General features: G+C 40.2%; 1 protein-coding gene across 1 annotated transcript; it reads left to right on the top strand.

Annotated features, from left to right (window-relative positions):
• The first annotated feature begins 5,133 nt into the window (after positions 1-5,133).
• Positions 5,134-115,587, top strand: vav3 (vav guanine nucleotide exchange factor 3). Its single transcript, XM_079260228.1, has 28 exons — positions 5,134-5,487; positions 27,484-27,600; positions 58,982-59,040; positions 59,112-59,177; positions 62,241-62,349; positions 63,611-63,712; positions 65,117-65,185; positions 66,504-66,607; positions 66,702-66,801; positions 67,112-67,207; positions 69,643-69,711; positions 73,929-74,015; positions 74,098-74,183; positions 75,505-75,637; positions 80,778-80,887; positions 87,378-87,479; positions 89,599-89,690; positions 93,066-93,088; positions 93,652-93,670; positions 95,713-95,843; positions 97,639-97,704; positions 98,987-99,021; positions 99,203-99,319; positions 100,276-100,363; positions 100,791-100,920; positions 107,872-107,952; positions 110,507-110,658; positions 112,841-115,587. Exons 1-28 carry the CDS (start codon positions 5,281-5,283, stop codon positions 112,883-112,885), a joined length of 2,595 nt encoding a protein of 864 aa, XP_079116354.1. The 5' UTR covers positions 5,134-5,280; the 3' UTR covers positions 112,886-115,587.
• Positions 115,588-122,418: the final 6,831 nt, after the last annotated feature.

Here is a 122,418-nt window from a genome sequence, read left to right as displayed (position 1 = left end):
TCTGAAAGGTGCACTGCTCATGTCTCCCAGTCTTCCATCACTTCTGCGCATACTGGAAAGGGCCCACTTGTATAGCACTGTTAACATGATTACCAGCACTTTCCTCCTTGGGGTTTGTATTAGTTTTCACGTATTGGGTTACTCATGCACTTTCAGTCTTGGTGATTCTGTGCATACATTTCTCCAATAAAGGCAGAGCATCGACATATCTTTCTTTGGCAGAATGTTGTTGCGCTACGTGTAAAACAAAAAAAACTCTCCCTCAGTTTGAAGATTTTATGTATCAGAAACAGAACTGTGGTCTTCAGCAGGTCGTAAAAAGTAAATACAATCTCACATGAATATAGCAGCAAACTATCCAACTTAAACTAAACCACAATAATGAAAGTGTGTGAGAAGCTACATGCACTCCATGATCATATGTAGTCGCTTTCTATAAGCAAGGCAGGTTTATTTCTACGGCCTATTTTACATACAGGACACCGCCAAGTGTTTTCCGTTAAGAAATAACGTACAGGAAAGTGCAGATGAAACAATAAAAATGAAGTGAAAAGAATAAGGAAGAAATAAAAATAGAACAAGCTAAAATAGAAACAGACAACCAAAAATGCATACAGTCATAGACGCATGATACAAACCAGTGGTTAAAGGGAAATGCATCATTTCCATCATCATCATCATTGTCATCATCAGAACCATCATTATTTCCATCAATGTACGTATGAGAGAAATGTGTTCATAAAAAATAAAAAAATATATATATATATATCACACTATCACTCTCCATCATGTTAAATAGGCATATGTGTGTGGACGGAGCCGTCCGTCCATCTTCTGCATCCTTTACGTGCACATTTCTATCTGTTTTCAGGAATTCATAGCCAGTTGTAGCGCATGGAGTAGTTCCATCAGGGGCCGCAGGGGCAGTGCTGCGCAATAAAGCTCACATGCAACCAGCAAAAGGAACAAAGAAGAAGACAATAAGAGGCATTTAATGGCCATTTGCTGTGTCTCAATTTAGGGCCTTTGCATTTCAGAGTGCCAGATTGTCAGCTACATATGTCACAATGGCGAGCAATAGGTTGTCCGATTCGGAAGGCACCTCTGGATCCACACGACAAAGCCGCAGTCCATTGGGCATGCGCCAAAGGCCACTGGAGGTGTATTTTTCATTCACTTTGCTAAATGGTGGTCAACAAGCAGCAGGCGAATGCTGAGGAGCTACGCTTTGTTTAGCTGCAATGTGACGAAGCTAAGTTCATTATAAACTTTAAAGAGCTCCTATTATGGTATTTGGAGTTTTCTGAGCTTTCTACAGTGTTACAGTGTTGAATCCTCATCAGACATGTTTCCCTCCGACGTTCATGCTCTTGTTTGCATGAGTTCCTCTAGCGGTCAAGTCAATACTGCAACGTACACACGTGACGCATTATTTCGCGTTAATGCAAGGGGCTGACGTACTTAATGAATGTAACGAATGTGTGGCAGCCATGCTAACAGCAAGTACATCCCGGCCCTTAGGAAAACATTCAATACCTGCAGGATACTGGGTCTCGAGGACCGGAGTTGTCGTCTTCTGTCGTCTTCTGTCGTCTTCTGTCGTCTTCTGTCGTCTTCTGTCGTCTTCTTTGCTGTCTTTCTAGGAAAGTTGTTACCACCTTTTGACGTAATTATTAAGTCCTGTTTACTGAACATTTTTAAGCAACTTTTGTTGAACATCACAACATATTGTTGACAAAAACAGATATTCTTGAATGCAGTGGCGCCTGAGGGAACCGAGATCATAGTTTTGTCTTCTGCTGCACTAAAATCCTCCAGATACATTTAATGATGTAAAGATATTGAAGAGGAAAGATGATAATACCTTCCAAGGCACATACTGTGTTTGGTTTTCTTTAACTGTGCTGCTTGGCGTTACAATCAAACATCTCCACTTTGTTCTGATCGGTCAAGGACTGTGCCTCGTTCAGGAATGCTCTGTGAAGAGAGACGAGGCTTTTTACTGCTACCCTTCCAAACAAACCACACTGATTCAGTATTTCTATAACCGGACTGCCATTAAGTTCAGCTTTCAACATGCTAACTCAGACCAGGAGAATACAACATGTAGCTTCTGTTTATTTCTTCTTTTTTTCCAGCCTCTATGGGCACTGCTATAATAAAAGTGCTCGTGCTTCCTGATCAGTAAAGTTACTGCATTTGATTAGGAGCACCTGTTTGCTAAGAATCTTCTTGCTTCTGATGGAAACAAAAAGGTTGGACTTAATTTTTACTCACTGAATTTTGGTTTTGCTTTTGCTTAGTAAATGATAGTATGATTCCTACCATATGACCTTATTGAGCTTATTTTAAATGTCCTATCCTGATGCATAAACATTACAACTGAATGAGGATGTAATTTCTTTTGAACATGTCTGTATGTGCTTTTATTCCTTTCACCCTTCATTTTTCTAGTGACTTATTGCCCGTTTCTCTCCACTGACGGCCCAACAGAGCTTGACGACTAATTTGCATTGCAGGGGAAATTTTCTGCTTCACTCTCTGCCTGGAAGCTGTAGTCTTACAAACGTCATTCCAGCTGATTAGATGGCGCTTAATTGCCTTATTTAAGTGACAGAGTCATGGAAAAAAGAAAGAATTTTTTTTTTCCCCCACTATTACACATTCATGACCAGATCATCAGTGGGTCTGCGTGCAAAAGTACAAACTGCACAATGCTGAAATTAATGAACAGACAAAAAGCAGCGTGTAGGGAAATATAATACGTGCTTTCCTGAAGTCTTTTCTCTTAGTGGTATGATAGGCAGGTTTATATTCTTGTGAGTTTATAAGTTGAATTGTGTCACTATGATTTAAAATGAAATATAAAGATATTGTTACTGCTTAAAATCATAAGAGTACTTAAGTGAGGAAGCAATAAAAGCAGAAGTTGCTTTCTCAGTACAATAGAAACAATGCAATTAGCTGACTGAAACGGGAAACGGTTTTATCTAACTACATAATGAGGAAGATTTAGAAAATGTCAAACCCCAACAAAACTGAAATGGTTAAAAAAAATGATTATAAAACAGGGATTTATTTTAGCCATAAAAAATGTGATAAGATGATGTTCAAAATGTTGCAAAACTTTTTCAAAATGAGTGGCTACTGCACATCCAACAGATCACATGATGAGGTGTGTTCATACAGAGGCTTCTTCAGCTTCCCGCATTTTGTCAATGAGGAGATGTGTTCAGTCAGAGGTTTCTTCAGCTGCAAACAGTGAATGACGAAGTCTGTTCAATCAGAGGTTTCTTCAGCTGCTAGCCATTTATGATGAGGTGTGTTCATACAGAGGCTTCTTCAGCATCCTGCATTTTGTCAACGAGGAGATGTTTTCAGTCAGAGGTTTCTTCAACTGTCAGAAGTTAATGACGAGGTGTGTTCAGTCAGAGGTTTCTTCAACTGCTAGTCATTTATAATGAGGTGTGTTCAGTCAGAGGTTTCTTCAACTGCTAGTCATTTATGATGAGATGTGTTCAGTCAGAGGTTTCTTCAGCTGCCAGCTGTCAATAAGGAGGTGTGTTCATACAGAGGCTTCTTCAGTTTCTCAGATATTAGTAATATCTGAAGCCCCAGATATTTAGAAAGATATTTAGAACTATTGTGAACTAAACTGATCGTTGTTACCTCGATTCAAAGCTTAAATAATTCTTGAATTAATTGGAGATTCAAGAGAGCTTTATTGATTACAAAGGGTGATTCACTTGTATATCCCTACAATCAGTGTTCAGTACAAAAAAGAAACAATGGTCTACATTAATATCACCTGTCCAAACAGACACAAAGATCATAAGACCAGAATACAGTAAACACATCAGAAAGGTAGTACAATCAATATGAAAAACGTGAGAAAAAATGGATAAAAGTCCAGGTAAACAGTAATTTGATTAAAATACCATCAGAATCAGTTGCCTGACGGCTACTGCAATGATGCATTTTACTCAACGGAGCACAGTAATGGCGCCTAGAAGGCATTAACTATAATATGACTGGGTTGCCTGATGATAGTGATGGCCCTTGTTTCTTCCTCCCAGAGAGAACTCAAATCTCTGTTTGACTCCAATCATCTGTGAGCCTAAAGAGGTTATTCAGGCTGCCTTTTGTGTATGAGGAACTACACCATCACATAGCTAAACTTTAAAGTACGTGAACTTGGAGAATATCTCACATCTTCCTTTGGCAACATGAGTCTTTTTTTTTTTTTAACCACACTTTGTTTTGTGTAAAGAATCATGTGAGTAAATGCCAGCAAAGCTATAAAGTTATGAGTCAGCTAAGTTAAACTAAGTTTAATTTGGGCATGATAAGAGATTTATTAAACTGTGACTGCAGTCAATTTAAATGTCATATTTTGAGGAAGGTGGAATACAGTAGTGCTTTGATGCAAGGAAGTGGCTCCATATATCAGACAGAGGACCCATTTGGTTAGTTTAATGATTAATTGACCACCCCTGTCATTAAACCATCGGTGCAGCTGAGATATTAGCAAACAGCAAATACTGGGGTAAGAGCTGCCCAGATATGGGGGGAAAAAAAAGAAAAAGAAAAGTAATGTCAAGGGCGGATTATCCAATGGGGATTATGGGCCCATGTCCAATTGGAGCCAATGTGGGGCCCACATATACCAGCAGTTTGGGCATAAAATCCAGATAGCTACACCACAGTGTATTGTAATTGGTACCAGTGGCTGAAAGATGTTAGAAATGCCATTTTACAGTGTATCGTTCACAATTTTTACAATCTGCGGTGGGGAAGGGGGCCCCTGGAATACTCTGTGCCCTGGGGCCTGTGCAATTTTAATCCGGCCCTGAGTAATGTAGATTTTTGCAGCGCGCTCTTGTGACCAAGTTTTCTTTCTTGCTTCGTAATCTGATGTAGTACAACGAGCTTGTGCGCGAGGCGGAAGAAGTGAGGAACTGGGTGAGAGGGGGAGGGAAGAGAGACTAATTCAGTGAGTTGGAGAGAGAGAGAGAGAGAGAGAGAGAGAGAGAGAGAGGGGACGTGTCTGTGTGAGGAGAGGACGAGTGCAGGACGCGCTCCATCCACAGCCTCGCTAAACGCCGGACTGTCATCCGTGGAGAGGTTGCTCGCATCTCCGGCAGCTCCGTTCATTTCAGCGCGTTTACAGGTTGAACAAACGTAACATGGGTATGATTTAACACGAGGCGTCTTACCGAAGCGTTGGCAGTTTCATTTAACAAGAGTCTCTCCAAGCTCGTCCTGCTTTAAGACAGAATAATGATGGAGTATTGGAGGCAGTGCGCGCTGTGGTTAATAAACTGCAAGGTGCTTGCAGCTAACCACCGGGTTACATGGGAGTCTGCGCAGGTATTTGACTTGGCTCAAACCCTCCGGGATGGAGTCCTCCTGTGCCATCTGCTTAACAACCTGAGGCCCCAGTGCATCAACCTGAAGGGGATCAACCTCCGACCGCAAATGTCACAAGTAAGACACAGCCCCTCATGTCCATTCCTCTCCTCGTCGGCAGCGCCGTTAGAGAGCGCAACCACACTTCATTACAATTATCCCGCTTTTAACATTTCATCGCTTCTCTGTAAATATGGCATCCGTGAAATAACAAAACATCACTTTTTCTAATGTAAGCATCCGTATAAAAAATTCGGCTATATGTGATTCTTGAAATAAATACTTGTATTAAAGATAATTGAACTTTTTCACACCCTTGCCACGTCGCTCTGCCGCCCGCACTGTGTTGGTAAGAGGCGATAAACTGCACGCATTAGTGGCCAACAAAGTTGAAATAGTTTTAATTCCAGCTTCTTCTCGCGTCAGCTTTGCGTGCCGAAAGAATGTCCACTCTTTATGATGTTGAAAAAGTAAACATTTTTGCTTTGTCGATTGGTTATTTTTTAGCATTTACTGGAGAAACGCTTAACTTAAGAAAAAATGAACGGAATCTGGTTGGCAGCTTTTGGGGCCACTTTTGTTTCTTTATTTCTTTTTTTTTTTTTTTTTTTTTTTTTTTAAATGTATTATCCATTTACGGTCTATTGTATTCTCTTAGCAGAAAAGCCACATCTTGATTATTGACAGATGGTTTTACTTTACTTAGAAGTTGTTACTTACAGGGCATTTTATGAGTTTTAAGCTGCTCTTCCTTATCTGAAGTACTCCAAATATCTGCCATTTTTGAAGGGTTCATAATGTAGTAATATTTCCTATGACGCCTTTTTATTGCATATTTAAGCATAAACACTTGTTTTTGCTTAGCAAGACAAATGTTTTTGTTTCTAATAGTTAGATGGGTGTATGTGGCTCCTGTTTGTCAGATGCCATCTGCTTCTGTAACAGGACAGTCTGAGCCAGGACCAGATTAATATCCACCTTCATAACACTGAATCTGGGTGTCTGGCTCGGTGACAACACACACTCACCTACTGAGTCTGCAGACCTGCTGCAACAGGATTAGACTTTATCTGTAAAACACTCACATAGTCGCTGGTTTGTTGCTTGATAATGGCTGCAGTGATGTTTACATTTAATTCAAAACAGGTAAACGGAGGTATGCGGATGGCACAGTGATGCACAGATGCAGGGAGGTGGGGGGGCTTGGTTTGTTTCCTGGAAAAAAGCACTCCAAACCTGAATGGCACGGTGGCACAGTCAACATGATATGCTGTTACTGTTCGTTCGCAATCAAATTGCCTCCGCTGTTTGACTACAGCATGCTGGGTAAGTGGGTAATTTAAAAAAATGTGCAGGTTTTAAATATCAGGGGTAAAGGGAGTCAAACCATGTAAGGATCTGTTTACTCAGAGATTTCAGTCAAAACTAGATTGGAGCACGTAATAGTCCATTTGCTGCTAATGCAAAACTTTATGCCTCAACCGATATCAGCTCTAATATGCACATAAAGTGGTTCAGTGTGTTCTTTCAGCTGTGACATAATGACACACAACAGAAGTGCCACTCGTAGTGGGGTTGTGAACCACACTTTAGGCTCGGTGCCCGGCCTAGCCGGGCCCAGACGGGGTTATTTATAGGCGGACTGTGCTTCATGCATGGCCGTGTGTTGTGCTCAGACTTACCCGACGATAAAGCCCCATTTAGAGGCAAATTAGCCACATAGAAGCTTTAAAATACAACAGACTGTGCAGTCGCTGCTAAAGCGCAGGTAAAAGGTCTTACTTTAGACGTCTTCAGCCACTCTGTCCTTTGAGTCACAATATGAGGAGGGATGTGATTTCTCCTGTGAGCACATCATTGTTTAAAAAAAAAAAAAAAAAAAAAAGGGCGTCAGAACCCACAGCAAGTTTCCTCCCTCCGTCCCCTTCGAAGTTTAATTTACATAACTGAGGGTGGAGTTGCTTCCCTTTCGCCCTGAATAATGCATGAAGGACCATGGCAGCTACTTTATCATTGGCCAATAATAACACCCGGGATGGCGCTGTGGCCTCACCCACGGGACCGATGAGATGGAAAGACAAAGGCAGAGAAAAGACGAGTACTACAAAGAGTCTGTCTGGCCTCCAAAGAGGCATCTCAGAGGACATAAAGGGACATGGGGGGGGGGGTAGGCCGGTGAGTTGTACGGTGGTGAGCTGCTTAATTACAGCACAATGCATGAGAGAGCATGAGAGTTCATGTGTGATGCTGATGAACTGAACAGAACTGTGCTGTAGCTTTTCTTTTGGTGGAAAAACGATGTTAGGATGAGTCGGCCACGCATGGCCCGGCCACAGCTGAGGCCCCACTTTGCCTTCTTACCAAAGCAAACGCCACAGTCGGCCGTCGTTTTCATCTCACCCAGTCAAAATCAGGACTTTAGCTTTAAGAGGAACTGTGTGTGTTGCTTGTTGTGGTGCAACCAGCCGACTGTGCTGTCCAACATGCGTGCAGCATGCGGCCTCTCCTCTGCTTTGTTTATTGAATTGCTATGGTAACCGTCGGCAATCATCTGCTTGTATAGAAGAATAAAGCTTAGAGGAAAAGGATGCACAAGTAGCTGCTTACAAATGTAAACAAAAGTGAGCTTTTTTCTTGGGTTTTACTAGTAATTGAATTTGAACTGTTGAGAAATTTGCCCCGGCTTCTCTTTAACTTGTTAAGCCGACTGTTGCTTAGTTTTCTGTGACGGAGGATTATATAGCTGCGGGGTTCAGAGCGAGGTGGTTGCAGCGAACCCACCAGCTGCCAAAAGCCTCCTCTATCTCTCTCGCTCTCTCAAACGCAGACCAGTCATGAGCTTAAACAAGCGCAGGAAATCAGGAAATGGAATAGAGGAAGGAAGTGAAACCAAACATGCCCTCGATTGAGCTCAGACCAAAGCGCCGAGACGTCAGGCACAACGAAGAGAAAAAGCTGCCGCTCGACCTCAGGCGGTGAGAAATTGAAGAAAATACTGAATTGCTTTGGTCTTTGCAACATTTCAAGTTCTGCATTTGCTGAACTTGAAATTTGCTGAAAGGGAAAAGAAAGGAGAACACAAAGTGAGGAAGAGTCGAGTTTAATACCGATGAGTGCCAATAAATGATGCAGAATACACTCAAAGATGCTACTCTGAGCCAACGCAGAAGGGCTTTGAAGAAGTTATCAATGTTTTGCAGAGCTCTCTGGTCTTGGCCCCCATGCACCCAACCCTAAAACTAAATCACCAACTATAAATGTTCAACTTTCATTGCCATCTCTTCCATTAACCCTTTACTTCGACAGCTTAGGAGCCAGTTTGCATCACAGCTGACCTGACATTGACTTCTCAAGGCCAGAGCAGCTGTCTTACACATGTAGACAGTATACAGTTAGAGAATACTATTATTCATTAAACATTGACGCGTATGTATATTTTATGAAACTGCCGAAACAAGCTTTTCTCGTCTTAGTTTCACATCACAGAACCTCACTCTCAGAGTGAGTTCTTCATGCGGCAACCTTCAAAAGGCTCCGAGGCTCGTTCACAGTCAAAAAGTTAGCAGCAGTGTGGGAAGATGACAAAGATAAAGAGGAGACGTCTTCATTTGCTTTTAGGAGTTTGGTGTGAAAAAGGCAGAATAACTTGTAAAAAGTTTATTGTTGGACAAACATCTTAAAAAACTTGTCCAGTTTATAGCAAGTGCAATCGAAGAATGGAAGCCGATTGAGGGATTGTTAAGTATAAAACACTTTATAATAAACCAAAGGAGCAGAGATAAGTTAACCACATAAAGCAATGAGGTTAAATTGTATAAGTTATGTATTTAGTCTGCTCCTACGAGCCTCATAATCCAGTTTCTAGTCTGCCAATCAGCTGCTGGAGCTGATGATAAGTGCTTAAGCAGAATTTCTTCCAGACCAGAGGTTCAGGATGGGTTTGCGTTTAAGTAAACCGGAGCTGAAATTTGAAGCATGTTGGGGAAAGTTTCCCTGATGCCATAAAGCTTTCCAACTCATGTTTTGGTTGCTTTAAACACTCAGTTATGATTTAAAATCAGGCCATGAGGAATTCCCAGGTTGTTTACAAACCTAACAATCCTTTAAACTGGGTATTGTTGCAACATTCAGCTGGTCCCACTGTACGTTAGTCAAAATAACCAAAAATATTCCCCTCCTCACCTGAGGTGGCGCTACATCAAGCTTTACTGAAAAAAACAACAACAAAAAAACAAGAAACTCAAGAAACAAGACAGTTCTAGTCTGGCTAAAAACCGCGGTTGTTCTATGTTCTTCTTTCTTGAAGCGGGAGATTGATACCTGTCAATCAAAAGGACACGCCTCTAAATACGCCAAATTTCAAGATTAAATTACTTTTAAACAGGCGCGTTAGAAAAAAAATTCACTTCCTCCACAGTTGTCAGGAAGGTAAACCTGACCTATTAAACCTAAAACGGATTTTTGAACCAGGCTGTAAACATGTTCATTTCTGCTGTGAAGTTGGTCTATGGGGATTTGCTCTGTTTTGGAGCACCTAGTGACGAAGGGGGAACTGCAGTTTTATGTATTTCCGCATAGGCTTCACTTTTTTCCGCCGAAGGCTCCGTCTATCTTTCATATACAGTTTATGGTCCACGCCCTACATTTTGGGTCTCTTGAAGAGAAGAGTTAAATTCTTTGAGCATAGTTTGTACTTTTACTCCCCAAATGAAACAGACTTCTATTAAGACGAGTGGGTGGGAATGCACCTTTAATGTACATTAGCCATGGTTTAAATATGAACTTCTGAAGGGTAGGTCCAGAACCGGTCCACACACACGCAGGTACTTCTCTTCATCCACATGTAAATGCACTTCTGGGAACTGAAAGCAAAACTTCTATGGGAAAGATGTATGATAAAACCGGCTGTTCCAGTTTTGTGTCTCAACTTGTGATTGTGCATCATCATATATGTAGTTTGTGTCGCAACTCCTGTCTTATACTCCTTCATTCACATGGCAACGGCAGATGTGGCTGTGTTTGTGCTAATCAGGCTAGCAGGGCATTTTACATGTAAATGTACAGTTAGTTGCTTTCTTTTGTGTTGCTAAAGAAAGGCAACACAATGCACTACTGAGGACACTGATTCCTAAAACACTCATTTTATCCCAAATCATTCATGTTTTTGTCGGCTTTCTGACGTTCCAACATGGCTACACAGGTGGGGCTGTATCACCTCCCGCTAACGTTTTAATTTTGTCAATGTTTTAACATTAACGTAACTTTCTGAAGACATCTGTGTGGACATGACCTGAGCAGAGAACGCTAACACCTGAACTATGAAGTCTTGAATAAATGTGAATAATATTAATATAAAACCACCTGAATTGGATGGACTGATGTTACCTGTAAAACATGTAACTGGTCCAGAATATTCTAAGAAATGAAATGGTATTGGTGAAGCAAATGCAAAGAAGAATTCATGAATGCCTTTAGACACCAGATAAGTTAAAATGGCAAATAATATAGATGTCCGATATTATCAGCAAACCGATATCGGCTGATATCGACATTAAAATGCAATATCAGAAATGATCAGTATTGGTTTTTACTTTACACAACACGCACATACTATATATCAAGCTCTTCTGCAAAGTCTCCTATGATTTAAAATGACAAAATATAAGAGATATCATGTATAGTTTTTAGGGCTGTGACGATATGCTTTTGTCCCGATTCGATTAAATTCCGATTTTTTGGGTCCCGATTCGGTTTAAATTGCGATTCTCAAAATTCTTCGATATTGCTGATTTTTGTAGATTAAAAACCCAGAAAAATTTATAAAACTTTTTTTTTTTTGCTAGTAAGTTTTCTTGATTTCAGTTAAGAGAAAACATTACAGTAGCCAGACCATTATTCTGCTGCTATAATGCCCAAGAAGACAAGTAAAAAGATCAATAAAAACAATAAAAATTACAAAAATTTTATAGTAGATGAATTTTGTTTCGTTGAAAAAAAGAAATTGATTTAACAAAAAAAAAAAAAAAAAAAAAAATCGATTTTAAAATTGTGAAACAAAAAATCCTGATTTTTGGTTTTTTCGATTCGATTTTCCTACCCCTAATAATTTTACAAATATTTTTTGTTTTTTTTCTGGCACAACTCACTCCAAAAATATGGGCATCAGTTGATATTATGCATGCATGCATGCATGCATGCATACATGCATTGGTATATCGGTAAAGGAGTTAATTTTGAACATCCCAGCAAATACCTGTTGACAGATGGAAATTTCATAAAAAATAACATGTTTAAATTTTATTGAAGAAGCAAAAATACTGACTGGTATTAACATAGTGGCCGTTCTGAACATGCAACATTGTTGATTAAGTAAAACAAACTATGAAGAACACGGAAACGGTGAAGCAAGAGAAAGTGGCAAAATAAAAAGTAAGACAACAGCAGACACTGGACCTGCTTTTATCGGCTGGGAGAGCGCTCAGAGAAAAGACAGGAAACAAAACGGATGCTGAATTAAACTCGTTGGTGGGCACCAAACGACAAAAATCTTCAGTAGCGCTGAAAAGATGTTGAGGAAACAGATATGAAGATGCTCAGAGAGAACGCATGAATATTCTAGAGTAATTCTGGTAATTTTAGGGCTATAATGAGAAAGTAAATAATAATAATAATAAAATGTCGCCTTCTCAGACTCAAGCTTCAGTTTGACTTGCGTTAGAGTCGTCTTCTAGCTGTTTGTGGTTAGAAACACAAACAGCTCATTTTCCGAACCGCTTATTCCATTCAGGGTCGCGGGGAAGCTGGAGCCTATCCCAGCTGGCTTTGGGCGACAGGCAGGGTACACCCTGGACAGCTCGCCAGTCCATCGCAGGGCCACACAGAGAGACGAACAACCACACTCACGCTCACACTCACTCCTAGGGGCAATTTAGAGTGACCAATTAACCTATCATGCATGTCTTTGGATGGTGGGAGGAAGCCGGAGTACCCGGAGAGAACCCACGCATGCACGGGGAGAACATGCAAACTCCACAGAGAAAGGCCACTGACCAAACCAGCCAAGGATCAAACCAGCAACCTTCTTGCTGTGAGGCCACAGTGCTAACCACTGTGCCACCGTGCAGCCTAGAAGGAACCAATACATACAATTTTCATGATGTACAGTTATACATATTGCTATAAATAACAGTTTAAAATGAAAAACAGCAGCTCTTCTTACACCACCAAATGGCAATGTGTGTGTTAAACAGGTTCCAGTTTCGCAGACGACCAAAAATGTGACGAGCAACCTGGGACTCAGGAGGTTAATTCTCCTGGCACAGGTTGGGATGTTTGGAGGGTCGTGTTGCTTCAAGTAGTTTTAAAAATGATGACAACTTTAAAAAAACAGCAACAACAGACAAATCTAGGACTAGTCTAAATCTCTGTCTGGGAAAACTGCCCCTGAAGCGCTTTTCCTTCACAGGAACCATTCGGACTTCAACTAGCGTACATTTCCTGCTTTCTGTTGCTTTGAACTTGCTTGTATGGCAACTTAAAAAAAGGTGTGATATGAATTTTCAGTCAGACTTCAGAAACCAGAAGTCTCAGAGCTGATTCTCACCTGTCTGCATACGAGCAGGTGCATGCTATCAGTATGCAGCAGGTGTGTAGAGGACGCAGCCTGGGAGCTTTCCCGATGAGCCGCTGCAGCTCGGCTGCTGATTCATTTGGAAATGAAAAAGGATCGCAGCTGTCAGCGTGTAAATAACCCGGCCTCCCGTGTTCGATCCCTGTGTGGCGTAACGCAGGCGCTCTGGTTTGTTCTGCCGTGTCATTGTGACGACGTACGAACACGAGTGGCTTCACGTGTAACGACGTGGCTGCAGATCATTGCAGACTGCGCTGCATCTCATGCACACGCACCGTGGAAACTGACCTTTCATTCCGTCGCCAAGGTAACAAGCCTGAACCACATCCAGCCAGTAAAGGCTATTTTCTAGGGCACATTAAAACTATAGATAATGTATATGCTGGTTTTATTAGGCGATATATGGCGATGGAAGAACGTATCTGGAATCAATGTTTATGATGTTACAGGTTTGTGGTGTGGGAGCTCCAGTTAATCACTACTGAGTGCTCTGAGAGCTCTGAAAAAGTCAATGCAGTCTGTTTTTTTCTGGCAAGAAACCAGTTTTCATCCTGAGTGGGTACGGTTACATGATGTTTTTTAATTCGGAATTAATCATTCGTAAGCAACTTAATTCTCTTACGAGTTTACATAAAAATAATAAGTCCGAATAAACGTTTACATGAAACACGTCCTCACTTAATTCTTCTTTAGAGCGGCGGGTTGGGAAGGGTTCTGATTGGACAGAGGGGGACATGACGTATGACGTATACCAGAAATAAACAACTTTAGCTCCCTGCTTCTCGTCTTTTCAGTCGTATCCTATAAAAACTACATAATAAGCACCAGTTTCACCGCTATTTTTATTATAAATTTGAAACACCAGCTCAACACGAGCATACTACTTCACTTTTTGCAGCAACTGAGAAGAAGAAGAAAGACAGACCACCGAACACGGGAGGTAAAACAACACGCGTCATCGGGACAGGACAAGGTAACGAGCATGCTCAGAACGACTGGAATTAACTTAGAGCAGAATTAAGGTGTACATGACAGAGGAAATAAATAGATCGGAATTAAAATGCGAATAAACCAGCCACTTACATCGGAATTAAGTTTAATTCCGAATAAAAACTAGCATTAGGAATTAAGTGTTTACATGGTCGTTTTTCATCAGTTTAAAGCGGAATTAACTTTTATTCGGAATTAAACAGGAATTAAAACTCCCATGTAAATGCACGGAATGACATTGGATTCCTCACATGAGAGGAGACCCTCTGCATAAACATGCTAAGAGCATCTTTAACCAAGTCAGGACCTGTAGACGTACATTTGGAACATCCAACCACGGACAGAAGAAGCAGTCTTTTCCTGTTATTTAAATCTGAACCACGACACACTCAGTCCTCCGCTGGATAAATGGGTAAGAATGGAGCTGAATACTCCTGTGGGATTCGTTGTGTGATTGACTCGGGGGAGTTTTTCATGTGCTGCTTTTGCAGTTTTATTTCTTTCTTTGTGTTGAAATGGTCTAAAATATCATGCATGTTCCTAATTTGTTGGAACCAAACACGGAATCGATCCTGTTAATTTAATTTCTATTGAGTTAATTTTAGGTTTTATTTAATTTATGTGCAAGGTGAACCCTGCCTCTGGACGGAGACAAGCTCCAGCCCCCCCAGAAGTGAAATAACTTAAAAAGAAAACAAATAAATTGGTATTTTTTTGTAGTTTCAGCTTTATTAGACCTCATATGTACCAGAAATTCAGTTTTATATATTTATTTAGATATTCATGACAGATAAAAGTCTTACAATTTAACAATAAAAAAAACTACTATTTCTATAAGTTTCCAAAAAGTGTGCTTTTATTAGGTTAAATGAAACAAAATTACATTAACAAACCTGCATCACTGAAGACGTGAATGCAGATATTTGTTATTTTTCTGCCTTTATTTATAAAACAATAAAACAGGTGGTGGCTGAGGCCAATCAGAAGGCCGACAGAAAAATGGTGCAGAAACAGAAATGTGTTGTGATGCATGCAAGTTAATATTTATACACCAACGTGTAATATGTTCTCCGAAAATAATTAGCATCAGTACAATTCTGGCTACGCCTGCTGTTGCCATGGAAATTTCTGCAAGTCTTTTCCCAAAATCTTCTTTCCAGTGCCTCAAAACTGCATTTGCACAAAGATGAAACGTGCAGACGGAAGAAAAATCTGTGTTTTGTCTGAATACCAGAACGAACCACGGGAACACTCCCCCGGGTCAGAAAGCAGTTGACCCCACCATGTCGAGTAACACAGAAAAACATAATTCACACTTCTTTAACCTAATCTTCCCACTGCTAGACAATAAGATGAAGGAGGAGAAGGAGGAGGAGAAGCAGCAGGAGGACGACGAGGGGAGGGAGAACCTCTACATTTGCTCTTTTACTCTGTGTATTTTATTCATCGCTTCATTTAAGGACAGTTTATGATATTCAGTTCCCGGCTCCCTGCAAACGTAACGCTTTTTAATCCTCCTTTTTGACTCCATCCGTGGAGCCGAGGTGCTTGACCTGCGTTACCGTCACCTAGAGGGTCCCCGATTCAAGCAACAACACTAATTCAATTCCCGTATCTCGTGGGGGGATGGAGTGGGCTTTGTGTTTATGTGGGGGGGTCACTGGGGTTAAATTCTGGATTTAATGGAAAACGGCCTCTGAGACACGTATTGGTGTTGTGGGGGAGGAGGTACACAATTTTCTCTCCTCATTCTCATAACGTTGAAGGAGCAGAGAAGCCGAAGTGTGTGCCCTCGTCGGAGTCAAGCTGCAGCTCCGTGGTGCGAATGGGGAAGTCAAGCAGGCGTATCAGGAGGACAGTTTGCTGTCGTTCTCAATTTTTCCAGCGATTGTTCACTTTAAAGCACAGTTGAGCTGATCATGCAGTTTGGGTGTCATTAACCTCTGCGTATGTTAATGCTGTTGGACGACTTTGTTGTGTGTCACTGCGGAAGGAGATATTTCAGATGCATCACAACCTTCAGAAAAATGTTGGTTGTGGCCTTTTCTTGTGGAGAGCATGGATCTGGTCGAGTAGTCTAATGCGCTTAGTCCTTTCCAAATAGCAGCCGAATGCTCCAAATATGAATAAAAGGTGCTACGGCACGTCTTTTAACTGGAAGATTAGTGCTAGCGTTGCAAATGCTGACTATACAGCAGCAGAAAACTATTTGAGGGGGAACTTTTTCACTGATGCACCACTAAACATGCATAGAGCAAAAAAAAAAAAAAAAAGCTTATTGCAGAGCTACAGATTTACTTTTATTAATCCTTCTCCGTCAAATATGAAAGTTTCATATGACAACATAGAAAAAAAGGATCTGAATCATACTTTGTTCCACATTAGACCTTTTTAAACCAAACAACTTGTCAGAAGATGTTGGAGGTGAGGACCCACATGCAGACAGGAGGCGGGCAATGGTGAGTTATTGGAAATGAGTGACAACTAAAGAACAGGGAACGCTACAAACACTAGCTAGGAAAATTAACACAGGAAAAGCAACTGCAAAGAAACAGTAAAGGGGGAACTGAAACCATGAGGTGTAAATATACACACTGTACACAACAACACACTGGTGGAACAGATGAGCTAAATGAAACGAGGTGAACTAATGAACAGGAAACAAACAGAAAGCAGAAGGAAAACTACAAAATAAAACAGGAAACCAGAACTAAAGATGACAAAAGTTGCAACCCCAAAAACACCAAAACTGTGATGCAACTATTTACTGCAAATGCTGTGGAGCTAATTCTTTATATAAGAAGCCTTTGCACATGGATGGGCCTTCGGTGAAAACATATTACGTCTTTTCCTTAATGGGGCCTTGAGAACAAGAAAAAAGCTCTTCCGTTCATGGAGAATGTAGCAGGCTTTACATGTCGACTGAAACACAGTTTGGACACATGAATCTTAACATTGCAGGTAATTTTGCAAGTTTAGAGACACTGCCCAATTATTTCAAAAGCAGCACACTCCTACTCCATAAAGAAAGCTCATCAGACTTTCCAGTCAGGCCCGGATTAAAAGTGCACAGGCGTTTGAGCCCAAAATGTTCCACCTTTCCGCAACATTGGGACAATTGTGAAAGATACACTGTGAAACAACATTTCTAACATCTCTCAGCCAGTGGTACCAATAGCAATACACTAGGCACTGGCGCGTAACTATGGCTACGTTCACACTGCAGGGCTTGCTGCTCATATCGGATATTTTTGTGAAATCCAAATTTTTTTGAAAGTCTGTTCACATTTCCAATCAAATGTGACTTGTATGTGATCTCCTGTATGAACCTCATGCGCACCAGAAGCGTCCCGCATGCGTAGAAGACACGGCAACGTGCAATGAGCGTGCGTGTGACGTCTTTGTGTTTGCAGAAGTAAATATGGATGGCAGCAGAGCATTTGCTATTTTTAAAGTTTTGTCCAACCGTAAAAGTGAAAAAAAAAAGTTAAAAGTTTTGTCCAACCGTAGCCACAACATTGTGAATGGGTTCGATTTATGGAGACGAAGACAGAAGAGGAAAGTAAAAGTTCTGGACAAGGCCTTTTGTGGAGCTGCGGCAGCAACAACTGTAGAAAGAAACGTTTGGGTACGGAGTCGCAGTCAGGATTGGTGGGAGAGTGATGTGAGCGCATTTACCGATAAAGAGTTCATAAACAACAAACGCAGAATAATGACGTTTGTCGCGTGTCAATGACGCGTCGGTCGGATTAATGTGACCTGACCGGAGAGACTGAAGTCGCATGGCAAAAGATCAGATACATATCGGGTTTAGGACCACATATCCAAGCAGCCTGGGTCGCATTTGAAAATATCAGATCTGTGTTGTTCAGACTGTTAAGAAAAGATCGGTTACATCGGGGCAAAAACATCGGATTTAAGTCACTTCAGCCTGTAGTGTGAACGTAGCACATGTGGCTTTTATGTACATTTTGTTTCATGTCCATGTTTTTTTTTCCCTATGTGGGCCCCACATGGGCCCCAAGTGGGCGTGGGCCCCTGGGCCCGTGTCCATAATGCCTATTAATAATAATACAGCATGACTTGGTTTTATTAAAGGTGAGAAATTTTCCTACACTTGTCTCTTTTCTCACATCAAGCAGCTTGTAACCAGCGAGCTCCTGCTGGAGCAGGAATGAGATAAGATACAAAAGTACAAGAAAAACATCACAACTGATTGGAAAAAGTGACTCAAAGGCCACGTCAGTGTTTTTCACGTCATGTGCCGCTGCGCTCTCAGAGTGTGTGAGTTCTTTTCTAACAGTTTAGCACGTCACATGGAGTGAAACTGACATGATTTTATGACAGCTGATTTCTGGAAAGGAAAAGCTGCTGACCGCCGGCTCGTGTTGACAATATTCTATTAAGATAAGTGGGATGATGAGCGTCTCCATTCACTGGGGAGATGGCAGCGCTTTTCATCAGCGTCAGCACAACTCCACTTTCCCTCCACCTCCCATTTCCTGGTTACACAGATGACAAAAGCTCCTACATGACATGGATGTGACCCGTTTGCTGGAACTGTGATATGTCACAATCCCTGCTGGGTCCGTGCCCGCGATGCACAGCATCACAGAAACCTAGAAGTCGTGCATCGCGCCCCGATCGGTACGCATATGAAACAGAAGATGGCCGATCTGAGGATCCGCTGATGCTGAACAAGGTTTAAGCAGTGAAATGTCTGTCTTGCTGTGTTTCATACAGCACAAGAACAGGATTTCATTACACCCCGCAATACACACCGGGGCCATAAACGGTTCCAGCTTGTTGCTATGGAGCTTTGACTTGTATCAGAGAATACATAAGCAGAAACTGGATCCTGATTGTGGATACAGAACACGACCACGCATCAAAAATACAGCAGCTTGTTGCACAAGACTGTTTTTTTTTTTGCCTCATATTCCGCATGGTTGGTTTTAGAAATGGATGAGCAGGAGGAATTTTAAGCGCTTCATACAGTCTTTGTATATAAACGATGTATTTTCTAGCAGGGTGAGTCAGTGTGTGTGTGTGTGTGTGTGTGGTGTGTGTGTGTGTGTGCAGATTACTGCTGAGCTTAATCTGCCCTCAGTTCCTTATTATACACAATGAAGTTCTTTTCTGGTTCTTTTGATATTGAATACATGAACATTTCTGGTTGCATCTGCCTTGGATGTGGTGCTGTTGCATTGCAGGCTTATAATTAAAGCCCAGCGTAAAGCATTTTTGAGGTTTATGCAAATATTCTTTTGCAGAACAATGTAATCGAGCATGTATGTTGAGGATGACTTCAGTGTTTATGCGGTGGGACTGTTTCATGAGGAAGTTTTGTATATTCAGCATTCAGAGATTTGGCTCCATGTTGACATGAAGAGAGATGCTGCAGATTTGTCATCTGCTCATCCACAATGAAAATCTAACGTTCCATCTTCTGTCGTCCAGTTCTGGAGAGTCTGTGTGAATTTAAGGCACTTAAGTCCCATTTCTTCCTCATTCTGATGCTCAGTTTGAACAAGTTGTCGTGACCATGTCTGCGTGATGAAATGCATCGGGATGTTGCCATGTGATTGGCGGATTAGCTATTTTTGCTAACAGCAGATGTTTCCTCGTCATCAGTTGTTTAGATGACTCTTATTTTAGATAGGTGATCATTTCAGATCAGTAAAGGATATTTTAATGATCATGAGCTCATTTTCTATTGAATTGTTTTGTCAGATATTTTCAGATATAAGAGAAAAAAGTAAAAACTGAGCTGTAATTATGAGAAATAATATCAGGTTCAAACTAACACCTTCTGTTTACCTCGCTATGAATTCTTTATCTTTTTGAGGTTTGCAGTATAAACACTTTACTGGTTTCATGGTTTTTTAACACAGATCAGTTTTCTCAACTCACATGTAATTCAATTAGGTATAAAAGTTGTAGTAAAACTGGGTTTTCAATGATTTCCACTGTAAAGTAAGATGATGTTCCCTGGAAAATAGTATTTTTCTCTTAAATGAAGTTTTAATTCATTGTGGGCTTTCATGAGTGGATCCTGGGTTGAAATTACACTTCCAGACACAAAAATGCAAACACTTCTTTGAATTCCCAGTAAAATCCAGCCTGTCCTTCCATGATTTGGCAACTCTTCTTGGTTGGATTAATAGAGTTCAATAAAAGTTTATTGGTTTTCCAGGCCTTACTTTTTAGCGCAGTCCTCATTTTTTTTGATTGATCTACAAATCATCTTCACAGCGGCAGATCTGCCATGGAAGTTGCCTGCTAGCCATTCACAGCAGCATGGTGTTTGGTCTGTTGCCCACAGCAGGTCAGGTCAGTACACGAGGAGCTGGAGTAGATTAGCTGACGAACAAGCCAGTTGCTGCTCAGGAGGTGCAGCAGGTTACGTCTGGACGTTGGGAAGGACATTCCCAAGGCTTCCTCTATTTTAAGGCTTCCTCAGCTGCTTATTATGTGTGTTTGGAGCTTTATTTTTAACTTTCTTTGTGATGATTGGGGGTTATTTTGTAGAAATCTTTGGCATTTATACTTCCTCATTTGTCCCAGTTGAAGCCCTAAGGCATAAAACCACTACTGGAATGAGATGAAAACCAGTAGATTACATCCAGTGTTTGATTCGGTCTACAGTCCTGAGCATAGATGGAGTTGTGGGTGAAAGTGGAGAGGGCAAAACTGTCTTTTAACTTGTAGGAAAACCTCCAGCAGAACCTGAAACAGAACCTCAGCAGTCTAAAGCTCCTTTTCCACCAACAGGTCCGACTCGGTACACTTTTTTTCCCTTTCCACCAGCAAAAACTGGAAAAAAGTGCCAGAATATCCAGAAATCCATTCTTTTTTTTAGGACATTTCCATCAGGCTACCGATCTTACCACTTGCCCACACTGCAATTCATTGATTGGTTGAAAGAATCACTTCCTGTGCGATTTGGCAGTAAGAACAAAGGGAGACCAGCGCCATGTTGAGGTGCACTCTGGACTTTTTTTAAAGCCACGTGCAAAGATGAAAGAACGTAAACCACTGCATGTTAGGGCTGCTCAATTATGACAAAAATTATAATCACGATTATTTTGACTGAAATCGAGATCTCGATTATTTAACGTAATTATCCAGTATTTTTATACAACGCTGCACATCGTGATGTTCTTGACCCCGTGTCGCGCATTATCACCGTCAAATGCACGGTTCCGAGTCGCTTAATCTGCTTTTACCGCTTATATAGGAACTATTTGACGTTGGCCTCAACGTATGTTTTATGCCAAACAACCGCTGTCAAGCCTCAGCGCGTTTCTCTCATTCACCTGAACCAGCTGATTAACGCGTTGCTATGGTAACGCCCCCGTAACGGAGGAATATTAGTGTTTAACTCGCCGAACTATGTACAGGAAAATAATGCAGCCAGTTGTCACTGACAATGGTATAAACTATGTTTAGGTGAACTTCCACAACCTACTGCAGTTATTCTACATTGACCTGCAGCCGGAGCCGACTGAGACTGGCCGCCTGGGAGTGCTTTAGGACGGGAGAGGCTCCCGCTGCTCCTTCCTTACAGTAACTGCAGAACAATATGTGCCTTCAAGTCAGTCGCCACAACACCAGAAAAGTCTCTAATAACTCCAGTAAAAGTTGCTAGATTTGTCGCTAGTCGCTTTTAACAAAAAATTTGCCAGTTTTAGTGAGAACAGTGTCTGAATGAAACCAAAGCGGACATGTCACGAGTGGAAAAGGTGATTTGGGTTCCCTAAACCAAACTGCATCAAACTGTTCCAACCTTAGTTGGACCTTTCAAATAAGTCTTTCGCCTATAGCAGCATAACCAAAGGAATGTCTGATGCTGGATTTAAACTCATGCAGCGTGTAGAATTTAGCTACAAGACCATTCAGAAACACTATTCCACTCTGACCAATCACAACGGAGTACGTAGCCGCATTGCACGTCAGGTCCGAAGAGGTGTCGGTCCGAGCCTACGTAGAGTCTATAGCGTAACCAACCTGATGTAGACGCCACTCTATAATCAATTCACCTTAAGGGTCACCGAGCCAGTCCGAACTTGAAGCGCTGTCACAAGCAGCAGCTTGTCTTAAAAGGCCAGAGAAAGTGTCTTCCTCCTGAAACAAACTGGAAGATGCATCCTCTGAGCGGGGCCTGATAGCTGAGGCTTCTGACTCTTGTTCTACTTTTAGAACCTCAAGGAACCATAAGTACCTGCAGAGTGAGAGTGCTTTATCCTGGACTTTACAGGAAGCCAATGGAGAGAAGCTAAAACTGGGGGAATATGATCTCTGCTGCCAGTTTTTCATCAGAATTCCACATCAGACCACCATAAATATCAAGAAATGGTCTGAAACCTTTTTATATTAATTCAGACCGAGCTTAATAAGTTGGATTTGTACCACACACACAAAGCGACCACCCTGAGCCCCAGAGAGCCGCTAACGCAGAAGAACAAGTGCCCGCGGAACAGTTAACGGTTGCCTCATGCTGCTGCTCTCTAGTTAACACAATTCCCTGTCGTCTGTCCTCAGCCTTGTGCTGAAGACACGCCGTCTTTAACAAGCGCTCTGTGAAGCTGCTTCCCTCAGATAATACACTGAGATCGTATGGGACTCTCCAGAGACTCCAGGAAGGCAAGATGTGCTTGTCTGATAAAAGAAAGTGATGTGTACAAGTGTAAACATTCAATAATATCCTTTCACGTTTTGCCTGCTGCTTTGGTCTTATCTGGATCTCCCTGGCTGGCCATCTCTGTCTCTGGTGAAGCCATCTGAAAAGTGTAATTCAGCAGAGGTGGATACACATGACACACACACACATATCCTGTCATGACACACACATACATATATGTATATAAACCAAAAGAGAAAGTTTATCTGCGCATAACTGGATCAACAGACGCTAGCTGCTTTATTTGAGCTTTGTTTTTTAGAGATGACACGGACTGAATTATTTTCTTTCAGGCGGTCGAACAGTCAGGCTATTTTTAAGAAACAGGAAGTTGCGAGTGAAATCCATTTCCTGTCAACCTGTTACTCAAGAAGAAGAAAAAAAGAAGGCAGTCATTGTTGAATAGAAAGTTGAAACGTTTGAATTTCTTTCAATTGATCTTGTTTTTTGAGGTATGATAGAGGAAAAGATACCATTTTTATTCACTTGTATTCCTCCTGGAGATTTGACTAAAACTGACTTTGGCTTTAAATAATTTAACTTTTTCTTTTTACAGTTCAGTTCAGGATTTTTCTTAAATCTTGTTTTCAAACCTTTTTTTTTCTTCATATTTTTTAGTTTAAGTGGATGATTTTTATGTGTTTTTATTATAATTGATATTCAGTGCAGACTCTTAATATGTGATCCTGCATGAGGTTCACATGGTGGGTCTCTCAACCTGGGTCCAGGTATGATTAGACAGACATCCCATGCAGACTTTTAGTGACAAGAATTTAATGTCACAATAACCTGACTGGATATTGCAGCTGCTTTTGACAGTAAAGTAAGAATTTGCTCGTTTAAGAAGACAGACATCTTCTCTGGCTTTGCACCTTTAAACTCTCTGACAAGATAAACTGTTGAAGACTGAACTAGAAATGACCCTTGCCCTCAGTAGCAGAACAGCATTTCTCAGAAAGTCCTCTTTAGTCTTACAGACTCAAACCACCAGATTTATTTTAAATAATTTCTTTCTGTGCGAGTTCACAGGTAAACAAAATGACTCAAAGTTTTGAAATAAGGTAGGAATATATTCACATTTTCTTAGTTTATCTTTTTTCCTTTTCTTTTATTTTCCACTTTACTAACTTGTAACTTTTACTCTTTTTATTGTAAATACAAGTGTTAACGTTTTTATTAAAATTGCAAGCCAAACCGTGGGAAAGAAACATCATTACAAAAACAGTTGCAGACGAGATCAAGGAGTGGTGCACCCTCTCATGGACTCCATGATCATAATGTTTGAGAGAATAATTTATTTTATTTTTTGTTTTATTTTAATTCAGTTTTATTGAATTTAATCACAATAGAATTTTTATTTATTTTTCATTTAGTTTAATTCCATTTAATTGAATTTATTCACAGAATTTCATTTTATTTTTTTAAATATTTTTATTTAGTTTAATTTCATTTTATTGAAATTAATCACATTTAATTTCATTTTATACATTTTTTTTTATTTTATCTCACCTTATTTTATTTCATTTTTAAAAAAATCTTATTTGTGTTAATTTATCTTTATTTTGTTGTATGAATTTCTTGCTGATGCAGAAACTATGGAGATAAGCAAAACAAAAACAACAAAAAAACACACTTTCTGCAACTTAATGCTTGAGGTGTTATCTACTCCAAAGATAGGAATATTAAATAGCTATTGCAATCTAAACAGTCTGCGTTTAGATAATACCGTACATATTTCATAAAGGCAAAGAATAGATGTGAAGTGGAGCCAACTTTGGAGAGGAACAACATTTCCAGACCCACCAGTCTGAGAGACTCACTGGAGGTGATGGGAAATGGAGAGCTCTCCCAAACACCACAAACTTCTTATTCCCGCTTGCATCCACACTGCAGATGGGAACGCTGGAACACACCAAGCGCTGCTTCCGTTTATTACTTAGTTGCTGTTTGTACCACTTAAACCCTCTTTGCCTCAAGTACACAATCACACACATCACTTGACACGCTGAGGTGTCAGCGATGTGCACAATCATGTCTGCAACTTGTCAAGCGTGAGAAGTAAATGCAGTCTAACCACATTAATTACAAACATTTGCTGTTTGAATTGGTTGGCAGTGAAAAGCTCAACATGAAAGGAAACCTCATGAAGTTGTTTTTAGTAGCATGGAGCCTTGCAACACAGCTGTACAGCAGCTTCATGTGCACGGGCTGCATCTGTCTACAGACACATGCATGCACCCATATGCACAATGTGCAGAAACAGCACAAGATGTTTTTTCTCAAACAATAATTGATGCACAGAAACAAAAGAGGTTTTCTGTCATGTTTATTCAGACATCTGCCGGCTACACTGAAAAGCTTGTTGCCTGCAGAGACGTGGCCGTCCGACCGTGGCAGCAATACCTTCCTGTTTTATCTCTTTGTTGCCCCGTCTTATCCTCTGCTGTGTTTCATTAACACACCAGCTATAAGCACAGAAACACGTGAAAGCTCGGCCATGGGTGCAACCAGAATGAAGAATGCATGGATACGCCCTCGGATGAGGTCATCTGTCAGAGCCTCTCCAGCTCTCCAGTGATGTGGCCAGAAAAACACATGACTTCCTGAAACATCTCAGCGCTATCAGCTTGTGTCCCGTCCCGCAGGAAGTAGCGGATGCTGTGTGTTGGTTAACTCCATTATGGTGACACTTTCTCCTTCACTCCGCTGTCTGCAGTTGCGAGCTCTTCATGAAGAATGTTAATCACCTCAGAAACCTTTCTCCGCACCATGGCAGCAGCATTAGAAAGAGGAAGGGGGGGGGGGGTCATAATCTGGATAAATAGCTTCTGGAATGAGTGCCGTTAAGATCATTAGCGAAAGATTTGCATTGCAGATGGGGAAGAAATTGCATCCTCAGTAAGTTTTCTCTGTTATTAGCAGAGATGCTTATTGACTGAATGTTGTCAGGGTGCACCCTCGGCTGTAATTAGGCTCACAGTGTGTTATCTGCAGAGGACCTTTGTTTTCATTTGTCATTGCATTATGCTGCTCTGATCCTGCCAATAAACCGTAACACCACGTTGCAGTGGGTCCATGACTCAGACTGAGCTTTCATAATGTCCCATTGTTTTTGTTTTGCAATTTACCAACCGCTGAGTTTCAGCGCTACAACCCGGACAAACATGATGAAATCATCAGGATTGGAAGTTTTTCCAACTTTTTTTGTTTAGTATAAAGAAATCAGACAGAGAGCTGAACACTCTGGCTTTGTAAAAACAGACCAAAATAAATGTATCAAGTTGTTATATTAGGTTTTAACCCAAGTAGAGAAAACATGGAATCAAAACAAAATGTTCTTTTTATTTATTAAATGCATGGATTTAACTTTTTTTTAAATTTTTTTTATCAATGATCTTATTAAACAGTTTATAGATCGCCTTTGTAGGATGTAAATGTATAACTTTTACTTTTGTCTCCATTTCCCACCATGAACATGTCATTTTACTAGTGGAGATATTCTCATCATCCATTTACTTAACCGCTCAGGGTCACAGCGAAGCTGGACTCTATCCCAGCACTCATTAGGTGCGAAGCAGGTACAGCCTGGACAGGTTGCCAGAGAGAAACAACCATTCAGACTCACTCCAAGGGATAATTTAGAGTAACCACCTAACCTTGCATGCATCAAACCCACCCCCCCAGCCAAGGCTTGAACCAGTGACCTTCTTACTGTGAGGCCACAGCATTAACCACTCCAAGATGACATAATCATCCCCAGCATCACCAAACCTCCTTCTGATTAATGGAAAGAGAGAAGTTTCTAAAATGTCCACCTGGGTTTTACCTGTTCATGGCAGCCATGTTTCCTGGTCAGTGAAGCCCATACCATCCATTACGGCGGATGCCGACACCGTGCGCCATCCTGAGGAGTTTTGTTATCTTGTTTACGCGGACGGTTGTCTTGTTAGAGATATTTTTTTACAGCCAATCAGCAGCTGCAAAAGTTCATTAAACTATCCAGGACTCTTTTTAAAAATTCACATTTGGAGACTAATATTTGATTTTAATCCAAATTACAAGATGATTCTGTTATTTTACCTGCATTTGAGCTGAGAAAAACAAAACAAAAAAATGCAATAATTTTAATAAATGATTTTCGAAAGTTATTGGAAGTATGTTGACAAATGTAAATAAAATATGATTTTAAATAATTTTTATTGAAAAAAACATTAAAACAATTAAAGATATTAAATAAAAAAAATGTTTTTGCTCATAGAAAAAGAAAAAACAAAACATCCTTGTTACGTCATTATAATTTTCCATTGAAAATTTATTTTTTTTCTTTTTAAATTTTATTTTTTGTTTATAAAATATCTTCCAAGTATGGTGACTTTATTATTTTTTACCTTTATTCAGAAAAAAACCCCATAGCAAAACTTTAAGAAAAGTAATTTCTTCCAGAATATGGTATTTTGGCTGTGACAGCAAACTGTACAAATATCCAAATATGTTTTTCTACTTACACCACTCAGATGTGTCCTATTTCTACTGGAAGCAACATATTAATGAATAAAGATGCTGTAATGAGGCCGATAAGCACCGATCCATCTGTGTGTTTGAGCTGTGGTTCTCCAGCATCCTCATTACCAGCCAGGCTGAAACAGCCACAGTAACACGCAAGGATACGGGAGGATAAAAGATAATGGACCGTATCGTGTGTGTATCTGATGCTGCCTTCATTTACTGGTGACTAAATGAGAAATAAACCCTTTCTGTCCTCCTGTCCCAGTGCCTGTGCCTGAAGAATATCAGGACCTTCTTGGCGGCGTGCAGCGAAGTATTCGGGATGAAGAAAAGCGACCTGTTTGACGCCTTTGACCTTTTTGATGTCAGGAACTTTGGGAAGGTAAGAACTTTGGTTTTTTTGGGCTTTTTCTGTGACTTGGGTTTGAAATTGTAACTTGAAATCCTGCTTCTTTTTATAAGATTTCTGAGCGTAAGCGTAATCTTTCAACGATAAAGTTGGATTCTGTACATTCTTAGAGCATCTTCGGTGGCTTCTGGCTTGTATTTTCTGGACAATTATTCAATATTTAATCACAAATCTGAACTCTTCAGCCAAAGCTGAAAAATCAACAGGATGACTCAGTCGTTCCTCTCATTAGAGTAAAATGGCTCAGCTTGCAGACTTTACAGAGGGTTGAAAGTGCCGCCCCGGATTCATTCCTTGTGTTTTCGGGCTGTTAGTCTTTGCTTTGCAGGGCTGTGAAAGTGTCTGCGGTTCTCTGACAAGACCTCCGCTGCCCCTTTAAAAACTTCCCAGGAGGTTAAATTAGAAATCGCAGCCTTGAGCAGTGAGGAAGCGCTGCAGGCTACCGATGCCTGTGATTGGAGACGACAGTGTCACGTATTCACATCCTAAAATGTGTTTGGGTGCTTCAGAGTGGAAGAGAAACTTTGATTCGGTGACTTCATTCTGGAAAATCCATTTGTGACAGCAAGTTTGCGGCCGTTATTAGAATGTGATGATGACAGTGGACCCCGCCCAACACAAGACATCATTTATCCCTCTTGTTCTTTCTTATGTGGGGATTTTGCTTTGCACTAATAAGCCTGCGATGAGAAACATTCCCGATTCCAGGCACATTTTTTGTCTAACCAATAATCCCAGGGATGTAATATCGAGGACTGAATTATGTAAAACTGTAATATGATTGTTTAGTTGTTTTATTAACTTTTGTGGCAAAACTGGCTCAAAACGGCCGTTTTGGAGATATATAATCAAATCAAACTTTATTTATGAAGCGCTTTTCCAACATAAAATATGTAACTCAAAGCGCTTTACAGTTTAAAATCAGACATAAAGAAAACACACAGACAGACACATTATATAAAAAGACACCTCCAACCCCCCTTTTTAGATACATCTAAATGAGAGAGCTAAAATGAAATAGAAATAATCAATTAAAAGAAAATCAAAACGGATTAAATTAACCAATTAAAACTATATATCATATTGCCTGATATGAACGGCCTCACATGCCAACTGAAAGATGTTGTAACAGTCTGATGGTGTTTGTCTTATTTAGACGCCAATGTGTCATTTCTGTCTACCAAGCACCAACCTGTGGTGGTTAAAAGTGAAGCTGATGTGGAAGTGCCAAAAATTACTGTTCCCCTTCCTCCACTAGGGGCTCCAAAACTGAGCAAATCCCCATAGACTCCCATGTTAAAAAGACCAACTTTACAGCAGAAATAAACATATTTCCAGCCTGGGATAATAGGTCAGGTTTACCTTCATGACAACTGTGGGGGGGAGTGAATTTTTTTTCTAATTCCTCCGTCTAGAAGTCATTTAATCTTGAAATTCAGCATAATTGGAGCGTGTACGTTTGATTGACAGACCTACCATGTAGCTTCCCATCACCGAGTATGAATGAAAATTGAAGGAATTATGGACTCAACGTGAAGCACTTAGGGTGCTTTGAAGAAATCTAAATCATTCTTATTATTGAAAACATTTTGACATCAAAGTGTACCAGGTTGACTTGCAGCTTTTTAACACCATATTTTATCAAGAGAGTCCTCAATCGTGGCCTTCAAGGCATAGGGTTCTGCTGGTTTGAGAAGTTTCCCTGGTCCAACACATATGACTCAAATCAATGTCTCTGCGTGTCCCTGCGATGGACTGGGGAGCTGTCCAGGGTGTACCCTGCCTTTCGCCCAAAGACTGCTGGGATAGACTCCAGCTTCTCCACGACCCTGAATTGGATTAAGCGGTTAGGAAAAAGAAGAAGAAAGAAAGAAGGAGACAATGGGTGCTAAGCAGACTTGTCTAGTGTTTAAACATCTGAATCAGCTGTGTTGTAGCCAAGAAACTTCTAAAACCTGCAGGGCACTGTCTCTCGAGGACCAGGATTGAGTATCCTTGTTTTAAAGCCTTTTTTTATGCATCCAAGTGATTTTTGTTGAAGCAAAATTTAAAGGCTGACACTGCATGCTGCAAATTTACTATTTTCCATCAATAAAGGGGCAACTTGGAAGCGACATTAAGCTCTCAGAGGTGCTGAAAAAGCTACAGTCGACACACAGTTTATTTAAAATGATGAAGTAATGCCATCAGAATGGTGTGAACAACAACATGAGCTGAACAGGGTTCACCTTTGTGGGCTCTAAAGCAGCAGCATGACTCACATATGGAAGTTGCGCCTTTGCTTTTGAACTTCCCTTTTCAGGGCAAACCCGCAGGTCAGGTGGCAACACTCTTCCAGAGAAAGGCTTACGAAAAATGGACCGCTTGTGCAATTCAGGCCTGCGAAACTGTTGCACGTGTGTCCGCAGTTTAACGTTCATTGTGAAACCTTTCTTTCTTAAGGCAGAGCTTTGAGCAGGTGGAACCATGTTAGATCTGATCTTCTCAGCTCATCGCTCAGAATGAAATAAGTGAAACCATCTGAACCTCTATGGGGGATGAATCTCACTCCGTAATTCAAACTGGAAGATGACTAACTGGACCGTATCCAGTGAAAAATGCTGTTTTTATTCATGCAACTCAGAAAAGGATGTCAGCGGATTGTTAGTAATGCAGTTTGAACAGATCTTCTGAAAGGAAAGATAATCCTAGAAGGAGTAGACAAGGAAAATGATATAGGCTTCAGATCCAGTCAACAGCACATTTTCATCACTGCTGAATTTAGCAGCTGAGAGAATTAAAGCATCTATTCATTAAATCATTTATAATTAAAAGATTTTCGACCGCTGGCAAGTTTCTCTCTTTGAGGCTGGAAATATCTTCGCTGAATGACTTGGTGGGTATGCAAATACGAATCTTTATCCTTGCTCCGGGAAGCAGAGAGGACAAACGAATGGAAAAGCAAAGTTAGAGCGAAGAGCAGATTCCTTCATTCTGGTGATTTTGCATTCTCACCTTTGTTTTTTAGATTTAAATTTCAACCCCTACATGCCGATTTATTGCTTAGGATATCAATCCTTCTTTCATGTCTTTCAGCGAATGCGGTATGAATACGCGAGCAGCAGCCTTGCGGCTTAGCGTAAAACAATAGCTTGAGGTTTAAAACGCGCAGGTTATCTGCAGGGCTTTAGTAGCTTCACTGTTTCTGTTTGAAATTCTTAAACATAATTTAATTAAGCAGATGCCTGCTGGTTAATCTTTTAAACTTTTGACCTTTTTTGCAATCTTTTATACCAAAGCATCAGTTTTCCATCTGCTGCTGATAGTGTGGAACTGGTTCTAAAATGGAAATATCACCAGATTAGACTCCTTTTTACCATTAGAACTGCATTATTCTTCATGGCATAGATTCAGCAAGGTGTTACATGTACAGTCACAGCAATATTATTGTTTGTGGCATGTCTTCAAATACAGGGAATAAATTGTTTCACATGGACAATATGTCTTAACTGAACCAGAAGCACTGCAGTGGTAGGCTCAGTGGTGTAGTGGTCCCTCAAGAACTGGGTATACTCTCAGTTTTTTGCTCTTTTTAAAAAAAAAAAACAAAACAGAAAAAATGAAGTAAAAGTGACATCTTAGACTATTCCATTTAGTTTTCACCAAAAATCCATCATCATATTTCCTCATTGTCACATAATTTCTGGTCCTCGCTTTCAGGGAAGAGTTATGAAATGACTAAACCAGTTCTGGCACCCAGACTGGTGAGAGACAGGCTCATAGACATATATATCTTCATTCTGTCTATGTTCAGGCTAAGATTAATGCAGCTGATGGCTAACTGCACCTGTGTAACTTAGGGAACCTTAGCTGAGCTTCTGGACGACATAGCTACATGTGTAGGGGCGTTTGTAATTGTAAAATCAGCATCACAGGGGGTTTTGGAGTGGCTATACTGAATGCTGACTGGAAAAGAAGTGGGAATGTTCGTATACCTACGTATACCCTGGACTACACCACTGGGTAGGCCACTCTGCTGTCAGACGTCAGACTTCAGTAGTTAAGCTCACAAGTAAGAAACTTTGAGACAAGCTTCTCTTGAGAGGAAAAGGTAGCTGCTGATGAGCTACAAGTTAAATAGACGTTCCAGAAAACATACTGATGGAGAACAGCAAACGTGATGCTACGTAACTTGAAGGAATTAGTCCTAACGCAACCATGGCCTGTTGATGTTGGCAATGGTTACCTTAACACAACATTAGTTACAGTTACTGCGGTGTTTGTTAGTGGTATGTGTACAAATCTGTTGTTTCAACCTTTCAGATTTAGAGACCCTCCATAACCTTTAATCACCAAGGGTCGATTAGATTAGCTGAGATGTTTACACGAGGCGGTTTTATTCTGATTGGACATTTGATTGGATCAAATCGCTCCATGCAAATGCTAAGAAACTATGTGGCAATGCTTTGAGCTCTGTGACAAGGTGCATCATCCTGTTGGAAACAGCTATCAGAAGATGCTACTATGCTCAGTTTATTGGCTCTTCTTGCCACTAAATGGATGAACATCAGCACTTGACAGCTGCATCAGAGTGAATCCAATTAGGATTTCTGTGTCTCTGAGCGGGTCACGAGTTGATTAACCTTCAGTTCTGTGTTGCATGACCTTGACCTCATTATCCTCCACTGACTTGACTTGGCTGTGGTAAGGCACTTTGATGACCCCCCTTTGGATCCCACTTTGCCCAGAGTGATTCTAACATACTGAAATCAGACGGCGAGCTGGATGGTAATCCTCGCTCGGCTGACTCTGTAGAGGCTAATGGAGTGAGGAGAGAAGGGAATGGGCAAAGCTGCCATTCACCGTCGGTCCCACTCCTATTCGTCTTTTTTTTCCTTCCCTTTGTTTTAAAAATAGCTGCCGGACTGCTCATGAATAAAACATCAGCTGCGTCTGTTTACTTTAGAGTTCGTTTGATAGTCTTGATGGGGTCTTTTTGAGAAAAACGTGCTGGAAATCTCTTGGCTTCTTAAGCGTAAGGTTCTTAGAACCTGGGAAGGAGCGTGAAAGGAAGAGTCCTTATTAAACATGACCAGACTCTAAAACAGAGCATGTGTTAAAAGTCATGATATTACAAATGCGTCTGACTAACAGCTGTGAATTGTTGATGATTTAAATGGCAGCAACTCAACAACGCCGCAGTAAGAGAACTGAGGCGAATGCAGCAGGTCTGTCTGCACAACTATCTCCGCAATGCAACATCTGGTTTGCACATCTGTCTTGTAGACACGTGAAGGTTTGTAAGGTCTTTAGGGAAAAGGGAAACTTGGCTGTACAGGCCATACACACACACACACACACACACACACCCCACACCTGGCAGAAAGAGAGGAAGTGCACCAAAGTATCAGAGTTGTGGTTTTTAAGTATTTAGAGAAACCGAGAGCCACTATATCCAGCTGATACCCAGCTAAAAATCAAAGCTGATGCATCAAACTCATCCTCTCGCAGATCACGTATAAGAATGTGTCATGATATGCTCTCAGACTGCTGAGGAGACAGTGTTTATACTCATACACCCCGTATTTGTAGATGTCAGCAAGCTCTAAGTTCCCTCTTGTGATGAAGAGGATTAAACGAAGCCCTCGGTTGTGACTTGGACTAAAATCCACACTGTCATCAAAACTCCTGACAGGATGACTAAGTTTCCAACTTTTATTTTACTGCTAATTTCAGCAGATTCCAAATAGAAACAAAGTGCTGACATGAGCTGTCCAGAACTCACAGTCTCATGACAGACAGTTTTCTCAGCGTTAGGAGAAAATGAGTCAGCGTTGGTCGTACATGTGAGATGTCACAGATCAAGCAAAAAAAGATGTGACAGTCGGTTTAGGAGGTGCCTGTTGTTGGATTTAGTCACTATTTGGATCAAGTCATGCTGTCTTGTAGTTCCTTTTTATACTGTTATCACGAATATCATCATTTGTTCATCTGCCCAGGTACCTCAGATGCAAAGTAACTGGTGGAAAATTTGCTCAGATGCATCTTTTCTCTGACAAGAATCTTCTGTGCATTTTCATCAATAAACACAAATAAATGAAAAAATGAATGAAAGAAAAAAGGTTTAACAATACATCATTCAACATTGATACGCCAGTATTTCCAATATGCTCTAGAAAGAAAATAAAGACGTTCACATTTGATTTTGGTTAAAAAACAAAAGCAAATTTAATGAAAGAAATTGTCAATGTTATAGGTATGTTATGTAACTAAGAAAGACAGGTAAATGTATGGAGATAGCATATTTCATGTGCAAAGATAAGAAATAGAACATTAAAAGCACAGAGCAGGGTGCAGAAGAAGCACTGAAAACAAACATCCAAAGACACTTTCCTTTGTCTTCAGTATTATTTGACTTTTTGTTCATTTATTTATTTATTTATTTTAAAGCATTTTTTAAAAAGAAATATTTATAAAATAATATATTGTCATATTTATATAATCGGAAATATTTTATAAATACTGACTAGCGTCATTTTATTTGGTAAATAATTGGTGATGACATGTACTTGTATGTATATATGAAATTCTATCTAAAATTAGTTCATTCTTTAATGAGTGGCAATGTGTTGGGTGACTTTACCAACATCTACTGAAGTGGCAAATTTGCAAACGTACCATCCTCATTTATCAATATGCTATAAAACAGCCTTTAAATGGGTCTCCACTGTAGTGGACACAATGCAACAAAAGGTTAAAGAGAAAAAGTTTGAATATATCAAGTTCAAATGCATAAAACAGAAGTTGCAAATAGAGCAAATGAAAGGTCGTAAACTCGCTTTACAGACACACTGCAGAATTTTTGCCATTTTGCCTGTCATGCGCTCCCTATCGGTGGCTAATCCGGCATCCATCTTGCATCCTACCTGACCTGTTAACTCTCTCCAGCCAGGAAAAAGACAATCTTACAATGACTGTTGTTTTGTCTCTTTCTCTCTTTCAATCTTCTTGCGTTTTTTTTTTTTTTTTTTTTTTGCTGAATCAGCAACGTTGCGTATTAAGAACAGCCAGTTCCTTATTATACCCAGAAGCAAAATGTCACGTCGTGCGATGTAATCTAGAGCTACTGCTGCTCTAGAAATGCACATGATAGATGTCACTGTGTCATTGAAAAAGTCTAGGACGCTGAGTCTTAAGGTCAAAAAGTTACGGAATGGGTCTTCAAAGCGGCTGAAAGTTTCTGCAGACCTGCAGGTTTCTGGAACTTTGTTCTTAATGTGAAATGCATAAAAAGTCGACGCAGCTTCTCAATGTTTAGTTCTGGCTTTAGTAGAGAACCAGAAGATCCTGAATGTAGTTTGGCTTTGAAACCATTCAGTTCTTTGTAAAGTAGCAGCAGTATTTTGAAGTCAAATGTACCAAAAACAGGAAGCCAGTGGAAAGATGTGAGGACTGGATTTACGATCCACTTTCTCTGTCTTAGTGAAGACTTGAGCAGCAACAACTTTTGGGTCCAGGATGGTACATTTCATAACAGCTCAGTTTAGCTTTACGGACTAACTGGAAATCAACAAACTGGCATTTTTAAGGCACACTGTGGCTTATTCAGAGGACGAAAACAGAGAAAGAGAGGAAAAGAAAATGGTAACGGGACAATGCAAAATAGAAACTGACCTTCAGACTGACTTTTACTGGCGGGAGAGACCTCAGAGTAGAGGTAGGAAGCAAGATGGATGCCAACTTAGTTCTGCAGTTATTTTTTAACATGTCCAAATAAAAATGTCATATTTTAATTTTCCTTTATGTGATGTACTTTTAAAAACTCAATATGCAGAATCTGGAACAGTCTGTTTTTGTTAAAAAAACAGATTATTTTTCATTTACATGCCTGAATAAACTCAGAAATTAAACTAGATTTTGATATTTTAGGTCATTTTGGGATTTAATATGAATGAAGTAATTGCGTTAATATCAGCACTGACGTCATCTCATTTTGATCAATAACTCCGGAATCAAGTCAGAACAATGTATCATTATCCAATGGATTGATATGACATACTATGATTGAACATTATTAATATCAGAAACTATACTTTGAGATAACTTTTAATTACTTGTTTCCAAAAGCTAAAAAAATCTGATTTGAACTTTTAGCCATTTTCATGTGTCGTAGCACTGCTTTGATTGCAACATGTTGAACACAAGCAAACAGGTATTTAGATTAAGGGGACGGTAAATGCCTGGTAAACTGCCTGTCGCCCAAAGCCAGCTGGGATAGGCTCCAGCTTCCCCACGACCCTGAATTGGATTAAGTGTTTCACAAAATGAATGAATGAATGGATGGTAAATGTTATCAAATGACCTCACATGCTTGCTGAATTGTCTCGCTGAATATATATATATATATATATATATATATATATATATATATATATATATATATATATACATATATATATATATATATATATATATATATATACATATATATATATATATATATATATACATATAAAACCCTAAGGCCAGTATTAAAGTATTAAAGTTTCATAATTGCTATGCTAAAAAGATCTTTTTTCAAAACTATATAGGTTCAATGTGTTGAATTTTATTTTATTTAACCATTCTTTAACCAGGAAAGTCCCATTGAAATCTGTTTTCCACGGGAGTCCTGGCAAAGAGGCAAAATCACAACACACCCAAAGCATTTAAAACAGTAAAAAGCTGTGTAAAAGATTAGAAACAACAGGCTAAAGACTTAATTTCCAGGTCCTTCAGAATAGCATCAAACTGGGATAAAGTTATTAGATGTTCAGGTTCAATTGTCCTTTACTGAAAAGTCAGAACAAACAGTATTATCAGACTGGGAATAAAGCGGTCCAGCTCCTTCATAAGTCAGTAACCTCAGTCTCATCTACAACATGCAGGTTTTTCGACAATGCAAATTTTCTGTGCCTTAGTAGCTTCCTTCAGCCGGTGCAGGAAATGCCACCTGTGTGTGTTTAACTGTATAAAATGTAAATAAGAGATTAATGTTGCATTTGCAGCTGATTCAGTCATCTGCAACAAAATCAGCAGATGTTTCTTGTAGAGGAATCAGGTTAATGAGAGTGGTGTTTGTGTGACATTTAGGCACCTGAGGTTTTGTTTGGTCTCATTACAAAATCTATTGATCATAAAATATCACGCCATCACTGGATGTCTAGCATTTTTAGGTGGATGGAAATGTTAATGATGCATGTTTTTCTGGGGGTTTCTGGCTGAGGTGTGGAAAAATGACACACCGGGGGAAAGCAGAAATGGAAAGGAAGGGGGAGACAGACGGTAAGGGGTTATTGATTGGTGTCTTCTTCCTGAGTTGACTGTGATAAATTTAACTGTGGAAATCCACTAAAGGCTGATGCATCTCCTGAGCAGCCCCCCATCATTAGTCCCTCTCCGTCTCTTTCCTTTGTCCTTCAGCCGTGCTCTCTGCAACAGATCTGTTTGGTCAGATATCATATGTCTTATATAGACTAATGGGTGAAGGCTGAACTGCAAAGCAAAGGTCTACAATGACTTTGGAGGCACAGCTTAGCAGCATTTTGTTAAAAGAATTAAATGTGATTTTACCCAAAGCAGTGCAATCTAGAAGAGGATTACCAGATGATCCTCTCCAGCACAGCGTAGGAGGTTTCACATTTTAACTCTAGTAGGTGTCAGTTGTTTAAACCTGCAATTAAATCGTCAGTCTTGCGAGGCCGCGAACCCACCTACAACAGTCTTAATTAGCCAGGCTTTTAAAAAGATCGAAGGGCTTTTCCATCTTAAAAACCAGGCCACAAAAATCTAAGAAACAGACATTTAGGTTTATGTTTTGCTCGCTGAAATGTGGCCTTTAAAAAAAAAAAACAAAAAAAAAAAACCCCAAGTTGATTAAAAACTCTGCAAAAACAATTAGTTTGAATTTACTGGCGAGCGGCTGTGGGACAGGCTGTTCCCTGGCCGACGTTTTGGCTGAAAGTGAAAAAACCTTAAAGATGGGGGAAAGAAAATTCAGACATTTTACAAGTCTGTTGACATGGATTTTTATCTCTTTTCTGCTCCGGATCTTTAAGGCCAGTCTGGAATCACAAACATGTCGGGGAGTCCTTACAGTCTGTTTGCTGTAGGGATGTTGTGCATCTCAACTACATTTTTTGAGGGGTCTGAAAACATTTCAACGCTTCACTTCTCTCCCACTTAAAGTGCAGTTTGACTGAAAATAACTTCCCCAACTTTTGACAGAACCTGCTGTGCCGAAAGCTCTGTGGATAATTCATGCGACTACATGGCAACTGCGTCCACTGGAATCACACCCGGGTTTCTCAAAGCCTGAATGCAAACCTGCATACACACACACACACACACACACACACACACACCGACCGAGGTGTAATCACGGCTGGCTGAAGCTCACCGAGCCACAGAGGCTCCCGCCTCTTGGCCTGCCAGCTGCAGGAATGGATTGTCTCTTTGATTGCTTCAGGGTGTGAAAGAAAAACTTCTTTGATGATTGCAAACAAATGTTTGATCCCTGGGGGGGTTCAGTGGAGGTCTGAGCAACAGCAAACATCACCTCGCTGTGTTTTGATAAATACCCTCCGACAAAAGGCAGAAAGGCCGACTTGTTGTAGCAGCAGGTGGGTTTGGTTATGAAGTAGATGAAACAGGTGTTTCAGAAAGTGTTTGTTGCCCTGGCAGATGTCGTAATAGCTCGAATTATGAGGGAGTGCTTGTTAAACTTCAGGACACAGCAGAGGTTGTATCTATCAGGCATCAATAGATCTCAAAGCTTCTCTAAAATTCAATTCACCCTCTAGTTGAACTCAGACTGCTGAAAAATTAAACGTATTTTGTTCTGACACAAACTGAGACGTGTGTCTTATATTATCTGAGAGTTTGGTTTTCAGCCATCATTTTGTCGGTTGTGGGATTGAAAAATAAAAGGATATTTTACTAAAAACATTTCTTCATGTTTCTGGTTTCATGGAGGAAAACAAAACGACCTGTCCAGGGTGTTCCCCGCTTCTCGCCCAGTGGTTGCTGGGATAAGCTCCAGCTTCCTGCAACCCTGAACTGGAGAAAGCGGTTAAGATAATGGAAAGATGGATGGAGGAAAAAGCAGTCTTCTGAATTACCATAACTAACAGAAAATGCATGAAATGTAAAATGACCCCGTTCATTTCACAAGATTTCAAGCAGCTCTTTGATGCTATTTCTAGTTTTCTGAGCTTTCTACAGTGTTATAGTGTTGAATACTGATTAGACATGTGAGCAGCGGCAGTTTTTATCACCTAAATGCATGTTTAAGTTTTCCAGCACTTGCTACGTTTGGTTTCCATGGCGACGGAAACGATTGGTTTTAGGGAGGGTTTTTTTTAGGGACTCAATGATTGGTCATTGCCTCTAGGTTGTGCACGTTCACAAGAAGCAAGCCACGCCCACCTTCTCTGCTCAGTATAACAACTCCTAGCAGTTGACCAATCAGACCCAGCCCAGAGGCGGGACAGAGGGCGGAGCTTTCTCTGTTCACTTGCTTCTTTTTTTTTTTTTTTTTTTTTTGTTCACTTGTTTCTGGCAAAGGCCAGAAACAAAATGAATGAATGGGGTTTGTGAAAAAATGCTTTATTATTTCTTACCCTTCTGGACCTGCATATTAAAATTAATTAGACTGATAGAGTCATTTTAAGTGAAAACTAATTATAAAACTATGTTATTTTGAGTTAAAATACATTCTTTTTACAATGAAGTTGTCACTGTCATGGTCGTCATAGAGACATGTCAACACAATATGTTCCAACAAACTAATTTTAGGAAGAAGAGATGGCAGGTGTGCTGCAGGTATCCCTCAAACCTCTGGTGTTCATGGAAGGGAGCGCTGAGATGATACACCCTTTAGTCACTATACACCCTGAAGACTGCATATGCTGATACGTGTTGGTGTATTTTCTACATGACCCCTCCCCATTTTTATTAAAGTCTTTTATTTCAAACCACTTTGAGTACCTGGACCTGAATTATTCTGCCAATTTCTTGGTTTTGAATCGTCTCAAACTAATTTACTTGTTGGTTTTAGTCAGAGACTAAGAAGTCTTGTTTTGGTGTTGAATAAACACAATGAATCCATGGGAATTATTTGGAAAAGTTTTTTTTCCTAATATACTCATGGATTTAGGAGCGGTAAGTTGCTGCTGTCGCACCTCAGTCTCTCCGATAGAAGCCCTTTCACAATGTAAATTAGTCCGAAGTACCATGTGATCTGACCCAAACTAACAGATATGAGGGAGAGTCGCCGCCTCTGCAGAGTCAGAGCTACTTGACTCTAAAATCATGTTACATATAACACTCAAAAAGCACTTTTTCTATTAATTAACAGTTTCCTGACATCTTCATCAGGCTTTGGTCATAATATGGCAGAAAACGGTAAAATTACTGGTTTGTGAATTCAGATCTACACCTCTGTTCAGACCTACCAATACTGGAGTGCAGAGTGACCCACTTGACTCCACTCTAGCTCTCATTTCCACAGGATCTGACCCTTCCAGATTGACACTACTCAACATCTGAAGCACATTATAGAGTACATAGCCTGAGAGCTCACACTGTCACCCAGCAAACTGACCGAAAAACACTTGACCTGCAGAATTATTCTCAAATGTTTGCAGTTTAACACAGACTTGGTGCTTCTTTTAGGTAAAATCTCATCCTGATTTTTACACTTGCTCAGTGTGTCAAAACTCTGCTCAAACTTAAATGACCAGCCAAGCTGGTTAATACACCAACTAAAAAAAGAAATTACTTCCTTATTCTTCCATCGGCTCCAAAATCCAAAGCAAGTTGTTAGAAATACTTTTTAAAGAACCGTAGCTAAGCAGACTGTGTTAATTTTGTTATAGTACTGCATTCATATGAATATTGACATATGAATTTCCTTCTAGAAACAAGTTAAAGTCATTAAAAAGCCTAATTTATAAGTTGGGAAAAAAGAAGTTAAAAAGCCTAATTTATAAGTTGGGAAAAAAGAAGTTAAAAAAAAAAAGAAAGAAAACAGACAAACCAAAACATAAAAAAGTCTATAATTAACATGTTAAGGTTAGATAATTATATAAACACTGATGAATTTTCCATTTATAACAAAAAAGGGAAACAAGCACAAGAGTGTTGATTTCCCATTTTTTGAGGTATGCCAGATGCAGAATTCTATAGAATATAACCTTGTGGAGGACCTAAAGTAAAGATAAAAGTCTGATCATTCTACTCTAAGCTCGAAGTGTGACAGAAATCTCATGTATAATTGAAAAGCTCTGTGAATTAAACATTTAATCTAAAGTGGCTTCAGGCAAAGTAGCAGGATTGTGTTGGATTGTATAAAGTAGATTTATCAAAACACAAAGAATTATTTAACCATCCTTTAAATGTCCCCACTGCTGTCAGGAGCAAAACTATGTTCTTTACATTGCCATGTAACCATGGCAACAGCATAGACTATGACTCTGTGTCAGCGCCAGTAGACACTAATATCTGCTTCCAGTCAAAGGAAATGCTTCCAGTGTGAAAACCCTCTTTCTTTGAGATCATAAAGACAAATTAAAAATAAAGGCTAACGCTCCTCTCAACCGCGAAGTCAAAGTTCTGACACAAAACAACCTTTTTATGCATTTTAAAGTTTCATGTTCGGCTTTTCACTGCAAATATGGAAAATAAAGTTGGTTGCATATATATATATATATGTGTGTGTGTGTGTGTGTGTGTGTGTGTGCCCCCTGACATCTGACTCATCTCGAGTCTCAGTTGCAGGAAACGGGAAGAGGAAACAGACACCCCCCCCCCCCAACATCCCCTCTGAGTGTTTAAATTTGACTTCATGTGTAATGGTTCATTCACACTGCTGTGAATACGTGAGGACGGAACAAACTCTATTTGCCATGTTGGATTTCTCACCGAGGCCCCGCGGGGACCACAAACCTGTCAGGACCTGATGGTTTGTGTGAGCCAGTTAAGAGACCAAGACAATTGAACTTCCACGCTTGCCTCCCTGTTCCTGAGACTGGATCCTGGCCCCTGGAAGTGGAAGCAATGGATGTGGCTGTGAGAGGAGGCGGGAAGAAAAAGCTGACCGGGATGGGGGTTGTTTTTATTTTTGCTGCTTCTGGTCTGTGACATATTTGCTTCATACCAGTGTGTTTAGCACACTTACCCAAGAAACCTTTAGCCCACTTCAGTCCAATAAATGTGCTTTTCTAACCTGCTGCGTGTGACGTTCTGCAGCTGAAAGCTGCTTTTTGTTTATTGTCACTCGTTGCAAGAGTTGTACTCCTGTTAATTATTGAAAGAGTTGAAAGAGTCATCGTTCATTCAGCCTGAACGGGCGTGAACATGAAGGTTTTGGCACCCCAGGGTGCAGCTGGGTATTGAGGTTACCTGGCTTTGCATACATGCCAGGGTTTTAGAGGCCACTGCTGAGTATGAAGCAGCCAGAAGAGCACGTGACGCTAAGCCACCGTGGTCAGGATCAAAGACGGAAAAGACTGAAGTGCAGGTCTACACACCAACCCTCCTCCTCCTCCTCCTCCTCCTCGCTTGTCCTACTTTCTGACAGCTTTGACCTCCGCAGCATCAGTACGAAGTGTAGCACTGGTACCTGGAAATGTCGGGAAGGGATGCACATCTAACAGTGGATAAATGTTTCATTGCTAGTAGAAGACACTTGGTTATCGTACAAGCTGTTGGAATTTATTACCTCTGCTGTGTACTGAAACCACGCATCAATGTAACGAGGGTTTCCTGCAGCTCTTTTCTATATAAGGACATTTCACATCATCGTTAAGGTCAATGATCTTTAAAAATGTCACACAAACAAATTAAGTAGATGCTGTAAAATATTCTGAAGGGATGAAAAAACTTCCTCTCTTCTGGTTCCAAAGTACAAGCGGCCTGCTGGGATATCCTGGGGCCATGATGCTGGACTAGTTCTTGGCCAGAAATAGAAATATATGTAGTGTAATCACTGAAAAGGAAAGTAAAAAGGGACAGAGTGGCTTTCGTTTGTTTTACCTCCTCACGCAGAGTGAATTCTGCGTCTGGGGAAGCACATAAACACCATTGCAGTTGCTTCTGTTTGCGTCTGACTGGGCAGGATGCTCGTAGAGAGAAGTCGGCCCGTTGCAGGAGGGCCGGACTTCGCTTTCCCTCGCAGTTCTTACAACGTCTTCTCTGAAAAGTCTCCCGGTTTGTTGCTCCGGGCTATTTTTAAATAAGCTCTTAAGGGGTCTGAAAAGCTCTTAAATGTACCAACAGGGCTGGTGAGTTGTTGCAGGTGAGAGGAACTGAAGTGGAACCTTATGGCTGTGACTTAGAGCAACAACAGGCGCTTACGGGATTTGTTTTCATATAAAACATTTAAAACTTACCTGACAAACAAAGATCTGTGTCATTAAATATTTGTGTTCAGCCTTGGTGGGCTTCATGTGGAATGTCCAAGCTTGAAGTTAACGTTTTATCATGGATCTCACGGATCCTTCGGGTCCTCTGGGTTTTAACAAATGATTATCAAAGTAATTTCCATCGATTAATTGATTGGAAGTACTTTCTAAGTCATCTCAAAGCACCTTTAAGATGCAGTGAATTGTAGTCCAATTGTAATCCAAGTACAACAGGCCCATCATATGGTCCACTTAAGTCCAGTTTATGTGTTTATATGAGCCAAGTCGTTAAAGAAAAATAGCCTTGCAAAGGGCTCCTTCTTGTATTCTCCAAGCTGTTCCGGGGGGTTCTTGTGTTGTTGCCATGTACATTGTTCCACTCTGGAGTGACTGTAACCATTCCCAGTAGAACTGATCTATAATAAATAATATCCAGTTGCATTACGATGTCCTTTCCCAGTTTTGATGGTTTTTAGCAGCAGATCTGTGACTGGAAAGCCTCAGCTGGACTGTAGCATGTGGTGTTTTTGACCTACGGCTTTTTCCATGCACATAAAACAGCTTCCATGTCCCACTTAAAATAAGAAAATCAAATATTTCCACCAGTTTCACCATGAAATATCTCATCCTGACTGTGTGTTGCAGCGCAGACAGAGTCACTGGCTGCACAAGGTGAATTTATTATGAACATGAATCGCCCGTGGTCATTTTTCTTTTCCAGATGGGCAACCGTGCGCTTAGATGGAGTCGTGTTTAGCTTCGGCATGTTTATTTCACTCTTCAGTCCAGCTTTCGCCGCCAGGTTCCCCCGGGCACCTGCTGGCTTTAACTAAAACAAGACTAATGAAGGAGATTTTACTCTCAACAAACGTAATTCCTGCTTGACAACTTTCTTCTAACGTCTTTGAGGAGCCGTTGCAGCTCAGCTGTCATCCCTGAGCGAAGAGCAGCGAATGGGATTTCACAGGGGCGTTCGCCTTCTTCTGATCTCGCTGTGATGTTTTCTCTGTAATCTAAAGATCCTGCAGGAGACATGCAGAATACTCTGTGTGTGTGTGTGTGTGTGTGTGTGTGTGTGTGTGTGTATGTGTGTGTGGGGGGGGGGTCAACAATGCTTTTTCCAGATGCTTAAAGCTCCAACTTGAAGGGGGGTTGGGATCTGTATTGCTTCCCAGAGGTGGAGGTGGAGTGGGCGACCGTGCTGCCATTCATAGTGGGGGCGATTCTCAAATCTAATCGCCATCCTACACACTCGAAATCTCCACTCACCTCGAAATATGGCAGCTGTTCTGAGTCACATAACAGCCAGAAGAAAAGCAGTTTTACTGAAACCACATGAGCTGAAAAATAAAATCTGTGTGTGTTCAACAGATGAAATAATACATGGAAACGGTCTTTGATCTGTCTTACATGAAAAGCATCGATTTGGTCTCGAGTTCTTTGGGAGAATACAGAAAACTTGCTGATGGGAATTACAGCAATGCAGCGTTTATTCATTTATTTCCAGCTACTTAATGAGAGTGGACTAAATAAAAGCAGGGAAAAGTGTACATATATATCTGCAAGTGTGTTTCAAGGATGTGTAAGGATTCTTGAAACTGTTGTTTAAGGTGAGATGCACGTGACTTAGATTAAATTCATAAGCCTATAAGGTGCGATGAAACTTTTCTGGTTTATTATCTGGATTTTATAAATTGCATGTTTTACCTTTAATTTTAAGATAAACAAATTGGATATTATACAGTAAAACTGCACATTTTTATTAAAAAAAACATCTGAAAACTGGACTAAACCGATCTGAAAGATGACATGTTAAATAAGGAAAATAAAAGGCCAAATGTCTAAATTAAGCAGGGGATAAAAAAGTAAATAAATAAATAAAATAATAATGATAATAATAATAATAATAATAATAATAATAAGGGAGTTTTTTCTGCTGTGTTCTCTTGTCTGGTTTGTGATGGAACCACTTCTCCCCATTGTTTAATTTTTTTATTTTTTTTATTTAACTAATTAGTTGGATGTAAAATGTCAATCTGAACCTTGATGTGAAATATAGATGTTCCCACTTGCAGATGAAATGTTTGGTGATTTTTTTTAGATCCTTTGGGAGGCTGGAATGAATGTAAAAATGTGTAAAAATGATCAAATATGTACATAAAGTAAAATGAATAAAATATTTAGAAATAACTTTTCATTTATAGATATATTTTAAATATACAATATTTAATAAATGTTTTTTTTTTTAAATGATCATTTTATATTTTTTATATAATATATATAAATAATTGGGACACTTATTTATATATCACATAAAATTATGTGATAAATGAATTTCAGGTTATTCATAATATTTTCTAAAAAAAAAAAAAAATTCAAATGTTAACATCTTGATTATTTACTTTTACTTCTTTTTTTGAAAACAAAGAGAAGTGTGTAGTTGTCCTTATTTAATGCTTTTTTAGCTTGTTATTCCACTTCTCCGACACTGGAGACCAGATTATGCTGCATCTGGCTGAAACTAAAATGAACTGAACTAAAATGTAAATTAAAACCACTATTTAGGGGGCATTTGGAGGAATTAATCTAAATGGGGAAAAAAAAGTTTGAGAACCACTTATTTAAAGCAAAAGAAGATGTTCTATCATAATGTTTATAGTTTATTTTCCCACTATATTGACCCTCTTTTGCTAATTGTAGCCGAGTTACCAACTTCAGTTTCTGTTTCCGTCAAAAGTTAAACAGTAAAGTTTTAGCAGTTCAGAGTTGAATGTTTGTAACAGCTTTAATGGACATGGAAAGCTACAACCTGCATGAGATTTCTAAGACCTTGAATGTGTGCAGAAAATACTCTGGTTGCAGGTAATAGGATTAAATTAAATCTAACAATACATTTAGTTGCATTCCTACTCGGTAACACTCGTGGTTATATCTTAACTAATCCTTTGTAGTGAAAAGTATATTCCATATTTTACTTTGTGGCATTCAATTATTGAAGCAAGAGTCCCTCAGAAATACTGTAACAAGATTTCACACAGCGGCATGACTAATGTGCAGAAACTGCACAGCGAGATTGAAACAGCGCGTATTTAAGTGCTTCTGATTATGATGGGGAGTCCTCGGGGTATGCTAATTGATGCTAACCCACTTCTGCCATATGGATGTGACAAGCTTGCAATATGTGTCCAGAGTTTTAGCAGCTCAGATCCAGAAGAAGACGAAGGTTGCAGAGGGACACGTTTGATTGAATTTGGCTTTTTTTTTTCTGCTGCTGGTTTCTGAGCCAGTTTGGGATTTCATAACTGGGTTTGATGTGTCATGTTAAGTACATCACTAGGATCTCCAACATTACCATGACTTACATCAGAATTAAACTTGAGCAGAAGCAGTTCGGGGAGATGGAACTTGTCTGGTTTGGATGCACTACTCTTTTGGAGCTGGACTGACCAGGTGAGCAGGTCTTTTACTCAATAATCCATCCTGTTGCATCAGCCTGAGCTACACTGGAGCATTTAAAAACTAGTGAAGATAACAGTTAGTTGGTTTATTAAGACCCCCATTAGCTGTAGCCAAGCCAGAGCTACTCTCTCTGGGGTCCAACAGAGGAGTATGTGCAAAAAGAAAACAGTGATTTGGGATTTATAAGCAGCATACTAAGCTGTTGGCCATGGTGCACTGGGTGGGGGTATGGAGTCTAACGTACCTGCTAGGCTTTTATCTCATGAGCCAATATTTTCATAATGTTAGCCTTTAAGATTTGGATTTATGGCACAGTCATCTCTGTGGGGTTTGGCCGTTATGGCTCTGCTGTGCACTACAGCCCAACATCAATAGAGGGAGCCAATAAAATGTCTGACATGTAAACTACCACACAGGAAAGTGCAACAAGATGGATAGCCCTGCTTCAAGCTTTGTTTACTTCCAGCCAGAATGGCTGTAAATCAAGAAACAAAAACACAAGATGCAGCGTTCATGTTTTTCCTTACATATCTATTTGATACCGAAGGCTCTCTTTTCTTTCTAGTTTGGATTACAAACAACAAAGGCTGCGTTGTTTTCTGAGCAGTCACCAGTCCCGAGATTTTATGCATCAACACATAAAACAATCATTTGGTCTGAGCCCAAATGATCAGCACTTTCACCTCCATGCCCGATCGTTATAGCAAACTCTTTTGGTGCAACTTGGATGCATCATCAGTGTTGTAGCCCAGGTTCATTGGGTGTTTCGGGTCTCACCACCCTTACCTAGGTGACCCAACCAGGGTTGATCAAGCCCCAGGTGTCTAAGTAGCCTTATACCACTGATCCCCCTGCTTGATCCACCGCCACCTCAACGCTTTCTCTGATGCATCTGTGATGTTTTTGATGGCTTTTTTTTTCTGCAGCCCCTTCACTTCTAACATCTTGAGGGCCCTCATGAGGGACTGGCCAGAAAAACCTCTGCACCCGACCTTGATGGGGTAACACAAGGTCCTCCATCCCCTACTCTGACATTCGCTTGCCAGCTCCTCATACTTGGCCCTCTTCCTCTCAAAGGCCTCTTCCATCCTGTCTTCCCAGGACAGCTCCAGCAGGACCACTTGCTTTGATGTTTCAGACACCAGAACTATGTCTGGCCTTAGTGTTGTCTCTGTGATGTTCTCTGGGAGCTTGAGCTGTCTCCCTAGGTCGACCTTCCGCTGCCAGTCCCAAGCTGATGCCAACAACCTGGCTCCGGTGCTGCTATGGCTTCTCCCAAGCTCTAGCAAAGGCTTGCCTTTAAGGGTGTTGGCGTTTTCTGGTGGACAAGCACCAATGTGCTTGACAAAGTGGTGTTTGGTTTTCTCAGAACGTGCCGCTGGACGTTCTGACCAAACATCTCCACTTTGGTGTGGCTTCTCCATGAGAACAGCATTGTGCACTTTAGAGCATCTCCTAACTTTTCCACTACTAGCAAACCACACAAACAATATGTACCATGAAAACATAGACTGTCCTGATTATAATGATGTTTGTCTCATCACTGTGGGACAAAAACTCTGCAAACAGCCTAAAAGAATCTACATATATAGTGATGGCATTCTGCAGAGAGGTAATGTTTGGTTTCAGCTCTTGTTGGGTCCCCTGCTTGCATCGTATGGTCCTGCAGGGTCGGACGTGGTCGGCTGAAATGCAGCAGGATCAAAGGCGACTCTGGGAAATAAAGTTTGTGAGGAATGTCCACATGGATTTTCACTGGCTGCCTCAGGACATCGTTAACAACACACACAACCCACTCAAACTTGTTATACGCTTTGTTATGGTTTTGGCGAGCCCTTCAAACTTTGCAAATAAGCCCAGAAACATCCGAACCATGCAGCTTTTAAACTGTCTGCTGGTGGCTACACACCACAAAAACAGCCTGAGACTGAACCCCCCCCACCCCAGTTGCCTTATTTCATGCCCGACTTTTTGCAAGATAGTGTTTCATCTACGAGGGAAAGAAATTGTCATGTCAACGTGCAGGAACAATGGAGGTTGTGTTGTAGATGGCTGCAGGAGTGGGTGGAAAGATGAGGTTACGGCTGCTTCAGAGTCGATGATGATAACAGCAGCGCTCACAATGGAGAGGAATGAGGTATTGTCCTGTCTCTGAGTCGGGATTCTCCTTGAAAATATCATCTTTGACCATGTTTACGACCCTGGATATCACTCGGTCATTGTCAGATGATGAGGCCATTTTACCAGAATGCAGCTTTTTGTGTCAGAAGAAAAGAAAAAAAAAGTGATACCACAAAACAAATGTCCAATGAAAATAAAATGGAATAAATGTTATGTACACACATGTATAAGAACATTCTCAATGCTTAATGCCATAGGTGATATAGGTAATAGTAATTACAGATTTTATATTGTGGGAATTTGTGGGGCTGATAAAGGTTTTATAATGTTTCGTTGTATTTGAAAGTAGTGTAGAAAGGCCCAAGCAGGGACATGAGTTGTGAATTAGCTTTGGCTAAAAACTCTGATGCATAACATTAGCTACACTTTTGTGTGACTGTTCACAAATGCAGCGTCCCTGTCAAATAAATCAAATAAATAAAGACATAATATAATACTGCTGTCCTGATGTAAGGTGATATTATTATTAAAAATATTTATAATGGGGGATTTAGCCACATATTATATAATATTATATTATATTATATTATATTATATTATATTATATTATATCCATCTTTTTCTGTTGTATACATCTCACTACAAATCAGTTTGATTTAATTATTATTACATTCTATCAATGTTTTTAATGATTAATTATGGGATTCCAGATATACATCTATGGAATAAATATTTTGCTTGTCATATATTTGACAAAATTTTGCATTTTTCTTTATAGACTAACCTGCTGCCTGTTTTTTCATTTAAATTTTAGTTGATAGAATTGAACTAAAAGAATAAAAATGTATTAATTTACATTGTTATTTGAAAATTTAATTTTTTTTTTATTCCTACTGAAGCTAATTCATTTATTAAACTTAATGTGTAATGCCATTATTTAAAAAAATAATTACAAGTAAAATATATACTTTTTGTCTTTGTTTTATTGATTTCTTTTCATTCTTTTCATAATCAGTCACCGAAACTTTAAAAAAAAAAAAGATAATTATCATTTAATACATTTTTGTTTAATTTTAGACTGAGGAAAAAAATCAGAAATACACAACCGTTTTACTCCTGCATGTCACATTCATTTCCCTCATAGGGATAGCATTCGTGTGTGTGTGTGTTTGAGTGTCAGTTTTGAGATGATTCAGCCCGAGAACTTCAGCTGGAATCGAACTGGCCTTCGGCACTGGGAGGATTTGGCAGATCAGATGTGTTGGTGAGAGCTTGAGTTTGTGAAAACCGTGCAAACATGCAATCACGTGAGCAGCAAGCAAATGGTAAACATTCAGGGAGGGTTGGAGTCAAGGAATACAAGAATCTGCTGGTGAGGGTGTAAATGCATGTGTGTGTGTGTGTGTGTGTGTGTCCTGCGGGGCTGCAGTCTGCAGAAGATGATGTGATCTACCTGGACAGCAGGAATGACCTCACTTCTGACCTAACCCTGTTGAGAAGGAGTTATATGGAGCGGTAAGGACTCAGCTTGTAGCATTTCCTTTTGAGCTCTCCTTCTGACATTCATGGACGGAAACACAGTGAGTATAAATAAAGGTATTCAGGGCCGTGGCATCTGATTTTCACCCACATGTAACCCAGATATCAGCTGCTGCTTTGTGATTGCTTAGAGTTCATGTTTCATTGATGCAGGATGTTATTTGTTAAAACACAACTCTGATCATAGTGTTCAGCCATGACACACCTCGCTTGGAGACATTTTCCTCCAGTTCAAGATGAGAAACACAGTCTTAATTTATTCATTTATACACTTACTACTTTAATACAAGACAAGATCTTAGAAGAAGCCAAATGCTTCTAATCAATGGATTTGATTAACTGATCATCATTTAAAATAAAAGCAAGCTGTGTTGACACATTGCCATGGAGGAAAGACATCAGAAGTTATCTTTACTTAATTCTACTTTAGATTGGTGGGTTAGGAAGGGCTCTGATTGGACAGAGGGAAGACGTGACATATTTACGTTTAGCAGAGATAAACAAACTCCACTTCCTGCTTCTCATCTTTTTGACCAATTTTGCTGTGATTTTGGTTATAAGTTTAAGGCACCAGCTCAACACCAGCATACGACTTCACTTTTTGAAGCAGCTGATGAGGAGAAGGGACACAATACCGGAGACGGCAAGCGGAAGACTGTGCTGAATATGTGCGTCATTGCGACAGAACAAAGTGTCGAGATGCGAGAATTCACTTAAAGCAGAATGAACGTTTACATGATAGAAGAATTAATAATTTTGGATTTAAAATGGGAACAAACCAGCTACTTACTTTGGAATTAAGTTCATTTCGGAATTGTCACTTTCATTCGGAAATAAGGCCTTTATATACGGGACAGATGCAAATAAACAACACAAAACTGATATTAATTCTGAGATGAATTATCAACGTTTTTTTCTATTCACACCAAGTGTGGTGCAAAATTTAATTTTTAATTTAATTCAGCTTTATTTGTATAGCACCACTTCACAGCAATGTTGTCACAGAGCACTTTACATACACATCATTTCAAGCCAATTCATACATAATAGAAACCAACTGATTGCATCAAATCATGACTTCGATCCAATCCCCCATCCTGAGCACGCAGACGGCAACAATGGGAAGGAAAAAACTCTTTTAACAGGAAGAAATACTCTGGCAGAACCCGCCTCAGGGAGGGCAGCCATCTGCCTCAACTGGTTGGGGTGGAGATGACAGGACAGACAGATCAACATGTACAACTGCACTTATTCAGGAAGACCTGCAGAAAAACAGAGAAATAAGTTACAGACAGCAACATTGTAATAAATTTATACATTTATACATTAGAGAAATAGAGCGAGGTACTTCTCAGTGCATCAGGTAACATCCCCATTGCTACATAAGTAATGGATGGCTAGACTACCCATAACTATAAGAGCAAAGAGACATAACGTGGACAGTTGGGTCCCGTACATGCAGACTCCAACTCAGGAGATGCTCATATCCTAACTATAAGAGTCATGGAAAAGGAAGGAATTACAAATAAATGATGAACATTTTAAAACAAATTCACAAGCTTGATTCCACATCAAGCCACAACATCTGTGTGCTGATGCTGCAAAAGAAAAGACAAAAAGAAATGCTGGGTTCATCCTGTTCTGCAAAAGAGAAGAGACTTGCATTCCCCAATCGGACAGAGTCTAGCAGACTATCCTGATGTGAATGCACCCTAAATTAAATAGCAGCGAAATTGATGCCTGCGTAGCTTGCAACTATAATCTATCAGTCAGGTTGCTCATATGTCTGTTGGATGTGAAAATGTCAAAGAAAAAAAAGAAGAAAAAAAAGAAGAAAAAAAAGACGTCAGTCCGAAAACATAAAACTCGCAAAATCGCTGGATGGAATTTTGTGACTAATGCGAGTGTTCACATTGATTTTACACTGATCCGATAAAAAATATTGCCATTCGAACTATTGGATGAAACATTCGGAGTAGTTGTGTAAAGACCTTTTGGTGTTTACATGGTCATTTTTCATCTGTTTGAATCAGACTTAACTTTGATTCCGCATTATAGAGGAATGAAAATTCTCATGAAAATGTGTCCTTCAAGAAGAAACTGTTGCCACCCGTCAATTTGGGAAAATAAGATGATTTCTAAACTGTTTGGGCTCCAGCAACCTACGAGGAATGAACCTCCCAGGAAAACCACAGAAAGCCAAGAGTTACATCCCAGACTCTCCAATCTTGTTTACTGTTAAAGTTTAAATAGAATTAGAAAAAGACTAAACCATTATGGTTTAGAAAGGGTTGCAGGAAAAAGCCTCTTCTGTGTAAGAAAGACATGGCAGCACAGCTTAGGCTTGCAAACCCGCGTCTGAACAACCCTCAGGACTTCTGGAATATTGCTGTTTAAACATAGGAAATGAAAATGGAGGTGTTTGGTCAGAATGCGGCATGTTGGGAGAAAATGAACTACAGCATATCAGCCCAAACATCTTCTACCATCTGTTACGCACAATGGTGGAAGGATGATGATCTGGACTTATTTTGTACCCACTGGACCTGAACATATGTGCAATGATACACTCAAAGTCCAGACCTCAAGCAGAGACGGATAAACACTAATGCAGGAATACAGTCTCGGGCATTTTCTTCCTTCCAGCGAGCTGCGTATGTATGTAAAAACACACAAATTTTCCATTATGGGCCTTAATGAGCCGTGCTACAGATTGTCAACATGAACTCATTTCCGTGTCGGAGCTAATTGGACTGAATTTTATACACCGGCGGCCGCTGTCAAGTGGCTGCACTTAGAAACACAATCCAGCACACACACACATTTACACACAATTATCAACAATAAATCAAATGTGCAACACCAGTCAGAAAACGAACGAAGACAATTATTTAACAAAACACATGTTCACACATCAGAGTCACCCACATATTATAAATGCATTACAGTCTGGCTTTATTTTGAGTTTTTTCTTGAACTGTTTCAGTAAAATGGCGTTGTATTCTTTATGTGATTGTAGATGTTTGTGGCGTCCTCCTTGAGACACAACTGTACCGACTTATCAGAAGCTTCCTGCTTTTCATGAATGTTTTATCGTGGCCTGTGAACAGAGAAGCGGCACCATTAAAGCTCCCGTGTGCAGGAGTTTGGAAGAAGAACTGGCTGAATGGAATTATAATGAGCCTTTCATATGGGCAGGTGGATTAGGTTTGGGCTTATTTGTAACTGAGATATTTACAGGTACACTTCAGGCACCAAAGCTTCCAGGTCGCTTCATTATTTTGGTAGAATTCAACGTACATGATAAGGGTGTAAAAAAATTCTATTCTATTCTATTCTATTCTACAGTCATTTAGCAGACGCTTTTATCCAAAGCGACTTACATATGAGTGAGAACAACACAAGCACGAAATCAAACAGTAGAGGACGTCGTAGGAAGGTGCTGGTGGACTGTCCAGTTGGACGCAGGTCCTTCCATGAAATGCTACAGGCTTTTTTTTTTTTTTTTCTTTACTCCCTTCCCACCCCATAATATCACCTATGTTAAAATACAAAGAATTAATACCATAAGGTTTGTTGCAAAGAACTGGGCCAAGTTCCCCAACTTCCACTAAATATAGCTATACTAAGTGTTGAAGTGCTCCTTGAAGAGCTAAAATTTTGCAGTAATTTGTGTGACAATATTGCTATTCAAAAGCACTGTAGTGATTTTATCAAATCATCAATCTTGACTGCTAAGTAAAGAAAAATATATTGTTTTGCTTATCACGATATATCGTCTTGTTGGCCCGCATTGTGATATGTATCGCATCACCAGATTTGTTCCAATACACACTGCATGATTTTGTTGTGCATTATGGATGGGGACTGTTGTATCGCTACATTAGTCTGCTCCCACATGTACCCGTGGTCATGTACCCTTAGTGCTGCTGCAGTACGTCCAGAACATCCTCTAAAAAGCCGGGTTTTAATACAGAAAGCAAATCAAATCAAAGCAGCTTCCCAAATGCAGCAGTAAATATAAAACCCTACCAGGCTGGTGGTATTTCTTTCTGTCAGTAAGGATGTAGATGAAGTTAATACATTCCGAAGGTGCTTTCACACATTCTTGTGGTCAGGTTAACCCTTGTGGGTGTTTCCTTTCTGAACTTTTCTCAAATGCGAGGCGGTGAGAAAACCCTACAAGTGGTGTTTGCCAAGCAGCTGATCCTTGGTCAGTGAAGTAGTCACGCACTGCTTTTGTATGAAGCCTGAAGGGGTCAAGACAAATGCATCCATAATAAGAGCTGAGATGATTAAATATTACACAATGACTAAAACGAGTCAAAACCACTAACAGCCCCTAACAAAATACCTTTAAACAAAATACTTAAATTTGAGCTTTAGCAAGTTGTTTTAACCATATCTGCATGACTAAAGGTGTGGAGTTGCTGCTGTGGTTGGATGGTTTAAGATTCATGTCAACTCAACGCAGAAGACGGACATTCAGACAGACAGTTTTGGATGCTTGCTGTGTCAATTTTACATGGAATTAGCTATCCGTCACTTTATGCAGAAAAAGGAGCAATACCGCTGGCTACCACAGGGGGCACGGTTGAGCTGTATTGCTGATATGTTAGCATTGAAATGAACAAACCAGAGAAAAAGAAAGACAAACCGGATAAAGATGATACAAAAACAGGAAAAAAAATGTATCCGAAGCATCTGTCTTCAAATATGCACGCCTCTGCGTTGTCCATTAATTTCTGATAATTGACACCTCATCGGGCATTATTTCTTACTTAACTGGCTGCTGTTAAAAGGTGTGCGCGCTTCGTAATTAGCCGGCTTAATGAAGCCCTAGCCACGCGTTCGCCCCCTGGTGGACTAGTTGAAAACCAGAGTAATCAGATACGAATGCAGCAGAGCTCGCGTTTTAAATGCAAACATCGTTGATGATCAGGTTTATTTAATTCTGGCCACCAAAATTGTGATCATGATCAAAATCTGATTAATTGTGGAGCCCTACCAAGAAGTTGATGAGAACAGCAAAAACATTCATGCTTACATTATTCAATTTCTTATGATGCTTTTAGAGGATTGTAAACAGCTTGTAGTTGTGAATTACCACTACTGTGTTTAAAACACAGATGTGACGTCTGGTCTCAGCACTGCCCCCTAGTGGATACACTGACTTATCAGCTATGACAACAAAAAAAGATGCGTAGAAGTGTGAGGGTGGCGACGTCTGACAATGTTTGAAATAGACTTTTCCATATATAAGGGAGCATAATAATAATAATAATAATAATAATAATAATAATACATTTTATTTTAAGCCCCTCTCAGGTTAGTCAAGGATGCTGTACAATAAAAGAAAAACAGAATAAAAACAAAGACTAAATAAATATGCAAACATAAAAACATGAGATTTAGTAAGTAGAGGCAGGAAACTATCTGGAACGAGTGAGCTTCGACTCAGGTGGACCTGCCACATTAGATCTGTTTGCATTTCATCAGGGAGCAGGACAGTCCTTCAGGAAAATCTGCAAATGTGCACACTCACTGAAATGGAATCTACCAGCACATGCATTTAACGCCGTGACTACCCTGACCCCTCATGCACTCAGCAGGAAAGCACCTCAAAGTGTACGAGGATGGATTTGAGGATTTAGCCTCTAAATAGCAAGTAAAAGTGCTTCCCTCTTCTTTTCTTATCTCCGTCAGCACACCTTCACATAAATGATGGTCTGCTAGAGTACAATGGAGACATTTGTAATAGAAGGATGGTCAAGTCCTTGTGGCTGCTGCATCTAAAGCAGAATTAATTTTTAATATGTTTATTAAATCACCAGCCTGGTCTTTCTTCTGGTTTTTGCACCCAAATTATCTTCTGATCTTATCTTTGAAGTAATTTTTTTAAATTGATTTTTAATCTGCAAACAGAAATATTTGGTTTTCTAAAGCAAAGTCTCTCTCCAAAGCCCATAACATGATCAGCTGTATGTGTTCCAGTGGATTACCTCACTGGACTCTATTTATAGCTGAAAATCAGCTATTTAGAGAGAAGAAAAGGGGAAAGAAAATAAAAGAAAGCCGCAGGAAGAGGGAAGGAAAGCAGAAAACTGGGACAGCACACTGGGTCGTGTGCGAAACCAGTAAAACTGTTGACACATTAGACATTCAAAAGGCATCATCCATTTTTCAGTTCCTTTACAGGGAAACACATGATGGAGTGGAGTCAGTAAAAAGATGATCATTTGGTCATATTTGTTTTTTTTAATGGATTTTTTTAACGGATCATCAGATCCAATCACGACCTGACTTCAGGATGGATCATCAGTGGTGTAAGAAATGTGATTTTGTCATTTCAGGGAGAGTTTTTGTTCTCTCCAACGTAATCATAGGCGTCCACGTAGGTGCTCTGACACACATTCGTATGTGTGTCTCCTGGCAGGCACATCCCTCATCCTGCTTTAATTGGTCTGTTGTGAATCGCTTCATCCGGCGGTGCAGCCACAGTGAGGCAGGGCAGGTTTATCAGCCTCCATCAAAGAGGCCTGTCGTCCGTGGTCGTCCTACACAGCTCCTGTCGGGTCTTTGACCTCTGATTTATCTGGAAGCCACCATCTGAAGTCACGATTGCTGGGCTTTCTTTTCTTCTTTCTCCAGCCGGCTCTTTGCTCATGCGGTTGTCATCGGCGACTTTGCATCGCTGACTAATAAAAGCCATAAATTCTCACCGTGAATCTGCAGAAAGCCTCTCTGGCTTGCTACAGATGGTCAGTTTTCTTTGCGAATGCTCATGACTCATGAAGTCAGTGAAGCCAGAAATCATGACGCCTCACGGCTTGTCCCCCCCCCCACACCCCAAATCGCCGCCAGCTATGACTCCATGGCCTCCAAAGCTCTGGTTAACACGCAGTGGATCCTCAGCTGCTGGACGTGCAGTACCTGCAAGCCAGCCTGCGGATGTCACGCCCCTCATCCATCCTCAGAGTTATCAGTTCTGCTCGATAACAGGATTAATAAATGGAAGGGGGAAGATTCTTTCACACAGAAAAATGTCTTTTTCTTAATGTGGACTGGAATTTTGAAGTACGTAAGATGATGTTTGCAAATGTTTTGCATCATCTAACCTCTAAACCAGGATTGTTTAGTGGAAGTGGCTGACTCCAGACTGCATCAGAAGATAAAAAAGGAAGATTTACATCAATGCATCCCTTCAATGATCAATAAGCAGTTCTGATTTTGTAAGAGAAGATTTGTTGTGAAGAGATCGAGTTTCACTAAAATGTCAGATTGCGCTTTAGAAAATAATTTTGTACTGAAATTTTAGCTGTTTCTGTGTGATTTGCCTGTTAAATCAGGATGTGTTGTGTTAAAGTTGGATTTAATACAAAAAATATTAACATTTTCTGGAAAAAAAAAACAAAAACCTGGAATATTTATAATTACTTTTTCCCCCCAACCTCTTTGAAATTAAACATGCATCATTTGAATGGTTGCACCTGAAAACATGGCCTGTTGTTTCTCACGCCATCTGAACAGCAATAAACGTTTCGGTTTGATGCTTCAACACGTTTTTACCCGAATAAATCCTTCCTGAGGAAAACAGTCTGCTCTGTAATTGGACACATGGTGACTCTGCACCTAAAGCAAAACCATTAATAGGCAGCAGAATCATCAACATGCTTTTTTTCCCCCTCTTCGCATCCTTTTGTCTTTCCGGCTACAAGCTGTCACACTTTATTAATTAAAAGTGGGAATCCTAAAACAAATCTGAAACTTTCATATAAACCACCTTTATCTGACTATTTATTCATTTTCACTGGAGTTTGTGTCAAATGACTGTAAGTGCACGTATAAACATTAGCTCAGCTGCCCTGGTCTTGTGTAATCAGGCATCGCTACAACATGCTGCATCCTCCCACTGTGCCGTTGCTCGCCACCAATGTTTCCCTTTGATGATTAGCTGCAGCTAACAAGCTCAGCTTTCATTTATGTGTCAGCATGTTATTGATGCCTCCGCTGCTGATGATGTGACAGATTCAGCCATCCGCCTCTGACATGATGGTTTACAGAGTTACAGTGGTTCTGCTTATCAAACAGGAGTCCCTCTGGTTAAAAACACAACACATATCTGGACTTTTAGGCCATTTGTTCCGGCTGTCGTCAGATTGCAACTGTTCACGCCATTTACCGAAGGGTTGACGGAAAAGGCCGGTTGTGTGACCCGTATTGATCGTGGAGAACTCACTGCAGGGTGATTTTATCATCTGGGGTGTGTTGTTATGAATGAGAGCTGTGAAAAGAGGCAAGTTGCAAAACATGAATGAACAGACTTCTCTGATGCGTTTCAGCTACAATAAATGAAGGTAGATTCAGGTTTAGAAAGGCGTGCACGGAGAAGGTCAAGGGCACCGGCAGGCCTGAGCACACCAGCGTGAAATTATGTGTCATACTAATAGTAATTATGTCAGCTCATGGGGGCACACGGTCGACTTCAGAGCCGGATCAATTACTTATCAGGTGACATGATGCTGTTTTCTGTGTTCTTGTTTAATACATTTATTATGCAACACCTCAGAGTTTGCAATATTTCCCCCTTTGTGGATGTGAAAATCTATTTTTCACATATTTGAAGGTAATTTTTTCAGAAAGTGCAAAAAAACCTGCATTGGTTCCCAGACAGTAAAGTTTTAGGAAATGCTGCCCTCATGTGGCCATAGTCAGAAGTGCAGCTTCACCTCTTTTCCCCTCAGCTTTTAACTTCTGATGTCAAAAACAGAGATGAAAAATCATTTCCTTTTTTTTTTTTTGTTCTGTTCCAGGTTATGGACACGCTGTCCAAACTTTCCCACACAGCCATCGCGCAGGAAACCGGGTTGAGGTATGTTGAAATTATGTAAAGATTGTGTGATGTGATGAGTTTATGTCGACTCATCTGTTTATCTTTTACAGGCCATTTCCTACAGAGGAGAGTGTTGAAGATGAAGACATCTACAACCACCTGGAAGACCTAATTGAGTATGTTTGCTCTGTGTTTACATAATTTTTTTTCTTTCAAACAGATTTTATTGCTGTATTTTCTCCAGTTTTTCTGCTTCTTTAAGATCTAAGGGCCATTTGGTTCCTGGGTGTTGGCTGGAAGGCAGCCACCTGCTCTTTTCTCATTCAGCCACCAGTTGCGTGGGACTGTGGTTGAATCATTTATTGTTTTCACATGACACTCATGAAAATGTTGGAGATTTGTTTACAAGTACTAAAACTCGCCATGTCAACTGAAACTGATCTTCATGAAGAAAGTTTAGATTTTTTTTTCACTTTTAAGACTAAAAAGGAAAAAAGCTGTTACATAACATTGCATAATCCTCCTCGCTTCATGCAGGACTCCCACACAGCAGCGGTACAACAGAATAAGACCCTTCTGTCATGGATTTCTGGAACGTAGTTTTTTTTTTTTTTGCACGAGTTGTCAATTTCCATCCATGTTTTAGCCAATATGTTTCCAGTCTCTGTCGCAGCACTGCTGGAAGAGAAGCAGCCTTTTGGTTCATGCACATTACATCACCAAGCTACATTTAACTGCATCAGTCTCACCACAAACCATCAACAATAAGTCGCTTTTCACTTTGATGGCGGGGATTTGGAGTCAGAGGAGAGGCCTGAGAGCAGTCAGTGTTAACAGGAAGCAGCTCGGTGGTGACAGAGGTAAACAGCAGGGTGACAGCCGCAGGGTGGGAGGTTTCATGTGGGAGCCTGGATGTCGCTGAACTAACGGGGTCCATCTGCTCGCCGTGCAGAGGCAGGCCTCTTCGCACGGCAAGATGTGACCCGAATGTGACCCGAAGAAGCCGTCTTCTCTGAGGAGTCAGAGTGTTTAAGATCCAAATGTTTGGATTTTAAATGAGTGAAGAGCAAAGTTCTGCACGTCAGTGTTTCATGAGGTCTTTTTATACTGTACATAAGAAAAACTACTGACATAAATCCCCCATAATGATAATAAAAAGGGAAAAAAATTTCTTAAGAAATAATAAAGTATTCAGAAACACACAACTAGCAGATGTTTTAGTTATTTGCTTAGTGTGTGTGAACTCTGCAAACTGCAAACTCTGTGATGGAGTGGCGACCTGTCCAGGGTGTACCTGCCTCTAACCAGCTTCCAAACAACCCTGATGTGGACTAAACGTATAGAAAAGGAATAATGAATGTTGCTTTACTGGTGTTTTCTGTTAAGAAAATAGTAAATTATTCTGTATCTATATTTTGTTTAGATCTATGTTATCTATACAGTATCTTTATTCTGTTTCGAACATATTTGATGTAAATAACAATCAGTTTAACACACTTTCAGTACAAGAATGTAGCTGATGTCCTATGCAGTGTTTACAGGTGACAGTTTTCAACTCTTTACATCTTCAATATATCAAAACAACAGAATTTAAATACTAAAACCACATTTATAGCCCAGTAAAATAAAAGTTCACATTTACCACAGCAAACCGTTAAAATGACAAACATTACACTAAAATAGACTCCACACAACCAGCGCTGCACATCATCACCGGAACAGCCTACAAGTCGATATAAGCTCCATGGAAACGCAAAGATTTATGAGCTACACTTTTGTTTTTCTTCAAGCCAGAACTTACTGTTTGTTGTAAACTGTTTTACATCTGGATTTAATTTTCATTTAATTTGGCAAATTTCTCTGGCGTTTTTCCTCTCCATGCTGGAACTGTTAAAGGGTTAGAGTTGACTTTAACTGGGCTGTTTATTATGACCTGGCTCGACTTGATGTGTCTGTAAAGTCCTCAGAAGGCAGTGAAATACTGCGATGTGAATAAAGTTTCATTAAATTCAACTAAATAAACATTGCTTCCTTACTTCTACATTTTATTAACCTTTCCTTAACTAGTAAATAACATGATCCACATATAAATAATGAGCTAATGTGTAATTGGGATACTAACTGGGTGGAATTGGACTTTAAAGTGAAGTGAGATGATGTGGCAAATTGACATTGTACAAATTTAATTGAATTAAACTGACTAGAAAAGCTTTTACAGTTTCAGTTTAATTGTGTTAAAGCTACATATGAGGTGTTAGTCACAAAACAAGCATAAATTCAGAGGAACAGGGACCAAAAAAAAGCCAAAATGACAAAAAAAATACAAAGAGTAATTTCTAAGATAGAGTGGGTGTATCATGCAAGAGTATATTTCTATGATAATAACTATAATAGAGCAATAGTAATACAATAATAATGATAATAACAGTATTATCAACAGAAATCAATACTAGAACTTACTTACTAATAATATATATTAAAATAAAATACATCTTTCATAATACATTAGCTTTAATTACAGATCTTTGGTTAAGTGAGACATGTTTGTTTTGATGGAATAAAAATACAATATTTACAGTTGTGTAGCTTAGATTGTGACATAAATGCTGCCTATGTAAATTTAATAAATGTAGTATAGTAAATATACTACAGTAATGAATACAGTATCTTTACTGCATATGTATTATTAGTGTACTTCGCATACTTTTATAAGTAAATAAGAGTTAGTTTATTGCAGAGTTAGTCTGCAATAAAAAACATATTAGTTGAAAAATGTACATATTTTCAGATTTCTCATGTCTGTGGTGGTTTTATATTTATATTATTGTCAAATGTCACTTTCTTTGGAGATGAATTTTCCTTTCTTTATGTGCTTGTGGATTTTTCTTTTGGCTTTAGGTAGATTTAGAGAATATGATTACACACACAATCACTGAGTCAGTAAGTACGGTAACAGGCTGTAGGAACCAGCAGTAGGAACAGGCTTCATGGCGTCACACATAAAAGTAGTTCCTTGTGCGAATGTTTCTGAGCCACTTTCTGTCCCGGATTGCCCCTGGAGAAGAAGATTTTCTACAAAAGTAAAAATCCACATCTGCAGAGCCAGTGGTGTCTGCTCCTTTCATGTTTTTGCCGAGTAGATTAAAACCTTTAACTCTGGCTGTCAAGCTCGGTATCAAACAGCGGTGTGATGTAATGTCACTTCATGAGCATGGCCTACTCTTTTATGTGTGCTGCAGTGAGAATGGAGTGGAGGATGAGGAGGATCTGTATGACTGCGTGTACGATGATGAAGACGGTGGCGAGATCTATGAAGACTTGATGAAGACAGAAGCCATCCCTCCTCCGGTTTGTTGTCTTCTCTGTAACTTCTCCCAAACTAACAAACCTTAATTTGAACTCTCTCTTTAAAACAGTAGCATCACAAATATGTACAGAATAAAAGATGTTGTCACAATAGCTGCAAGCAAATACAGTTCAGCCATTTCTTAGTTTTCTAATTTTTTTTAAACTTTATTGAGCAATTTCAAAATTACAAATAGGCATAGATTAACACTGAAAATAATCCAAGTATTCCAAACAGCAGATGAAAACAGAATACAAGACTAAAACAAATAAAAATACTAAGTTAAAACAAAGAAAAAAACACACATGGGTTTTTTTCTGCTTTTTTCTTTAATGCTAACATTTTAAGTTAAGCTAATTAGCCATTAGCTACATTTTAGCTTGTTGACAATGATTGTTGACTTCTTTGATATATGAAACTTAAAATGTCATAAAAATGCTATTTTTTAAAATAAAATATAATTTTTTAATGAATAAAGTCTTGTAAGAAGTTAGTGCCACACACATTCAAAACTAGCATTACATCCAAGTTGAAGATCCACAACAAACTAATACAACAAAGTTAGCATTAGCATGTAATGTGTTGTTTTTTTGTTTTAATCTAAACAAAGCATGATGTTTTCACTGTTTCACCATATTTAAAATGTTTAAAACTAGAGGAAACTACTTAACCCCCTCACAGTCTGTTCTACCATTTGGTTGAGCAACTTGTTCAGTATTTATTATGAATTGAATTAAAATTTTGTGGAAATAAACCGGACTAATCCATCTCTAGCTCTTGGTTTGGGTAGAGAATAATTATTATATTACTATAATTACGATAATTGCAAACATTTGTTAAAACAAAACATTGATTCTTGTCATTATTGATCAATGGAAAATGAAATTATGAAGAAAACTTTTTATCTTGCTATTTTTCTCCAAACTATGAAGGAGTTTTTCTAGTTTGAGCTAGTCTGACATGCAATATTTCCATTCATTTCTTTTGCTCGATTAAGCTCATTGGTCATATTTTCTTGCTACCGTTTGAAAAGAAGGATAACAAATGCTCCAGTAAAATGTGCCACGTTTTTTGCCCATTTGTTCAGTTAAGAAACATCTGATGTTCTCTTTTAGTTGGCAGACAGCTTAGCGGGCATGTGTGACCCCTGACCTTGTTCAAAGACTTGGATCCACTACATCTGGTTGGCCACTTGACAGTTTGTCAACCCACATCGCTGACACTTAGTAACTGGCCTCTGTGTGTGTGTTTGTGTGTGTGTAGCCGTTCCAGAAGCAGGCTGAGACTGACATCAGGAGTTGCTGTTTAACAGAGATCAAGCAGACAGAGAAGAAATACACTGAGACCTTGGAGTCTATAGAAAAGGTATGTACAGACCGACCTGCAAGGACATTGTCACATGACTTTATGCTGTCTGATTCTACAGACTTTGGAAGGTCATGGCCATGCGTCACTAAATTAGCCATGGATTATTAATGCTTGTATGTAACTCTGCAGGATAAAATGTGATGGATGGCCTTCCCTTTATGCGATTACAGACGTTTTCCAGCTTTCCCTGTAAAACCGGTGGCCAAAATCCAAAATTAAGAACTAGAACTTAAACATTATGACTCATATTTATGAATGTGAGGTACATCTGTGGTTTACTTAGTTTACATCCTGATGTAAACTGTGTTTAGGCCGACAGTTTTCACTGTGTTACAAAAGTCCTTGCTTCTACTGTCGACACAGATTAAATATGAGGTGACTGAATTACTGCCTTTTGGTCAAGTTTGTCCATGTTATCCATACTTTTCCATAAAAGTGATAACCCTTCTGGCTGATTAAATTCTAAAGACAGATACGACTGAAACTCGAAACAAGGTTATAACAAAATCCTCAGGATACACCAACCATGGATTTTCTAAATCTCTGTAGTTTGGTGTACATTTCCTGCCCCATTCATTTAACACAAAAATTTGTTATTTTAGGTAAGATACTGAGCCTATTTGGCATGAGTATCTTAGATTGCGTAACTATCCTGAGTGAAACCAGGTACACCCATATATTTGCCTGGTAGCGTTCATTGCAAAGGTTATCAGTATTTTCAGTATCAGGTTTATTAATGAGGTAATAGTTCTTTTATTTCAGGTGCATAAAGTTCAGCTCCTGAGAAAGCAACCTTTCCTGGATGTAGTCAGAAGATTTATGGTATGCATTGAAATGTAGATGGTTTAACAATAGAAACTGAAGAGAAATGAGAATCTGTTTGGGAAATTACTTCAATGAGTCATTCCAGCACTAAACGAAGGGTCCTAAAAGACCAGATTTCTCAAGGAGGCCCTTTCTTCGTGGAGACTTTCCACCTTACTCCTGCATTTTTACAGAGCCGTGGGAGGCGCGCCATCTCCAAACCTTCCAGCTGCAGCTACTTGTCTTCTCCCTCTTGTCTACGTTCACGTCTGCAAAAAGCCCTCGTCTGATTTCCCAGTGGAGTGTCCCAGTAGATGACTTTTGATATGAGGTGGATGGTGGAATTTAGTTTGCGCTCGCCCCGCTCCTTTGAGATGTGATGTTGACTATTTGGTGGGAGTATTTCTGAGAGGAAATCATTAAATTGCAAACTCTGAAAATGAGATTATTGTCGTGACCCAGACAACCCTCATTGTTTCTGCTTACGGCAGCTCTTTGCAACTTGGCCCCATAATATAATAGCAGCTCATGCAAGATGGCTTTCCCTCTTTTACTCTTGAGGAACATGGTTCATTCTTCATTCTCTCTCTCCCACAGCACTTTATGATGCCTCTCACCATGTTTTTATCCATGACTGAGATTGAGAAGGTGTTTGTGAATATTCCGGTGAGTCATCATGTGGTCAACTTGAGTTCATAATACTGATTTGAATTAAAACCAGCAGTGAGTTTTGTAAGGATTTTTTTTTTTTTTTTAATCTGATGACTACAGAAAACAAAATGTAATATTTTAAACACAAAAGAAAAGGAATTCTTCTGTGATGTATCTCCTTTAAGTTTGTAATCATTCTGTTTGTGTTAGTTGTTCAGCAAATGATTTGACAGCTAAATGCTAATTTCTAAATGTGCTAATATGCCAGAAACAATTCTAACACTAAGTGATTGGAAGTTTGAGTTTGGTTTTTTTGTTAATATTTGCATTTTCACTTGCTAGTATTTCCTTACTATGATTACATACAAGTGGAAACATTTTATTTTTTCCAGTATAAATATGTAACTCCAATGTTATAGCTATTGAGGGTACATAGCGGCTAGCAGAACAACAGCGTTTCATGCTAAATGCTAGCAATTATATGCTAATGTCTAATGCTATATAAACAATGTGACCACTAAGTGTTAGTTTTTATTTTTAACTTTGTGTTTATTTTTACTTTTGCATTTGAACTTATTAGTGTTTCAGTACAAGGAATAAATAAAAGGTAAAAATATATTTTATGGAAAAAAAGTACAAATTTTCTAACTTTACTGTAGCTCTTCTGTGTGCAGTGGTTTAAGAAATGTTGGCTAATGTCCACATGCTAATAGAAATAAAAGCAATGCTAACGCTAGCAGACGTATACCTTCTGTTTTTATTGGTAGTTCTGAAGATTAAATGGCCGCTCTTTCCATACTAGGAATAATTTAAAAACTATATAAACCAGTGGTTTACCACAGTAGCATTAAGACTAGAATTGCATTTTTTTTTTTTTTTTTTGCAACTCAGATTTAAACACTTTGTCTTCCTACAGGAATGATTACAAATTAATATTAAAAGTAAACCAATGATATCATTTAATGTTACATATACCGTAGTTTAATTAAAATATCAAATGAAAGAAATGATTTAGCAGTTTTTCTCGCATGCAAAAAAAAGTGAAATAGTTTTAATAAAACTGTTTTCTTCTTGATTATAACTATTGTCATTGTGCACTTTTGTTAAAGTTGTTAAGTTATTTATTCATTCAAAACAAATAATTTAATGTCATAGTTTTAAACACGAAAGCTCTGGTGAGCCCTTTTTTTTTTATCATTCCCATACTCTGAACTTCATGAGAAAATGAGATACATTTTTATATTTAGCCGTGAATTCAATGTGATTTGCAATGATTTAAAAATAAACAAGAGGAAGGGGTGATCAACACTGATGGTTGTCTGTTGTTTTTCAGGAACTGGTTAAAGTTCACAAGTGTTTACTGAATGAAATCCAGGACTCATTTCACCACAGAAGTGCCCAGAACCTTTACCAGATCTTCATCTCCTTCAAAGAGAGGTATTACTTACATTTTCATTCATATCTATCTTATTTTTTTAAAACCAAATGTGTCGGGAAACAACAAAGTTTTTTGACCTTTTTGTCTTCTCAGGTTGTTGATCTATGGGAAATATTGCAGCCATGTGGAGACAGCCATTGCCACCCTTGATGACATCTGCAAAAACAGAGAGGACGTACGCATGAAGCTAGAGGTAAGACGTGTCATGCTTTATTTCAGTTGGCTATAAATAAATAGCTATTTAGTGTAGCAAATGTAGAGCTCTGAGCTTCAGAGCATGGTTAGAGAATGCCCTCAAGTGAGTGCACGAGGCATTGCAGGCGGTGGTGCAGCTGACAGCGTGGATTACTGAAAGGCTTTAATATGTTTTCACGCTGCTCCTGTTTTTAGAAGGTACAAAAAACGAAAATGAAAGCGCTTTTTCCCTGGAAGGCAATGAAAATTGTGTTCTCAGTAGGGTTTATACATAATGCACACACTATTGATTCTTTGCCTTTGTACAGGAATGTTCAAAGAGAGCCAACTACGGCAAGTTCACTTTGAGAGATCTGCTGGTGGTTCCTATGCAGCGGGTGTTGAAGTATCATCTCCTCCTGCAGGTACACTGTTACAGCTTTTTTTATTCTCCTGTTGCCACCATGCAGCTGATGTGTGATGTTGGTGTACAGCTGTAATCCTGCAGATTGATGCTGCGCATGTTATGTACACATATCTTTTAAACAGTGAAGCTGAGCATTGTTTTTAAATCATACAGTGACTTTTGAAAGTGCTTATTAGGATGTCACACTTATTAAATTGTGTTTCTTAGTTTTTCTTCTGCGTGAAATCAGATTTTTTTTCTCACCACTGTGTAATTAAACTGTCTATATTTATCCATCAGTCAATGGTTCCAACAAATATTTCAGTGTTTGGCTGTAGAGGATGTCAAATATAGTCATATCAGATGACAGAAATTTAACTAGCTGTGAAGATGGCTCTTAGTGTGTGACAGGGTCTAATCGAGAGGATTTGCATTAGACGATGGGCTCCATCAAAGCTTCACCGTCAGTACCTCATCTGTCCACCAGAGGCAGCGTTGACCACATTTCGCTCCTCTTTATGGCTGAGTTTAAATACCTGTCATCCAGTGGAAACAATCAGGGAAAAAAAGCAGATAAAAACGAGTGATGGAGGACAAAGCAGCAGTAAGAAAGACAAATAAGTGGAAGGATGGAGAGAAGTCTGTGGCAGTGGAAATATACCACATATGGACTTTATTCAAACCCTTGTATTGGGAAAAAATGTAAAATATTCCAGCAAAGAAATATCAGCAATATCTGGTAAAAGTTTTCGTCTTTTAAAAATAAATAAATACATTTTTTCAAACACTGAAACAAGCCGTCCTGATGACCCAAAAATAAATAATATAAAATTAATTACATAAATTTAAAAAAGATGAACATCTTGTTTGTATGATAGTAGAAAGGAAACAAAGAAGAAACTGAGAAATGGACGGAGGCCTTGTTTGGTTTGACTTCCAGTGAAGCAAAACATGACATTTCAAGTGTTTTCTTTATTTCAATTTGCAAACTTAATTTTCACAAGGTGTGCATTTTTAAAACAAAGCAGAGGATGTCGAGTTGTTCATTGGGTGGGATTTTATTTTAAGGATTAGAAAAAAGGATAAAAAAAAATCTTAAATCAAAGCGAACTTGCTGAAGTGTTTTCACTCAGATCATTTTTAAATTTCAGTCTTAATGAAATAAATTAGCACTTTTTCAGAACCAAGAATAAAAAGGGAAATAATTTGAATAAGAGAGTGAGAAAAGTTAACTTGATTAGTTTTTGGTTTGAGTGTGATGAGGCGTGTTAATCTGCAGCGGGAGGTGAGATCACCAGCTGTGGGAGGAAAACCTTGAATTTATTCTTAAATCAAACCTATAAACTATTGTTTTGTGTCATTTCTGTTCATGTTATAATTAGCTAAATGCTGAACTTTTTCATGTTTACATATGATACAGATGTACCTGCTGAAGGTAAATAAATAAATAATAAGAGAAAAGAAACTTGAAGGGACAAAGTGAATGTTTAGTGTCAACGTGGGCCCAGATTCCTGCGGGACAGCTTGGTAATAGCTAACTGCACCAAATAAAACATCTGCCGGGTTACTTTCTCACACGGCGACAGCCTGAATCTCTACAGCTAATGTCTTGTCACTTCCTCTCGCTCTTTTCTGTTTCTTCCCCCTCTTTTTTTTCTTTTTGCTCATCAATCTTCTGCTCTTTCTTCCTTGCCGGCTGCGCTCGTCATTTCTGTTCCCCCTGAACTCGCGGCAATGCGATTCCCTAAATGAGTCGGTCGTTTACAGTCCCCCGCTATCAGCGGGACCACTCCCTTCTCCCGTATCCTGGTGGATGTCTGGAGATGGCAGCGAGGCTTGATAAATAGGCCTCTGTCGTCCTGCTGGCGATAATAATGCCCAGGTTGAGCTTGACTGACACCAGGGATTTAAGCAATGCCAAGAAGATGTATACAGTAAATCTCCCTTCGCAGCTCCGAGTGTGTATCGGTGTGTGTGTGTGTGTGTGTGTGTGGGGGGGGGGCCTCATGCATGCGTGGCGGCCCTCCTTTTCCTTCACTGCTGAGGTCTGAGATGTCTTGTTTACACTGCAGTGGTGCACTGGAAAGCAATTTCAGATACACAGTTATGCACACACGTACACCTTGAACAGATGAGTCCAAACACACACACACACACACACACACACACACACACACACACACACACACACACACACACACACACACACACACACACACACAGATACACACACACAGATACACTGTGGTATCTGATTTATTTCAGGGGAAGGCTGTTTCTGCAGCAGACTTATTCATTTCATATCTCCAGCCGAGGCCTGGGTTCACATGTTGCATGTAGCTCCGCTGTGTGTTTACGGCACAATAACACCGCCCTTGATATTTTCATGTGTCTATCTGCTGATTTTCCCATTTTCTGTCTTTTGTATGTGTGTGACTTGTACCTGTCCAATAGGAGCTGGTGAAACACACTCACGACGCCACTGACAAGAGTAATCTACGAACTGCACTAGATGCCATGAAGGTATGTCACCAGTTTGCGTTCACACATGTAGCATTAAAATGTCGTGTAAAGCAACAAAGTGGGATTAAAAAGAAACTTCAAGTTTGCTAATATATATTAAAAGGAAGGTGGGATTGTTTTTACATTGCAGAAAAATGGCGGTATTGTTAAATATTGCAGCAACAACATGACGAACAGCAACACGTACAAGAACGAGGCGGCTAAGTGGAATACAGCTCTCATTAAAACACCCGCGCCTCTCATGTTTCACATCAAAGTGCTCTGTGTGAAAAAGGTTGATAGTCTGTTGTTTATTGCAGTCCAAGCTGTCTTTTATGATACTCAGAGTGCTCATTGATAACCATAAATCATTGATTTTGTTCAGTCAAATTGAATTCAGCTTTATTTAAAACGTGCCAATTCACAGTGATGTTACCACAAGGAGCTTTTCCATCCATCCATCCATTTTCTGAACCACTTGTTCCAGTTAAGGGTTGTGGGGAAGCTGGAGCCTACCTGAGCAGGTACACCACGGACAGGTTACCAGTCCGTCACAGGGCCCCACAGAGAGAGACCAAAAAACCATTCACACTCACTCCTATGGACTATTTAGAGCAGGGGTGCCCAAAAATTTTGCCTCCAAGGGCCATACTAAAAATGATCCAGTAAGCCACAGGCCAAACTCTGCAGCTTTAAGGATGACACACAAGAAAATGCACAACGTTTTTTTAAATTATTGTTTAATAGCAAATACAGTGTATTTTTACAGGCAAATAAAATGTTCCATTAAAAATCAATATAGCAATAGAACAATGAAGCCATAGTTAGAGGGGCAAGAAACAATAATTACAGCCACTAAACTTTAACCAAGTGCAACGTGTCAACAACCAGAAACAGTGCATGTGGAACAATGCAGGTTGTTACTTAGTGGAAAACATGATGTTGATCTTTGGACATTACCAGTCTCCATGTTGGGTTGCACCTGGCTCACTAACAAGGTCAGTCAGGGTCCCTCTGAGTCTGGTCTTATTGGGGTTCATGACACTGAAAGTGTCTTTTCATCAAGCTCTGTAGGACATTAATATAAACAATGACTTCAGGGCCAAAAGCAAAGTGCTGGCGGGCCGATTTTGGCCCGTGGGCCCCACTTTGGGCACCCCTGATTTAGAGTATGAACCTGACATACATGTCTTTGGACAGGGGGGAGGAAGACTGAGTACACGGAGAGAATCCACACATACACAGGGAAAACATGCAAACTCCACAGGGAAATAGCACTGTTCAAACCTTCCAGTACCAGTGACCTACATGCTCTGAGGCCACAATGCTAACCACCATGCAGCCCCACTTCAATCTACTGCATGCAGTTCAGTCCATTTCACCGTAGTCCAGTTAGAATCCAAATAAAATAATAATCCTGTATAGCAACTTTGTTCATATAAACCCAGTTATAAAATCGGTTGCATCAACCTTATTCCCATTGATTCGCCCATAATGATCATGTACAGGCTGGCAGGCGACAGAGAGGAACGTTTTAGGCAAGGTAAGGCAAGGCAAGTTTATTTGTATAGCACCTTTCATGTACAAGACTATTCAAAGTGCTTTACATGAAACATTAAAAGCATTACAGAAAAAAAAGCATAAAAGAAAATACAAATAACAAAATCATAATAAAATAATAAATTATAATAATATAATTACAAGCAGCATTAAGTAAAAGTTACTGTGCAGATGTCATGCATAGGCGCTTGAGAAAAGAAATGTTTTTAACCTGGATGTAAAAGTTTCTACATTTGGGGAAAGTTTAATCTCCACTGGCAGTTTGTTCCACTTGTTTGTAGCATAACAGCTAAATGCTGCTTCTCCATGTTTAGTCTGGACTCTGGTCTGGACTAGTTGACCTGAGTCTTTGGATCAAAGAGCTCTGCTTGGTTTATATTCTCTGAACATATCACAGATGTATTCTGGTCCTAAACCATTCTGGGATTAAAACAATCACCTTTAGTGGAGTGAAAACTTCCAGCAGAACCAGGACAGGACAGATGGTGGTCTGCATGGACCAGTTTGGGGTGGCGAGGACAGGAAAGAAGGGTAAACAAGCAACTGATACCTGCTGAGAAAGTAGAGAAACTAATGATAACAATGTTATGTTTATAAGTGTAGAGTAAAGAGCGCAGGAGCCCAGTGCATTGTGGGTAGTCCCCCCGGCAGCTTTAGCCTATAACAGCATCAGAAAACCAGCCGTAACTGCAAGCTTTGTGTGAAAGGAAAGTTACAAGCTGAATCTTAACGGCGCAGTTCAGTCTGAACTGTAGTCCGAACTGTTTTTCCCAGTGGGAAACACTCCTACTCTCCGTCATGCTCTCCTCCCACTCCATGTGCATGTGATAACACACACATCTCACACCATTCTCCAGAGAAAATCTTCCAGTGAATCTGCTCTTTCAGTTGCAGTAAATGGCTGCATTTCAGGGAAAACACATTAGTTTTCACTTAAATTCTCCCTGCAAATGACAGCATAACAAGATATTTATGTCCTTCTTACATTTATTTACCTTTTGCTTGAGGAGACAGAAGATGCTTCCAGAGTTGTGCTATGCATCATGGAATTGATGTGGATATGTGTGAATATTCAGGTGTGTCTATATATTTGTATTCTTTGATGTTTTTAATATATGTAAAGCACTTTGTGCTGCGTCAGGAGTGAAAGGTGCTATTTATTTAATTTAATTGGATCAACTGTGTTTTGTACACAGATGCACCATTATGATGTGTTATGATGTCATAGGCTACAATTCAAAATGGGATCCCAACCTAATAACAGATCTGACGGCCCACTGCGATTGGAAGACATGCTGTGATGTAAAGCTTTTTTTGAGTTTGTTGTTTTTATAGAAAGTATGACTGTGAGCTAAATGCTAACGCGACATTATGGTGTAAACATCATTATGTAATATATATGGTAAAGACACAGAGGTCGACCACATCAAACCATCAAAACATAAAGCCAGCAGAGGAGGACGAGGTCCAGGTACTGAGATTTACACAAACTTTATTCCTTCTTTGGTCACTCCTTCGCTTAAAGTCGCTCTTCTCCTTCGCAATTTTGATCTTTTTAGGTAGTGACGGTCAGTGGAGGTATTCTAGCTTTCTGCTGTTCTGTTTACAAGTTGTGTACACTCGTATACAGGCGGCTGAAATGAGGTTCCTCCGCAGGGTGGCCGAGCTCTCCCTTAGAGATAGGGTGAAGAGCTCGGTCATCCAGGAGGGGATCAGAGTAGAGCCGCTGCTCCTCCGCATCGAGAGGAACCAGTTGAGGTGGCTCAGGCATCTGGTCAGGATGCCTCCTGGACCTCCCTGGTGAGGTGTTCCAGGCACGTCCCTCTGGGAGGAGACCCCGGGGAAGACCCAGGGATTATATCTCTCGGCTGGCCTGGGAACACCTCGGGATCCCCCCCGCAAAGTTGGCAAATGTGGCTGGGGAGAGGGAAGTCTGGGCTTCCCTGCTGAGGCTGCTGCTCCCGCAACCCAACTCTGGATAAGCTGCAGAAGATGGATGGATGGATGTTTACTAGATGTGTCGTGCATGTGCTGGGGAAAGGTGGCGGCGTTGCTTTTGGTTCACCCCTCATTTAGCAGCGGTTGGTTCCCCACCGCTAATAATTTTGCATCACGTCAAGACATGATTTTACTTATTTTAGCAACATTACACAGATAAAAGATGGATCTAGACACATGTTTTATATGTACGTTAATGGGCAGATTCTGATCCAAAATGGCTGCAAGCGTTATCAAATGTAGTGATTGATACATTTTTTTTTTTTTTTTTACTTTTTAAAATTATTTGTATTATTATTATTTTTTAAATTATTTTTAATATTTTTTAATTTCTTTAATAAAAAAAAAAAAAAGGAAGAAAGATATGTATATTATTTTGCTTAAACATCACAAGTTCCTTTTTAATCTTTTGTAAAATGATGTAAAAATGCCTCACATCTCTTTCAGTAAATGTAAATAAATCAATGCTACTCTAAAAGCTGCGGTTCCTTTTCTGTCTGTGTGTGACAAGCTGTCTTTATTCAGGTTCCTTCTCCTAGAACAGCATCAGAGGTGGTTTTTAGGTTCAACTTCACAGCTCGCGTCAGCAGTCGGAAACACAAATCATTCAACTCTAATCCTGACTCTGTACTTGTTGAAAGCAAATAAAAAGAACTTTTATTGTTTTCTGATGTGTGCAGGACTTGGCTCAGTACGTTAATGAAGTCAAAAGGGACAACGAGACGCTGCGAGAAATAGATCAGTATCAGAGATCCATAGAGAACCTGGTGAGTCACATACTTGCTCTGAATGAAGCTCTGATGCTGTTGACACGATTCTTTGAATTTTATTTTCCTCCTTTTTTCACAGAATCAGGCTCTGAGTAACTACGGGAGACCGAAGGGTGATGGGGAGGTACGGGTGGCCTCGGTAGACAAGCGGGCTAAGCAGGACAGGTGAGATGTCTGCCCTCCGCGCAGGTCGACAGATTGACTCATGATGTTAAACTCGAATCAGGTGCTTTGTTTGGAAAGCTGCCAGAATGCACATTAGCAGAAAGTTAACCCATTCAGCGCTGCATGAAATGCAGCAGCAGCTACACGACGACCGGTGCTTCTGGGCTTTTTGCCGTTCCCTTCCTTCTGCAGAACGTCTGCAGTGGAACCGACCAGAAATGGTGCGAGGGTATGAAACCTCGCGGCAGGTTTACCACCAGTCAGATCTGGTTTTGTTAATCCGCGTTAATCTTCTCCATAACACGTCACCGTCATTCATCAACTGTCTGTTTCGTTGCCTCAGAAACCCAATTATTTGCCAATGTTACAGATGACAAAAAGAAGTTTATTATAATAATGCTATAATAAATTAAATCATTGTAAAATTATTTAAATATATTAGAATTTCATATTAAACATTATGCTGTAATACAATCTTTTTTTTTTTTTTTTAAATAGAAAAAAACCTGAAAAATGATTTTGAAACATTAATAATCAGACAGAAACGATGCTGTGCCATAAACTTGTTGGTAAACGTCTTTGTTGATGAGCTGTTTTACAGCAAACAGAAAGCAGAAAATCTGCGTCATTTCATCAGCTGTGCACAGAGACGTGCACTCCATCATAAACTATAGTCATCATTACTGCATGAGCACATGTAGCAGAGTGTGTTATAGCCGAGCAGATGGTGGCGTTTGCATTAAATTCTCATTAAATGTTTGTTAAACTAACAACAACAAAAACAACGCTTGATAAGTAACATGTAATTAAGTACTTAATGCATGTTAAAAAAAAACCCATTATTGATTATAATGCAAATTAATGTAATAAGATTCCAGAAGAAAAATGGAGGAACAAGAAGAGTCTGGGTTTGTTTTCGTCTGAACGCGTCACATGACCGGGAAGTTATCTCTGCTTTGTGAACGCTGCTTTGACTACACCTCTAAAGCCGCCTTCAGCTCATTTAATCATCATGAAATAAAAGATGTTCTTTTGAGTAATAAATGATTATTTTTTGTTTGTTTCCACATATTTCTGTGAATTTTGAGCACTTGGTTTAACAGTTTATCATTGACCAACAATGTAAAACACCTTCTTGCTGCTATTTTAACAGGAATCGGTGTGTTTTATTCAGCTAAAGAGATGTTGATACGCTAGTAGAAAAGGGAGCAAAGAAGAAGAGGGATGACGTGCAACGACGACGTTGTGCCGGACGTCAACCTGGCTTCAGCTCCACCGGCTGGGATGAATCAGTTTTAATGAAACTTTTTCTGTTCTGCAGACACATCTTCCTGTTTGACGCTGCGGTGATCGTCTGCAAACGGCGAGGAGACAACTATGAGATGAAAGAAGTGATTGATCTGCATCTCTTCAAGATCACCAACAACCCCACGTCTGACAAGGACAACCGAAAGGTCTGGACTCAAGTCCTCAGTTTGTTTACTCATGTGATAACCAGATACCTCTGTTGCCAGGACGACGGATCATGATGGTGAATTAGTGAACGCTGATCTGTGGTTAACAGTTCAGATTTTTTTAAAAAAAATTTTTTTTTTGTACACAGTTTATTCATCATGTTCCCCAACCTGTGGTCCTCATCGTCTACATGCATGACACACTTTACACGATGATCCAGATCCAAGATGTGGCACAGTTTGTTGTCACATGGTTTACACTAATGAATCGGAGAGAATAATATCAGTCCTGATGGAGCAAATCCACTGGTTGATGCACTTCCTGTTAACGCAGACACCTTTCACACACATTCAGTCTTTACAGCGAAACCGCCGATCAGACGCAGGGCCTGAAATCAAACACAATGCAGGAGCTGCAGATGAAACAGTCCGGCGGCGCCGCTTTGCCCACTTATTTACCCAGAAAAAGGATCCAGATGCGGCAGAAAACAAGCAGCGAGTACTCAAGATGTAAACTAATAAATTGCATTTTTGAAAAACAAAGCTAAAAGCTCAACAGAAGCAGGAAATCTCTGCACAGCAAACTAAATAAACATGAAGCTGACAAGGCTGAGCTGACACGGATGATTACAGCGAGCATCTGACAAGCAGGTGAGGAAGCCGAGGGAAGCGGTGGCTGCAGAGGAGTTAATGAGGACCAGAACAGGTGATGAGGTGGAAATCCGAGACAGGATCGGATACGCCGAGGATAACAAAGGAACAAAACAGACTGCAGACAGGGAAAAAAAATCATCTTTAAAACATGAAACTGGAGGAGAAACGGTGCAAACCTGAAACATGGAATCAAAGAAATACAAAGCAAGAAACTGAAACAGCGCAACCTTCAACATCAGGGGAAGATGTTGTCATGAGCGTTTCATCTCCGCAGACTCGCTAAGCAGGTCAGCGTTTCCTGAAACAAGATTTATAAAATCAGATAATGAACCTTTATCCACTTTCTGAATCGGACTTTGATCAAAAACAGACAAAACCAGGAAATAAACTGATTTTATTTTTATTTTTTCCATCTGAAAGTGAGACGTTGTCACAGCTCACTCTGCTCCGTGCACGCTGTGCACGCTGTGCACGCTGCACATCCAGACTCTGCAGCAATTATTTACTAATCATCATCTACACAATCCAATATTCTCACTTTCTTTCACATTTGCATGAAGAAAATGAAAAAATGGCATTTGTCAGGTAATAAGTTGGATCGACAGTTTATTCTGGTCCATCTATGAGTGTTTCCTGCTTTTCAAAATAAATCCATGACGTGGAGGAACGCCACTCTGCTGCGTGTCGTGGTGTTCTGCACCGTGTAATGCACAGGTGTCAAACTAAAGTCCTGGAGGGCCACTATCCTGCAGGTTTTTGTTGTCTCCATGCTCCGACCCACCTGACCGAAATTCATAAATTGGCTCACAAGAAGCTGCTGGATCCATTTGATATGAATCAGCTGTGTTGGAGGGAAACGACAAAAGCCTGCTGGATACCGGCCCTCCAGGACTGGAGTTTGACACCCCTGGTAATGCATGGTTTAATCCTTACTGGACAGGTGAACCTCTAAAGGTAGTTAATGGTTAATGGAGCTACTTGAACAAGACAAGTATGGCACAGCTGATGTCATGGAAACCGATGTTTTCGTCAGAAAGGGTTTTATAATTCAGCAGAGGAATGTTGTTGTCGGAGAAAACGAAGGGGAGGACCGTCGTTTCAACCAGAAGATGCCTGGTTGCAGGATTTGTGTTACAAGGGAATCGAGAGGAGCTCAGATCACCAGAAAAGCAGAAAACAGTCACCTGAGAGTCTGACAGGGAGCGCTAAAGCTCAGACATGTACTTATTAATGTGCTGCACGCAGAAAACAGGAACTTTATGATCGTTTCAGAAAGAAAAAGTCCTCTAACGTTTCAGTCACGCAACTGTGACTCACTTCAATTTTTACCTTGAGTCATTAGCTGATTAATATACAGTATTTAGTCCCAGTGATTTATTGGATGTGAAGGAAAAATAGGACGTTTTTCCATTTAAAGTTTCAATTAGGTGATTTTACAGCAGCTAAAAGAGCTTTGATGGCTTTTAATTCCATCTGTGTGCTAGTTAGTCGGCATGCAGGGCTTCGCTTCCACTCTTCCTTTCATTTACAGCTTGTAAAAGTGATTAAATTATAACAAAACATTCTTATTAACATGCTGTTAAAGTAGAAAGAACTAAACAAGAACCTCCTGCCTTAATGGAGGCGACTTCTGAGCTTTCAGGCTCATTATCCTGTCTTTATAACTGAGTCAGCAAAGCTCAGGAACCCTGCTGGACTCCTGACAAACCAATTAACAGTGCGATGTCTGCATAATGAGCAGCCATAACAATTCATCAGACAAATGCGGCTTCATAAAAGCAAATGAAAGTCAAGTTAACTTGCTTGTTGCCGATGTTTTTATCAGCATCTGTAACAACCTCTCCACCCGCCGCTGCCGCCGCCGCTGCTGCCTTCTGCGCCCTGGATCCTCCAACGTGCAGCTAAAATGCTCATAACACCAACAGCAAATTAATTAACAGGAAAAGAGTCAAATGATTTGGTTCATGCTTGTTCCTGCACATGTTTTACATTCTCTTCTTCATTTTCCAGCATCACACTGAAACAGTGTCTGAGCGGTCTGCCTCCTCCCAGATGGTGTTATCATTAAACCTCGCTTTGGGCCTCGCTGCACACACACACACACACACACACACACACACACACACAGTTCATACTAAGTGCCAAAGTGGAAAAAATATTGCCAATCATAATGAGGAATGATATCCAAGGCGTGCTGGGAAATAGTGATTTGGGTAATAATGATGCTGTAAATAGCAAATGTTGTTAGGCTCAGGCTCATTTCCATCCGACGTGGAGGAAAAGATGCAGTTTGTCTGATGACATATTTCTGTTGGAGATGACAGGAGCCACAATAAGAGGCTTAATCAGTAAAGTCACATCGTCATCAGTTGTTCTTTGCTCTCAAAAATACATCATTACCAAGATTATCCTTGGTAGTCGACACCAGCCGGCCATGTTTCATTTGCTTTCACACAAACAGTTAATCAGCCAATCACGTGACAGCAGCTCAGCTCAGTGTTTCTGATTCTAGCCGTGCACTGAACGGGACGCAAAATGTAAAGCAGAACATGAGCTTTAGTGTTTAAAAAGAAGGTTTATCTCCCAGAAAAATCTATTAACCCCTCAAATGTTCATAAAACTCAAACCAGCCAATGCAACTGGGGATTCCTACAGTAATCCAACAAGTTGGACCATACTCCCGATGCTGGATTATGGTGACATCATCTACAAAATGGCTCCGAAATGTGCCTTTTAACATCCTGGTTGCTACCAGTCATCCATTCACTTTGCCACTGGTGCAGCATATTCCACTCATTATTGGGTTATGTATGAGTTGATGGACTGACACTCCATCCACATCAGGCGTCTTCATCACTGGTTCCTGTTCATCCACAGGACACTTACGGAAAGAAACCCCAATACCTCTCCAACCTTTTGAATCTTTACCAAAGGAACTATAACCTGATGTCCAGCGGCTTCATTACAGTGTTCCTCATTGCATGCGGCTTGTGAAGCAGCCACTGTCTTTCTGAAAATGCATCTAAACACGTCATAATGATCCTCAACGGTGCAGTTCTCTCCACTAACAAGTGCTGCAGGCTGCTTGCAGAAACTCTGCTGTCCTAACGGCCCTAACTGACCCTGTCAGAGTTGCCAGTTTTGGCTGATTTCAACTGCACCGAACTCTGCCAAAGAGCTGCTCCGTCGGTAGCTCCGCATATATAATGAAAAAGAAACGCCCACATTCTGGAGACATTATTGTATTTTCATCATATACTGTTGCATAAGAATGTCATTACTCCATCCAATATTTAGGATAACCATCCCTTGCTAAAAAGCTGAATATTACTGATTTGGCAACGTAGCAGGATACGTAGCGTGGAAACACCTTTTTTTGGGGCGTGGCGGCTCTCCTCTTGTCTCAGTATATTGATCGCGGCTCTTGTTAAATAAACAGTGAGGATCACTGATCTAAATGTTCCAAAAGTCCGTAACGTCTTCAGTCTGAATTCCTTTCGTTTTACTGCAGGAAAGGATTTGAAGTCCTTCTAAAATTTCTTTAGGCTTTCAGTTCTTCCATCAATTGTCGTGTTTAAACTGAAATGAAAACACTCCATAGCCATCTACTGCCATTGTTGCCCCCCTCTAATTCCATCCATATATTTTAGTTCATCTAATTGGTTTTAACTTCACCATTTCCTAATTTTGGTTGTGAGACTTTTTTATTTATTTATTTATTTTTTTGTCCTTGTTTTGTTTGCTGGAGCCTCTCTCCAGGTCATCATTGTAAATGAGAAGTTGTTCTCATCTAATTGTACCTGCTAAAATAAAGGTAAAAAAAAAAACAAAGAAAAGAAGCTAAATTAGCTAAATCAGGGATGCAACAGAAGTTAAGTTTGTAGTTTTAAACAAAGGTTTTATTTGTTTGTGCGTACGTTGCTGTTGTGTTTGGCAGCAGATGAAAGTCACACGTTTAGAGTCGCCACGTTTCTCCTGCAGTGATAACAATAAGGTGGTAAAAATGAGCATCCTTAAAACCTTCAGTGTGTAATTGTTAGAAGAGAAAATGCAACAAACTGTTGACTGTCCTGCTGCTCCTCTGAGCTCGGCTGGTTTCCGCCTCCGGAGCTGAATGCTACAAGTTCAGAACCACAGAGCGTTCACCCCACAAGCATCTGTTTAGTAATGTCATCTGAAAAGCACAAATATGTTTGGACAACGAGGCTAACGGACGGATATTCTGTCTTTGAAATGGATGCTAGCTACTGATTACAGGCTCTTTGACGCCCAGCAGCCGTATGAAACAGCTATCTCCAACCCGTTTAGTCTTCTTCTATGTTTTGTCTCTGTCTATCGGTTCCTCTGCCCTCCAGCCTCTCTCCGTCTTTGTGTTTGCTCCCTCCTTTCCTTTCATTTAGCATCTCTTTGTCTCCACCAGTATTTTTTTTACCCCATTGTTGCGTTTTCTGTCTGAAAAACTTGTTTTTTTCTCTCTGTGTTGCAGTGGTCCTACGGATTCTACCTCACTCACAACCAGGGCCAGAGCGGCTTTGAGTTTTTCTTCAAAACCAAAGAGCTGAAGAAGAAGTGGTTGGAGCAGTTTGGCATGGCCATGTGAGTATGTGCTTCAAGCTTGGATGCGTGCAGCGTGATAACAGTGTTTTTCTTTGTCTGCTTGGGTTTGGGCACAGAATCAAAACCCAGCACGTCGCCCCTCCTGTTTGTCAAGTTGAATTGACGTGGTGATTTAAGGATGACGTGGAGATAAGCAGATGGTAATCTGCACTGACACTAAACTTGGTACTCAGAGGGCCATGTTTAAATGATCCTTCAGCTGCTTGTTGTCAAACTGCATCAACCAGTCTTCACTCTGAACTGGATCATATTTTCCAGCTGATGAACTTGTTCCTCTAGTTTTTAAATGACACCAAAGTAGGTTATGTGGAGAGCCAAGACTATCACCTGTCTGTCACTGTATTACACAAGGGCTTGATTGGAGAGAGTTTTTCTAAGTACTTATGAGCCGTCAGGGTCTGGGTTAATGCAGAAAGCAGGCAGACTGCTCTCAGGTTGGAAAACTAGGAGCTAAGCTAACGGCGTCATCAGATAAGCTCTTTTTTTTTTCATCTCAAACAATTCAGAACTCCCAAAATGTTCAAGAAAAGGTGACATTTATTGAATTTTACATCATCCCACCTAATTTTCCTTCACATTAACACTATTTTCTCAACTTAAGAAGACTGCATCTTTATAAATGCGCTAGCTGTCCTGCTGCTGATCAGATGCATCTCCGAAGTCTAACAGAAACTACAAGCAAAGTAAAAATCAGTGAAAAACGCAGAAAAACAAAAGTACTTTGCGTCTTTTGAATCTTCATTAAAAATAAATCTCAGTAATTCGTAGGGGTGTCACGGTTCTCCAAATCCTCCATTTGATTTGGTTTTCAATTTTACGGTCGCGATTCGATTCGACCCTGGATATTTTTCTCTTTTTCTTACAGCACGGAGACCTCTGACATTTTTAGACTCGTCTTGTCTATGATAATTTGTTTTTATTACCTTTTGTACAGTAAGTCATGTCAAAACATGGGCTACATTTAAGGGATGCAGTTTTCATTATTCTTGTATAATGTATCACATTAGACACTTATGGTCAAATGAAATTAATTTATTTACAATATAAAGATATGAAAATAAAAATCTTGTCTTCAGTCAAGTTAAAAAACTACAAAATAACAATAACAAAAATGTGAAGTCACATCCTCTCTTTCTTTGAAATGTTCAAGATCATGACGTGATTTCGATCGATTACGATTAAACATTGAAACCGTGACACCCCTAGTAATTCGCAATCTAGTCGAGCAGACTGGAAAACGTTGGACTGGAACTGAACCAGACTAATCAGGACGTTGTTCACTAAAAACCTCAGACATCTTGTTGCACTTTAAATGTTATTTCTGAATGTCGGCGTGTGAGAGCGCAGATTTCTGACACAGATATAAAACAATACTGATATTTTTCAAGTGATTTGTCCTCAACAAACAAAAACATCTGGAACTCTATACATGACATCTCTTATACTGTGTTATGAGTTAGAGGAGTCGTAGCTGAAAAGTTTGGCATGTAATCCTTGAATATCGTGGCAAAATAAAAAATGATACTAATCTTTTCCAACTATGGTATTTTAATGCTGATAATACGATCAGCTGATATTATTGCCCATCTTTAATCATTTTGATTAAATTATATTTCTTCTAATCTTGGCATGAATTATAATGACATAGCTGAGCTTACTGAATGGTTGTCAACAAAACAACAACAAACACACCAGGTGTGCCTTTCAACTTCAAACAGACAAAGATCTGCCGACTGTTTGGTAACTTTGGGGTCTAAATAAGTCTCTATCAAAACCACCAAATATTAAGGGACAAGACGGTTTTTTACAGTAATGTCCTGAAATCTCTACTTTTGTCCCAGATTTACCTGAACATCTCCCGAACAATCTGCTGTGTGATGATGTGTGCGTAAGATTTGGGTTCAAGGCAAGTTTATTTGAACAGCACCCTTCATGTAGAAGATAATTCTAAGTGCTTTATATGAAACATTAAAAGCATTACAGATGCTGTAAAGAAGCATAAAAGACAAAAATAACAAAAAAAAATCATAAATTATAATCAAATTATTAAAAGCAAGATCGATTAAACGTTACTGAGCAGATGTTCTGCATAGGCTCATCAGGAAAGAAATGTTTCAACCTGGATTTAAAAGTGTCTACGTTTGGTGAGTTTGATCTCCACTGGCGGTTTGTTCCACCTGTTTAACTGAGATTTTAGTTTTATTTTAGAGATTTTATCAAGATTTAAAATGAAAAACATGCAAAATGTATTTTCCATTTGCTTTATTTGATTATTCCAGTTTTAAACTGCGCAGATGTGCAGTATGTAGCTGCGGCCGCTCATCCTCCCACTGACTTCTTTTCATTGTAATTCAGCAGTGAATGGAGCTATAACATGTAGCTTTATTCCCACACTCTTCACAGCAGCACAATGGAGCTTTTATTTATCTATTGTATGACTTTAGAGCTTAAAAAACTAAAACAGAAGCCTTTAAAAAAACGCAAAACTGGCACTTCGATTAATAGATTGTATCAAGTAACAAAAAATGTGAACATTTATTTTTTCCCCCACTGCAACATCAAAAATATATTATTAACCAAAACCCGTCCATCTCATAACCACTGGGATCGTTTTAGTCTCTAAATTATGTGGTTGTAGCAGCGAGTAAAGAAGAAGTAGGCTCTCTAGCTCTAACATTTAAATATAAAGCGGCTGAACTGGAGGAAAAAATGAGCATAATAAAGATAAACAATGTTTTTAAGTAACAAGAAAAGCATGAGGCCACAGGAGGAAATAAAGATTAAGATGAGGTGTTGATGTGAGACCGAGAAAACAAGAGCTTGTCTGACGACTGGCTGAGAAGAGAGAGGTGTTGCCAAACAATCACATGCTCCCACGTCAATTCAGAATAGCTGATCTGTGAAAAGTTGCTCGCACTTGCTGTTTTTTTGGTTCTTCATCTTCCCAAACTACCCACAGCTTGCTGTTTGCAGGCAGGCCGGTTGTCTCACAACATACAGAAAACAAGGAACTGATCAGTATAAATGATCGTTCAATCAGCACAAACAAGTCGCGCTTTTATTTTTGCCACGGCGTGAGATGCAAATGCCTGAAGGACTACAAAGTTTCAGATGTTTCAGATCCACAAAGCGTTGGAGTGGACATGTGCAGATGGTATGAAGATATCTGAAACTACTTCTTATCTACTGACAGCAGGAAATCCAGAACGCTTCAAATCCCAACATTATTACGTAAACGAAGGACTGAAAACGTTCCGAAGGATTATCTAGTAACATCTTCACCTGCCTGCGGACAAGTCGCTGCTGTTGCTAGGCAACATCAAACAGATCTTTGGCTCCATCACGTCATCCGAGGGGCAGACCCCACATTTCTGTTTTGATAAAAGTGTCTAAATAACATTATCAGTTCTTCAATCAGACTTACTCTTCTGTTTTTATGGCTGTAAACTGCGTAAAAAAACAGACAGAACGCGTCTGCTTACCGTCTGGATGTAAGAAGATTAGAAAGCATAACGACAATGACAAAGAAACATCATGAACTAAGAGGAGAAACTAATGATGTCATCATGGAGATGGAAGCAAGTCAGCATGACTGAAAGCAACCCACAGCAGGATGTATGTGATCCTGGGTGTGGAGAAATGTGGTTTAAAAGTTGTTTCTTTCATTGCTTCTTCTTGTTTTCTTGTTATTGGTGATTATTTACTGTAGGAAGAGTTTTGAACTGAGATGTGAAGCCCAGCTGCTGCCCTTAAAAATAATTAACTAATAGCTTCATCAAGTGTGTGAACTATCCAGTGTTTCTCTCTGCTGCTTTTTTTTTTTATTGTTAAGTTAAAGCTAAAGTCCCCCAAAAATTGTGACCTTGTATGAGATGTCAATAAAAACTGAATGTAATAATTTGCAAACCTCATAAAGCCATATTTTGTTCCAAGTAGATCATAAACAGCATATCGGCTGTTTTACCACTTTATGGCAAACAAAATGACTGGAGCAGTAAGTGGTCCAAATTAAGATAAAAAAAAAAAATACTTGCAGAGTATTTGATACCTAATAAGGGTTGTTGGTAACAGGTCAGTAACTTAAGAAGGAATCTCTGTACACCTGGGGCAAGACTGGATGTCAAAATGGATGCCAGTTATCTTTAGGTCCACAAACAAACAATCCCACTGGGAATCCCTGCAAGGAGTCACTGTGACACAGTTCACCCTAAAATCCACAAATGCAGGTTAAAGCTCCATCATGTTAAGAAGAGCCCACATGTGGGCAGGATCCAGAAACCCCACCATCTCTTCTAAGATGACCTGAGACAAAGTGAAAAACTGTTTTGCCATCAGATAGAACGGTGAACGGCGTGTCCCACAGACTGTTACATACTCCATGAGAAGCGCAAACTTTTTTCTTGTTCTCGAGACTCCGAGAAGAAAATGATGTCATTTTGTTCTCGCGGACGTGTTTGAGGACAGTTCTTGACACACCGGGCTGGCAGAACTTTTTTCTTGCGGGGCTGCGAGAAGTATCGTGTGATTGGTTGGACATGTGAGGTGGGCGTGGTTAACACGGAGAAAGCATGAAGCGGAGTTGCTGCTTCCGTGTGTTTACTGTTGCCGGCAAAACGGATTGTTTTGATAAAACAGCTTATAGAGGTGGTGAGAAAGTACGAACATTTTTACATGTGGCATTAAAACACTCGGACCCAGCCGCGTGCACGACCCGCCCTGCCGCGGACGAAGCTGCTCGTTAAATATGAAACTAGAAACTCGGAGAGCGGAAACCTCCACCAAGCACAATGTTTAAGAATCATTTTAAAACATTCCTGGATCCAAACGGTGATCCTGATCACCACCAGAATTTAATCACTTCTTCATTTTTACATTTGCAACAACTCTTGAAATATTTATAAAATCCCTCCGTAACCTTTTAAGTTATCTTAAGCAAAAAGACGCCGGGGAAAACAACCTCCGCGGCGGAGGTAACCGGGTTCGCAGACATCGCCCCCCGCAGTGATCCCTCCCCGCTGCAGACCTGCTTCTCGTGGAGGATGTATGAACCTGACGAACAAGACCTTTTTTCTTGTTCTTGCAGCCTCGAGAACAAGAACTCAGTTCTTCTTGTGGAGTTTGTAACAAGCTTTAAGAGGAGAGGGAGCATCCAGCCTGCTGATGGGATGGGGTTGCATTACTGCCGATGGCGTGGGCAGCTTCTACATCTGTGAAGCTCCATCAATGCTGAAAAGTAACATCTTCTCCCATCCAGACAACGTCTCTTTCAGGGAAGACCTTGCAGATTTCAGCAAGACGATGCATAACCACATCCTGCATCCATCACTATCAACATGGCTTCACAGGAGATGTGCTTGTTTTTACTTGTATTACTTACTTTTCCAGCCTTTTGTTGCCGCGTTTCAGCTTCTTTTCGACGTGTTGTTCATATTTCACTTTTCTGAACTTTTTGGAAACAGGGGTTCTACTTTCTTTCATATTTGTTGACAAACCAGAAATCTTCTGTCCATCTTTTCTGTCTGTGAGTGGCAGGAAGTCTCCGTGCAGGTTTAAACAGCAGCATCTGCTTTGACAGCTTTAAAAGCCTGAGTGCACAGTGGAAGAGCTGAAAGACCTGCTGCAATGCCTTTATAAACCTGCTTAAACACATCATGTTCGGCTTCTTTTCAGCCTGTTTATCTGAATCATGGAGGTGAACTCCTTTTCTTGTATTTCTAACCAGTAATAACTACTTTTAGCAGATAGTCTTTCTAAACTTTCCATTCTGGCCTTGCTCCTGTTTTTTTCTTTTTTCCAAAGACCAGGTTGTAGCTCTGCATTTAAACTAATTGTTTTCAGTTTCCAAGGCAACGCCTGTGTATATAACAACAAGAAGCCGAAAGTGAAAAAGCAACTAAAGTGATCTTGGCTGGAATCTGTATCATTGAAAACAAAATGTGGACGAACAAAATGATGAATAATTTGATTCTTTTCTTGTCTGCTTGTTTTTCCCCTTAGCTTCCAACATATTGCGCACACACACGCACACACACACACACACACACACACACACACACACACACAGAAATGCAGCTATGTCCCAGGAGGCTGAGAAAACCTCTTGTGTTCGCTTGGTGCAGCCCCTGCCTGTCTACTTGCAATCCCCTTCTTCCCACTTCAAAGAAGCGTATCAGTGAAACGTTCCTGCAGCCCAGGAGGAGTTTGTCTGCTGCAATTACACAAGAAACAAGTCTCTCTTTTTACTTTAAAACTGATGCTTTCATCAAAGAACACAGCAGTTTGGAAAGTGAAACAAACTGACCAACAAGCACAAAGTTATTCTCATTGTGTAGATTCCTGAGGAGGAACTTTTAGGACAACATTGTCTCATAAAAACTGAGAAGTGAACTAAAACTGGCCCAGTTCTGCATGAGACTCTTGACTTTTTTAAGCTTTTAATGTTTTGTCTTTTTTGTTTCCTTGTGTTTAGATCAAACATTCGTCCCGAGAACGCGACGAACAACTTCCACGAGTTCCGAATGCACACTTTTGACAGAATCACCTCCTGCAACTCCTGCCACATGCTGCTGCGGTAAGAGACCGATTATTATTCACCCGAACACACGCAGCAGAAGCAGCACAAAAAGCTCTATAAGAGCTTTGTCAAACGTAGAAGTCTGCCTTCAAACAGCCGTCAGGAGGCCTTTAAAAAGGCCTCGGCGCCGCTCGTTCCTCTCCAGTGTATCCTAACAGTCTATTCCTCACTTTGCCTTCAGTCCTCTCTTCTCCTGTCGCTCGTGTCCTTTAGTTACACAAAGTTCCCTTTGAATTCGCTGAATGGTATCGGCACCCGAAGGACTGCACCTGCCGGCCTTTCTTGCGACTGAGTGGTTTCACCCGCTGAAGGTGGCAAAGAAAAATGTCTGTCACACTTCAGCTCTTTTTCAAGGCGATGGGTGGAGGAGGGGGACGGTGGAACACACAGAGCCAGGCGCTGAACTCACCTCCGTTTGTAGACATAAACGCAAATCTAGAATGGCCACATATGCCTCTGTTTTTTAAAAAAAAATAAAACTGATATTTACTTAACTTTAATTCCAATCAGCTGGTAGTGTTGCATGATGCCAATTCTCTGAGATCTTCATCTGCTGGACACGTATGAATGCTTTTACTTCCAGAGACATTGTTTTAACCAGGTTGGCGTCTGGACTTTGGATCGCAGCAACACCTCGATTCTTTTCTTCTTCATTCGGCTGCAGATTTGCTGCCGTGTTGGGAATCTTTTTGACTCTCGAGAAGTCAATGTCAGCGCGACGAGCAAAGAAAAACCTCTTTATAAACAGTTTTTAGTGGTTTTTGTTGAACATCAGAGTAGCGCTTGATGGAGAATCACAGTTTTTGATGCGGTTCCTCGTGAGGGCATAAAGATCATGTCTGTCTGGTTTGAGGACTTCACACACTGATTTTCCACCAGATACTTTTGGATTATTTAAACCCCGTATGTTAACCCCTTCATGCTGCTGTTCATTCAGAGCAGACGTCTCCACTTTGGTCCGGTTGGACTGTTGACCCAGAAGTCTTGGAGTTTGCTCAGACGCAGCGCTGCAAACCAAAGCTGTGCTGCCATGTTGCGTTTTATAGAGAGAAAAGGCTTTTTTCTGCAACCCTTCCAGATAAACCATGGATGGCAAAGTCTGGAGCACCGCTGCAGGTTTTAGAGGTGTCCCTGCTCCCACACACCAGACTAAAATGAACCCTGTCATGAATTATTCAAAAAAGAAAACAATATTTTACTTCTACAGAGATGTACAACGATGTTTTTCTTTATTTCTAATGTTAAAGTTTTTACAAATTTTCTTAATTCTTAGTCTATAAAAATATTTTTAAAATATTTGATAAAAGTATCTGTAAGATTTTCAGTTTATCACAGGTTGAGTGGATAAAATGCAAAAGTTTGATCTGAACTCTGAATCATCTCATTTAACTCTACTTTTTTTTTTTAATCTAATTATTTCAATCCATAACAGCGCAAGACATATCAGTCTATTTGTTTTCATATTCTTTTATTTTCATAGATCCTGAGTTTTTCCTGGTCACTCAGATGCTGCTCGGAGGTTCTTTTCATTCAGTCACTTCCCAGTTGCTCCAGTGCTCTTCCTTCCACTCCAGTAAATCCTCTCAGTCGGTCCTCCGTCGGATCATTTGTGCTTCAAAGCCCTGAAATCAAACAAAAATCTGCTTAATTTTAGTGTAGAAACATAGAAAAATGAAAACTTGCCAAGACTCCAATCACCAGTGTAAATGTATTCAATGTTTCCACTAAAACACTGGAATTAAACACTTGAGCATAAAATAAAACAGAGACTTCTCTCTGATCCAAAGCATTGCATTAAAATTTCCCCCATGTTGAGAAACCCCGACAACTTAGAGGTTAAACAGGCAGAAAAGCCTCTACTTTCTTATAGCATTCTCATAAGAGTCCTAAAAGCAAACATAAAGGATTCAAATGGACTCATTCTGCTTCTTTTCCTGCACTTATAATGTGGATTCAGTCTAATAACGGTAAAGTTGTACCAGATGCTGCAAACTAAGAGCTTGGCTGTCCTGATAAGTCACTGACCACTGGAAACGTGTTTACAGGAGATACTTTAGTTATGTCACGTTTTCCCCACTGCATTGTTACTGATGACTTGTCGTTCCCATGTCTGCAGGGGCGTCTTTAACCAGGGATACTTGTGCTCCAAATGCGGTTTGGGCGCCCACAAGGAATGCCTGGGTCGCTTTGGCTGCTGCGGAAAAACAGGTAACTTCTCTGCACAACTCATTCTGCAACAATCCTATCAAGCAACCAATGAACAGAGTGGTTTTTTGGAGAGACCATAAATCTAATTGTGCAAGTAGAAGTTGTGGTTTTACAGCAGAGCATAAACGCGATGACAGGCGTCAAAAGAGAAGTGGCTTTTTGGGAATTGTTCTAACTACTTTATACCCGTCGTTATTTCAACAAACTGAGGTCATCCAGGCTTTCCATCAGTGTTAAAGAAAGGCTCCCTGGGCGCTTGTGACACTTCAGAGTGTCACCGTCTGTCGCCGTGCGCATCCCAAAAGTGGAAAAGCAGTTTGACAGAGAAGTTTTTATAAAACTCCAGATTTTTATGATGCCCCTGTTGTGTATCTGTCAGTCAGCTCTCTGAGCAGCGAACTGACAGCTCGGAGCTGCACGACGGAGGGAAAACTTCACAATCAAGCTTAGCATGTCCTCTGCAAACATGTGTGAGTGTATTTATGAGGAGTGTGTTGGAGAGCGGGAAGAGATGGGAAAAAAAAAAAAGTCTTGATACTTTAAGCTTGAGTAAGTTTTTTTCTGAAAGGCTCTAAAATCCGGGACGATATTTGTACCCGTTAATGCCTTCACACCGTCTATCAGTTCCTGTTGGACCTGGCATCGGTGGTGACACCATCAGGTCTCTGAGACAACAACGCTCCTGCTGGGTCCACCTGGGCAAGACGTGCTGCCGAAGGAGGCTACACTAGCCTGGATTTTCGCCTGGATTTCCTTCCCAATACTCCACAATAAACTGCTGCTGGTTTCCCCGGTAACCAGGGCTCTGAATTAACTAAATAAACCAGATTATGTATCTTTAAAGAAACACTACATGCTTTTCTGACCTTCAAACTCGGTACTTCTTGAAGCTATCATTACCCTGCAGTGTCCTGCAGCTAAAAAACTGCTCTTTACAACTTTTTTCCTGCCCAAAGCATCACAAGACAGTGATTTTTTTCCTTTACAGCACTACATCACATGGTTGCGATTCAATATCAATGCATTTTCTCAGCACATGGTGACAGATGCAGCAAAGAAAGCCAGAAGGACATTATCAGAGGAAGCAAGGAAAAGAAATTGAGAAAGGGGCAGAGCAAGAGATAAGACAAGACTCAATATCAGACCGACTTTTACTCGCTGGAGAGAGCCTAGAGAAGAGACAGGATGCCAAATTATTCTTTATGAGGTGTTGCCAAAGTATAAAATTCTGTTAAAGTTTAAGTTGTGTTGTTTTTTATTAGAAGCATTTAATGGTCCAACATTATGGTTCTTCACTCTTAACTTGACACGACTTCACCCCAAAATTAAATGTTTTTCTCTTATATTTTCCTTTTCTGTAGATTTGGTTGTCCTCACAGCATTTTTTTTTTTCTTTGTCAGATACCGGAGAGCCATTTTGTATGAATGTCACTTTTAAGAGCTTAAAAAATTGCAGATATAAAAATCCACCATGAAAAAAGATAAATATAGGACAAGTGTTTATTTTTAACGGTTGCTGTAACAGTCTAGATCAGCGGTTCTCAACTTTTTTGCAACACAGTGAAATATTGTAGAATATTTTTTCAGCCAAGTACCCCCTAACCAGTGCAAAGCACTGCAAAACATGAAATACAGAATTTTATCATTTGTGTTTGGCCTTTTAAACTTTAATTGTGTTTTGCACATCTTTTCTTTACGCTTCAACCAGGACTCAATTGTTTGCGTTGTCAAGGCGACAGTGGGGTTCAATTCACGTCAGAATGTGGGATTTTGGGAGGAATGAAAGGGTGTAAATCTAAATGTAAATTCAGTTTATGAATGTACACTTACATTTATTGGACAATTTTACATATTCATAATATTATATTTATAATATTTTATATAAGGATGTTTTAAAGAAAACATAAAAAGATAGGTTTTCAAAAAATTTAACATATTCAATGCCTTGAAGTACCCCCATGGGTACGCGTACCCCAATTTGAGAAACAGTGGTCTAGATCACAGGTGTCAAATGCCAGTCCTGGAGGGTTTTTGTTGTCCCCATGCTGAAGGAGAATGAAATGATTAATGGATCCATTTGATCAGAATCAGACGTGTTGTTGCAGGAAACAACAAAAACCTGCAGGAAACCGGCTAGATTAAGGCCAAATGTCCACAAAGCAACACTCAAAAAATGTTTTTCATGCCAACTTCTCGTGCTTAGAAAGGACTTTGTTAGTGAAGGTGATCAGTAGAATCTGTGTGCATGGAAGTGTCAGCCTGTGTGCAACTGGGGGAACTGGTAAGGATGGAAGTTTTACACTTCAGGCATAGTAACAGCTACAACATTGCTGATATTGGGAAGATATTCTGGGGTCCCCACATGTGACAAACATTGATTTGAGCCTCATTGTGGATAATCTATTCATTTACACTGGGAATGTCTTTTTAGGCCTTTTCTCTGAAAGTATAGTCAGGACTTACGGGGTTGAATGTCCTGTTGTTCTTTGCATGACCTTTCTCTTGTCAGCTCTTACACCGTTTAACCGCCGGTACAGTTTTGTTTTCATGTCATTTAAATCTGGCTCCCTGTCGAGCTGCACGTGTTGAAACAACACAGCGATTTGCTGAATTCGTCACCTGCCAAACTGACCATTAACATTTATTCATCGCCACCAAACTGAATCTGAACCCGTGCCCGGCAGGTTTGTCGCTGCTGTTTCAGCTTGCTGACTGCAACGAGGATATGAAGTTGTTTTGAGCAGATTTTTATGACGCAGCAGACTGATTGCTGCACACACACACACACACACACACACATGACCTCAGCTTCACAGAAGTGTTACATGTTTGTGTTTTTGTCAGGGAACACTAAGCCTCAGTTTAGTTGTGTTTATCTCTGTTATCAGTTGTCTGTCTGCACGTCAGGTCAAGGTTCAGGTTAGGAACAACAGGCCCGCTGAGAGGTGTGTGTGTGTGTGTGTGTGTGTGTGTGTGTGTGTGTGTGTGTGTGTGTGTGTGTGTGTGTGTGTGTTTATATAATTGTTCTGTTTGCACAGGTACAGGGGCGTGTTTATGTGTGTATAGGTGTGCATTTGTGCGTGTGGAGGGGGGGTGTAATCCGTCCCTGAGGGAGCCAGTGAAAAGAAAGCGATGAAGCAAAAAGCCCAGGTCCGCCCTCCCCCGCCTCCCTCCCTCTCCACCCACCTCGTTACCTCTTCTATCTGCTGTCAGGTAGCGGCAGCGCAGCAAAACAAAACGAATCGCGGTCCGACACGGCCGTCCGCCTTTTTCCACTAATGAGGGAGTGTTGCCTTGTAGCGATGAGTGTGTGCAGGTGTTTGCGTGCACCCGCTAACCCGTCATTCACCATGCCTGTTCTCAAACTTCTTTCAGATCCCGGCTCCGTCAGAACTCAGGTGAGCTGCTGCTGTGTGTCTGTGTGTGTCCGTGTTGATGTGTGTGTCTCCTCTCCAAAGCCTCGCTGCGCTTTGAAGCCCGCTCTCCTCTGCAGCTTCCTGCCAAGGAGACTCAGATTGACTTAAGTTTCTGCAGCGCCGTGCGATGCCAGAAACAACAATGTTTTTGGAGATTTACCCCCGAGCCGCCTGCGCTGCTTCTGCGTTTTTATCTGCAGTGTTTTAAAGCAGGCTGCAAGTAAGAGCGAGCTCACCTGGTGTCACATGCTGCACAGCACCTAATGAGAACTAGTGTCACATGAAGCTTCTGATGTAATGCACACACAAACTTTACATGGATATTGGTTTTGAGTGGAGGTTTAGGAGTAGCTGTATTTCTCCCTGCAGCTTTGCAGCATTTCTCCATGCTGCACGCAGCTGGTTTCACCTGCAGCTCTGATCATTTTATACTTGCAACAGACAAAACAGCTGATGCAGCTTGTGACCTTCCGTGTTTTTGTTTGTTAAGCAAAACAAACTAGCTGGAAATGCATGTTTCTAAGTGTTTGTTTTTGCTTTTACAGGGTCGGACTCGAGATCCAGGTGAGAAATTTAGAAACCTGAACGCCACCCTGCACCACCTCTTTATATTCTAGTCTCATCTCTTCATGTCTGCAGGACAGTTCACCTGAACGTCGCTCACAGTCTTCACACATGTATTACTCATTAGTGCCTTATAACTTAATAAAAAAAACATTTTTTATTTGAAAAAGAAAAAACAAAGTTGGTTTTTTTAAGTTCAAATATATTTTGATATTTTAAAAAAAAATGAAGAGTGAAATCTTGTAATTTAAAAAAGAAAAAACTGGAAAAATACCTGTTCCATTAAAGAAAAGATCCTTTTTCTATCATTTGCTTTGTGTTGGAAAATGCAGAAATACTAAGAAAGCTGCATACTGACTCAACTAAACGGAATTGGAGAAAAAAAGAAAGCGATCAGATTTAAAAATTTTAATGAACTCTTCAGATTTATTGGGAACCAAATCAGAGCAGGAAATCAGATAAATTTCCCATTTAGTCTCTTGAAATATGTTGTTTCCGCTCCAGTTCCCTCGTGAGCTTCTTCAGTGTAACAATAAGTTTATTGTTTTCCTTTTTCGCTTCGGCTCTCTGGACGCTGTTAAAACAAGACAAGCCATGAAAAGAAGAGTTATGAAACAAGTTGTTCTGCAGAGCTGGTGACAGTTTTAGCCTGAGCTGCTCCAGGCATGGTGTCAGAGAGGAGTGCAGGCTGCAAGTTTCTTTCTGCTGTTAATTGATAAATATGAAAAAAAAGATTAATAAAAAATGCACAAAGAATTTTGGGCTTGTAAAGTAGCCGTAGTGTCTGTCTGTCTTTCAGCAGTGGAAAGTGTGTGTATGTGTGTGTGTCTACGCTGCACAGGGGCCTTTAATCGCTTTTAAGCCGGGCTTCTACACTCATTTCTCCACCCCTCCATCCATTATGGTGCAAAAAATGATTTCTGACTGAAGAGGCATTAAAATCAATAGGCGTTTGATTGCTCCCGCCTTTCATAATATTTCAACGCTTCTCTCTTTTGTCTATTTTCCAAAGGTGCTGCAACAAACGGCTCATCCTTGTGTGCATAGGATTGCGATTCATGCCCTGGAGACTCGATTCTCCACGGCCCTGTGTCTTTAGAAGTCCTTTTCAGGCGAGATGGCACATGTCAGGCAGCCAGCCACAGTTTCCCAGCAGATAGAGATGTAGTAGCTTTCCGTAGTGTGTTGTTGACTTCCCCCCTGTTTGCCTTGAGCTTTACCTCCTGCTTCATGTTGTCACTTGAAATTTTCTTCATATTCTGCACAGGCAAAAAGTGTTTCCCCACAATGCATCAGAGCAAGTTCTGCACGGTTTATTTCATTGTGCGTGTGAGAGAGGTTAAGTGTTTTTGGCATGAGTGGGTGCTTCATTATGAGAAATTAGAAATTAGTTTCGGCAAATCCACACTGGAATGTTGGATGAAATAGTGACTGAAAGGCTTCCAACAAGCAAATCAGCTTGATTCAGAGTTTACAATCATTGCACGCTCACACAGGCTAGCTGCTTGCAAGCTCCAGACTCCTTCCAAGTAGCAAACCGAGGAAAATGTTTGAGGGAAATCTCAGTCACAACAAAATGTTTGTGGCTCTGATTGGACTTTTCTTCAAGCTTCCCTGCAGGAGTGAGAAAAAGACTGTTAATCAGTAAACAAAACTGGCTCCAAGTTATCTCTTTATCTATGCAGAGACCTGGATAACCGACCCCACAGCAGAGTGCACCATTTCTTATCTCTTATGTGAGAATAAACAGTCTGATTTTTAGACTTTAGTGTGCATGTGCATGCTTTGTCTTATTGCAACCTGTGATGCGGTTTAGCAACGCACAGATGCATCTATATAATGACAAACACCCCCTTTTAGACTTCAGACTGAAAACACACACGTAGTTCTGCAAAGAGATGGTCTTTCTGGTTAACCTGCTTCATTTTCATGTTTTTAGACTTTCAAACTTCTCAACTGAAGTTAGAAAATATAAAATTCATTTTAAACATGAACTTTGTTTGTCAGATGTTGTATTGGCACTAACGCTGCCGCTCTCGCAGGTCTTCCCAAGATGCTGGCAATCAGGAACTACTTTGGCGTGCCGAGCCCCACTTCAGGTCCAGCGCTCAACATCCAGACGGGCGACATCATTGAACTGATCTGTGCAGACCTCCACAGCCCCTGGTGGCAGGTCAGACCCCACTCATTACTTCACCACCTCCTTTCCTGACACCAAAAGTCCATTCTCAGTACATATATATGATATGTGGAAAAGAAAAACAAACAGCCTGCAGACACAATATGGAGGTGCAAAACTGTCACAATAACATATTAATTATTTAAAAAATATTATTAAATATAACAAATCTAGAATGATGTATTTTTTGTCATTCTTTTAACTTTAACTGTATAATAAGATTTGTTTAATCTAACAGCACTTACTGAAACTTATGAAATTTAGAAAGATAAATAGATGTATAATCAGTTAATAAATAAAGAGAAATGAATATATATTAATATATTAGAAATTAATAAATTTAATAAATTAATAAAAAAAATTAATATATAGAGAAATTAATTAATCTACTAAGAAATAGATTTTTTTACATGATAAAATTGAAAAAAAAATTACTTCCATGTGACATTTAAATGATCTTTCATGTTGTATTCATTTTATGTCTGAACTATTTGTTGAATTGATTATAAATGTACTAATTAAACTAAATAATTGGTGTATTTATTCATTAAATTAATTTATGCAAAACATTGATTGTTTATTCCTGAATTAACTTGATTAAATTATGTTAATTAAATGTAATTAAACACATTCAAATTAATGCATTTTTTAAAAATGAATTTATATTAAATTGAATAAATTATTTTGGTATGTTTGGGCTTCCGTACTCTTGCACTTCTTTTGGATGTTATATTCATTTATGACTGAAAGTGTGTATTTTTTTGTGCACGCTGCGACGTGTGATGTAACACGCTTGATTTAAACGTTGGGAAAAAGCAGTGCAGCTGTCAGTTGTGATGATGTGCAAGAGAAGCTAAATTAAAGCTATAAACACCAGACAGGAATTTTCCCTGGAGGCCAAACAACTGGCTGTTCAGTGTGATTGTTCCATAATCAGAGCTACGATGAGGAATCCATATCTGAGCACACTTTATAAAGAAGAGTTGAAATAGATAAAGAATTCAATTAAGTGGGTGTGAAAGCTTCAGTGGAGGCAGCCACAGCTCTGCAGTTAGCAAACATTCAATATCCATCTCCTCTGCAGCCAGCAGTCCATAATCATTTCTGTTCTGGGGGTGTGTGACAAATAAAAATTGATGACTGTAATTTCATTTCATTCAGTAGCGACCATCTGTTAGCTTTGTCGGTGTTCGCAGCAGTAGCCGTGATCACAGTCCTGGCATGGATGCAGCAGAACGCAGGAAGGGGACGAGCATCAAAATATCACCTCAGAGAGTCTTTGTCTGCAAAATCTCCCATAAAAAACTGTGATTTAGCAAAGTGCAAAATATGAATCATCTCACACAGCTAATGCACATGCAAAACAATCAGAAACACTGAAATCTCATGGGAAGGAGGTCTGAGGTCTGTCATCAGGCAGCCGATGAAGACGAGGGCTGAGATGTGGGAAGCAGGCAGTTGCAGAGACCAGTAAACTCAGGAAAGACCAAGCATGAAACAAAACTAAAGCTTAAGAAAATCCAAACAGGCATATACATTAAAACTGTATCATTTAGAGACTTAACATCTTGATGAAAGTTGAGTTTGTGCCGTGATTAATATCTCAAATGAGTCAAAGGAGGAATAAAAACAGCAATAAAAAGCCGTCCTGTTTGTGTGTGCTGTTTTCAGGAATCCTAGGAGGAATAAGGAACTCATCCTCTTCCTCCCTGCCTTCCTCAACAAGCAAGCTAAGACTTCCTGAACTATGGAGGCAAACATTAACACAGCTTTCAATCTTTGCTTCCAGGGCAGGATCCTTTCCACCAAAGAAGTCGGCTTCTTTCCGAGCGAGGCCGTGAGGCCGTACCCATGTGTAAGCAGAACTTTCCTCGCCTCCTGCAGTTTCCACCTGTACGGGCCGCTCATTCTTGGCCAGCAGTGAGGGAATAGTTGGAAGTTTCTGCAAAGCGGTTCAGTATTTAGCTGGCAGAAGATAAAGAGAAACAACCCTGCAGGGTTTTTATGTTCTGGATTATTGTTAACAGATAAAACTTTTATTTGTTCATCGCTGACAAGAAAGAACAAAGTGTTCCTTTAAGACAAAGAAAGTCCAGTGTGGAGATTATTGGCATTACTTTTGAAAAGGGAAAAATATATAAAACAAAATTAAAGTTCACAATAATTCAGGAAACCGAGAAAACTTTTTTTTTTTGGTAAAATTGTGACAATTTTATAATAAATAGAGAATAGATTTTGTTTCTTTTTCAGGGGTTCTTTAGTAACAAATTTTTTTCAGAATAGTAAAGAGATTTTTATTGCAAATATATATATATATATATATATATATATATATATATATATATATATATATATATATATATATTTAGAAAAAAACATTTTTTTTAATTTATTGCTTAATTAACTTATTTTATAATTAACTAATAAAGGATACCAAAAAAGTTTTATTTAGGAAAATAACTGAACACATTTTCATAAAAAAAAAAACTTATTTTAATTTTCTTTAAAAGAAAATTATTTTCAGTTTGTAAAAAAGTTTAGTTTTCTTTTCTTTATTTATGAAGTAAACTCATTGATAGATGTTTCCACAACAATTCAGAATAATTGGACAGATTTTTGGAAATTAAATGAACAAATTTAAAAAAAAGTCCCTCAGTTGTTGTGGTTATTGTTTTTTCCTAAAAGGATTTAACTGATCCGTAAACAAACAATCCTGGGATGGACGGTGCTCTTTTTATCTTTATATTTCACTGGAACAAAAATAATAAAATTTCACATAAAATCATCTCAAATTTGCAAAGATAAAAAGCAGAGAAGACGAAGTTTCTTCTTCGTAAGTTTGCAGACAAGCAGTCAGCTGCTCGTCTTGCTCGTCCCACATGTCCCGCTTGAGCAAATGGAATTCAGACCGTCCTGCGACGTCAGAAACATGAGGCGTCCAGCAGATAACGCGCCGTAATCACATCTCTCCCTGCTGTAAAGATAAGAGGAGTGTTGAGCTGGCTTTATTTGGGTTGTGCAGTTTAAGAGCAGCTTAAAAACATTTCTGTGGAACATCCAGGTACGACATGTCACTGCAGGGTTTTCCTCATGTCAGACACACCAGAGCTGAAATGTCTATGTTTACTCTGTTGCAGGTACCGAAGCCTGTCGATTACTCCTCCCAACCTTGGTATGTTCACAACACAGGACATGTTGTTTCTTTCTGAGCTCTGACGGCTGAAATGTTTATTTACTTTGTAAACAGACTGTAAGGAGTGTTTTACACCCCTAACATTGAGGACGTTTGGTGCCTTTAATCCACATGATGAGTCTTTATTTCGCCTTGAGCTGCTTCTGCTGGACTGTTGCAGGTTTGCAGGTCCAATGGAGCGGTTCCAGGCGGAGGCGGAGCTCCTCAACAGGGTCAACAGCACCTACCTGGTCCGCCATCGCAGCAAGGAGTTTACAGAGTACGCCATCAGCATAAAGTAGGTCTGCTACCCGGCCATTGCTACTTAATCAGACAAAAGAAACACAACAATGTGTTTGAATCTGTTTGAATGAGTGAATTACGGCACTAAAGGGACGTCCAGTTCTGGTCCTGCAGGTTTTAGATGTCTCCCTGATCCCAGTTCAGTGGCTCAGCTAAATATCTTGTCGTCTAGTTCTAGTCTAGCTGACCGATCCATCTGATTCAGGTGTGTTTCTGCAGGAAACGTCCCAAACCTGCAAGACAGCAGGCCTTTATGACCCCCTGTTGTAGCACACAAACAGCTCTGCCCTCTAAAGCAGTGTTTCTCACCTTTTTTGAGCCAAAGCAGACTTTTTTTCACTGAAAAATCACAAGGCACACCTCAAACTGAAATGTTTTTTTTTTTCCCATATTATTATCATAAAGTCCATCTTGTCAAAGCATCTTGAATAAACAGATAAACACAAGAAGAAGGAATTTTATTATCTTTCACTGGGGCCTGTTTGGATGAACACAGAGCTGCTTTTTAGACCAATTAGGTGAAATTGGGTCATTTCTCACGGCACACTAGTGTGGTTGAAAAACACTGCTCTAAAGGGTCTTTTACAGGAGGGGCTGCTTTTATCTGCTTCCCACCCAACTGCTGGTTAAAGCAAGAGAAAGCTAACAGTCGCTGACATTGCAGCCGCCATGCATCCGTGTGCTCCCTCTCAGGTTACTGTAACTTTTCCTGCAGCCGCTGACCCCCACCAGCCACCTTGTTGATGCAAACACATGCACACAGCATTGGCAAGCCGTTACATATGCGCACATTTGCTGCAGACCACCCATCATTCTGGTGTCACAAACCTCTGGGACTCTGTGCATTAGAGGAATGGCCCGACTCTCCACAAGAGGCCAGAGGCCGGCCACCGATCGATGGCGGTGATCAGAGAGGGAAATTACACTCATAACTTATTCAATGGCCCACAGGTACAACAACGACGTGAAGCACATAAAGATCCTGACCAAGGAGGGCTGCTACTACATCGCAGAGAACAAGAAGTTCAAGAGCATATTAGTAAGTCTTTTCTTTCTGTTTTTCTTTTTCACCACTGCAGTTCATTAATAAATCATCCTGCTCACTTAATGAAGTGTCAAAACCTGAATTTCATTTTAGCAATGTGTACCAAAATAGCCCTGATTAAAGCCATGTTTATACTGGCCCGAAGGCATGGGCATCTTAGTCCATAAACCCTCTGCAGACTGGAAAGATACCCCCCTTAAGACTTTCTGTGCTATCAGAATACTTTTACTTTTAAAAACTGTTCTTTAATTGCAGGACATTTAAAGGCAATATTAAATGAGCAGGATTGTGATTATAAGTAATAATAAGTCATTTAAAAGTGTGATGTAATTATAATATTTGTGGCTTTTACAAACTGATTTTAAAGAGGAATAATTGAGTGTATATGTGTGTGTGTGTGTGTGTGTGTGTGTTTGTTCAGGAACTGATCGAGTACTACAAACACCACTCTCTGAGGGAGGGTTTTAAGAGTCTGGACACCACGCTGCAGTTTCCTTACAGAGAACCAGAGAACGCTGCTGTGCACCGATTTAACCGATCAGGCGGCAACAGTGAGTAGACCAAGACTTCCAGACAATCGCACAAATCTACTAAAACACACACTGAAATAAAAAATATACATATTCCTTAGTATTAGACAACTAAAACTACATTGTTACTTGGCCAAATATGATGCATTCTGGTTTCTTTAACACGTCTCAGCTTAGAAAATGAATCAAAGCTAATGACTTCCACCACTAGGAGGCGCTGTGGGTGGCGCTTCGTTAGGAAAATACTGTTCACATAGAAACCAGGAGAAGCTTTATGTCTTATGTCTTCAGAAATTCCAATGATTGTGTAAACGGATAAGAAAGCAGTGAAAAGTAACAAAACGAGAAGTTAAACATGAACTTACAGGTTTCTTTTTCAGAAAATGCAAAAAATTGATCAAACTTCATCCCATAAAGAAAAGAAACATTTAATATCAGGGGTTCCTAAACTTCTTGAGTCACAACCTCGCTGATGTGCGCGGCCGCTGCCTGAGAGCGTTTAAATATCACATTAACTCCTTTGTCAGTGTTGACAGACGTATTAGTGTAGTTTTAGGTTTCTGAAGAAGGACTCTCACTGCAGAAGGTTCAAATAAGTTTTTTTATTCACCAAGCACAGTTTAGGAGTGAATCAGAGTTTGACGACAGACTGGTGCATGCTGTGGAGAAGTTAGCTGGTTTTGTGGAGATGGTGGTTATTGTGGGCAGGTGTGTGTTCATCTGGTGTTCAGGTGTAGCTGTGGGTGGAGAATGGTTAAAGGTGGAGTCAGAACGGCAGGGCATGACACATCTGATCCATTTCTTCAGCTATTGTACTTACGCATTATATATATATATACATACACATATATACATACATATATATACATACACATAATATTATATACACAGTGCTCTAATATATATAATGTTAAATGATGTTTGCATTTTGGATCGATCTCATCTACTTATTGACCACATGATTGAGATATTGATGTGATGTGGTTGTAATGCTACTCCTGTTATATACATATATGTATATAGGTGTATATATATATGTATATAGGTGTATATATATATATATATATATATATATATATATATATATATATATATATATATGTATATGTATATATATATATATATATATATATATATATATATGTATATAATCTGGTCATTACTACATAAAGATGCATGTTTTCTATGACATGTTTACAGCAAACTTCTGTTACGTTCACAACATCTTTAAATTTTCCAACAAGCAATTTGTGGTGGGATTTGACACTAAAAAGTGTCATATTTAAATGTTGGGTGTTTAAAAGAAAAAAAAAGAAGCAGTAGCAGAATCAAAGTGGTGATTATTTCTGCATTCAGCTGCTGTAACTCTGAGACTGCGTCGGATTTACCGCTGCTCACCTGATTCCTGGCAGCTTTTTATCCATCAGAGCTGAACGGTACGGAGCTCGCCGTCCAGCGAGAATTGATTCTTTTCTTTCTGTGATTTGGAAGTTAACAGGTGTTGTGCAACTGTGAGGAGATTTTAATGAGATGATCATCTGAAGTAAAGCAACAGATGAAACAGCAAATCATTGTCAAACTGACACTTGGAAGTGAATGTCGATGTTTGTGTGATAAAGTGGATTTTGTGGTGTGGAGTCGAGATGAAAGATGCTTTTGAAGAAGACCAAAAAAAAGTTCATTTCGTGTTCTCGATGTTCAGGATCAATCACTTTTATCCCACGTTTCATTGGATTGGCTAACGGTGTGTGGTGGGAAAAGGGTCGCCAAATCAGTCAGTAAGCAGTCGGCAGCATCTAAAACTGAAATACTAATGAAATCAGCTTTAACACAAATAAGTCATGACAAGTGTTTAATAAGGTAAAACCTAATTGGTTATATTTGTCTGATTCATGGCAACTGTTTAAATAAGGCAGTTCATCCGTTTGATTCAGTCCCTCATCCCGACGATGCACTGTGGAGAGGAAAAACTTCCTTTTAATGGGAAGGAAAACCAGGAAGAACCTCTATCCTTTACGGCACCAACTGGACCCCAAGATTATCAGATTTTACGAAACCTTTTGTAAAAACTAAACTGTTTTTTTGGAATGTTTTAAGTAGGTCGCCCCCGACAAATGAAAATAAAAATCTGATGTTCCAGTACTCGTTATCAAGGTCAGCACTGGAAATTTTTCAGCACTTTGCAGAGAGCTCGCACTCAAAGCTTCTTATTTTCTAACAGCAAGCAAGTTTGCATGACAATGACATCGTCACGGTGATTTGTCTCGTTCTTTCGCATGTTTCTACACGTTCTATAAAAAGTTTGTCAATGAACAACTTTATTATCTTTCCACCCCAGAGTTCCACCTGCTACCAAACAGTTTACTCATCTCCTCAACGCTTTCACGCAGAACACCGGGAAAGTGTTAAGCAACGACCTTGACTTTTTTAGCCATTAAATGCGACACATTCTTCTGCACGTCTGATAGTTTGTAATCAGATTTATGACGTTACTTTCATGACATATGTATGTTACAATCATAGACTGTATTTAGAGATAGATGTAGCCTCTGTGACATCACCCATAGGTTTCTGAAGACCTGAGTTGAAGCTCGGTGGGCGGTTCCTAACATCACCATCTTTGCAGGGTCATGTGTGTCGTCTCACCCGGAAAATACAAATATGGGCAATAAGGGTGGAGCTGAGAGGGGGGCTGTGAGTGTCATGGTGGATGATTGACATCGAGTGAACTCCGAGCTTTCTGAAGCTAAGAGCTGATCGAGCTAACCCGGAGATAACGGGAGCTAACCAGCTAACGGAGATAAGCGGGCTAAAGCTAAGTCGTGTTGTTAACCGGCTAAAAACCGCGGTTGTTCTACATTCTTCTGACTTGAAGCGGGAGATCGGGTACCTGTCAGTCAAAAGGACACACCCCTAAATATGCCGAATGTTGAGATTAAATCATTTTTAAACGAGTTAGAAAAAATTTCACTCCCCCCACAGTTGTCATGAAGGTAAACCTGAACTATTAAACCTAAAATGGATTTTTGAACCAGGCTGTAAACATGTTTATTTCTGCTGTGAAGTTGATCTTTTTAACATGGGAGTCTATGGGGATTTGCTCGGTTTTGGAGCCTCTAGTGGATGAAGGGGGAACTGCAGTTTTATGTACTTCTGCAAAGGCTTACACTTTTTTACCGCCGAAGGCTCCGTCCATCTTTTATATACAGTCTATGGTCACAATACATGGAGGAGCCCTGCAGTTTGTCAAAGCTGCATTACAGTCGCAGTGTTTTAAGAAACTGGCTGAATTTGTGTCAATAGATGCGATGACAGCGCGGTGAATTCATTCCATCTGAAGCGTTCCTGACATCTCGTGTTTCAGGCACCAGGATGTTTGCCTGCTCTGTGGTTCCGAGATGCTTCAGTCCAAATTTCTTATTTTCCAACAGGGTCTTGTTCCTTACAGGCTTCTGTTGACTCCATCTTCACTGAGCTCTGCTGGAAAACTCCTAATTAACATCCTTGGTTTTGTTTTCTGCTTTTCAGACAGCTTTGTTCATGTTCTTACCAACAGCAGCGTTTAGTTTGCACATAAAACCCCTCGGCTGACAGTATGTGGAGAGCACTAGCACTCATCTTCGCTCTGATGGAGCCTACATGCATGTGTGTGTTCTGTGCCTCTGTCACGTCGCCTATTCCAGTGTGGTCCATAAATATAACGTGAAAAAATGAAGTCTGTGAAATGCAGCTGGTGGGTTTGGCGGCTGTTTGAAGTGGAGGGCGATCTCAGACACCATTAGGAGCTGCTGAGCTGCCTCGGTGGCTTGATTATTATTCATTAAAAAAAAAAAAAGACAAAAGCTGTTTTTCGCTTCCAGCATATCAATAATCTCCACCAGTTAACTTGGTAAGATTCTCCAGAAAGCCTTCGGCGTTTGTTTCAGTGGATGCTGGGAGTTTAGTAAGAGTCACTGTAGTTTTAAAAGACTGTTTTAAGGCGCTGATCGTGATGCAGTGCACTAATTAATTTGTGCATAAATCATTTAATATTATAAATAAATTCTTAACAGATTTGAATAAATTCTTTGTTAGGATACAGAGTCAGCAGCCAGACCATGTGGTTCAGATTCATGTGCAAAAGGCGAACAGGTCGGATTGTTTATCCACTTTCCTAAAACCAGTGATATGAATAAATAAAAACAGGACATGAAGCGGAGCAGGAAGGATCGGAGACCAGCAGCAGTCTGGAAACCCAGCAACGCAAAGCAGGTGTGTGTAGCTAACAGGAGCATCTTGGCCGACATTAGGGGTGTGACGATATGCTTTTGTCCCGATTCGATTCCGATTTTTTGGGTGCCGATGCGATTTAAATTGTGATTCTTACAAATCTCCAATATTGCTGATTTTTGTAGATTAAAAACAAAAAAAATGTATAGAACTTTTTTTTTGCTCGTTATTTTTCTTCATTTCAATGAGGAAAAAACAACACAGTAGCCAGACCATCATTTTGCTGTTATAATGCCCAAGAACACAAGTAAAAAGTTAGATAAAAACAGTAAAAATGACAAATTTCATAGAGAAATAATTTTATTTATTAAAAAAAAAAAAAAAAGTTTTTTTTTTTAAAATTGTGAAGAAAAAACCCCCCGATTTTTCGATTCGATTTTCCCACCCGTAGCCGACATGCGCTCCTCCGTCGTCTCTCTGTTCTCACTGAGCCTCGCGGTGTTTAGAAATCCAGTTGATTCCCGCATCACTGCCGTCTGACATTCTGCACTTATTTTCTTAAATAATTCAGTGGACCCAAATCAAGCATCACAGTCGTTTTTCTCACATTTCCTTCTTTTAATTATTAAGATTAATTGAAACATTAACTTCCATTTGCAAAAGAAACAGATATATTACATGTATATTGCATCAGATGTATCCAGGCAGATAATCTTTTTGCAGATAAAATTTTAATAGAGGAATAAATAAAAATGCAATCAGAAAATGATGTAAATGTATAAAAATAACTAGTTTTACTGACGTTTGACCCGTTGTTGGGCCTTTTCTCATCACAGCTCAGCAACGGCTTTTGTGCATATTTAAATGAAAACGCCTTCTCAGCACTGCAGATGTAGCTTTCTCCGATCCCGTAGGTGTGTGTTTCTGTGTTCGCCTGTAATGCACCGGCAGCACGTCCATGGTCACTCGCCGTTAGCTTCCTCCAGACCCTCCTGACTCTCCATAGCATTGGAGTGGATATAAAAGATGGATGGATGGCAGGAAGCAAACCGGAACAAAGAACTCTCACTGCGTGGCCTTTAACCTTGTTCTTCCCCGGAGCCCACACGCTCTGGCTCTTCCTGTGTTTGGTAGAAAAATGCAACCCCGCAACATTTTGTTGAAGGCGTTTTAAGCGTGACATGTCAGGCCTTTCTGAAACTGCTTTCCCCTACATTCACACGGAGGGTCCACCACATCAGACACCAGTTACTGTGGAGTGATTGTGGCTTATCGAGGCCAACTTACAGAGGTGTGCGTCATCCATAAAGGTTCGCCGTAGAAGAGGATGGCTCGGCGGAACTGCAGTAAAACAGTAAAACAGATCAGATTCGACATCAGCAAATTCCTAATTTATTTATTTATTTTTTAAAAATGTTTGTTTATAGAATTTTTAAGCTTTACAAAAATAAAAAAAGAGGATTTATTAAAAATAATCAATTCAGTTAAGCTTTATTTGTACAGCATCAGTTAACAACAAAGTCATCTAGCAGCACTTTTACATATAAAGTCCAACTCATTCTGATTCACTGTCGTCCGGTTACAACAGATCCAGGACGTGATCTGCTTTGGTTTCACTGGTTTATATTAGCTTTTTCCATGTAAACCCATTTATGAAAAATCATTTCTACCATTCAGTCCCATCCTGAGCGTTTACAGGGCGACACAGGAGAGGAAAATCCTTCATCAGAAGCAGGAAGAGCCTTGTGTCCTGACCGGTCATGTCGTTCTGTCATTTATGTTCCTGTTGTACATTTTTACATGTTTAAAGGTTAAAAACAGAAGAAAAAAACTTCGTAAACCTGAAGCTTTGCCAAAACTTCCAAAACAATAAGTCACTATCATCACAGACAAGTTCACAACGTTTCAACATTTTACTGTTTTCTGCATTTTTTAAAAAAAAAAAGAAAAAAAAAAAGAAAATTCTCATTTTGGAGCTCCGATACAAGCTGTAGATGCATGTGTGTGCTGGAGGACAGATTCTGTGTCTGCTGCCGTTTCTGCAGCTCAACATGACTTTTTTTTTTTTTTTTTTACATCAACACTGATTTGATGATGTGCATCTGAAAGCTGGCTCCTGACCCCCCCGCCGCCCACAGGCTGACAAAAGAGGACATGAATTCTCTCTGAAGGTGAAGCTAAAGTTCGTGGAAAGAGAAAATGTCTGAAATGTTTCTGGCCTTACTTACTGTATGTTGTGGCAAATTTATTAAAAATACAAACCTGAGAAGATTTTAAAGAGGAGAATTTTTAATCTGTTTGAGGAATTTTTTTTCTGTTGCGTTTGACCTCGCAGTTCAGCCGCTGCTACGAAAAGCCGCCGTTTTCCAGGCAGAGGTAAAATAAGAACCTTACACATAGATGCGTAATGTTAACTAAATCAGACACTTTCACTTCTTATCAAAAACTTCAGCACTTTCTCAGCAATTAAAAGATTTAATCTTGTCTGAGTTAAAAACGTAGCTTTCTAATTAAACTTCCCACTTCAGGCGGAACAGGAAAGACGAGTGGAGGAGCTGCTGCTTGTGGCTTTGCACATCAGCTCTCCTTTCACCGTCTTTCTTTTAATCAAACGGCGACTGTGTTCCTGAAAAAGAAACCACAGATTTAGGATTAAAAGAAAATAAAAAAACTGTTATATTTTATTGTCCCTCTGCTTCTCTCTCCTCTCCACCACTCCCCTCTCGCATCCCTCCTCTCCCTGCCTGGCCTGTCCTGCCATAGCTCCATTGCTCTGCGGCCTCTCTCTTGTAACTCCTGCCGGCTACAGCTTTGTGCCTCCTTCCTCTGCTCCCTTCTGGTCAGGTACAGGTATCGCTTCTCTCCGTCTGTCTCTCTCAACGCTCCGTTTTCTGTCTCCCTTTCCTTCCATGTGGACGGCTGCTTAGCATGCCGGCTGCAGCTCGGTGCTCTCACACCATCGCACGGATCTCAGCTTCTACCTCTTTCATCCAGCTTCCATCTTCACTCTTTGACTGTGCACGTTTGTCCTCATACGTGGAAAACAGGGATCGTTTATTTGCATGTTCTGTGGAGACTGTTTTTGCACGTTAATGGTCGTGTTTGAGAAGCCATGTTGAGAGGAAAGAGGTGTGTGAGATGTTTTCTGGTGCGTGTGCATGTGGGTCTGCCCGTCAAAGTGAAGTTGGAAGTGTCCAAACACACAGAGCTCCTCTATATTAGATATTCTATCCCCCACGGCTGGGTTGTAGAGGTCTGACATCCCATTTCCACCTGTCAGCTCAGCCCAGTTCGACCCAGCAGTCGGTGTCTGGAAAGAAGAGAGCCGGCAGGCTGGGATGGAGGGCTGGTAACTATCTTACCTGCTCCACATCTGTCTCTCACACAGCCGTCTCCTCGACAGGAGACATCTAATCTCACACACACTGCTGTCAGAACACCTGAGCTGGACTTCTTCAACTAAAACCCACAAACCCGCAGCTGCACCGTGTCTGGAAAAGGCTCAATCTGCCGAGATGCTTGAGACGCATTAATTCTGGCTAAAGCAAAGTGGTGGTCAGCCTAGCTTACCGTAGACCAGAACATATGTGGTGAATACCGTCTTGGTAACTAAAAGCTTTGGATCAGCCAAAAACATCAGCATAAATCATGAAACAGGTTAAGATGACTCCAGGGTTCCTCACGAAGCTGTAAACACTGAGGACTGATGTTATGTTCACTGCAGCTCAGATTTTTTTAATGATCCAGACCAGACCAGTTACATCTGTGGTATTAAATCAGATACAAACGTGTCAAAGAGACCTCAGTCTGAACGCTGAAGCCGCATTTTTATCCCATTTTAAAATCACAGAAGTGAGACAAACATGAAATCACAGCAGATTGCTGCTAGTCAGTGGAACAGAGGCAAGTTTTGGGTCGACAGTTCTGTCCAAGCCACTTCACCCCATTTATGGGAACTGATTAACGTAAAAGATCCATATTTTCTTTTTTTTTTTTGTCGCTTTTTAAATTGTCTTGTCCAGCATTTGAGCAAGCAGACTGATGTTCTGGATGCTGTGTTCTGCTGAGCAAACTTATTTTGCTAATGGGAGCTTTTATAGATATAATGATCCCCTTGTATTTCTGTATTCTTATATAATTTTTCTATTTGTTTTGGATAAATGTTGGTATTACCGAGTTTATGCTGCTGGACCAGACCGGAGAGGACAGAAGAGAGACAGAAAGAGAACAGAAAAGAAAACGGAGAAAATATATTTTCATATTTTACATATTTTCTTGTGTAAACACTGATGTGTTTTCCTCTGCATGCAGAGCCGTGTATCTTTCACACTCAATGAAGGTGATTTCATAATGATAACGCGAACGACTGCATTAAAAAGGATTTGAGACCTGCAGTGTGAATGTAGCCAGACAGAAATATTGCTTCTGAACGAGTCAAATCATACCAGTTTACCGCCATTATTTTGTTAAAAGTTGGCAGAAATCCCTTTTCCTACGTTACGCTCCTTCTCTTAGCTTCTGTTTTGTTGTAGCTAAACTAAATGTCATGAAAGCGGTAGCTGCTTTCTTGTTTTACTCAACTTTTCAGTTGCTAATGCAGAAGTCAACAACAGGAGTTGAGCTCATTTTAACTCGTGCTAATGCAGTTGTTCATCACCCAGATCCGAGATGTCTTTATGATAAAAACGACCTAGCATGGGTTGCTACGGAGAATCTAACCAATCTGTTTACACCTAAAACACATATCAATGATGCTATAAAACACCAAACAAGAGCAGAAACAGTGTAAGATTTGTCATGAGGGGTTTAATCCCAACCGTTCACACCCATCCACACATGAAATTATAGACTTGTTTTCATCCATTTGGTCGTGTTCAAGTTCGCCTGAAGCACCAGATACTTGTAGATATATCGAACTGATCTCATGGGTTCTTCACCAATTCAAATGCTAAATCTTCCTGTCAGGATCTTTGACAACATATAGTTCAACTTGCGGTCACTTCCTCGCTTGTTTGACCACCACTTTGTTCACAGGAAGTAGATGAGCTGGCAAAATTCACATGATTGAATACAAGCAACATAAATCATCAAGTCAGGAGGCCATCAGTGTGTTCTTATGTCTGAAAATCAGCTAGTGTTTCAGAATGAATGGGATCTGATTGCACCATGACACCCTTTCCTCATATTTTTATGTGTGAACTGTGTCTTTTTAGCAACAGCACTTCCTGTTGGTTGCTTTGGATCAATATTAGCATAAACTAAAACCAACTTAGAATTGAAAGTTATCAGAATTTGTCAAATCAAATTTTATCTATTGGTGCAGCGATCTTCTGTGAGACTGTGTGTGTTCACGTCTGAGTTTCATTTTCAACATCCTCTTTTAATGATCTTTTTTCAGTTTTTACTCCCAAAGTGATTGGTGTGGCGATAGCGCGGTACGACTTCAGTTCCCGCGATACCCGGGAGCTGTCGCTGCAGGAAGGAGACGTCGTCAAGATCTACACAAAGTCTGGTGCCAACGGCTGGTGGAGGGGCGAGGTCAACGGCAGGGTGAGTGGCGCCTTGACAGTTGTAGAGAGGAACATTTACTCTTCTTTATTCATTGCCAACAGTGCTCTAAAGTATGATCACACACACCTATTTGTGTGAAAGTCCATGCTCTAAACGCTGAGAAATGCAGAGTGAATATAGACTCCCACTCACATCCATTGCATTGTAGCTTGCAGGGTCTTGGAGTGTGTCTTATTTTCTTTTACTAAGCCAGATGTGGGTGTTGATGGTGCTCTTGTGAAAAACTAAGCCTTGAGAAAGGAGTCTGCAGAGGGCCGTTAGTCTCTCTTAAACGCCGACAGCCCATATAAACAGCTGGACCTACTTGCAGAGATAAACAGCTGCATCTGTCGATGAAAATCACTTTTCTGGGGTTCCAGGACTGGATTAGATCAGTGAAATTTACAATACATAGTAAAAATGGACACAAATAGAAAAAAAATTAAAGATTATTTCAATTGAATATGTAGCTATGAAAGTCATCCAGGTATGTAGAAGTGATTTAAGCATGAGTTTAAAGAGTCATTCATAATAGCCAGAAGCTATCCAGGTCTGAGGAACTGGAGGAGCTAAAGATAACATCTAACTGTTATTAGCCATTTGCAAGCATTTTAGGACAGATGTGACTGGTGTGGAATATTTAGGATTTATTGCCATGCCCTTCGATGGACTGGCGACCAGTCCTGGGTGTACCCTGCCTCTCGCCTGAAGGCTGCTGGGATTGGCTCCAGCTCCCCAGTGACCCCTAATCGGATTAAGCGCTTTCAGATAATGAATGAATAAATAATGCGCTGCAATGTGATGCTAATGGGAAAAAACATAAGAAAAATGACGGAGACAATAGCGTTTTGTTGAATCCCTTCAAGAAAAATAAAAGAGAAGTGAGGTGCAACCTTTATCAAGTAAAACCATAGACTGTATATAAATAGATGGGCGGAGCCTCCATGACGTCACCCATAGGTTTCTGAAGAGCTGAAATGAAGCTCGGTGGGCAGTTCCTACCATCGGCATCTTGGCGGGGGCATGCGCGTCGTCTCGCTCGGAAAATAGATATATGGGCGAAGAGGTGGAGTTGAGAGGGGTGTTGTGAGCATCATGGTGGATGATTGACATCTAGCAAACTCCGAGCTTTCTGTAGCTAAAAGCTAACCCAGAGATAACAAGAGCTAACCAGCTAACGGAGGTAAGCAGGCTAAAGCTAAGTCACTTGTTAACCGGCTAAAAATCGCGGTTGTTCTACGTTCTTCTGACTTGAAACGGGAGATTGGTACCTGTCAATCAAAGGGACACGCCCCTTAATATGCCGAATTTCGTGATTAAATTACTTTTAAACGGGCGAGTTAGAAAAAAAATCACTCCCTCCAGTTGTCATGAAGGTAAACCTGACCTATAAACCGAAAGTGAATTTTTGAACCAGGCTGTAAACATGTTTATTTCTGCTGTAAAGTTGGTCTTTTTAACATGGGAGTCTATGGGGATTTGCTCTGTTTTGGAACCCCTAGTGGATGAAGGGGGAACTGCAGTTGTATGCACTTCTGCATAGGTTTCACTTTTTTACTGCCGAAGGCTTCGTCCATCTTTCATATACGGTCTATGGGTAAAACTGGCACATCATAATTCTACCACAACTATAAACTGCATTCAATGGAAGGTCTGTCCACAGATCAGAGGTCTGTAGTTAGCTTTGTCTCCTGACAGTTTGATTAGGAGAGCAAATAGACTTAATCTCAAAGACGTTAGCTAAAGATTCTCATCAGTTTCTGCAAAGATTTTAGAAGTTTGGTGGTAGATGTAGAGTTTACGGTCCCACCAAGACCATATGATGGTTCCGTAGGGGGGCTCAACACTGTTAGTGAGTGTTGAAAAGCTGCCTTTCGCTACAGATTCATGGACCAATCTTGGAGCAGTGATGTCCAATCATACGCTGCTGTGCTACAAGCCAAACGCACAACAGAGCATCAAACTGTTGAACCTCTCAGATGTGATTTCCACTGAGCTCAGGGAGATAAATGGTAAAAATAACAGCATGTGTGCATGACTATGCTAGCTAACACTGGTGCTAGCTAACACTAAACACATGTTCACACACTCAAAAAATGGTTGAAAAATTGTTTTGTTTTTTTTTGTTTTTTTTTAAGATATCCATTTATTATCCTCATTATTTCAATGTTGTCCTCCTCAGGTCGGCTGGTTTCCATCCACGTACGTGGAAGAGGTTGAGGAGTGAACAATCCCGCATGGGAAGATGAATCTGAAGAAAGACGAACGGCAGCAGTGAACTGAGTAAAGTGCACCTCTGCTGTCTGTTCCACGGCTCCCCGTTGCCTAAAACCGTCCCAGAGGCCTTCGGTAGAGAAAAGGGCTACAAGACGCTGCAGATGCAGAGATGCCCTCACATTTCTGCTCGACTGTGTGTCCGAGCAGGCAGCTTGACTGTCAGCAGGGAACAAGCGCTCACCACACATTTCCTCCTCTCCCTCCCCGACTCGCTCCTTCCATCCATAATTCATCCCTCGCTTCCTTTCTGCCCCAGCCAGCCAGCCGCCCTACCTCTCTAAACTCCCACCTGTTTCCTCCTGCCAAGTCAGCCGTCGCCAGAACTGTCACAAGCCGATACCCAAATGCCGCTCTTCCATTCATGCGCTCATCTATCCATCCATTCATCCATCAGCGCCGTGTGGGTATACAGTCGTTCCGACTGCTGCAGGGGACCCTCGCCACAAAGCTTTCCCTTTCATCCCCCGTCTCACTCTGAAGGGATTTCAGTCAGTTCTGACCTTGCCTGTGTGTTTGTTCCACAAACGCGAGCGGTTATTGATGACTTGATGACCTAGATTCACACACACACACCTTTCCTCCCGTTCAGATTATTATGGCCACACTATCTCACACACACTCTTACTGGAGATGGAAGAGAGGGATGGTGTCGGATAGCATCGCTGCACCTCGCCAGCCATTGATCGCTGCTGTTCCTGTTTTCCTCCCACCTCCGACATCCTTTATCTCCGGCTCAGCCTCTCATGTTTTCAGCCGTCTTGGCTCCGAGCGATCCGACGCTCTTATCGGTGGCAGCTCTGTCGACAAGCGCCCATTCGCTCAGCTTTTATCTTAGGGGAGGCATTAGCGGCTTGCTGGAGGAGCGAGCCGCATCGGTTTTACTTTACAGACATGATTGGCTGATTTACATAGTTTGTTTATGAGAGGCTATTTGTACCTCAGCTATATGTTCTCCAGATGATCCAACTGATTGATCATCTTACATGCAGATAGTTTCATTGAACACTTGCAGTTTGTTTTTTATGGTTATAAATTGACCAAAAAGGCAAAAAGAAAAAAGACAAATCCAGTCAGTTAGCAGCCCCTGCTCTTACTCTCTGCTTTTCAACCTGTACAAAGTTTCCCTCTTCCACATCTGATGGACTGCAGGCAGGAGAACGTAGCGTGGAACACTACCGTATTTTAGCTAAAAGGAAGAAGGAGATCCAGCTGAAACCACCAGGGTCGGACTATGAACTCCTCCATGGCAGGATTACAGCAACTAGACTGTTTGGAGATTTGTTTAACTCGTGTTCACTCTGATTTCTGTTCACATAACGTGCAAAAACGAAGGCGGGCAACATGCACGGCTGCTTTGTGACTTCTAACCACGTGTCCTGCAGCAGTGATGCTACCTGAAGACACGGTGAAGCATAAGTAAGGTTTTTATGTAAAGTTACGCATCTGTGTCGACTAAATGGAGCCGTTATACTTGAGCAGCATTAATGACACATCAGATTTAAGCCGTCAGTCATGTTGTTTAACTTCTGGGCTGAAGAGAATCGCTTCCCCAGTTGAAGCCCATCAGCAGTGCCAGTACATGACCACTAGATGGCAGCATCTTAAACAGCTAGTGCACTCAAGCTTGGCGTGTTGTAGTTTGGAGATGACATCATCTGATTAGGACAGGGGCGATATGTGAGGAGTGTCTTGTTTGACAGAAAATCCAGCGAAACGGCTGGAAATGTTTCTGACTTTCAGAAAGTTGATGTTAAGGAAGGAACTTTGAGGAAGACATTTCCTTCTCTCTGCTTCTCCAACATGAAATATTCTATTTGCAAAGTTGTTAGGGAAGGCTTGGTGCAGGAAGAGGCACAAAAAGAACACATTTTCCCCCGTTGTGGGAGAAGAGAGGAGTCAGAGTGGGCTCTAATCGCAGACTCCAGCGATCCACTCCTCCTCTTCCTCCTCCGCTCAGATGAACTCTGACAGCAGGGCCATTTACAACTGCAGACCTCCCTCTCCTTCCAGTCTGCTTTCTGAGTTTTTTTAAAAATGTGTTTATTTTGCACAGGAGGGACGTGTGGAAGGCTCAAGGGTATCTGTGATCTAATCCTTACAGCATCTCCTCACCTCAGCGACCCCCCTGCATTCATCTTTGTCGGATCACGTCTCTCTGGCTCTATCTCACCGTGTCACTTCTCTCTCTGTACTGCCCTCTTCCCTCATCCATCTCTTAACCAATCTCCATCTTCCCGTCCCTCTCTGTATTCTGTTCCTCACCCTCTGAGGACTGTGAGCGCCGCCGATGCCACTGCTGAGGAGATTCAGGTGGATCGGAGTACCACAGATTAATACGCCACTTAGAGAACGGACCGGAATTTTCTCCTCCCATTATTATGTCAGCATTATGAGGATTATCTGTACGGGGGAGAAGCATTTCATCTGGTTCAGGACCAGATCCGTAGATAACTCATATGAAGAAAGCACATCGTACTGATCCACTCATTTCCTCTTCACACGTTTGCATCCGTTGCTCCACATCGGCATTTTTTTTCCCAAAGAAGCCAAAGATGTATGCTGTGCTTACTGTGCTCTCCATGTCGTGTCTCGTAACCACGGTACCAACCGCTGTGGCCTAACAAAACCGTGCAATCCTGACTGTGTAGCAGAACCCTGTGTTGTTGTTGTATCATACTGTAAATGATGTAAATAGCTCATAAATAAAGATATAAACTGCTTCTTTTAATCTGCAGAGAATTCCTGTCCTGCTTTGTTGCCGATTGGTGAAGCTCAGTTATTTCTATTTTCTCTAAGCTGTGATGTAGGTAGGGAACGTAGTGTTTTTACTTCAGTGTAATTAAAAAATGACAAAAAACAAAAACAAAAAAGCCCGTAGCTCTTCATGTAAGGACCTGCGTCCAACTGGACAGTCCACCAGCACCTTCCTACGATGTCCTCTACTGTTTGGTTTCATGCTTGTGTTGTTCTCACTCATATGTAAGTCGCTTTGGATGAAAGAGTCTGCTAAATGACTGTAGAATAGAATAGAAAAGATTTTTTACTATTTATGTTGATCATATATTATTTTAAAACGTGATTGTGAGCATTATTAGGGGTTAGCATATTTCTCTCTCTAAAGAAAACCACAAGTTACCATCTGGGTAAATTTAAGCTGATATCGGTGACATCAATACGATACTTTATACAAAAACTTAAGGCTTTTAGAAAAACACTTTTTTTTTTTTTTTTTTTTTAAATTTTGTCTTGTCCAGCATTTAAGCAGGCAAAATGGATTTTGCCATTTGCCAAAGTGGAAAAACACTTTTAAAGCAGGCTCTGGTGAGGGGAAACAGTGATGGTTGCATTTTTATAGAATACTGTGTGACTCAAAATAAAATGACCAGTAAAATGAACATAAATGCTGCAATAACAGCATGTTTGTCAACAATTACATGTTAAAATATTCAGTTAACTTTCTGTTTTATCGAATATTTTCAGCTGTACCTTTTTTTTTCTTTTTTGTTTTAATATTTAGTAACACCTTCAGCAACCGTACTTACCCACTAAGGCCTTGTCTGTGTGTGGCAGGGGATCTGAAGATGACTTTTTTATTGCATTAAAAACAACTATCCTTTCAAAATCCTCCAACCAAAGTGAATATTTGTGAATATTTAGTTTGTGCGACTGCATGTGGATATACATAATCTGGCTTTTATGTTTCGAAAGGTCACTAGCTGAGTTTTTTTACGTTTTTTTTGCAAAATATAATGTTTGTCTTTATTTGTATTATTTATTGTATTATTTTGTGTTTGTAAGTTTCGGCAAACAATTGCGATTTGTGGATGTTTCAAGTGAAAGTTTTGTAGTGTACCAGCCTCAGTGTGGCTGAGGAGATTTAATGGGAATTGCAGCTGATGCAAAGGAGCCACATAGCTTTATTTTGGGGTTTTCTACTTGCTACAGAGAATTTGCTATGATTTTTTTAAGCTTTTCTCCCACACCTTCTTTTTTAAAACTCTGAAATTGGCCACTGTTTGTTCCACACTGCGCCATCTTTACTGGAAATGAGCTGGTCATGAACCCCCAGGTCACGTCTGGAGACACGTAGATGCAAAAAAAAAAAAAAGTGTTTCCATCACACTTTTCCATATATTTCTCTTTCAAAATGTCTGAAAAACCACCTCATGATAGCGTAAAAAAGGTTTTTAGCCATATTTGAGACTCTTCAAAATAGTTTCCATTAGCGTTTTTTAATTGGTATATTTAGTTTTTGCACAATTCCAGGTGAAATGGAAACAGTTACTACCGGCATCGTGTACAATCTGTGTTTACACTCAAACAGCCTGGATTTCCACTGATGTGTCAACAAGCTTGTGCAATCAGCTGCGGAGGGAGTTGTTTTCTAAAAGTTAGGCTACACTACATGTGAACATGAACTATTCAGAATGGATGCCAGCAGATCTCAGGAACACGCCTCACTCCAAGCTGAAGCCATATTTATTTTAGCATTTACTTCATATAACCATATTTAATACTGCAAATAACTAAACAGCATGCCTAACAGTGGACTTACACTCACTTCAACCCATTTAAAGCCAATTTTTCACTTATAGGACCAGTTTTCAGATCAACCTGATTTTCCACTAAAGTGTGTGTCTTGTGTCTTCTGCGTGATTTCAGTGTGTACTTCTACATGCATGCACATTTTCTTCAAAGCTTGTGTTTGAAGAGTCCTTGTTGTGCCACCTGCATATTTACAACACATTTCTGTGCAGACACATAAGGACATAACTGAGAAGAGCATGCGTTTTAATTCTTCAAGCACACGTCCTTTTAGTTGCGTCGTTAATTAAAAATCATTACAGAGTAGCTAAGAACTATGTGCCTGCAGGTGTGTTTTAATGGAGAATCAGGCGAGTAATTTGGAGGTTTTTTATAGCAACAGTTTAGATCATTATTAGTTAGCCCTAAAAACTTAAAGGCAGAGATGCTTATTATGATTTTAATCAGGGATGTTCTGTTAATGGGGAACAGCTTCAGTTATTCCCCAGTGCCAACTCTGTAAATCATGAAGAAATAGGGGCACAAAGCAGCCTCTGGACATCACTGTGGTCAGTTTCATCGTACCCAGAAGTGACTTTGTTAAATTAAGGTTCAAATGATGCAGCCTGCTGCAGTGTTTGTTGCTCTTTCCTTCACAGGACTTAAATAACCTGCAGCCAGTAGGGTGCTGTTTCTCACTGGCTTATTGGCTAATAAGTGTGAATGAATGTGGGGATAAACAGTGGGTCTTGTTGCTGCGATCATGCTGATAACAAACCACCTTTACCCCACATTTATATATAGTAGGATTAATTAGAAAAAAAGATGAAAGCTAGCTGGATGCTGTTGGTGTGTGAAAACATGCAGCGAGTGGTTGTACATGTGTTGAGGACATGGAAAGTGTGTTCAAGACGCAGAGCATATGCCGATGCTTGCTCCAGCTTCTCTGTGAAAAATGTTCTGAATCAGGTCTTGTGTGTTTGTGTGTGTGTGTGTGTGTGTGCGCCCATGTGTGGGTGGTGGGCTCCCCTGCCATCTGCTGCATGGTTACCTGCCGTTGCTAAAGTAAGACCGAAGCTTGGACTCTGAAAAGGAACAGTGGTGCAGGGATGGAACAATCAGTGCTCTTGGCACTGCAGGGATGTTCGAAATGCCCACCAGGCAGGCTTCGCCTCGGTCTGGCCAGTCTGAATCGCACCAGTATATTTCCAGCTGAGGCTGGACCACCAGTGAGACAGATGGCTGGGTGACATCAGCCCCTTTCTCGATTCGGCTCAACTTTCCGGCCCCGCTGTGGTCGTGTGTGATATGAAACTCTCCGCAGTGAGAAAAGACTTTCTGTGGAGCAGACACTGATGGAAGGATGATATGAAAGCAGGTGTGGAAGGTGCTGTGGCTCTGATCACAGGGCTCCATGCATCAAAGTACATATTTAAGCTGTGTCCGCGCAACAGATTCAGCACAGCGTATGATTTCACGGCCAGAAATTCAGCATTGTCGGTTTAGTGATTCATGAATGCCACTGGTAGCTTTGAAAGTTTGCCAGCCGCTGACAGATATGCTTAAGCTTAACCGGGCACCTCGGGGTGAAGCCAGTCCTGTAATTTACTAAAATGTCACTAAAAATGAAACAAGCTGATTAAATGCATTTAGCAGCACTTAATGAGTTATAGCACCCAGAAGATGAGTTAACCAAGTGTTTGGCCCAAAATGACTCACGTGGCAGCTGAGGATTTCATTCAAATACAGCTCAGGAAACATTTAAAAAACACACCCATTGTCTGAACAAGTAGGCAGAAGAGGTTGCAAGTAGTTATATCTGGCAGCTTTGAGCAGGATGGAAGAGGTTTCAAGCATGTTGAGGTTGTTGAGAAGTAAATAAAAAAGGTCAATATTGGGCTGGTTAAAAGTAAAATGTTTAATCAATGAATTTAATACAGCAGTCTGCAACATTCAAGATTTACCTGCAAAATTTTGTCTTATATGAGGCCAAATGTAGTTTTTTTTTTTATTATTGGTAAAAGCATGGCAAGTTTACTTCTCTCATGCATTAGTCCAAAGTGTTTAACAGAAAACATTGAAATGTTACAGCAAAGTGCACAAGAAGCATTAAATCATGCATTAAAAACATAATTCCAACACAGACAGAAAAAAAATAGTAATAAGTAGCCTGGGAGTTTTGTGAGCAGCATAAAAACTCTCCATGTTTAGTCCCGACTGGGAATATTAAGTAGACCTGCTCCTGATGATGCAACGGATCTGGTTGGTTCATGACAAACCAGAAGATCCTGAATGGTTTCAAACGAAAATCCAATCAGCATTTTGTAAAATAACAACAAAATTGAAGTAATTTCTGGGATTGACAGGAAAGGTTGGAAACTGTTAGGTAACCTGCTTTGCATTGTAGTTTTTTAGCTGCTGTAGCTAGCTTGGATGCTAGCTTGGCCATTTGTAAAATGCTCCAAAAATGCATTGATTTCTTATTTAAAAACCGATTAATTTGAGTTAAGGGTGTTGGAGCAGGGATACATCCATAAGGACCACAGCTGTACACACCTATATCAGAGACCTGAGAAATTAGGCATCTTTACATTAACACTGTTGATCACAAAGTAGAAATTTGAAACTATTTCAAAAAGGCTCCATACAGAGGTAAGTTTGGTTGTTTCAAGGTGCAGTATGTGGAGGTAGTTCTGGTTTACTGGTGGTGGTAGACTGGATCCTTGTGTATAGCTCCATGTTGGGAGCCATCAGGGCTGCCAATACCGTGGCTGGAGTCTGCATGAAGTGCATCATTCCTCTTCACAAAAAGAGGCAGAAATCTCTCCTTTTCTCCTCATTCTTACATCTTCAGACAGGAAATCAGAATTAACAGGATATATTTCTCCACATTTTCATGCTGTGGCATACCTTAAAATTTAAGGTGTTGGACACACACACACACACACACACACACACACACACACACACACACACACACACACACACACACACACACACACACACACACACACACACACACACACACACACACACACACACAAATCAGCTAGTAAGGCTGCTAACTGATTTGAAATCAGCTAGCAGCCTTGCTAGCCTCCTGTTTAAACTGGATCATGTACCACTAGCATAGTCAGCACTAAATGATTAGGAAACTAAGGTACTCTGAGGATTGTTAGTTTATTTTTAGTTCCAGCATGAAAATCTTAATTTAGTTGATGTGCAGTCCTGTAATACACTCACTAAAAACTAAAAACGACATGATTTCCCCACATTGTCTTAACACTAATCTAGTGCTAGCATATAAGCACTGCTACGTAGCTTTGCTAACATTAAACTAATATTCTTGCAAAAAATGAGCAATTTTACATGCAGAGGGTTGAAGTCTTCACTACAAATGTTCAGCCAGCATTTTTAAGGAATGACAAATAATTTAAAATGTACTTTCAGCTGGTGATTTAGTGATTCAAGCTTGTCTGGAAAAGTGTTTGTCTTCCTCCCCTAGTAGCTTATCAAACACCTGGGGCGGTGCTTCAGGTGCCCAGTCAGGTGGCCATTGCCACCCTGGTCACCCTTTTAGCTTTGCCTCTGGCCACATAGTTCTTGCAGCCAATATGGATGTTATATCCCAAAGCTAATAGCAGGTAAGAATTTCCACTAACCTTTTTTTCCCTTTCAGAAAATGTGTGAAATCATAATATAAGTGCAACTAGACACGTACAAGTTTATCTTTGGAAAATCTTTAGAAAAACAAATCTTAAGACTGTCTGCATGAAAATCATGATATACTAACATGAAGAAATGATGCTGAAAACCATTCATACCATGCAAAACCCACAATGGGGACTGCAGACCTTAAATAGCCAGCACACGTAAGTGATTCTAAATTTGTTTCAGTTTAGCACTGCAGCTATTTCCAGACTTTCCCTTCTGTCATTCATCTCCCAAAATCTATAATACATTTTGGCAAGTTCAGACTTCTTCAGCTGCACTCCATATTATCCACATCTTTCTCCTCATCCCTTCCCCCATGTTTTCTCTGGGTTTATTGGCGTCTTTTGGGGCCATGAGGGACCCATCATCATCGCCAGACGGCATGGCTGCTGTGTGTAAATATCAAGCAGCTCTCTTTTCCACCGTTTTCCTGGAGACTCAGCCCTGCATAAACACGGAAGTGCCATCTATAGACCACACTCCGACGGCTCAGCCTCATAAAAAACAGAAAGAAAAAAGCAAACACTTGTCCATTCGGCTTCTCTGAGCATCTTCCATACAGGGTGCAGCGACATAATTGTCTCCTCCAGCTTATTCATTTAAAGCAGCTCTGTAATCATGCAGCACAGATTCAAAGGAACATATGTCTGCCATGCATGTGGCGTGGCATTGCACAGCGCAGAAACACAACAACTTGAATTTATCTCAGCTGGCACAGGCATGAAATAGTCTTTGGCATACTTTCGTTCACTTTTCAGAGTTGCAGTTTTCTGCAGCAGCCTTTTTTTTTTATTTACACATGCGAGCTGGAATGTGTGTGTGTGTGTCCCACACACATACACACACACACACACAACAGATGGTGGCAAAAACACTGCCTTCAATAACAATTAGCATTACAGAGCAGTTGAAATGCACAATCTCATTTGGCTCACTGCATCATTTATTTGCCACTGTAAACTTGTAATATTTAACACATTCAACTCCTACTTTCATACATTGGCTGGTGTTGTTCTGACAGAGCTTAAAACATGTGAACTTGAATGTAAATGCACTGAAACACACTGGCTTCATAGCAAATGTCACGTGTAAAGACGAGCTTTGAAGGACTTAGGTATTTGTGCTGCACAAGCTGAATCTGAGTGTGATCTCACCTTGTGGATCTCAACAGTAGAAGAGAAATAAAAAGGAGGAAAACTGGGAGTGTGTGTACACATCACACGTGTGTCCTATTCATACTTTGTA

Source organism: Telmatherina bonti (assembly GCF_933228915.1).
Source record: "Telmatherina bonti genome assembly, chromosome: 20".
Taxonomy (NCBI): domain Eukaryota; kingdom Metazoa; phylum Chordata; class Actinopteri; order Atheriniformes; family Telmatherinidae; genus Telmatherina; species Telmatherina bonti.
This window is presented reverse-complemented; position numbering and strand designations above follow the sequence as displayed.

Bases quoted from the DNA above. Each gene is read 5' to 3' on its own strand.
- vav3 (XM_079260228.1), top strand. From the start codon at position 5,281: ATGATGGAGTATTGGAGGCAGTGCGCGCTGTGGTTAATAAACTGCAAG. The intron at 62,350-63,610 runs GTTTGTTGTCTT...GTGTGTGTGTAG, and splicing joins CAGAAGCCATCCCTCCTCCG to CCGTTCCAGAAGCAGGCTGA. The intron at 100,921-107,871 runs GTGAGTAGACCA...GTCCTGCCATAG, and splicing joins TAACCGATCAGGCGGCAACA to CTCCATTGCTCTGCGGCCTC.